This window comes from Camelus dromedarius, chromosome 11 (genome assembly GCF_036321535.1).
Source record: "Camelus dromedarius isolate mCamDro1 chromosome 11, mCamDro1.pat, whole genome shotgun sequence".
NCBI lineage: Eukaryota > Metazoa > Chordata > Mammalia > Artiodactyla > Camelidae > Camelus > Camelus dromedarius.
Genome location: NC_087446.1, coordinates 44,238,811 through 44,382,989, shown reverse-complemented (window position 1 = coordinate 44,382,989; position 144,179 = coordinate 44,238,811). Strand labels below are relative to the sequence as shown.

The 144,179-nt window shown below is 39.7% G+C and overlaps 1 protein-coding gene and 1 non-coding gene across 2 annotated transcripts; both read right to left on the bottom strand.

Moving 5' to 3' along the window:
* Positions 1-77,285: 77,285 nt before the first annotated feature.
* WIF1 (WNT inhibitory factor 1) lies at positions 77,286-142,764 on the bottom strand. Its single transcript, XM_010994210.3, has 10 exons — positions 142,146-142,764; positions 141,498-141,637; positions 104,496-104,604; positions 93,773-93,913; positions 92,776-92,871; positions 91,682-91,777; positions 87,601-87,696; positions 81,796-81,891; positions 81,187-81,282; positions 77,286-78,130 (listed from the first exon to the last, which is right to left on the bottom strand). The coding sequence occupies exons 1-10, from the start codon at positions 142,291-142,293 to the stop codon at positions 78,009-78,011; spliced, it is 1,140 nt and encodes a 379-aa protein (XP_010992512.1). The 5' UTR covers positions 142,294-142,764; the 3' UTR covers positions 77,286-78,008.
* Positions 110,609-110,680, bottom strand: TRNAA-GGC (transfer RNA alanine (anticodon GGC)). Its single transcript has one exon. It is a non-coding gene; the product is annotated as a tRNA-Ala (tRNA).
* Positions 142,765-144,179: the final 1,415 nt, after the last annotated feature.

Genomic DNA, 144,179 nt, shown 5'->3' with positions numbered 1-144,179 from the left:
GGCTGGAAAGAAATGATCTGCACCTCTAACCACTTCTGCTCACATTTCCTACATAAACTGGGTTGGCCTTCGTACCTCCAATCTGCTTGGTCCTTTGCCAAATTTTGGGCTTTATGCTCTGCATATATGACCTGCTCCCTGATCTCATACCTGCTTCTATGATACACACACACATGCACACACACACCCCCCTTCAACCCACTCTCTACTTAAAGGACCCCCCCCCATCGATGGTATAAAAATCAAATATCCTGAGAGCAGAATGGGTTTTTTCCTTTGGGGTGGCACTTGTAAGTTTAATAAACAATATCCAAGGGACATGAATATAATGATTGACGTTTAGAGAACTCCTTTTTCGCACTATCAGTCTTTCCCCCTTGCTGTTGCTGTTTCCATCACGTTTCAGAGCTGATTTCAGCTTTCCAGGTTTGAATGAGCTTCCGCAGAATGTCACACTGATCAGGCAGTAGGGATCACGGAAGTTCCAGCTGGAGCAGTAGGATTTAAGTAATAGGCTTGGATTTAAGGCTGTGGAAAATAGCAGCATTTATCTTTGGTACAGGTGGCCTTCTTGCTCTGGAATAAGTTTTAGTAGTAGCAAAGTAACCTAGAATCATTTTCCCTCAAGTAACTCTATTTTGCCCAGGTCACATCAGCCACTGTCACACATGGAACCCACCGCCTACTGGCTTTCATGATGGCGCTAGGCATGGTGATTCCATCTTCCCTACCAGCCCGGTCTCCCCTGCCTTATTGGCTTACTGCAGCCTACCACGTGTGTGGCAGGAGAGGCTAAGCTCCTCCCCTCTCGTTTCTCTCTTCCCCATAGATGCCACATGGCTAAGCCACTGCTGCTTCCACCCAACTCTGCCCCGGCTCTACCCACCTTCCCTGTGGCTGGGGCCACTGCTTCCGCAGGGCTCCCGCCATGCTGGACAAGTCCAGCAAGCACCACACTTCTTCCACCGGGCTGGCCTAAGAGTTACAGTTCTTTCCAAACAGAGTGGAAGGACGTTCTTGTGTCCCAAAGTGACAGGTCTTTCAACCAACCTTAGAGCCAAAATATTATCTTGATAATTCAAGTGTTCAGCAAGTTAGTTTGATTTATTTATTTTTTATCTCTTTTTCCAGTTAAATCTTTTTTCTGAAGATTTCCAAGGCATTAATCTTTTTTTACACACACACACACACACACACACACACACACACACGTACGTATATAAATCTATTCTTTTTCAGATTCTTTTCTATTATAGGCTGTTGTAAGATATTGAATACAGTGCCCTGTGCTATACAGTAGGCCCTTGGTGGTTATCTATTTTATAAATATTAGTCCCAAACTCCTAATTTATCCCTCTTCCCCACTTCCCCCTTTGGTAACCATAAGTTTGTTTTCTGTGCCTGTGAGTCTATTTCTGTTTTGTTAATAAGTTCGTTTGTGTCAATTTTTTTTAGATTTCGCATAGTGATAGCATATATTTGTCTTTGACTTACTTCACTTAGTATGATAATCTCTAGGTCCATCCATGTTACAGCAAATGGCATTATTTCATTCTTTTTAAATGGGTGAGTAATAGTCCATCGTGTGTGTATACATACATACATACATACCACATCTTCTTTATCCAGGCACCTGTTGATGGACAGTTAGGTTGCTTCCACGTCTTGGCTGTTGTAAACAGTGCTGCTATGAACATTGAGGTGCATGTATCTTTTTGAAGTATGGTTTTCTCCTTATGTATGCCCAGGAGTGGGATTGTTCAGTAAGTTAGTTTATAACTAACTGATTGAAGATCTGACACAGAATAAGTTTACTTGAAACACACAATAAATTCAGGTTCAGGTATGAGGCAAGATTGTTCAAGTGTCTGGGGCCTGTGGCTCTGCTTGTCAGTCCCTCAGATTCCTTTTCTTCTCTCTCAGGGAGCCCGGGGCCCTTGTACAGCTGGAGTTTTGTTGGTGGTCTTCCTTGGTACTCTGAGTGCCCGTTTGTATACAGAACTTCTGTCAACAGCATATCCAGCCACATGAAGACTTGTTGGGACCCATACAGATTTTTTTCTAGGCTGGACTCAGGAATACTGCATTTTTGGAAAAAATAAAGATATTGGCAATAGTTATATTTTGGGGGCAGAAATTGTTTATTTTTTAAAATGCTTTTATGTGTTTTTGACACTTAAGAAAGGACAAAGTAAGATTCAAAGAACACAGCAGATGTTTACTGTTAAACCTGAAACATTTCTCAATCCCATTTATTGTCACTCCTCTCACTTTAGAATTTGTATGAGAGTCACGTTTTCTGAGGCCCCAGAGTGTGTTAAAACTTCCCCTGTTGGTCATTGCTTAAATAAACACCCAGAGGTGCTATTTTACAGATCCTAGGATGTAACAAATGTGCCCCTTCCTTTCTCTGTATTCCATGTCACCTTGGCCCCTGGCTCTTGGAGCTGAGCTCAAGTTCTCAGTCAAGCTGAGCTATGGCAGACAGAGCTCTCAGTCCCTCAGCTCTGAGGGGTAAAGGACAGCTTGACTCTCCCGGGCCTGCTGGGGACTGGGCTGGGAGGGGAGGTGGCTGCAGCCACGGCAGCAGGGAAGACTGTGGACTCTGCTGACCCTCACTTGGCTGAGTCAACAGAAGAACAAACATTATAATCAAATGGATACTCTTTTTTAAAAAAATTTTTATTGACGTATAGTTGATTTACAATGTTAGTTTCTGGTATAAAGCAAAGTGATTCAGCTATACTATCACATGGTATTTTTCTTTTTCTTTCTGGCTTATTTTACTTAATATGACAACCTCCAGGTCCATCCATGTTGCTGCAAATGGCAGGCATTATTTCATTCTTTTTTATGGCTGAGTAATATTCCATTGCATACATATACACAACTTCTTTATCTAATCATCTGTCAGTGGACATTTGGGTTGTTTCCATGTTTCGGCTATTGTGAATAGTGCTGCTGTGAACACTAGGGTGTAAGCTGTCTTTTGAATTACCATTTTCTGAATATATGCCTGGGAGTGGGATTGCTGGATCATAGGGTAAGTTTATTTTCAGTTTTTTTAGGAACCTCCATACTGTTTTCCATAGTGGCTGCACCAAATTATATTCCCAGCAACAATTTATGAAGGATCCCTTTTCTCCATACCTTCTCCAGCATTTATCATTTGTGAGGGCCATTCTGACCCATGTGAAGCGATACCTCATTGTAGTTTTGATTTGTATTTCTCTGATGATTAGCGATGTTGAACATCTTTTCATGTGCCTATTAGCCATCTGTATGTCTTCACTGGAGAAATTTCCACTTATATATTCTTCCCATTTTTTGATTGGGTTGTTTGCTTTTTGTTACTGAGTCATAGAGCTGTTTGTATATTCTGGAAGTAAAGCCCTTGTCAGTCACATCGTTTGCAAATATTTTCTCCCAGTCCGTAGGTTGTCTTTTCGCTTTGTTTATGGTTTCCTTTGCTGTGCAAAAGCTTATAAGTTAATTAGTGCCATTTGTTTATTTTTGCTTATATTTCTATTGCCTTGGTAGACTGACCTAGAAAAACACTGCTGAGATTTATGTCAGAGAATGTTTTGCCTATGTTCTTTTCTAGGGGATTTATGGTGTCCTGTCTTATGTTTAAGTCTTTAAGCCATTTTGAGTTCATTTTTGTGTATGATGTGAGGGATATTCTAACTTTGCTGATTTACATGCATTTGTCCAGCTTTCCCACCACCACTTGCTGAAGAGACTGTCTTTTCTCCATTGTATAGTCTTGCCTCCTTTGTCGAAGGTTAATTGACCATAGGTGTGTGGGTTTATTTCTGGGCTCTCTATTCTGTTCCATTGATCCATATGTCTGTTTTTGTGTTAATACCATGGAGTTTTGATTACTGTAGCTCTGTAGTATGGTCTGAAGTCTGGGACGGTTATGCCTCCAGCTTTGTTCTTTTTTCTCAGTATTGCTTTGGTAATTCTGGGTCTTTTGTGGTTCCATATAAATTTTAGGATTATTTGTTCTAGTTCTGTGAAAAATGTCATGGGTAATTTGATAGGGGTTGTATTAAATCTGTAGATTGCTTTTGGTAGTATGGCCATTTTAACAATATTGATTCTTCCAATACAGGAGCATGGGATAGTTTCCCATTTCTTTGAATCATCTTCAATTTCTTTTATAAATGTTTTGTAGTTCTCAGCACATAAGTCTTCCACCTCCTTGGTCAGGTTTATTCTGAAGTTTTTTTTTTTTTAATGCAGTTTTAAAAGAGTTTTTTTTTTTTCTTTCCCTTTCTGATATTTCATTGTCAGTGTAAAGAAACACAACAGATTTCTGTATGTTAGTTCAAATGGATACTCTTGATTGATATATACTGATCAGAGTCTTGGTGGAGGGTGTGGGAGATGGGGGGAAAGGGTTAAGATCTGAGTAGAAAGAACTTGAAAATGGATCAAAATTGATCAAAGTTGCTGTTAGCGATTCAAAGTGTTTCTTTGGATCAGAAAGTCACGGGGCTCTTTTAAATTGAGCATTTTTTTAAATTAAAAAAGGGACTAACAGATTCCCCCAACATATAAATTGGGCTTTGGCAGGAAACTGCCTCCTCTTGCCATCAGAGAGTCATGCGAGTGTCAGGAATGGCAAACATCTGTTTGATGGGCATCCCGACCTCGGCTTGGCAGAGAACTCAGAAGAAACGGCATCACGATTTGATGTGTAGTTTTCACTTGACAAAGCAAGTGTGGTGGGTAGCAGTGTGGCCAAGTATGAAGAATGAAGCAGCTATTCAATAAATATTTACTGAGTGTCCACTATGTGCCAGTTACTATGCTGTATGCTGTGTTATATTAGATACACCTAGGACCCAAATAGCTTAGCTTCACACAGACACTGGGATACAAGTTCACAGTGCATTGTCATGAATATTTTGTACTTGACTGTGGTTCTTTCTTGTGCAGCTTAGAATTTGGTGGGTAATTACAGTGCATACAGTACACACTACTAGGAGAGGCTAAGCCTAGTTCACAATCATGCCTGTGGATTGAACAGCCAGTCATTGTTGTTCCCTTGACCATTTACTCATTAGCATTATAGCAGACCTCCCAGCGTGAGTGTGTTAAGATTAAAAGGATAAAAATAGTCTGAGATTCATGAGTGCAAATTTGCTCTTGTAAACTTTGTGTCAGATACTTTCCAGAATTCATAATTTTTCAGACTTTATACAGGTAAAAATGATAGATATGTAGTACATTATATAATACCCACAGTGGGTACTGGGCTCGTATCTTTCAATAAAGCATTTTAATAATATTCCTGCCACTAGGTGGATATATATGAATATTGACACTGATTGTGATAAATAGAGACTGTAAGTAATCTCACACCACTTCAGGTCAGGTGTTGCTGCCAAATGAAGTATGGAAAAGATTCAATGTTCAAAGATTTAAAAGATTTTCACAACTGCAGATCAAAGAATGATGGATTTATAGTATCAATGAAGATCATTCACCAGTGATGACCCAAATAGTTTATTGCCTCATCCAGACACTGGAATACAAGTTTACAGAGTGTGTTGCCTAAATATACTATACCTTCGCTGTGATTATTTCATCAGATTTACCTAGAAAACAGTTTTGACTTTTCCCTACAAACAAGTTCAATCAAAGGAAAGTCGACACCACCACCCAGTGAAGATCTTCCACTGCCGGTGTTTGGATTCTTTCCCCAGCGTTCAAGATCAGCATTCTCTTGAGTCACTCTGCTGGTTGACTTCCTGTGAACTGTCATGTGAAGTGGGAAACAGAATTCTGCCAGAGCCACACTAAAGCTGAATTGGAGCCAGGAGGGATTTTGTTTGATGCAGTAAACAACATAAAGCCGACACCCTGGCCCATGGCCCCTGTGGCATCAGCCTCAGTGCCTGGATGGAGAGCAGGGGCAGGAGGATCTGTGGATGGATGGGTGAATGGAACCCCATTAACCTCATTTCCAGATCTTGTGTACTCCACACTTCTTCCCAGCCTAGGACCTTTGTCATTTCTGTTCCCTCTTCTTGGAACACACTTCTTTGTGGCTTCTGAGGAACAAATTCCTTCTTGTCATTTAGGCATTTCCTAATGGCACCTCCAGTGCTGGGCATTCCTTGACCACCCTAGTTAATGCTGTCCAACTCCAGTGACTCTTGATGACATTACTCCATTTTATTTTCTTCAGAGCACTTCTACGAGATGACCTTGCTGTTTGTTTTCGTATTTACTTCTTCGTTATTTTTCTCCTTCACGTAGCAAAGACCTTTTGGACTCACTGACAGGAATTCTAGTCCCTGGAGCAGCGCCTGGCATCTTAGAGGGCTCCATAGACGTTTGCTGGACGCATGCATGCCCCCTGCAATGCCACCAGTTCCCCTACTTTATAGTGCCTCCCCCACTCCCATCTCAACATCCCTGTGTTCCTTTTATGACAAATAGCCCCAAAGAAAAAAATATTGCAAATGTGGGAAACATGACAGAGCATGAAGTGTGGTAGAATATTAAATTAGCTTCATAAACTGTGAATCATAAATCATGGTCCCATCTGGTCTGTGACAGAGTGAAAACAGCAACATTTTCCACCAAATAGGAACTAAAAACAAAGAGAAGCCACGAGTTTCAACTCATGGAGATCCTGTTACTATTATTTTGGATTGGCTTCTCTCTCCCCCACCCCTCAGCAACCGTTTTAGTCATGCCATGCCTTTCTGGAGTATGCCCAGGAAACTATTTATAGAAAACATTAGTGTCCCCCAGTCTACAAGTTTCTACCTCTTGGCTCCATACTTACCACCTAGAAGCCATTCAACAAATATTTGTTGGCTATCACTGGGAAATCCCACTATTGCAGACTTTTTCTTCTAAGTCAGTTATGTTATTTTTCCCAAAGTGAAAAGGTCCTTTAAAGCAGGTAACCTACAAAAGAAAGCCCACGCATTTATATTCTCATATTAGTTGATGGATCTCACTGAAAGACTGGATAGGGGTACAGAGGATATAGTGTTTTTAGCATGTCATTACTGAAGCAGGAGAGGTCTGGGCGAGGCATGGTCACAACCTGCACAAGGGCACAGGTTGTCCTGAGAAGTGATGGGACATTAGGAGGGGACAGAGGAACGAAGAAGAGTTTCCAAGACAACTGGTTCACCTTACAGTTTTTTTGAAGGCCAACGTGGTAGAGAATGCTGTTCTGGGAGACTCGGTCCCTGCAGATTATGCCTGTTGGCTAAAAGTATGGTGAAGTCAGGAGGTCACCAGGACATCCTGGAACCAAGCAAACCACAGTTTTATCTCGAGGATATTAAGTTAAAATGAATATCTATACCCAGATGACATTCCTGACAGAACTCCCTAGAAATTGGTGGCAGGGATTGCCTCTGGGGAATGAAAATGAGGGGTGGAAGGATAATGGGTGGGTCTGTAGAGTTTTGTTTTCCTCTTTATGACCTTTTTGAGCATTTCCATTTTTTCCCCCATGACACTTTATTAGTGTCACAGTGACAAAATTTGAAAAAATTAGCATCTTTGAAAGATTTTACCACAGTAAAATGCTAGCTGAGTAAAACTGAGTATCATGGCAATTGTAATAAAAGGACAGTAGGAGGGACCTTATGACAGGGTTCAAATGAATATACTAACATGAGACGAAAACCTAACATTTGTAAAACTCCGTTATTCATGTATAGTTGTCAGTCTTCTGTGTAGTGTTGTTCAGCTGTCTCAAGACATAGCAGCCCCCGAAGCAGACCCAGCAATCGTTCTAGAACACAGACACTCAGACTCAAACTTCTCTGACGTAACGCCTCCTGCTCTATTCCATCTACTACTCTTTGAGACGCAGTTTCTTTTTCTCTCCCTCTCGTTACCAGTTTAGATCGCTGCCTCTCTGAGTGTTTTAAATTCACACCCTGCGAGACAAGAATTGACTGTCATTGTGCAGGGCTCAGGGTAGCAGTACTTTCCTAGACTTTCTTACTCCCCTGTATCTTTACCGTTGCATGCAGTCACTTGAGGTCACATGCAAACATACCTGATCTTTTCAACCTGAAAGTTTCCAACACATAACTCCTATGCTTAAAAAAATTCCAAATACTCCTTCCTTACGTTGGTAGCACACTGAGTAGATTGTCAAGCTCTCATATGCAGTCCTACGTCATCTCTAGCAAAGAGAGGGACTTTCCTGTTGTGATCCCCTCCTATAATGGAAAGGGCTGTTTAAGTCATAATTACATGTAGAGAAAGAAGGTTTGCATCAAGGTACGAAGGTATCGTGATCTTTAGCTTTTGGGGAGTATAAGGTTTTTCCAGTTAACACTTGCTTCTGGAACTGTGTACCTTGCTTAGTCTAAAAGTGAGCAGGGCACTATGGTTTTACCCAAGCATTAGTCAGACACTTTGGATAACTGTAGTTTGTGTAAGAGAAGAATTGTGCAGAGCTGCAATGATATTAAAGTTGCCCCAAACAATTTGGGGGGGGCGGTTCTTTTCCATCTTATACTCTCATAATTTAGAAGGGGCAGGGGACTTCCATGTGGGAGAAATGTAGGTGCGACCTTATTTGGAGCAGTGGGAAGATCTTAGGGATTGTTGAGGCATCTTCTGGCTCTGTGATTTTTTTTTTTCACAGTTGACCCAGTTAACACTTGTCTGATTTCTCAGAATTGCAATAATTAACAGTCCCCTTCCTGGCCTTACCAGAGTAATTTGTTGCTGAAAAATTCCTTGCAGGCAGACTTCTTACGGGTAAAAAAATAGAATACCCGTTGAAATTATTAATGCATGTTTACTTCAAAACTCAACAAAACCTATGTGTATATATAATTGAACCTCAGCAGAGGCATCTCTGTCCACCAAACATATGTTCTTTCCCCTTTACTGGAAACACCTGTGCTCCGATGTGGTGTGGAAGGGAGAGGGACCAGAGAAGTGGTGCCAGACAGAGGCTGCCTTTCCCAGCCCCTTGCCCTGTGTGTGACCATGTGACTGCTTCTTATCAAGAAAAGTGAGAGCCAGTATGTATCCCTTCTGGGTTGGAATTTTAAGAAGATACATGCATTTTCCAACGTACTTTCCTCCAGAATTCCTCTGCATGCAGAGTACACTGAGGCTTCTGGCACTGGTGGAGCCACAGGAAGTCTGGATCCCTGAATCACTGTGTGGAGAGGAGCTTCAGGTCAACCAGGAGCACCTACATTGAACTATTACATAGCAAGGGAAAAAACCCATACTGGGCAAAGCCACTGGAATTTGGAGTTTATTTATCCCCTAGCTTGGAGGTCAGGAGACTTTTTCTGTAAAGACCCAGATAGTAAATATTTTAGGCTTTGTGGGAAACATATGGTCTCTATCTTGTGTTCTTCTTCTTTTTTTTTTTTTGGCTGAAAAATCCTCTTTATTTTTTCAGCTTTTTTGAAGTGTAATTGACAAATAAAATTGTAAATTTAAAGTGCACAACATGATGCTTTGATATATGTATATCTTCTTTTTAAAAAATAATCCTTTAAAAATGTAAAAATCATTTTTAGCTCACAGGCTGTCCAAAAACAGCTTCAGCCTTCACTAAGACAAGCTTTTAATACAAAACAAAACAACAACAAAAAACCCACACAGCAAAACAGTGTAAATGGTGCATGAGATATTACTACTATTGACCAGCAAACCATGGAGACTGGAGAGAAGACCTTTAGGCTCCTTGGGCCAGCCAGTCTGCCATGAGGATGGCTGCATGTGGTTGTCCACTGTGGTGTCCAAGTGCTCCTGAGGCGCACAAAATCCAAACTGGTTTCTGCAAATGCAAAGAATGCCTCCAAAGTTGAAGCTGGTGTAGGACATCGAACTACTGGGAAAGTTAAAATCTCGTAACCTACTTGGCATGTAACCTAAGGGTGTAATGGGTTCTGGCTTCCTCTCCCACCGTCTTGCTTTGTCATCATGCAGCACCTCGTGTACCACTCTTTATTCTTGGTTCCGTTGTTCCTACTGGACCTGACTGCAGCCTTCAAACTAGCAGATCATGAAGCTCCACGTGTTACGATTCCAAGATGGCGTCTCCATTTCTCTGACCCCTTGTGTCATAGCCCTTCTCTTGGTTGCCAGGATTCCCAGTTGGGTGGTGGGGCTGCCAGCCCTGGCACCTTCCATTCCACTCAGGCCCTTGTCTCAGACAGCACAGAACCCAAGACCACTCAATTTTGAGGAAAGTCATCATCCAACAATAGGATGAGTCAATGTACAATAGACTCTTCTGCAGCAACACTCATGAAGATTTCAAAGAATTTCCAATGAGCGAGAAAAAGCTTGGGAAAGAAGACTAAACGAAAAGAGCAGAATTCAAAGTTATATATTCAGTATGATCCCAATTGTCTAAAAATAAAGACTTGAGAAAGTATACCAAAATGTAAACAGTAGTCTTCCTGGGTGGTGGATTATGAATAATTAAAAAATAATTCTGTTCTGTGCTTTTTTGAAAATATGTACAAATGGGCCTGTGTTATTTTTTGAAAGGACCAAGGAAATTAAAGGTGGTTCTTCCTACAAAGTCCTTGGAGAACCTTGCTGTACTGAATGAGTTCCCAGCCCGCTTCTTGTCCTCTGAGAGGTTTCTAGGGGACCCTGAAGCCCAATTTCAGATCAGGAGCAGGAGAGGGAAGAGGAGAGTGAATGACAGAGTTCTGAATATGAGTGAACAAAAGATTTGAACCAGAGGAAATCTGGAGACACAGAGCAACCTTTGTTTAGTGAGCTTTGTTTCTTCCCTGCCTACAGGTATTCAACTTATTTCAGATCCAGTGTCTTACCCCAACATATACTCTGTCCAGTCTGTTCTCCATCCTCCTCTGGTACTCCCTAAGTCCTGGCCCAGAGAGCAAACGGAGCAAGAAAGGCTTGCGGGCTAAGGCTGCCCTCTCCTCTCATTCTTGCCCTTCTATGTGGGGTCAGAGCAGAAGCCTCCCCACGCTCTGTTCTTACACCCCCATCCTTGCAGTCCAGACCCTTCATGCTGCCACTCGTCTTTCTCAAGTGATCACTTTGGGGCTATGCTCCCCACACAGGTCATCATTTTGTTTGTGCACACGCATGTGTACACATGTGCTCCCTAGAACGCTTACTGGTGCTCCGCTGGGCATGCAGTTAGGCAGCACACTCATTCATTCAGCCAGTCAGCAAATTGCCCTCCACGTTGTGTCAGGCATTACTCTAGGTTTTGGGTACATGAGAAGCCAGATAGAAAAAGTCCCTTCCCTCTTGGCACAGGCTTTCCACTGAGGAGACAGGCAGTAAGCAAAGCCATATATGCTGTAATGTACAGTAGTGATAAGAGCTTTTGAAGAAAAGTAAGGCTGAGGAAGGGCTGGTCACCTGGGGTCCGAGGTGCCTTTAGATAGACTGGCCAGAGAAGGCTTCTCTGCAGAAGCTCCATTTTAGCAGAGACGTCGAGGCAGTGAGGGAAAGAGCTATGTGAAGTGCGGAGACAAGTGTTCTGGCTGAGGGAACAGTAAGTACAATGGCCTTGAGTCAGAAGCAAGCTGGATTCCTGTCCTCAAGTTGCTCCCATTCTAGTGAAAGAGACAGGCAGTAAACAGGCAATTGCAATATTGTGTGATAGACATTTATCACTCAGTGTCGGTAACTGTCTAAGTTTTATGGCATTTAAAAATGTATGTTATCTATTGTCTGTGTCCTCTAATAGAGAATAAGCTCCAAGAGAGCAGAGATTTTTGCATTTTTTTTGTTGTTGTTGTTCACAACAGTATCTCCAGGTCCTAAAACAGCTCTAGGTGCATAGTAGATGCTCAAGATTGTATGAATGGAGGAAAGAAATCCCACACTTGCCCCTCTTTTCCCAGTTCCCCTCCCGAGAGGCAGGCACTCTTATTAGACCCTGAGAGGAATGTGTTATTTAAATGGACCACCTCACTCTCCACCCAGCTTTCACTTGGGGGCCACAGGTGAGTCTCTAAGTATGCCAGGAGGTGGAGGGTACCGCCCCCAGCTGGCATGTGAGCTGCAGTAGACGCTGGTCCTCTGTGGTGCATGAGGACCTAGGTGCCCTTCCTGGTTGTGTAGCAAAGGAGGTAGTCAGGCGACTCTAGCTTAACCCTGCATCCTGAATTCAGGCTTCCATGAGGTCTTGACATTAGGAAAGAGGACGCCCACTGCCCCACACAATCAGGACCACTCCTTCAGCTTATGGCATCTCTTAACGGGAGATCTGGCAGCAAATATTCTTTCTGCATGCGAGAGCGTAAAGCGAGAGCTGCCCCAAATGCTGGGAGCCTTTGCTTTTGTACTGGACTTGATGTACGATCCCCAAGCAGGACCCTGGCTGGGGGCCAACCTGAGGTGCAGAAACTTAGTTCCCATTGCAGAAGAGACTTCTCAGAAATACTCAAGGATCAAATAATCTGTGTAAAGTATCTGGAGAGTCAAACTGAATTTCCTGTCATTTCCTTCATAGACAAACAAGGCAGGACTGCCCTCGAATTTTATACTTGGGGCCATTTACAATTTACAAGTATGAGTGAGAGAAGAAATCACTAATTACTGAATATCCATTTTTCTTGTTAGATTAATTAGAAAACTATGGTGCAGAAAATTTAAATGTGCCCAAGACCACACAGCTAGTAAGAGAGCAGTTACTTAACTAGTTTTAGAAAATTAGGGCAAGATTCCTTGCCTCAAAGCACATCTCCTAAAAGGCAGTTTCCTTCTGATGCCTGCAAGATCCCATTTAGGTTTCATTCTGTCTCTTTAAATCCCTTGGGTCAAGTTACTACATCTTAGGATTCCAAATACCCACTACAAAGCCCAGCACTTTGTAGGCACAATAAATGTTTGTTAATAAACAGAAGAAAAAAACTTAGTCACTAACACTTTGTGTGAATTAGAATTAGTCTATTGATTTTTTTCCCTTCATATGGGAATAGTGTATTTGCTAATAACAATAGTCACCATGACTTCACCCTCTCAGTTAATGGCCACTGAATTCTTCCATTTTCTCTGTCCAAAGTCCTTGGAGCCATCCTTGACACTTCTACTCTCACACCTAACATCCAATATGTTATCAAATCCTATTGTTTCTCCCTCCGGAGGTAACTAATTCTTACATCTCTCTTGCTACCATCCTGTGCAAGCCACCATCAGCTTCTCCCTGGATTGCTACTCCAGCCTCCTTCCTGGCCAATGTGTTTCTGCCCCTGCTCCCTCCAGTGTATTCCCAGAACAGCAGCCAAAGCAAATCTTATAACAGCATGCCAGATCACATGACTCCTACATAGCCTGTCTCCCCACCCCAGCGCCTCCATCCTGAGACCCATTTTACCCTCTAGTTTTATTGAGATATAATTGACATATAACACTGTATAAGTTTAAGCAGTGCAATATAATGATTTGATACATGTATACATTGCAAAATGACTACAATTAATATCCATCATCTCACATAGTTTCAATTTTTTTCTTGTGATGAGAACATCTAATGTTTACTCTCTTAGCAACTTTCAAATATACAACACAGTAGTGTTAATTATAGTCACCATGTTGTACATTACATTCCCCAGAACTTATTTATCTTATAACTGGAAGTTTGTACCTTATGACTACCTTCACCCATTTCCCTCACCCCAACCCTGCACCTCTGGGCAGCTACTAATCTGTTCTCTGTTTCTATGAGTCCTGTGTTTTTAGATTCTATATATAGGTGAGGTCATACAGTATTTGTCTTTCTCTGAATTATTTTACTTAGAATAAAGCCCTCAAGGTCTATCCAGGTAGTTGCAAATGGCTGGATTTCCTTCTTTTTAATGACTAAATAATATTCCATTGTGTGTATATACCACATTTTATTTATCCATTCATCTGTTGATGGACATTTAGATTGTCTTTGTGTCTTGGCTATCAAAAATAATGCTGCAGTGACCATGGAGGTGCAGATATCTCTTTGTGATAGTGATTTAATTTCTTTTGGGTATATACCCAGAAGTGAAATTACTGGATCATATGGTAGTTCTATTTTTAATTACTTGAGGAACCTCCATACTGTTTTCCATGGTGGCTGCACAAATTTACATTCCCATTAGCAGGGTTTCTTTTTCTCCACATCCTCACCAACACTTGCTATCTCTAGTCTTTTTGATGATAGCCATCCTAACAGGGTTGAGGTGATACCTCATTGTGGTTTTGATTTGCATTCCCCTGATGATTAGTGGTGCTTAGCATTTTTCCATGTCCCTGTTTGTCATTTGAATATCTTCTTTGGAAAAATATATATTCAGGTCCATCGTCCATTTTTAAATTGGATTGTTTTCTATTGCGGTATATGAATTTATACATATTTTGGACACTAACCCCTTGCCAGATGTGTGGTTTGCAGATATTTTCTGCATTCTGTATATTCCCTTTTCATTTTGTTGATCATTTCTTTTGCTGTGTAGAAGCTTTATAGTTTGATGCAATTGCATCTGTTTATTTTTTATTTTGTTACTTGTGCTTTAGGTGTCAAGTCCAAAAAATCATTGCCAAGACCCATATTAAGGAAATTTTAGCCTGTGCTTTCCTCTAGGAGTTTTATGGTTTCAGGTATTACATTTAAGTCTTTAATCCATTTTGAGCTAATTTTTCTGAGTGTAAGGTAGAGGTCTAGTCTCATTCTTCTGCATGTGAATGTCCCATTTTCCCAGTATCGTTTATTGAAGAGAGTGCCTTTTCTCCATTGAATATTCTTGGCTCCCTTGTCAAATATTAGTTGACTGTATCCTGGGACCTTTTTGACCCCACCTCCTATTGTGCTCTCTCTCCTCTGGTATTTTTTCATTCAGTAAAAGATCTGTATTAGTTTCAGTTTTATGTTCCTGCTGGATGCTGTTACTGTGAATTCGTCTATATCCTGTAGTACCATGAGTTTATAAAGGTTATCCTACAATTTATTGACTTCTTACTCTGTGCTGTAGCTTTATAAAATTCAGTGCTTTTTCTCTCTGGCTGTACATTAGAATATCCCCTGGGGAGCTTTAAAAAAAAAACCAGTGTCTAGGCCTCCCTTGCAGAGATTCTGGGGTAACTGGGCCTCGGGGGCAGATGGCTCTAGGGCATCAGTATTTTTTTTAAAGCTCTCTGGCAGATTTAATATGCAATTGTAACCGAGAAGCACTTATGTAATCCTTAAAAAAAAAAACAACTTTCCTGAAGTATGTGTTAGTATTCCCATTTTGAGCTCTGAGATGGCAGGGACTTCACGTGTCTTTTTCAGTGGCATAGCTTCAGTGTCTAGTAGAGTGTCTAACATATAATTATTGCTCACTGAATATTTGATCAATGAATGAGGAAATGGAGGCATTAAAGGCTTAAATACAATTACTAAGTGATGAGAATTATGACCCATATCTCTTTCCAAAGCCAACACTCTTAGCCACATATTACACTCTCACTGGGCCCTTACCCTGTAGAGCAGGGTGGGGCAGTGCAAGATGGAAAGCAAGCAATATCAAAAGCAGAGTTTTCTTATTTCACAACTTCTTCTGGGGTTTTGAGAAAAATACTACTTTGTTAAAATGGGTCAGAATTAACATGGAAGTTATTCTAGGAATATTTGGTGAGAGCATATCTTTCAGGAGCAGAGTGAATTACTTTGGAGGAAAGGGCCAGTAATTTTGTTTTCCCTGGACTGAACTGACCCATAGTATATTTTAGGGCAAAAACAAAAGCTTTCTGTAAAAATTCTGTTTTATAGTAGTTGAACCACAAGTCATTTCTAAGACAGCATAAACCTATGTTTGCTGAGATGAAAGTGTATGCCACAAAGCATGTCTTGCCATTTCATATGTTATCATGTGGTTAGCCTCTGCTTTTAAACTTTAGTTATCTTAATGATAGATTTTCTGTGAAGTACTGTATGAATGAGTATGTGAGTGTGGATGTTTGTCTGAAAGAGAGAATGAGGAAGACTACAGAAAAAAAAAGGGAAAAGAATTACATCAAGAAACAAACAATGTAATATCCAAATACCTTTTGTTATAGACTGAACGTTTGTGTCCCCTCCAAAATGTATGTTGAATCCCTAAACCTCAGTGTGGCCCAGTTTGGTGATGTGGCCTTTCAGGAAGTAATTAAGATTAATTACAGTCATAAGGGTGGGGTCCTGATCCTATAGGATTAGTGCCCTTATGAGAAGAGACATCAGAGAACTTGCTCTGTCTCTCCATGAACACATAAGAAGGAAAGGCCATGTGAGGGCGTAGAAGGTGGCTGTCTGCAAGCCAGGAAGAGAGTCCTCATCAGAAACTGTATGAGCTGGAACCTTAATCTTAGACTTCTAGCTTCCAGAACTGTGAGAAAATACACTTCTTTTGTTTAAACCACCAATTGTGGTATTTATTATGGCAGCCCTAGCAGAAAATATGCCTTTGGAGGAGTACTGATGGCTGTAGAGACGTGAAAATGTTTATTTTTGTGTCAAAATTGCTAGTCACTAATACTTTGCCAAAGCCTTTTATTGAAGTTTATTATCAGAATCTTAATTGGAGGAAAATTTAAGAAAACAGAGTGGAATTTATATGGAACTATCTTTTTCTAGATAAAAAAGCAGATTGGTGCCATCTAGAAGTTAACTGGTTAAACTGGGTAAGGACACTACAGAAGGAAGATGGCTAAGCAGACTTATGGAAAGCTGTGGGCAGAACTGCTCCGCATGGCAGGATAGAGGCATGTTTGCTAGGCCACGAGGACTTTCTGAATAATAAAATTAAAATAATTAACATAGTACATTTTGTTCACACTTAAAGTAATACCGCCTATCAAAGCACCTTAATTTACTTTAAATTTACTAGTCCTTCAACCTTCTCTTGTAAACATATTGCATTCCCATTGTTGTCCTTAACAAATCTGATTTTCCAATCTTTTATTCTTTCATGTTTGGGAAACAGTCTAAAAGAATGATTTTGAACTCGGACTTTGTAGGGGTTTCTGCTTCTGAGGAGAACAGACAAGGACATGAAAGACCTTCTCTCCCATTGAAATAACAAGAAAAACCTAGAAAAATTTATTTTCTGTGGGACCAGTCTGGGGTGGTGTCCATATGAGGATGCCTTGATTAACCTTAGTCTCTCTTGAATTTCAGAGAGAAAGAATCTTATGTAAGTGAGCAGGAAGTGAAGGCAGCTTCCATACCTAAGAAAGCTTCCTCACCTGGCTATGGGTAGGTCTATCAAAGAGTTAGGGAATCTTTATAAGATCAAGGAAAAATAAGCTGAGTCTTGGACCAAGTGGCATGGTCAGGATAAATTAAAGTCTGAAAAGCCTCAAATGCTGGGACAGATTACTGCAATCAGCAGTTCTTCCCACTCTCCTGACCCTCCCCAACCACGAGTTTTGCTAAGATAGTACCAGTGGAGGGAGGGCTGGTAAGCCGAGAGAAATTGCTTGGGACTGTGCATTCTTGTGGTGTTTGGATTCCAGATCCCTGCCTGGAGATGAATCCAAAGACTCAGACTGTTCCAAAAATATATGAAACTGCAGCCAGTCTTCTTGCAGCTCAGCTACTGAAAACATAAAAAATATTGTGACTCAGGACATTGGGGGTTGGACTAATCACAGGTGATTTCAATCAAATTAAAGCTGTACCCTCAATACAGCTCAACTTGACCCTAAAAGAAATAGTAATGATAAGCTCCTCACCCTAACTTCCAGAAAGAGAAAAGGCCTTGTATTTGCTGGGAAATAAAACAGAGTAACACATGACTAAATATTATATTTCAGTCATCCCTGTTCTTTTGTATTCAATGTCTGAAATATAATAAAAGAATTACGAAGTACACTGAGAAATGGGATCCATAATCAAAAGGAAAAATAGTCCGTAGAAACAGACTATAGATCACTCATAGTTATTGGAATTCATAGACTTTATAACAACTAATACACATATGTTTTTAAAATTTGCAGGGAAAGATGGATATGATGGGTAAAAAGGTTGGGTATTTCAGAAGAGACATGGAAAACTAAAAAAGAACAAAATAGCTATTCTAGAACTGGAAAACGTAGTGTATGAATCAAACACTCATTAGATGGATTTAACATTAGATTGAACATTGTCACTGTGAGGATCAGTGAACTTGAATACAGGCAACCAATGTATCTATATTAATATTAGATAGAATAGACTTTAAGGCAAGAAGCATTGCCAAATGAAAGAAGGACACTTCATAATGATGAAAGGGAAAATCATTAAGAGGACAGTAATGCTAAATGTGTATGGTTCTTAAAATATATGAAGCAAAATGGATGGAAATAAAGGGAGAAACAGACAAATTATAGTTGGACATCTTAATACACTCCTCTCTCAGTGATTGATAGAGTAAGTAGACAAAAAACGAGAGTGAATATAGAAACTCTGAACCACCCTCTCAACTATGTTAACTTAGTTGATATTTACATACACTATACCAAGCAACTCCAGAATACTCATTCTTTTCAAGGGCACTTAGAATATTTACCAAGATATAACTCATGTTGAACCATAAAAAGCAGTCTAAATAAAATTCAAGACAGAACTTGTACAGAATATGTTCTTGGAACACAATAGAAAATAATAACAAAAAGTTATCAAGAAAAATCCCCAAATATTTAGAAATTAACAACATGCTTCAAAGAAGCAACCATAAGGAAAAAGAGAAAATATTTTGGACTGAGTTATAACAAAAACACATATCAGAATTTGTGGATACAGTAAATAGTTCATAAAGAGAAACTTATGGCTTTAAAGACTTGCATTATAAAATTAAAAAGGTTTAAAAATCAGTGCTCTCATCTTCCACCTTCAGGAGCTACTAAAAGAAGAGTCAAATTAAGCACAAAGTAAGTAGAAAGAAGGAAGCCATAAAAAGCAGAGATGAATGAAACAGAAAAGTAAGGAGAGTCAACAAGGCAAAAAGTTGATTCATTGAAATGACTGAGAACATTTATAAACCTTTAACAATACTGATCAAGACAAAAGGGAGAAAACACAAACTGCCACAGCTAGGAGTGGAAGAGAGGCATTCTCAGAGACCCTATGGACATTAAGATGATAACAACGGAATATCATAGCCAATGTTTTGCCAATAAATTCAATGACTTAGATGAAGTGAACAAACTCCTTGAAAAACACGAATTAACAAATCTGACAAAAAAGAAACAGAAAATTTCTAAGCCCTGTATCTGTTAAGGAAATTATATTCAAAATGAAAAAATGTCCCACAAGGAAAATCCCAAGCCCAGATGACTTCACTGGTGAATTCTCCCAAACATTTAAGGAAAGAAATGATACCAAGTTTACACAAACTAGATCAACATTAGAGGTTGTTACTATTGCCATCAGTATGCTTTTCGTAAGTCTCTTCCTTCAGGTTTCAGCATCTATCTTAAAACAAAGAGAACAGAACTTTTCATAAGTCTTCTAGAAAAAGTCTGAATTCAGTGGGAGATTATTTTGTAAATCCTGCCTTTCTTACCTGTGTTCCTTTGACTTAATGATACGCAGTGTTTGCAAAACACGCTACATTGCTGCCGCCTCTGACTTTAATCTTTTCTAACCTTTTTACACAAAACCAATTGTTCCTCTGAGACTTGAGAAGAAAGTCTGCCAAGCAGTGTGATCAAAAAATTTTCAGGATGCTATCACAGCTGGTTTTCTGGTGATCTTTTAATAGCAACTCAAACTTTGTTTACTTGTGTCTTCAGTTCTTTTGTATAAGCCTTTTCTGGAGAATGACAAAGAATTGTTTGGATCAAGCGTTTCCTGCCTTAATTTGGTTTCATATAATGGGCTGAGATTAAAATTTGTATAGTAAATGGAAAATTTGTGAGCAATCGCAGTAATGGCTGGAGGAAGCTTTCCTTTTTTTCCTTTCCCTTCTTCAGAAATACTAAGAGGCAGTTAGACTAAATCCTTCAGAAGCATTCTTTATTGCCATTGTTTGATGTATTTCCAGCAACATCAAACACATCCAAACTTCTCTGACTTTTGAAATAACTGAGAACAGAGACCCCAGGAAAATGGAAGTATTGACTGACGAGGAGTCACAGTAAGAGTGCTTGACTTGGGTGACTAAGGATTCATAACTGGCTAAGTGAAGAGGGATCTGTTGCTCTGGACACCTCTTCTCCTGAACCGTTCTTTTCTTTTCTTTTTCTTTTTCTTTTTTTTTTTTTTAACTTGTTTTACCTAGTAGCAGAAAACAGAATTTTGAAGACATCAAGTCAAGGACAGTTTCTGAAGGGCGGTGATATTCCACTCTATTAGAATACAGAAAGCTCTCAAATACACTAGCTTTAATAAGATATATTTTTCTCTCTTCTGTAACACTCTGGACGTAGGTTGGAAATCCATAGCAAGTAGGTGGCTCTGCTCCAAAGTCATCCTTTATCTTATTTCTCCATCATTCCCCAAAGCAAGCTCTTAACCTTCAACCCATGGACCCTTGGGAGGCCATGCATAGAATTTAGGGACTCTTGAACTTGGATGAAAAATGTTAACTCTTTATTTTTCACTCACCTCTAAATGAGATTCAGTATTTCTTTCGCTCTTGAAGGCAGGCAACAACCAACAATAATATTAGCAGTACCTACAACTTTGCCACTGGTAGAAATTACAGGTAATTTTATATTACATTCATTTGTTGCAAATATCTTATATTACACGGTATCACTACTAACAGACCTGCCTTTAGAGCTTGCTATTTAATGAGTTAATAAACACGTACGTATTGTATTAAGATTTTTAAACACAATTTTGAGAAGTATGTTTTAATATATTTTCCTTTGAAACCGTGTGTATTTTACTTTATACATTTATAAATGTTACTCTAAGAAGGGATTCATGGGTTTTACTAGACTGCCTAAGAGATCTGCAGCCCCAAATTGGTTAAAATTTCTGCTCTGAGATATTTCCCTTGTCCTCGTGGTAGAATCTTGCTTCTCTGCTCTACATCATTTCATTGTAGTCAGAAGGAAGGGAGAAAGAAGAAGTGGGGTCAAGCATTTTCCTTATAAGAAAGTGTCCTAGAAGTTGCGTACATCCCGTCTGCTCATGTTATGCTAGTGGTAATATGGTCAAATGGCCACATCTAGCTGCAAGGGATTCAGGAGCTATAGTGTCTAGGGGCCATGTGCAGTGCTAAATATGATGATGATGATGATGACTGGGTGCTCTAGCACTAAAATGAAGAGGAGGAGAACATGTACATGGTGACAGCTGACAATCTCTATCACTCCCACATAATTCTGTTTGGATTCTGAATGTTTCAGTGATGCTTCAGTAAAATGTATGATTTCTCTTGATCTTGGGGGACAAGTAAATTTATAGTCGTATTTGGAATGTGTCTCCACTGTCTTTCTCCCAAAAGTTCAGATCATACTATGGACAATTACATGAGAAATTGGTCTATAAGATTTTTAGACTGACCATTGTGGTTTTTTGTTTTTTGTTTTTGTTTTTTGACTTCTAAAAGAAAGGGCTTAATTTTTAAAATTGAAGTGTAGATGATTTGCAATATTGTATTAGTTTCAGGTATATAGCGTTGTGGTTCAGCTTTCTTTTTTGCAGATTATATTCCATTACAGGTTATTACAAGATACTGCATATAATTTTCTATGCTGTAAAAAAAATCCTTGTTGCTGATCTGTTTTATATATATAGTAGTTTATATCTGTTAATTCCATACCCCTAATTTATCCTTCCCCTTTCCTCCCCTCCTCTTTGGTAACCATAAGTTTGTTTTCTACGTCTGTGAGTCTGTTTCTGTTTTGTACATAGATTTATTTGTATTTTTTTGGATTCCACATATAAATGATACAGTATTTGTCTTTCTCTGTCTGACTTATTTCACTAAGGATAATATTCTTTGGTCCATCCATGTTGCAGCAAATGGCAAGATTTCATTATTCTTTATGGCTGAATAATATTCCATTGTGTATACATACCATATCTTCTTAAGCCAATAGTCTGTTGATGGGCACTTAGGTTGCTTCCTTGTCTTGGCAATTGTAAATAGTGTTGCTATGAACTGACCATTGTGTTTGTGGGCTAGAAAAACTTTAAAATAGAAAGTGCTTTTATTAGAAGGGAAGACCACACAAATGCAGACAACTACATTTAATACAAGTGAAAAAAAAATTCATGATTAATCCATCTGGTTGCTGAAGTTCCTTGTATAGAGTTAAAAGCTGTATTCAAGTTCTGTTTCTTTGGATTTTTGAGTGAACATACATTAAATGTCTGCTCTGTTACATGCAAGATGCTAGGGACTGGGTATACCAACATGAATAAGACAGATTTCTTTTCTTCAAGAAGCTCAGAACATTTGAGTGTGAGTGTGCATGTATGCACGTGTATGTGTGGGGAAAGAATGGTACATGTAAATAAATAAATGGCCTTTAAGTGTGATTGTTGCTAAAATAAAGAGAGAATAAAGGTATCACGGATGTAGAAAAAAGATAGACGGAAATGAATGTCAAGTAAGAAATAGAAGATTGTCAAAGACGTGAAATTTGTTATTTTTACCATTACACATGTAGTCTGTAAATCATCTGTCCCTGAGATATATCTGTGTTTTCACCCTCTTTTGACCTGGAAGCAGGTGTTAACACTTCTTTGTAATCATGTTAAAGAATTTTCCACTGTCAAAACACAAGCCAGCAATGTTAATTTTATTGAATAATCTATAAGGGATGAGGGTAATTGACATTATACAGTTGAATGTTATTTCACTCCAAATTATTTTACCTCTAAATGTCCCCTTAGACCTTCCTCTTTTTCAGTCTCTCCAGTCTTGAAGTCAGATTGGGCTTCCTCTCTGCTCTTCCTTCAGACATCATCTTGCTCTTCTGCTCTGGTTTCTCCTGCACTGGAATCCATAGCACCCTCTCGCTGGCCTACAACTGGCCTTTTGTGTGCAGGGCAACTTAGTTCTACCTGGCAACTTGCTAACCTGCCCACTTATATCCATAGTTCAGTAGTGTCTTTTAAGTGTAGAAAAGGCCACTCTTTCACATAGTATTAAGACGATGACTTTAAAAAATTGTTGCTACACTCAGAGCTGTTGAGAACATCACTTGCTTTAATTATGTGAATGGTGCAAGATACAGTAACACAGTGTAGGGGGGAGTAGGGTTGGGTGATAAGGTGGCTCATTTTAATGATTTTATTACTTATGATTGCCTGTAATTGTATACATCAGTGACTCAGAGTGTATCAGAGCGACTTAAAGCTCCGAAGGGCTCTTAAAATTCTGTTACTTCCCTACTCCTTCATGCAGTACAGTATTTAGGTTCATCTTTCCAGTTTTCCTAGAAAAATGAAGTATTGTGCATGACTTGAAAGTAAAAGGAAGGGCATGAATAGATAGGAGAGAGGACAACATTCTAGGTTGGAAAAAAATGACAGAAGTAATGCTGGGACAATGGGATGGTGAAAGTGGGGGCAGAATCCAGGACCTCTCCATTTCACAACATGCTTCAAGCTCTCTAAGGTTCATATAGCCAAACATCATTAACTCAGCTCATCTCTAGTTTGGAAGGGTAGGGTGAGTATGCCTTCCTGGTAGCTATCCCTTTGTATGTGGCTTCTCATGTCTCTAGCTTGCAGATGGCAGATTGGCAGATTCTGGCTTCTCAGCCTCCTTCATTGCATGAGCCAATTCCTTATAATAAATATCTCTTTCATAGTGTGTGTGTGTGTGTGTGTGTGTGTGCGCGCCTGCGCGCACGCAAGTGTGTGTGTGTTTTAAAATGGTGACTTGAACTGGAGTCCAGGAAAGAGAAGGAAGGGTGGACAAAGCAGGTTATGACAGGGGTGATGGGTACTAAATATCACTCTGTGTGTGGCGAGTGAGGAGGGAACGAGAGATTGGGTGTGCCTTTATTAGTTCTCCATCACTTAGCTCAGTTTCTGTTGCAAGCATTAGCAATCCTAACTCAAGCTTTCTCCAACAATAAGGTTTTCATTAGAACATGGTTCAGAGAGGAGGCTTGGAGTAAGACTGCTTGAGTTTGAATTCTGGCTTTAACCTTGTGATCTGCAGTAAGCTACTTAATCTTGATACCTCAGTTTCTTCATTTCAATGAAATAAAATTAATAAATGCAAAGCACATAGAAAAATGATTGCTTCTGGCAAGCTCTCAACAAGTCTTAACTATTATTTGTTATTATTATTTTAGTGAAAACAACACCAGGTGAAGGGGAATAATCAGATTCTTTGCTTTGCTGTCGTTCCATGCACTTCATCTTTAAAATCATTATATTCACAGTGTTAACTGTGCCATTCTCTCCACAAAGTTATGTGTGTGCACATGAATCATGGGGCTCTAGTTTGAAACTCTGGACTAACTGCATGTATTAGTCACTTTAATTGTACGGCAAACCAACAAAATATTTAAGTGTGAATTTTGATGATGACTAAACGCAGAGAAACTGTAGTTGCCAAAACCTGCACCCAAATTGGCTCTACTTTATACTGTTACCCAATGAGCAATTGGGTAACAGTATAAAGAACTCTCATGAGGACCAGGCTCCTGCTTATTATTAGATCTATGCTATTTCAGTGTTCCCTCAGCTGGAATGGTCAGAAAGCAGTAGGACGTTAGCCTCTGGCTTTTGGGGGTAATTTACAGTTCATTAGCACAGGGGTGGGGTGAACCGCATGGTGCTCCCCAGGCTGCTGGTTAGCATACTCAAGCTTTAATCCCTTAAACCAATAAATGAAGGAGATTAAAAAAGAAGAAGAAAAAAAAAGCCCAGTCTGTAACTGGAGAAAAGGAGAGAAAGAAAAGGAAAATGGAAGGAACAATAATATTCATGAAATGTCTTCTTTGGGCCAGACACTTTCTAGGAACTTTCAAATATCCTCACATCAACCCTGTGGGAAAGATATTTCTATCCCCACTGGTAACAGACATCGTTGGTTGCCTGTCTACCAACTGTTTCGCTCCTTTTTTTTTTCTTGCTGATAGAACTTCAATATTTTTGAGTGTTTACCTCCTTCATATGACTTAGGTCCTTTCCATGTTCCCATCCCTCAGTAACAAGGGTAATCCTGATAGGTCATTGTTTTGCCATTATCCTTGACAAGGATTGTTAAGACATGAAAAAGAGATAAAACTCTAGTCAATTAAAGGTGATGACAAGGCTGCTGGGAAGATTCTGAGGAAGATTCGTTCTTTCAATGAGACCCCAGAAGGAGACAGGCCTTCTGCTGCTGCTGTCCATGGCTGGCTGCATCTGCACAGGTTACATGAAAGTGTAGGGGCTCTCTTGGGATCATAAGAGGAGCTAAAGCAGATGCACTGCAGTGCCTCCTAGCTTTCGACTTCAGTGCATGATTATAAACAATCTCATTGTTTGGAAAGGGGTTCCATCACTTGTAGACAAAGACATCCTAACTGATATACCATTTTCCATATTATGAGAAAACTGAGGTACAGAACGGGGAAGAGATTTGCCTATGTTTCCTTGCATAACAAGGAGTAGAGAGAGCAGGATACGCCTTCTGGTAGGGAGATAAGATGTGTCTCCTCTGAACAGCACTGCCCCCTACCCAACATACACACTCCAATCTGTCAGTTTCCACCTTTGAACTGGCAGTTTAGTTCATTAACACTTATTGTAGTTACTGATACATTGGCTCTGTTGCTCTTGTTTTGGTGATTATTTCAATGTGTTCCACTTTTTCTATGTTTCTTTTTAATCCTTTTTTACTTAAAAAAAAAAAAAAGACATCTCTTCCCACAACAAGATAGAAGTCTACATAGGCTTATGCTTTGAAAAGTCTCCCCCTACCTTTCTCTGCCTGATCTCATCAAGGTTGGGCAAGATGTTAAAATTTCTGTTGGTAATATTATTTGAATGTGCTTGTAGCAGGACCCTGAAGAATTAGATTATCTCCCCCTCCCCTTTGACTTGGATTTAAGCTGTCCTATTCTTGACAATTATTGATTACTCTTAGGACATGTGTATCTTTTGATTCAAACATTTGCTTTTGTAGAAGCCTGATCCTTGCATCAAATTAAACTGATAGAAATGAAAGGAAACTGTGTTGATCTTAGTATGGAGCTGACTGGACCATTTTGTTGGTGCTCCATACATAACACATTAGTCAGGGTTCTCCAGAGAAGCAGAACCAACAAGATATGTATGAATATATGTTCAAGTATATTATTGGGAGTTGGCTTACACAGTTATGGAGAGGCTAAGAAGTCCCACAATCTGCCGTCTATAAGCTAAAGACCCAGGAAATTTGGTGATGTGATTCAGGCTCAGCCTGAAGGCCTGAGAACCAGAGTGGTCTATGGTATAGATCCCAGTCCAAGGGTTAAAGAAGATGTCAGTAATATTTTGACAGCTTTCTGGAATCTCAGTTATCTTAGCAGAGCTTGAACAGTTACGCTGTGGGCACCCTGTCTCTGCTTTAGAAGGATTTGTGAACTTGGGTTGGAAAACATTACACCTTGATATTTACTAACCTCTAACTAGGTTGCAGAGAATCTAACTGAAATATAGCATTTACTTAAATTATAAATATAGTTATCAGTTAGCCATTGCTGCATAACAAACAATCACACAAAAAAACTCAGTGTCATACAACAAGAGCCATTTATTTTTCATGCATCTGTAGATCAGAGGGAATAGTTTTTCTGCTCTCAGTTAGGCTTCTTCATGCATTGGTGGGTTGTCTGACATAGAGGGAGCCTGGCTGGTTGATTCTGCCTTTTGCTGCAGGTTTGTAGGTACGTCAGGCAGTTCTGGACCGAGTGTCTTTCATCCATCCTCCTTAGACCAGTGAGCCAATCTGGGCAAAGTCTTCCCATGGCGATGAAGGATGCACTAAGAGATCAGTAAATACACAGGAGGCTTCTTAAGGCCGAGGCTCAACCCTGGCATACAGTCCCTTCTGCCTGCATTCCTTTGGCCAAAGCATCTCACATGGCAGAGTCCAAAGCCTACAGTGAAGAAGAACACTCTGCGTTTTGTGAATGGAATGGCAAAGTCACAGAGAAAAATTTTGAATACAGAGGGGTGAGCAATTTCAGCTTACCACAGAAGGAAACGTCAGAAGTTTAGGCACTGTCAGTGGCTTTGTCATCAACAGAAATCACAGATATTTTGATATCTCATTGTAGTGGCTTCAGAGATCTCTAAATATTATTTATGCTTATCACTGTGATTGTTATTTGATCTGCTGGTAGAGTGCGCAGGAGCAGTCTTCCTATCTACAGATGTTCAGGTGATGTAGCTGGCCAACAATTGGGCAGCTCCCTGCCTAGTGGTCCTTCAGCCACCAAACACTGAGGCTGGAGGTCTCAGACATCCATGGTGGTGATGCAGACATCCAGGTGGCTTTCTGATGTTCCCCTACCAATATGTGGAAGGAGGTAAGATGAGAACCACCCCAATGTTTGATATTCCAAACCAAATTAAAACCAACAGCCTTCACACTACTATGCCATTAAAAAAGAAAATTTGACTTTAACTTGCCTATGCTTTAAATACACTGTCTTGTTATTTAATATGTTGATAAAGAAACCTATTGTTACTAGATCACATTTGTTTCATTTTAAAATTTTGCTGACTATATTTCAATATAACAGGTTTCCTTTATAATCCTTTATTTTATTTTACACATTTAAAAACATTCTGACAAGGAGTTCCACAGACTTCACCAAAGTGCCAAGGTGCTCCATAACAAAAGGATTTTAGAAGTCTCTACGCTATATAATTATCTGGCTCCCCCCAGAGGTGTTTTCTTTAAATAAACCAACCTGTTTCATCTGTGCTGTGGGCTATTGAGGGAAGGGTCCCATGTCTACATGTGAGCCAGGGTAGTGATTGAGTGGACGGGAACGTGACCTGGCTCCTCACAGGCCACCATGGTGTGAGACGTCCCAAAGGGGAAAGTGAGTCTGGAGGAGAGTGAATCGTAGAGACGATCTGGTTTTCTGCCACAGCCCCACAGAGAGATTCTCTTGCAGATACAAACTTAAAAGATTTGGGATTTTATGAAGAGAGGGACAGTTTTCACTTTATACCTCTACTCTCGGTGGCTCAGCAGGGCGCATTTTCCTAGCAGGGTTTTGTAGCTCTTCAGCCATCACTACCAAGCGTCCAGCAGTGCAGATACACTAAGTGATTGCAATTCTTTATTCCTGCAGAGCCTCTCTGCCTCCAGACTCCTTCCCAAAACAGAGCTCCAGGCAGCAACACTAACCGTGTAGGGCTGGCACGCTAGATAAAACCTGTTTGCCACCCCCGCTCTGGGCTTTTCCTAACTTCCTCCTTAAAGGAAATATACTAGTGCGCTGATCATTCTCTGAGGTGCTGCCTTTGCTAAGATGTAAGAATTGTTGATGGGTTGATGAGTTTTCCTTCCAAGCAATATATTTCACTTCAAAGTGCAGACAATGTTATCATGTGGAGGAATGATCTTAATGCTAGAAGTTTCAGTGAGTCAAGTGAACAGGAAGGCGGCAAACTATGACAGAAAGAGCACAGCTTTTGGCATAATAGGTGCTCAATAAATCTTAGTTCCAGTTCTTTTGTGTGTGTTGAGTGCCTCCTAATTAGCCGGTACTGTGACAAACACCCACAAAGTCTGAAGATATGGACATTGAAGATGGTTTTATTTATATTGATGAGATGATACAGGACAACCTTTTATTTTTCTTCAGACACGACTGTGTGTGGTAGGTGTCACTGTGGGCAATACAATTAATTTCACATTTGGAAGGAAAAGCACAGGCAGTCATCTGCTCCATGGTCTACACAATCTCAAACCAGCAGCTGAGTTTTTTTCACTGAACTCTTTTGGGTCTTAGAAGGCAGACTAAATACTTCACATGCTGCCCAGCAACTGGAGGATGGAAAACACATCGTTTGATTAATTAAAAGCAAAAGGTTGGAACTCCTTACCTTTCCATTCTTTAATTAACGAAGCCCACAGGCCACATGAGGAAGTAATAACACTCATTATGTTGTGATGAAGGACTGTGATGATGAGTTAAGTCAGACGGGACTCCAGGCATGATTCCCTTCAAGGCTTCCCCAAGATGTTGCACTGAACGAACGCAGACAGATCCCTACTTGTCGAAGAATTCTGGCTCACGGGTGCCAGCACATGCTCTTCAGAGAGTGCATTTCCTTTTGCAAGGGAAAGAAGAGCCCTTGAAACAAAGGGTTATATTTTAATTAAGCCGAGGCATCCTTTCTGGAATTTCCTTTATTGAAAGAACACCTCCTTTGATTTGTATCTTTTTGTGTTAGTCTTTGGAACAAAAAAAGGAAAAAAAAGAAAAAAGAAACTGATCCCTTCCAGGCAGAACTGTCCCATCTGAATGATCAAAAGCCACGTCAGCTGACTTACAAACCAACAAATTATTTTCTTATTGTCCCTTAAATCTCCCAGGAAGCACTGGGAGATTTTTGAAGATAGTCTCCATCCCCCAGGCTTTGTTCACTTCGTGCCTGTGGGTGGTCTCAAGGAATTTGAGGAAATGGCCAACACTCATTCTACCTGCTGGTGGAAGCGCTCACCCCACTTTCCAGCTTCCTCCAGAGTCCTTGGCTCCGGTGCTTAGGGCAGGAGAGGTTCCCTTGCTGCGTCACCAAGGCACCACTGACATTTTTAATCAAATGGCTTTCCAGCCACAGGGAAAGTGAGCTTTAAAATATATCTGCTGCTCGTTCAGCTACAGAAACAGCAGTTAAGGCGCTGCTCCACATAAACGTGAAAGAGGAATGAAACAGCAGACTCACTTTCTTAGGTCTACTCTCTGATGGGAATAATATATAACTCAATAGCATTAGTATGAGACACTGGGTATCAAGATTTCTGCCTTTATTTCCCTTTTTTTTTTTGAGATTAAGTTTAGTGCCTCCATTATCTTTAAGAATCAGAGATCGCAATGGTTTTTCAAATGGATTTTTTTCCCCAGAAAGAAAATAAGTGTGTGTATAACATGCTTTTTTCTCGTGGACAGCCCCAAATTGAGCAGGAGTTGAGTATTCTGGAAGTCCAACAAATAGACTTTTTAAGTGACTCTCATGGAATACCTATAAAAAAATCCTTCCTTCTTCACTGAAGATTCATTCACCAAGTTTGACTGTATAATAGAAGTCACCGTTTTAAGTTAAATGAATTCCAAACTAACTGTTATAGTCCCACTCTTTTTTTTTTTTTTAACAAATGGCATGATGGAGTCTTTGTGGGAAATCTAGGAAATTTTTGTGGCTAGCTTTGCATGCCACATTTCAGCAAGTTGTAAATTTTATGGCTCTGGAAATACAGCGTTCGCAGTGGAAATGCTGACCATTGTCTGATTATAGAGGCACAAATAGCAATGCTATAATCTCTATCATTGAAAAGTCTCATAATGCTAGAACTCTGAACGTGATCTGAATTGTAGAATATTGTAAAACTAGCTGAAGGGAACCATCCCAGATTCCATGGAGTCAGTGCCTGTCTTCAGCACGTTGGTTTAGCTGCAGATGTGGAAGCTCCCCAAATACACTTTCTTCTTCTTTTTGATCTGGACACAATCTGATAGGATATGGTGAGGAACCCCATCTCCATAAATAGGCAGATGGGATCTGAAACTTGAAATCCCTCATTAAATCTGGCCTCTGTTGTGATTAATGTGAACCTGGGCTGACCCTACCTTGGTACAAACTACCACTAACTCTTGCCTGACTTACTGATTTTACCTCTTACCCAGTGTTCCCAGATCCCCTCTGACATTCACCTAATCCTTCCTCATACGGCCTCCAGACTGATCTTTCCAATTTGACAATCTGATTATGTCTCTCAGTTGTGTTAGTTTGCATCCTCTGAGCTGCATATGCCAACACAAGACTAGATGTGCAGGGGGCTTTTTGAGGGGGAGGGAGAGAGAGCTGAGTGAGATGGGGAGAACCTTCAGACAGAGATACAGGCCTGATCCCTCTGAGCGAGGCTGGTGGAAAGAGTCTCAGACTTCAGTGCAGTTCTAAGAAAGTTTCTGTTTGTCTGATGAGGAGTCTGTGAGTCAAAATTGCCATGTTTCATGTCTCGTGAGAATGGGTCTGCATCAGTATCCCTGAGTCAAGGAAAAATTAATCAGTTGACCTAAGAAAGAAACAGAAAATTTTACTCAAGCCAAGTTGAGGATTATAACCTGGGAATAGCATCTCAGAAAGCTCTGAGGACGGTTCCTCCTGTTAGAAGTCAAGGCACAGTTACATAAGGTTTTTGGGACAGAGGGTTGTACATTAAATGACGTATTATTGACAGCTTACCCAATCCAGATGTAAGCCATCGTTGTAGCCCCTTACAAGATCAAGAAGGAATGTTATCTTTTAAGGAGTGGTCTTGTTGATGCTAAAAGAATGTTGCTGTTTATGGTTGAGCTGGTATTTCTGCCAGTGGGGGAGGTTTGGTGGATGTGTAATGCAGTTACACAATGTGCAGTAGACGGGAGAGAGGAGGCCAAAGGGCAGAGAAGTATTTTTATGTCTAAATTTTTGTCTTGCCACTAAATATGAATTTTATTTCACACCTGCTGAACTCTGTCATTGGCTAACAGCAACCATGGAAAGGGTGGCCTCAGTGTGGATGTGGTAATAGATCTCAGAGCACAGAACTCAGGGCAGTCTGAGACAGCCACCGCCATGGGTGTGTTCTGGAGACCGCTAGCTCCTTCCTAATGTCATCCTCAGAGCTGTATCAGAGAAACACTCTCAATAAACGGTGTTTGTTCTGTAAATCAAGCTCAAAGACTGGGCTTTTTTTGAATCAGACAGTCGCCACTAAGTACTTCCAAAGAGAAATTCAGAAGCCATCTTTGGTGTCTCCCTCATTATGACTGTTCATTTTATGTGTCTACTTGCCAGGGCAATGGGGTGCTCAGATATTTGGTTAAACTTTTATTTCTGGGTGTTTCCAGATGAGATCAGCATTTGGATTGGTAGACTGAGTAAAGCCGATTGCCCTCCCTAGGGTGGGTGAGCCTCGTCTAACGCAATGAGGGCGTAAATAAATAAAACAAAAAGCCTGAATAAGAGATAACTTACTCTCTTTGCCTGACTGCTGACCTGGGGTATCCATCTTCTCCCACCCTCAGACTGGGACTTACACCATTGGAGCTCCTGGTTCTCAGGCCTTTAGACTCAGACTGGAACCACACAGTGGCTTCTTATGTCTCTAGCTTACAGATGGCAGATTGGCAGATTCTGGCTTCTCAGCCTCCTTCATTGCATGAGCCAATTCCTTATAATAAATATCTCTTTCATAGTGTGTGTGTGTGTGTGTGTGTGTGTGTGTGTGTGTGTTGCTCTCTCTCCTCTATTGGCCCTGTTTCTCAGGAGAACCTTAACTAATACACTCATGCTAAAACTAGCGGTTTTCTATTTTTCTTTGGATAAAGCTTAGTGTTCTTTTAAAAACCTATGAAGTCCTCATCTCCCTACCTCTAGTTTCATCTCACTCCTGTAAGGCATGGAGAGACCTCTGAACACTTTTTGAGTTGATGAGGATTTATCAGTTAAGGTTTTTGGTCATAAGTAACAGAAACCAGTTCTTGTTAACCTAAAAGGGTGTGGGGGACACTAAAAGGAGATGGGGTGACTCACACCATCAGATGGTTTCCTGCCATCTAGCAACTGTTGGGTTTCACACTGGAGGGGAGAAACCATAAAATTGTATATTCTCCAGTGTAATGGCAATGTTTTGAGTCCATAGCCATGAAATCATTGCCTTGGGTTATCTATTAATTCCCAATCTGGCTAAACATTAGGCCTGGAAAGTCATCAATTACAAAAGAGAAGGGGCCTGAGTAAGACATAAAAATAAACAGAAAAGGAGCAGCTGGACAGGCATGAGGCAAAGCTCTCCAGGCCCCGGGATGCTGGCTTCCATGTAGCAGCCAACTCTGGACTGTAGAATCCAGTAATCAGTTGTATGAGACTTGGAGGAAATTCCAGGCCAAGGAGTCATCAGTGCCATGTGTATATTGCCACGTGAGAGTCAACGGCTTGGGAACTGCGTGAGGCTGTTTTCTGGCTGGACTGGTTTATGGATTTAAATGCTCTTTTTGTTCAGGTTGGAGTAGCCAAGGAGGAAGAGGCCATCTTTAGACTTCCCCCTGTGATGATGGACTCAGAGAGGCTGTAAAGTTGGTGGATTTAGTAGATGGGACTTTTACCCTTTATGCCTTTCCAACAGCTACCCTCAAGATAAAGCACTCCACAGTCTGAGGAATAGAACCAGGGAGACACAAACACTTTCTGGCAGGAACAACTTCTAGGCTTTTTCAAAGTTGCCAAAGATTATGGGAAGAAGGGAACATAAGAGAGTAGTGGAACCATCCAAGAATGTGTTGAAAGAGTCACAGAATTCAGCATGAAAGAAAATAAATATTAGGGATGACAATTAACTAAGGGGAAAATGAATTCCAGAATCCCTGTGCTACAGACTGAATTGAAACTGGTTTGCTGTCGTGAAGCTAATGAAAAGAGGGTGATCTGGAAAGTCAGGCCATATTATGAGTTTAGATCTACCACTGATTGAAATCATTATATAGAATTTGGGTTTGAATTTTCTTATATCCAGTTACTCTCTTTATAGTAAGCTGCTGCAGCCGTGATAGGGAACAAGGAACGATGAGGTAAGTAGAAAACTGTGGCTTCTTTAGAAGCTGTTTTGTTTATTGGAACATGTGTGGTGGAAGGCACATCAGAGATTTTCTAGCATACTATTCCTATGACTGAGGTCCAGAGAGAATAAATGACTTGTCTGAAGTCATACAGTTGAAGATTGATGAAATAGGACTTCTGGATTCTGTGTGGGATGCAGGAAGCTGGAAAGAGCATCGTTCTCACTTCAGCAACCACAAAAAAAGGCCAATGTGCAAGTCTATAGTTTTCTTCTCTCTCTTTTATTTAATGGAGCTACTGGGGATTGAACCCAGGACTTCGTGCCTGCTTGTGCTCTCCCACTGAGCCATTTCCCTCCCCCTCCATAATTTTCTTGAACCCATCAGAGCGCTGAGGTCACAGGGCAATCAACTAACCCGAAATCTAGAGAAAGACAGGTGCTTCCAAGGAGCAATGAGATTCAAGTACATGTTTATAGGAGCAGACCCACTGGTAAGTAGAGTTTGGCTGTGATTTTTAACCAATTGCTAAAGGCTGAATGTGGGCTAGTTAGAGAATATATAACCCCAGGTGGCTACAGACCCAAGGGGAATTCACAGCACTTGGGACTTTTCTCCATGGACCTCACCAAGTGCTCACAGAAAAGACTAGGGGCAGGATGAGAACCCCAAGGAAGCCTCCATCATGGTGCAGACCTGGGGGGAGACGAACAGCTGCCCCTGTGGGAGGGGCACAGCCCTTCTTCTCCCCTATCTCTTGTATGGAACAGATCCTGAAATCACTAGTGCACTGTTGTCCTTAGGACACTGGAGAAACCCAGTGGAACTGTGGGAAGGGAACTGCAACCGACCTCTTATCTTGGGAGTGGGGCAGGCATATGAGCTGGTCCCAGACCCACAGCTGAGAGTGGGGTAGGATCATGAGATGGCCCAACTCTGGGGATCCAGGGAACATAGTGCCTGCCTAAGACTGAGGACAAGCAAAACAACTGAGATATTCTTCACCACCCACCACCCAGCTCCCCAAACCAGGCTTAAAAAACCAATTGTATAATTAAATAACATTATACTTGTAAAATTAAAAAGTAACAGCACTGAGGGGCAGGGAAAGGGAAGACCTAAAGCAATGTGGAACAGACAATCAGGAGGATACTTCCTACAATCCAGCATCCACCCTAAGCACCAGGTAGTGCTGGAGGGATTTAAAGCTCACGGTGCACTCAAAGTAGTTATAGCAACCACAGATCACAAACTCAGCTCAAATCTTGACTAGCTTGATTCAGCTCCCCTACACTCAAGACCTTGCAAAGGAAACACATGCCCATATGCAGACATACAAATTAGTAGCCTAGTGTCTGCTGATGTACACAAGAAGTCTGGCTTTCAACAAACATTTACAAGTCAGACAAAGAAGCAAGAAAACACATACACACACAGAGTCAGGAGGCAAAGCATTGAACAGAAACAGACTCATATATGACACAAATGTTGGGACTATCAGGGCATTTAAATAGCTATGATTAGTATGTGAAAGGTGCTAATGAAAAAGGCGGACAACATACATGAAAAGATGGCTACATCCAGCATAGAGATGGAAACCATAGGAAAAGAATTGGTGGAAATACATAAATGGATAACAGGAACAGAGGTGAAGAATTCCTTTGACAGGCTCATCCATAAACTCAAAACAGCTGAGGGAAAAATTAGTGAACCTGAAGATAGGCCAATAGAAATTACTCAAGCTGAAACAAAGAAGTGAGTAAACAGAACAGAACGTTCAAGATCTATGGGACAATTTCAAATGATCTTGCTTAGATTAACGATGATCTGAACATCGACTTTCAGTAGCACTTGATGCAGTGGCTTCTTCTTTTCCACGACAAACTTCTTCACTTGGTTTCAGGGCCCCAACACTCTCTTCACTTCCTTTGTTCTTCACTGGCTGCTGCTTCTCAATTTCCTATGCAGGTTCCTCTTTTTCTTCTAACCTGTAATGTTGGAGTGGTCTGGGGCTCAATCCTTGGTCTCTTCTTCCTTCTACAGGCACTCCATTGCTGATGGTGTCTAGTCTCATGGCTTTATTTATTTTACTTAATTTTTTTATTGAAGTGTAGTCAGTTACAATGTTGTGTCAATTTCTGGTGTACAGCTTAATGTTTCAGTCATACATATACATATGTATGTTCCTTTTCATATTCTTTTTCATTAGAGGTTACTACAAGATATTGAATATAGTTCCCTATGTATATGGTATAAACTTGTTTATTTTATGTATAGTAGTTAGTATCTGCAAATCTTGATCTCTTAATTTACTCCTTCTCACTCCCTTCCCCCCTTGGTAACTATAAGTTTGTTGTCTCTGTCTGTGAGTCTGTTCCTGTTTTGCAAATAATTTCATTTGTGTCTTATTTTTTAGATTCCCCATATAGGTAATATCATATGGTATTTTTCTTTCTCTTTCTGGCTTACTTCACTTAGAATGACGATCTCCATCTATGTTGCTGCCAATGGCATTATTTTATTCTTTTTTTTATGGCTGAGTAGTATCCCATTGTATAGGTACACCACATCTTCTTTATCCAGTCATCTGTTCATGGACATTTAGGTTGCTTCCTTATCTTGGCTATTGTAAAAGGTGCTGCTAAGAACATTGGGATTGCGGTGCATGTATCTTTTTGAATTAGAATTCCCTCCAGATACATGCCCAGGAGTGGGATTGCTGGATCATATAATCTCATGGCTTTAAATACCACTTATGTTCTGATGACTCTCACATTTATATCTCTAACCCAGACCTCCTTCCTGAACTGCAGACTTACATATTCAACAGCTTATTGGCATATCCTCCTGAATGTCTAGGAAATGTCTCCAACTTTATATGTGTTTTAAACTTTAATGTCTTTTCCCACAAGGCTGTTCCTCTTGTAGCTTCCCAGTGTCAGCTATAACAGTTTCTCTCTTCCAATTTCTCAGGCCAAAAGCCTTGGCATCATCCTTGATGTCACCCTATCTCTCAGATTCCACACCCTAATCATCAAAAATCCCGGTGACTTAGAAATAGACCCTGATTCTGACTCTTCTCACCTCTATCGCTACCATTCTGGACCTAGTCACCAACACTTTCCACTTGAATTTATTGAAATATCCTCCCACCGGTCGCCTTGTTTCCAGTCATATCCTCATCCCACTTTAGCCTAAGTGTCAAACAGCTGCCAAAGTGGACATTTAAAACAAATCAAATTATGCCACTCATCTGTTCAAAACCACCCAGTGGCTCCCCATATTCAGAGTAAAAGCCTGTTATGGGCTGAATTATGTCCCCCAAATTCGTATGTTGAAGTCCTAACCCCCAGCACCTGAGGGTGTATCTGTTTTTGGAGTCAGAGCCTTTAGAGAGGTAGCTGAAATAAAATCAGATGACATGGGTGAGCCTTAATCCCTCATGACTGGTACCCTTATAAGGAGAGGCAATGAGGACACAGATAATCCACAGACGGAAGGATGACACAGCGATTAGACAGCCGCCTGCAAGCCAAGGAGAGAGGCCTCCAAAGAATCCCTGCTGATACCTTGCTCTTGGATTTCTAGCCTTCAGAATTGTGAGAAAATACGTTCCTATTGCTTAAGCCAACCAGCGTGGTTGGTGCTTTGTTATGGCAGCCCTAGCAAATTTGTACAAAGCCCAGATCTTTTCAGTGGCCTGTGAGGACCTACATGATTCGGTTCCCAGTCCCACCTCTCATCTCATTCTCTGCTCCTCTCCCGTGACTCCAGCCACACTGTTTTTAAGCAAGCCAGGCATACTCTTGCTTTAGCCCCTTGGCCCAAAACTGTTCCTACTGCCTGGAATATCTTCCTTCAAATATAAGTGGCTAATACACTCTCCTCTCTCAAGTCTTTGCTCAAATGTGACTTTCTTAATGAAACCTGCCTTGAGAACTGTTTAGAACTTCAGTCTTTCCCCTCTCCCTTCCCCTTTACTCACAACCCACTTTCTCTGTTCTGTTACCTTCTAACATTATATAATTAACTTATTTGTTATGTTTCATGTTGTGATGGAAATTCCTTTTGCTCCTTCAGATCCACTCTTTATCTTTCTCCACCTTGCTCTGTGTCCTGAGAAGCTGACATCTATGGGTGGTATCAACAATCTCCCTTGTTCTCTGGCTTCTAGTTCAGCCACAGAAGGCACTGTCTAAAGACTGGAAGTGGGGAAGAGAGAGAGTTCAGGATGCCTATTTCCCCAGATTCCTCTGCCACAGTAGACTAGACTGGTCAGCATAGTGTCCCCAAGGCAGAGTAAGCTGTTGATCTTACACAGAGTTTTGGAGAAGCAAGGAGTTGAGGGATTGGCAGACTTTCAGAGGCTCCAGTGGGTTGGCTTCCTCTGTAGGGTTTTGTTGCTCATAAGACTGTTGTGGATTGGTTGACTCTCAGAGGTTATGTTTACTGAAATGAGTCTGACCCTGTTTGGCTGGCTTTCAGAATGAGGGCCTGACAGTAGTTGGCTTGCAAAAGCATGTTCACTGAAGTGTGTTTTTGTTGATCATTTGAACTCGTTTAAAACTGGTTCTGATGGCTACTTATTACTTCTAATCATGGCTATAACTTTTTCTAAGTGCGTGGGAAGTTCTGAATTCTCACCTCTCTGCCATGCTGTGCTTTGTTCTTTTCAAGCCTCTGGTAATGGCTTCTTCCTGTTGCTAGCCTTGGGGTGCTTTATCACAAAAGACTCAATGAACTATGTGCATTCACCCCTTTTGAGTGTGCAGTCTGTTTCCTGGAGGAATCCTGATACACATTTGTTTGTCCTTCTCGCCCTGCTAGAATGTATGCTCCACGAGAGCAAGGATTTTTCCCCTGGTTTTGTTCCTTGATGTATCCAAGTGCCTGGAACACTGTATGGCATAAAATCATGCTCAATAAATACTTCTTGTCTGCTTAATGGACTGGTTCTACAATTCTTATCAGATATAAGTTGGTACCTCCCAATCCATGCTCCATATCTCTCAGTCACTTTTTAATATTTATTTCCCTTTTTGTTCTCTGTGTAAGTATCTCAGTACTATCTCCTAATTTGTATTTCTTTCTTCATCTTGTCCAGCCCAGAATTTATGTCATTTAATGGATGGTCTTATTTCAATGAATACATAGTTCATTTTATTTCTAACTGTTCTTTTTCTAATCTGTCTGTTCTGGTTTCATTTCTGACTGCTTTTGCTTCATAATTCTTTGTTCCTTTTATAGTTATTATGACTTCTTTTATGTCTTTGTGGACCATAAACATACTTATATTAAACTTGTTTTTATATAGTTCAATTTTATTTTTCTTGGATTGATGTTACCTGTTGATTGTAGATTTTATTGATTACTTTTCTTAGCTTTCCTCATCTGTTTTGGAATTTTGGTATCTAGGTCATATTGAATTGGAGTTTTTCTTTTTATTCCTTGGTTTTGCTCTTTCTGTCTCTGGGGTCAGCCCACCCTCAGTAGTTATTTTGTGGTGGCCTCCATCCAGTGCTCCAGGGATCCTTAATATAGAACCAGGTCTTATGTTGGGGGGTTGGGCTCCAGGCCTGTGGTGATGCTAAAGAAAGAATAAATCCTATCACCAAGCATCTGGACAAGTTGGTCCTGGATTGGAGGCTATGTCTGCATTCCCTTACCATTGTAGATAAGTGGATATAAACTAGGCGTTGCCTCAGGAAGTAGTTAATTGAAGCATTTTTAGCATTTTTAAAGGCATGAAACCATACACCAGTCCGTGGATTTGAACAGTAAATCTGGCTCGGGTCCCAGACCATCTACAGCTTCACCATACTTTCTGGTTTGTATTTCTGTTCTCTGTGTGGCTCACAAAATGATGATCTTCTGTTTGGAAGATGTTAGGCTGTGTCTGTTTTCTCTTTCTATGTTTTATCCATCATTTCTGTGTGATAAAGTAGGGACAATGCTTAAAGCATAGGTTTCTAATATCTCTTGACTGGCAGTCAGATGGTCTTCTATAACGTAATTTTTAATGGATGCATGATATTTCACTGGGGAAACTGCAGATTAAACTTTGCAAACTGGACACATACATTTACTTACACTTCTTCCTCAAGTCTCACAAAATGACAAATATGATCCTATTTAAGAATGCTCATGCCCAGGACCCCCAATTCCAATTCTCTGCTTTATTTTTCCCCCTGGGTAGGATTTATGTAACCTTTGAACAAACCAAAGAATTTACTTATATATTTTGTTTATTGTCTATCACCTTCTACTGGAATACAAACCCCATAAAGGAAGGGAGATTAAAAAATTTTTTTAATTTATTTTACAAAATCATATTTTTAATTGAAGTATAGTTGATGTACAATATTATATGTTTTAGGTATACAATATAGTAATTGACAGTTTTTAAAGGTTATACCCCATTTATAGTTATTATAAAATATTGGCTGCATTCCCCATGTCATACGGTACATACTTGTAGCCTATTTTATACCTGATAGTTTGTACCTCTTAATCCTCCACCTCCACCTTGCCCCTCCCCCTTCCCTCTCCCTACTGGTAACCACTAGTAGGGAAGGGAGATTTTGACTGTCTAATTCATGTCTGTATTCTCAGTACATTGGACAGTGCCTGATATCCCAGTAGGTCCATAAATGTTGGTTGTGTAAATGGTTGAATAAACAAATAATGAAGCATAAGCCACAACAATTAAAACAAGAACAGAAACTACTGCTGGCAAGGAAGTCAACATTTTGGATGCTGAAGAACCGGTCCATCAGTGGTAACTGATACGTTGATTGCAAAAATAACTACAGTCCTTCTTTGGTCCTTTTATCTATGCCCTTTGCAATGTGACTTTGCAGATTCTTACTGGTACCAGGCACCAGGGGTGGTAAGGGATCATTCTAAAAATAAGAAAAAATTAAAAGTTGTCAAGGTCAATGGTACAATTCTGAGCTCCCAACTTGTTTCCCAGAACAAAAGGAGCCAGGCTTAGACCTCTAAACAGGATATTGGAGGGAAATCTGACCTATTGATGGGAAAGAATTTACACATGTTATCAGGTGCCACCCAATGCCACCCAATAACAATGAAATCTACCAGTTGACAAACTCTATCTCTACACCCAGAGGGCTTCTAATCAGTGCTTGAATACGACCTTTCAATGAAGGATCATCAGCTATGTGAGGAAAGTCTTTTGTGTGAAAGCCAGAGTCCAAAACAAACAGAAAAAGGGAATACAGACAAAACAGAGACAATGAAGGGAGCAGAATAAAACTTAAAACAAATTTAATATCTAAGAGAGATGAGAAGATATTGTACCCTTGAACAAGACAAAGACAGTATTTAGAAAGAAATCATCAGATATAAGAATAAGCTTTTGGAAATAAAAGGAGAAATAAAAAATTTAATAGGGGAGTTGGAAAGTGAAGTTGAGGAGGTGTTCCCCAAAGCAGAGCAAAAAGACAAAGAGATGAGGTAATGAGGAAAAAAGGTATTTAGAAGAGAAATCCAGGAGGCTTAAATTAGCATTCTTAGCTTCAAAGTTTATTTACTCAGCATTTTAGTGGCTTAATATTAAAACTGTTTCCGGTTTTTGCAATTATTGACAGTTCTTGCAGTGAACATCTTTAAAGCTAAATTTTGGTCTGTGCCATGATTATTTCCTTGGGATAAAATTACAGAATGGAATTGCTAGATTAAAATATATAAACATGTTAAAGGTTTTTGATATGTTCTGCCGACCAGAAAGATTGTTTCAATTTATGATACCAGATACGGAAACAGTTGTTTATGACTTTTTCTTAAATGCAATCATCCTTGTCTCAATCTATCTGGTAATGGGTTCCCATTGTATCAACAATAGGTATGGGAACTGGCAATTGCAATTTACTTTTATTTCCCCACAGGATTAAACAAATTATCGTTGGCTTAAATCCTGAATTGTCTCGGCACATTCTGCTTTGTTCTATAGATCAAAAACCCTCAATGAGAGTTCAGAGAAATCCAGTATTGCTCAGAATAAAAGCTCTGAGATATGCAGATTGCTTAATTTCACCACTGCTGATTCAGTGTTTATTTTTATATTTCTCTAGAAAGAACATATTTTGGACTACTTGTCAGGTTTATGGACTTCTTATTGGTTCACATAAAAGTGATTGAGCTCTGACCAGCCTAGGTTAGGAAAAGAAGCCTAAGTTAGGCAAAAAGGAAAGGTAAGTTAGTGGAGGGAAAGAACTTTCCTGCATTTCCAGGAAAAAAGAAAAAGAAACTGATTGGACACGAAAGATGTAGCTTACCAACTGGTGCTTGTCTTTGGGACATCAGTCAACCAGAAACTTTTAACTCAGTAAATTTAATAAAAGGCAGAACAGAAAGAGCCAATATTGATGGCCTTGTCCAGGTGAGAAAATTAGAGCCTCCCACCCTAGAGATAAAGTGACTTTTGTTAGTGGTTTACAGATAAAGAGAATATTTGCTACACAAATTCCATTGGTTCCCATGTTTAAGCCAAAAAAAAAAAAAAAAAAAAAGAGAGAGAGAGAGAGAGAAAACAAAAGCTTCCACGATGCTGAATTTTTCCAGGAAAGAGGGACAGGATACAAGTTTCATAAGAAGTTATACTCAGTTGCTCAGCAGACAAACAAAAGAGCTCACCGACCTGGCCAGAGTATTTTCCTTGCTCCTGAACATACCACTCACTTGAGATTTTGTACTTTTAGGCACGCTCTTCCACCTTGATGTTCTTCTTTCAGTTTACTTTAATCTGGCTTCCACGTCCACCATTCTGCCCAAGCTGCTGTCAATGATGTCATGTCATAAAGTTCCCATGTTGCCAAATGCTCCTTATTCCTTTCTTAACTTATTGTCAACGAATGAATGAGCGGGCTACTTTTTGTTAATTTTTCTTTAATCTTACAGCTCTTTTAAAAGAGTACAGGTTAACAGTGCATATGAATGAGTTTCTTAATTCAAGCTTATGGGATGTAGTTTTGGCTATTAGTAAGTGATGATATTTTGTCCTCTAAGTCTCAGTGACTTAGATAAAAGCTTTCTTTCTCTCCCTTCCTTCTTCCCTCCCTTCCTTCCTTTTTTCCTTCTTTCTTTCCACCAACTTCCTTCCTCCCTCCCTCCTTTCCTTCCTCTGTTCTTTATTTTCTTCCTCCCTTTCTTCCTTCTCCAAACATTTATAGAATAAGAACACTTGATCAAGGGGACGATCACCTCTATTTTCCTTAGTGCTGCTAAGATGTAGTCAGTCATAGATGGGCCAGACCAAAAGTAGACTGTGAAGTTGGAGCAACTTCATCCTCATCGTTTAGGTCAAGATTGAAACACGCGTGCGGAGCTGTAGTGGAAAAGAACATTTTAAATCTAGCGTTATCAGTTGTTACCTATATTCATACCTGGTTCACTAAGGCAAAAGGGTTAAATCGTATTAAATACTCAAACCTGTGATTTAGATAATAAGACAAATAGTTAAACAATTGAATTTTTTCACTGTAATATTGATAGAAAGTATATTGGATTTGGGCCATCTGGTCTGAGAAATAGTTCTGCACATATTGGATGTGTGATTGTGAGCAAGTCATTTGACCTCTTTGAAATTTAGATTCCTCTTCTTTAAATTGGAGCCATGTAACTTCATCTGGCTTAGAGAAGTGTGAATAGCATAAAAGCGTTTAGGAGCTGGTGCGTAATTCTCCAGTCTCCTGCCAGGGTAACTGTTGATGTCCCGGATGGCAGAGCCTCCATCAGCCTGTGTCCTGAGGGAGTGTGCTGCAGTGGACGTGTGGCAGAAGCCTATGCAGCTTAGTAGGAAGTTAGCTTGTTTATATTTTTATATTAGGTCACTAAATTTGGGGGGCTGTTTGTTACTATGACTTCAACTACTTTGTAATAACTAATATAGAAAGAAGGGGGAAAAAAGGCAAATACCAGAAGAAAATCTAAGATTTAGGTTAATTAATTTTAGACTGGAGGGAATTTGAACTTGCTTAAAGTCTAAAGAGATGGGGCTAATAGACAAAGTGAATATTTGAGAGGGTGGCAGGTCATGGAAGAACAAGAAGCAGGCTGGCCTTAAACAAGGGGAGAGAGACTTTCTCTGGAGACTGGATGAGAAGTCAAGATGCGTGGCTGGAGCTGATGTAGATAGTGGGGTGAGATGTGGAGGGAATTAAATCCACATCACTCATTTTCTTTTGGTTAAGTATAAAGTAAGGCTACTTGCTGAGAGGGAAGAAGGTAGGAGTTGGATGAAGAAAACTTGAGGGAGTTGGATTGGTGGAGCTTTGGAATGGTTGCCAATGAGAATGAGAAAGGGAGCTGACCAAGGACAGATAAAGGACTTGTCTGTCTCTTCTCAGTTGTGAGCTCTTGAAGGCGAAGTATCTTTATTCCCCTACATTCACAGTACCTGACATGCTGGAAGTACTCAAGAAATTCTTACTAAGAATATGACTGCCAGTCATTGTTATTTGACCCATAGCTTTGACATTGAATGACTGGAATTTCCCCCTTAACCTTGAAATCTCAGCTTGCCCCAGACTTACTCTTACTTATTTCCTATAAAAGTTGTTATTAAAAGAGATGAAACAAAACTCCAGTTCCTGATCGGAAAACTAAATCCCAGCACACCCAGGAAGCAAATCGCAAAGATCAGCTGTATTTCTCTTGTTGCATTTCAGACTCTTCAAAAGTAGTGGCAACTTTCCAAAAGGACATTTTCTAACAGAAAACTTTCATCATTTTCAGCTCTCATTTCAAGCAAGTAGTGTTGCAATGCATTTGCAGAATGAATTACGGTTTAACATTCTAAGAGATACGTGAATTTTGAGGAAGCCTTGGGTGGCAATTAAGCTGCATTTTAAATAAAGTGCATGCATTTTAAAAAACAGAAAAATTTCCAAAATAATGTTTACCTAATGCAACCAGTAAAGCAATTGCAAAAGTATATAAAGAGTAAGTTAAAAATATCCACCTTTCCCATGCCCATTCTCTGGAGATTCCCATTTGGGAAGCTTTATGCTCATTTGCCAACATAAGGTGATAAGATTCTTGCCAAGGGGCTGACTCCAGATGCTCCATGCTTCTAGTCTTCTTGGTCTTCAAGAGGTCCCTGGTTCTGCCATCTGCCACTTGGACACTGAAACAGCTCTGCTGTGTACAGTCATAAAGGGTTTTTCCTGGACTGCCCCCTTGACTTTCTGGCCCTCTTCTCTCTGTAACTGCTGGGCCTCCAACTCAGTCCATGGGGCTGGATGAAAAGCAGATACCAAATCACCCTTTCCATTGTTGACTTCTTCTTTTGGGAGCTCTCATCTTCTGGATAGTCTTCTGATGACCCCTCCCAAACTCCTGTTCCAAGACAAGTTTCAGGACAAAAGTTCACAAGCATACAATAGAAAGCAAATGGATACATTCAGAGGAAGAGGGCAGCCTATTCCAGATGCCTTGTTATGTATATACCTGTGAGGTGGAGCTATGTTCAACATTCTGAAACGTAAGTATTCTGTTAATTAAATATGAGGGTTTTATGAATGAAAAATAACAAAGAAAACCCAAAAGGAAAATCATTAGTTTCACTGCATTTATACAGGTGAAGGGTGGTTCTTTACATTTTGTGGCATTTTGTATGCAAACACACATAGTGAGGAAAATGTAAAGAAAAAAGTAACTGTAAGGAGGGATTTTTTAAAAAGAAAGTATTTTTTATTTTTTTATTAGTAATTTTTTAGAGAAGTTTTAAATTCAGGGGAAAAGTGAGGAGAAGGTACAGAGATTTTTCATATTCCCCTTGCCCCTACACATTGGTAACCTCCCCCATTATCAACATCCCCCACTTGAAGGTTACATTTGTTACAGTCAGCGAACCTTCATTGGCACATCATAATCACCCAGAGTCCAGAGTTTATGTTAGGGTTCACTCTTGGCTTTGTATGTTCTGTGTGTTTGGACAAATGTATAATGACATGTACCCATCATTATAGTATCATTTAGAGTATTTTCACCTCCCTAAAATCCTCTGTGCTCTGCCTATTTATGCCCCCCTCCTCGCCTCTACCCTGCCAACCACTGGTAACCCCTGATCTTTTTACTGTCTCTATAGTTTTGCCTTTCCAGAAAGTCATATAGTTGGAGTCATGCATTATGTAGCCTTTTTAGATTGGCTTCTTTCACTTAATAATATTCATTTAAATTTCCTCCATGTCTTTTCACAGCTTGATAGCTTGTTTCTGTTTAGTGCTGAATAGTATTCCATTGTCTGGGCATACTGCCATTTATTTATCCATTCACCTACTGAAGGATGTTGTTGTTGCTTCCAAGTTTTGGCAATTATGAGTAAAGTCACTATAAACATTTGTGTGTAGGTGTTTGTGTAGATATAAATTTCAGTTCTTTTGGATAAATACCAAGGAGTGTGAATGCTGAATTGTATGATAAGAGTATGTTTAGTTTTGTAAGAAACCACCAAACTATCTTCCAAAGTGGCTGTACCACTTTGTTTTCCTACCAGCAGTGAACATGAGTTCCTGTTTCTCCACATCCTTGTCAGCATTTGGTGTTGTCAGTGTTTCAGATTTTGCCCTTTCTAATACATATGCAGTGGTATCTTATTTTGGTTTTAATTTGCATTTCTCTGATGACATATGATGTAAACCATCTTTTTCATATGCTTATTTGCCATCTGTTTTTCTTCTTTGGTGAAGTGCCTGTTAAGTTCTTTTGCCCAATTTTAATTAGGTTGTTTGTTTTCTTACTGTGGAGTTTTAAGAGTTCTTTGTGTATTTTGGAAAACTGTCCTTTATCAGCTGTGTCTTTTGCCAATATTTTCTCCTGTTCTGTGGTTTGTCTTCTCATTCTCTTGACATAATGTTTCACAGAGCAGAAGTTTTTAATTTTAATCAAGTCAAGCTTAAGTTATTTCTTTGATGAGTTATGTCTTTGGTATTGTATCTAAAAAGTCATTAACATACCCTAGGTCATCTAGGTTTTTGCCTATGTTTATATTCTAGGAGTTTTATAGTTTATGGTGTACATTTAGGTCTATGATCCATTTCGAGGTAATTTTCTTGAAGAATGTAATGTCTGTGTCTAGATTAATTATTTCTTTTTTTTCTATTTGCATGTGAATGATCTAGCACTATTTGTTGAAAAGACTACCTTTACCCATTGTGTTGCCTTTGCTCCTTCGTAAAATATCAGTTGTCTATATTTATATGCATCTATTTCTAGGTTCTCTATTTAGTTCCATTGATCTGTTTATCTGTTCTTCCATTAATGCCACTCTGTCTTGATTACTATAGCTTTATAGTAAATCTCAGAGGCAGGAAGTGTCAGTCCTCCCACTTTGCTCTTCTTCAGTATTATGTTGGTTATTATGAATCTTTTGCCTTTCCATATAAACTTGAAAATCGGTTTGTCAATATCCACAGAATAACTTGATGGGATTTTGGTTGGGGTTGCATTGAATCCACAGATCTAAAACTGACGTCTTCACAATATTCAGCCATCCTATCCATCAACTTGGAATATCTCTCTATTTATTTCTTCTATGATTTTATTTATCAATTTTATAGTTTTCCTCACATAGATCTTATACATATTTTGTTAGATTTTTACCTAAGTATTTCATTTTTGGAGTTCTAGTATAAATGGTATTGTGTTTTTAATTTCAAACTTCACTTGTTCATTGCTGGTACAGGCATACCTAGGGAATATTGTAGGTTTGGTTCCATACCACCACAGTAAAGCAAATATCACAATAAACTGAGTCACATGAATTTTTGGTTTCCCAATGCATGTAAAAGTTTATACATTACTGTAGCCCATTAAGTATGAAATAGCGTTATATCTTAAAAACAATACATATACTTTAATTTTAAAATACTTCATTGCTAAAATATGCTAACCATCGTCTGAGCCTTCAGTGAATCATAGTATTTTTGCTAATGGAAGGTCTTGTCTTGATACTGATGGCTGCTGACTGATCAGGGTGGCAGTTTCTTAAAGTAAGACAACAATGAAGTTTGCCACATTGATTGACTCTCCTTTTCATGAACTATTTTCTCTGTAACATGCAATGCTGTTTGATAGCATTTTATCCACAGTAGAACTTCTGTCAGAACTGGAGTCCCTCTTCTCAAACCCTGCCTCTTGCTTTGTCTACTAAGCTTATGCAATATTCTAAATCCTATGCTGTCATTTCAACAATCTTTGCCAAGAGTAGATTCCATCTCAAGAAATCACTTTCTTTGCTCATCTAGATGAGAAGCAACTCCTCATCTGTTCAAGTTTTATCATGAGATTGCAGCAATTCAGTCACGTCTTCAGGCTTCACTTCTAATTCTAGTTCTCTTGCTGTTTCCACCATATGTGCAGTTACTTCCTCCTTCAAAGTCTTGAGCCCCTCAAAGTCATCCATGAGGATCAGAATCAACTTCTTCCACACTCCTGTTCATGTTAATATTTTGGCCTCTTTCCATGAATCATGAATGTCCTTAATGCATAGAATAGTGAATCCTTTCCAGAAGGTTTTCAATTTGCTTTCTTCAGATCCACCATAAATACCACTATCTGTGGTATTTATAGCCTTATGAAATGTATTTTGTAAGCAGCAAGACTTGAAAGTTAGAATTACTCCTGGATCCATGGACTGCAGAATGGATGTTGTGTTAGCAGGTATGAAAACAATGTTATTCTTGTTGTACGTCTCCATCAGAGCTCTTGGGTGACCAGGTACATTGTTAATGAGCAGTAATATTTTGAAAGGAATCTCTTTTTCTAGGCAGGTCTCAACAGTGGGCTTAAAATATTTACTAAGGTATGTTATGGACAGATGTGCTGTCATCTAGTCTTTTGTGCTCCATTTATTGAGCTCAGGCAGAGTAGATTTAGCATAATTCCTCAGAGCCCTGGGATTTTTTTGAATGGTAAATGAACACTGGCTTCAGCTTAAAGTCACTAGCTGCATTAACCCCTAACAAGAGGGTCAGCCTGCCCTTTGATGCTTTGGAGCCAGGAGTTGACTTCTCCTCTCTAGCTATGCAAGTCCTAAATAGCATCTTCTTCCAATATAAGGCTGTTCTGTTTACATTGAAAATCTGTTGTTTAGTGTAGCTACCTTTATTCATTATCTTAGCTAGAGCTTCTGGACAACTTGCTGAACTTCTGCATCAGCACTTGCTGCTTCAATTTGCACTTTTATGTTAGGGAGACAGTTTCTTTCCTTAAACCTTGTGAACCAGCCTCTGCTAGCTTCAGACTTTTCTTCTGCAGCTTCCTCATCTCTCTTAGCCTTCAGAGAATTGAAGAGAGTTAGGACCTTGTTCTGAATTAGGCTTTGGCTTAAGGGAATTTGTGGCTGGCTTGATCGTCTATCCAGATGACTGCAGCTTTCTCCGTATCAGCAATAAGACTATTTTGCCTTTTTATCATTAGTATGTTCACTAGAGTAGCACTTCTGCTTTCCTTCAAGAAATTTTCCTTTGCAATCACAACTTGGTTGTCGGTGCAAGAGGCCTAGATTTGGCCTGTCTTGGCTTTCAACCTGCCTTCCTCGCTAAGCTTAATCATTTCTAGCTTTTGATTTGAAATGAGGGACATACCATTACTTTGGCTCCATAGCTCAGGGATTAGAGCACTCGTCTTGTAAAGTGAGAGACAGCCACTGTTTGCAGATTACATAATACTACACATAGAAAATCCTGGATATGCCACCAAACAAATACTAAAACCCATCAATGAATTTGGTAATGTTGCAGGATACAAAATTATACAGAAATCTGTTGCACTTCTATATATTAACAATGAACTCTCAGAAAGAGAAGTTAAGGAAATAATCCTACTTACAATTGCATCAAAAAGAATAAAATACCTAGGAATAAATGTAACTAAGGAGGCCAAAGATGTGTACTATAAGACATTGATGAAATAAACTGGAGACAACACAGAGATAATATGTATCATGCTCATGGACTGGAGAAATTAATATTGTTAAAATGATTGTACTACCCAAGGCAATCTACAGATTCAGTGCAATTCCTATTAAAATACCAATGGGACTTTCCACAGAACTAGAACAAATAATTCTAAAATTTGTAAAGAAACACAAAAGACCATAAATAACCAAAACAGTCTTGAGAAAGAGAAACAAAGCTAGAGGTATCATAGTCCCTGATTTCAAATTCTACTACAAAGCTCCAGTAATCAAAAGACTATGGTTCTGGCACAAAAACAGACACATAGACTAATGGAACACAGTAGAGAACCCAGAAATGAACTCACACTTATATGGGCAATTAACAATCTATGACAAAGGGAGGAAGAATATACAGTGTAGAAAAACAGCCTCTTCAATTAATGGTATTGGGAAAACTGGACAGCGACATGCAAGAGAATCAAACTTCTGTCTCATACCATGCACAAAAATAAATTCAACATGGATTAAAGACTTAAATGTTAGACCTGAAACCGTAAAATTTCTAGAAGAAAACATAGGCGGTGTACTCTTTGAGTCTTAGTAATATTTTTTGGACATGTCTCCTCAGGCAAGGGAAACAAAAGCAAAAATAAACAAATGGGACTACATCAAATTAAAAAGCTTTTGCACAGCAAAGGAAACCATCAACAAATGAAAAGGCTGCCTAGTGAGTCGAAGAGATATTTGCAAACAATATAGCCAATAAAAAGTTAATATGCAATAAATACAAAGAACTCATACAACTCAACATCAAAAAAAAACCAAACAACTCGGTTAAAAATTGGGCAGGGGAACTGAATAGACTTTTTTTCAAAGAAGACATACAGATGGCCAGAAGGCACATGAAAAGATGCTCGACAACACTAATCATCAGAGAAATGCGAATCAAAACCACAATGAGATATCACTTCACACCTGTCAGAATGGCTGTTACCAAAAAGACAACACACAAACGTTGGTGAGGATGTGAAGAAAAGGGAACCCTCATTCATTGTTGGTGGGAACGTAAATTGGTGCAGCCACTGTGGAGAACAGTATGGAGGTTTCTCAAAAAATTAGAAAGAGAACTCCATACAATCCAACAATTCCACTCCTGGGTATTTAGGGGAAGAAAATGAAAATACTAATTAGAAAAGATACTTTAATGAAAAAGACTATGAAAGCAAATATATGTGTGTGGATGCATGGTTATGCTGTGCACCAGAAACTGACACATTGTAACTGACTATACTTCAATTTAAAAAATAAAATAAAATAAAAAAGAAAAGATATATGCACCCCTATGTTCATTGCAACGTTATTTACAGTAGTCAAGGTACGGAAGCAATGTAAGGCCCATCAATAGATGAACGGATAAAGAAGATGTTTCCCTTGTCTTTATTTGCTTTATATCAAATCAAACCTGACCACACCCTGAGAATTGTACTGGGGTCTCTTCACCAGCCCTTCCTGGGGTTCCTACAGCCACTCAGTCCTCTTCTCCCAGGGAGTTTCCGCCCAGAGGGAGAGCCAGGCCCTCCGGTCTGACCACTTTGCCTTGCTCCCCACCTTTCCCCAGCACACTCCTCTGCTGATTGTTGTAAGAGAACGTCGAAGAGATATTCTTCCCCCTGTGATTGTCTTTGCTGTGGCCTTTTCCCTTGAGCTGTCTGCTTATATAGTTAATGAACATTTATGGGACGATCGTAATATACCAGGTATTATTTTCTGCGCTAGAGAGATACCAGAGATCCAAACAGAGACTACCATCTTTGCGAAGTTTACATTCTAATGGGGGGAGGACCAATAAGGTATAAAAAATAAGTAAATTATATAGTATATTAAAAGTTCATAAATGTTACCGAAAAAGAAAAAGAAAGGCTAGGGGAAGTGGGATGGTGAGTGTGGAGCTGGAGGGCGGGTTGCAATTTTAAATAGAGTGGCCACGATAGGCCCTATCCAGGAGGTGAGATTGAGTGAGGGTTTGGAGGAGGTGCCCAAACTGGTCATTTGGGCATCTGGGGGATAAGCATTTCGGGCAGAGAGAATAGCAGTTGCCCTAAGGTGGGGGTGTGACTGGCACACAGCAAGGCCAGCATGCCTGGAGCCCAGTGAGACATGGAAAAGGTATAGTCATAACTGCAGTCAGAGAGCTTGTGCAAATGGGGCAGAATCATGTAATTGTTATCCTTTTATATAGCTCATTTTAGCATGAAACATATAGCCCCTTTAGCTGAGATGTGTTTAATACAACTTTTACTAGCACTGGAAGTACTCAATAATTACTGAGTCGTTTAAAAAAAAAACTTCTTGGGATTATTTGAGCATGGGTCTAGCATGACAAGGTGACAAGCTAAATTCCCTTTTGCAATTCTACATATCCCTAAATTCTGGACAAGGGTTGCACTTAGTCCTGAGTTATGGTGAAACATCTAGTTTACATTCAGATCCATGCTTATTCTATTGACAGAGCCTCAGTCAGGTTGGAGCAAGAAGATGCTCGTTCAACATTGTGCCTTGATTCCGTTTAGACACTCAGTGATCACATTCCAGGAGATAAAAAAAAGTCAGCAGGTTAACCATGGCACTTAGTGCAAAAGCACAGGGGCTCATGGGTGACAGATGTTTTTGCCTAAAAAAGAGCAACCTTCTTATTTAATATTTAGGTAAAGGAGACAGCTGTAAATGGTCATCCAGAGAATTTACTGCAGGACTTTTCCTGACCTATCCCACAGAGACACTTCAACTTGGTGATATATATTTTATGTCTTTGACTTTTGTAGAGCAAATCTAACAAAGCAAAATTAATAGGTGCCATTCCTGTCCAATAGATTGATATATCTGGCCCCGAATCCTATCATAGATAAACTTTCCTCGAGCAGAAATTACTTGTTTTCTGAAGGGGCTCTGGATAAGAAGCCAGGAGCTGAGTATCTAATAAGTTACTTTTCTGTGTTTGAACAACTAGAGAAATGTGAGGAGCCTGTTGGAAAAAGATTGCTCTTCAGTGTCTGTTAAGAATTAGCTATCAGTCTTTGTGCTGTATACAAGGAGTAAAATACCACATTCCTCAAAGGTAGATTAGTGAAAGTCTGAAACCATCTAAATGTGATACACCTCTTGGGTAATCTTACATATGTGAAAATTATTACAGACATTTTCCCATCACCACAATGGTGTTTTTTGTTTTTGTCCGTCGGGGAGAAAAGGGGAGGAAGAATTCATAAAATTAACATGAAGTCCTCAGATGTGGCAAGCCCATCAGCTATGTGATAAATCTTCTTCAGAGCTGCACTCTATAGGGCGAGAGTGCCTATTCTTCTCCACCGCCGCCTGGCTTTCAGTAACTCAGTACTTCTACGTATAACTGAGCTTTGCATCAGAGCAAAGCTCCAAAGGCCCCCAGTGGGCAGTTTGTTCCTTGCTGAGCACATTTTTAAGGTTGTATTTTGCGTTGTTTGTCTTTCCTCCCCTTGAATGGCATGAAACAGTTTACTGGAGCAGAATTGCTTTTATGTGTCCGTCTTCTTTCATGTCCATTGCTGGCTGGCTCTTCAGTAGTGCGGCCGTTGGCATGAGCTATAATGCTCGGGTAACTGGGCGAGCAATTAGTAGAGCCAGACAGATCTTCCTTTTTTTAACTAGGCTCCCCTGGCTTCTCCAGACACAGCCAGAGAAACAAAGACCATGGGAAGAAACCAAACAGTAAGTCCATTCTTTCTTTAAAAGAGACCAACTGAAAACATTGCTAATCATTGTCATTTTGTAGTTGAGGACAAGATGCTTCAGGAACCAGTGCCATGGGGGTGAAGCTGGAGAGGCTGGCCAGATGCCATCCTAGCCCAGAATTTCCTGTGCTGAGTCTTTTGTGCCTCCCTGCCTCCACCACAGCACATCACCTTGGGGAAAACACTCAGATTCCACATCAGCGCATGGCTCATGGAAGATGCTTCTGGAAGTGTCCACTGACATTCTGAGGAGCCAGATGCTTGAAATGGAAGAGCTCGGTAAAACACCTCTTCAAACATCTTGGAAACAAATGACAGATTAGTACTGGAGCTGTAATTAGAGCCTGCGTTGAGATTTCTTCCATCCTGGAAACTAAACAAATTTGAGGAGAGGAAAAAAAAATTCAAATACAATTTATGGACACAAAAGAAACAACTGAATTAGTACGAGTAGGCAAGAGCTCAAAGGTAGATCAGAGCATGAATTCTGTAGGCAGAGGATCAGATGAAATATATTTTTAAAAGCTTTTCAAACCTCTGAATCCCTGTTGCTCTTGAAACACAGTTGAAGAAATGGAAAAAGCATGGCTAGAAGCTCTGTTGAAGCCAAGAGAGTAGAAATTCTTGGAGCAGGTTGAGCTCATCTCAGGGATGGGGAACGAGGAATGAAAGGAACCATGTTCCTACATCGTCCCTGTGGAGTCCACGAGAGCTGTAGCCTCACCCCCCCCATCTTTGTAGCCACCATATGGAAACAATCTTGGTGATGATGATAAATCCTTGGGGACTGCGATATTTCCCTTTAAGATCCTTCAGATTTGACATGAGACTGGGGTGGAGTGGAAGGGTGGAGAAAGAGAGACAGAAAGGGATCCTAGAGGATGAAAGAGGGTATAATGAATTTCAAACAAACCACAGGAGGACAAAAGCTGGACTCCTCAGAAAAGTTTCAACACTTCCAAAGCAAGTAACTTAGCGAAACCTCATGAAAGGCACTGCCCATGATTTAAGGTAATAAGGGAGAGGGCTCTTTTGTATTCTGCTCTCTGAAGGCTGCAGTCATTCTGAGGGATGCTTTTGGAAATTGTGCTGTAATTCTTCCTTTCTCAACTTGCTGGAGCTTGCCACTAAGCAGGACACCTAGGATGAAGTTGGTTCGTGTGTTTTCCCAATTGACAAGAGCAGTCATGAGGGAAAGAGCACTGAGCTGGGAGACTGCAGGTATGGGTTTCTGCCCCTACTTGAGCGACCTTAGGCAAATCAGGTAGCATCTCTTGACCCACTTTCTCATCTGTAAAATGAAGGCATTGGGGTGGATGACCTTTCAGAACCCTCCAAATTCTTTATACCCTCAAATTTAACATTCCATAGCTTTCAGTTTATCTTGTATCTCTTAGTCATCCCTTCTGGCAACTTCCTCAAAATTTTCCTTAAAAGGAAAATTTCATATCAAATATGTTCTATATAGTGAAAGAGTTTAGGGCACATCCCCTCCCAATGTGCTGCTCTTACATATTGATGATTTTGAGTTAAAAGCATTTGAAGAACAGCAGATGTAAGAAAGGCATTCTTTTTTTTAAACTGAAGTATAGTCGGTTTACAATGTTGTGCCAATTTCTGGTGTACAGCATAATGTTTCAGTCATCCATATACCTACATATATTCCTTTTCATAATTTTTTTTCATTACAGGTTACTACAAGATACTGAATATAGTTCCTTGTGCTATATAGTAGAAACTTGCTGTTTATCTATTTTATATATAGTAGTTATTATCTGCAAATCTTGAACTCCCAATTTATCCCTTCCCACCCCCTTTACCCCCCTGGTAAGCAGAAGTTTGTTTTCTATGCCTATAAGTCTGTTTCTGTTTTGTAAATAAGTTCATTTGTGTCTTTTTTTTTAGATTTTATATTTAAGTGGTATCACATGGTATTTTTCTTTCTCTTTCTGCCTTACTTCACTTAGTATGACAGTCTCCATATCCATCCATGTTGCTGCAAATGGCATTATTTTATTCTTTTTCATAGCTGAGTGGTATTCCATTGTATACATACCACATCTTCTTAATTCAAACATCTGTTAATGGACATTTAGTTTGTTTCCATGTCTTGGCTATTGTATATAGTGCTGCTGTGAACATTGGGGTGCATCTGTCTTTTCAAATTAGAGCTTCCTCTGGATATATGCCCCAGAGTGGGATTGTTAGATCATAGGGTAAGTCTATTTCTAGTTTTTTTGAGGAATCTCCATACTGTTTTCCATAATGACTACACCAAACTGTATTCCCACCAACAATGTAGGAGGGGTGCCCTTTTCTCCACACCCTCCCCAGCATTTATCATTTGTGGACTTAAGAGGGGTATTCTGAGCTTCTTTTTAATTCCTGAAAACAGGAGATGAAATTCCCATATGGAAGATGTCCTCCATATACCAGGAGGAAAGAAACATTCTTACCACCAGGGATGAGGAGAAACCCTGATCAGCTCATCCTTAGCCTCCTAGTCACGTCTCCAAGATTAACTACCCTTAGCCCAAGCCCCTTTGCCTTGTCATGTTTTCACAGTTTACTCCAACTTAACAGTCCAACTTAACCTATAAGCATTTGGCTTTGGCTGCTTCTTTGGGTCTTCATTTCTCTTCTGAGGGCTCCAGTGTATAAGTAAAAAAAAAAAAAAAATTGCAACTTGTATACTTTTTCCCTGTTAATCTATCTTACATCACTTTAATTCTTTAATTAGACCCACCCAACCTGAGACCCTAAGTGGGTGGAGGAGCAGATTTTCTTTCCCTACAGTAGCAGTAAGTGTCTCTAGTTTTTGTTTGCTAAAGGCACATGGCATACATTCCCATCCTCAGATGTGCCCTTCTCTACCCTGCCTTTCTTCTCGGGGAAAGTCTGCTTCCTTTCTTTCTGTTCTTCGTATGATTGCAAACAATGAGACCAAAGTGGAGCCCTTAAAAATAATATAGAGTGAGAGGAAAAGGAAAGGAAGGGGAAAGTGAAAAGGAAAGTCTAGCCAAAGTGAGAGAAAAGGAGAAGGATGTGAGGAAGGGGAGGATGTGGCGGGGAAGAAACCACAGCCACCAAGAGGAATGGGCTTTGTCCCTGAGTAGCCCTCAGGGTGAGAGGAGTTCAACAATTCTGAGTTCAACTGCCCTCCGGTTGCTCAAAATTTCTAAAAGGAACTAGAGGAGCTTTAACTGGCCTGAGTCTATAACCCACTGCTTTTTGAGCATCACGAGGCTTGAAGTTATACCAATAAAAGAACACTTCAACTTAGCATCTCAGCCAGAAGTGAGATCTATTGACGCAGACGTGAGCAGTCCTAAGGGAGCAGCACCGCCGTGGGAAACTGGGGAGGCATCTCTTATTAAAGAAGCAGGGGCTGGCTTCCTTTGGGGACACCTAAGAATCATGTAAGGCATTGCATGGGTAGGATGCAATGTCATTGGATCCGTGGATAAAGCTCACTATGCTTCTCCATTCACTTTCCCAGCCCAAACAACTCTCACACTCGGGGTTGCCACCCGGCCTTTGTGTGAGATGGACACACACTTATCTTGCCATGTTCTGGTCTGACAAAAGGGGCCAGGCTGGATTCCAGCAGCTGGCAACTGTATTCAGCAGTCCTGCTCATACTCTTTCACATGGGAATTATTGGCTAGGTCCCTACAAGGCAAAGCTCAAATTTCCACCCATTAAACAGCACCTCACAGCACTACTGAGAAGCAGAATCTGGTAACGCACGGGGAGACGTGTTAGTACTGTGTGATCCTGGTTCTCCAGGAGGGGAAGCTTCATTCTGGAAAAACTAGTACTTAGTTTTCCTCCTTTGTATCTCCTTTAAAAGTGAACTTCCTTCTGTAAAATTTGACTTTGTTGAAGTTCAGGAGAATGGTTATCCCTGGCTGGGGACCAGGGAAGGAATGGTGGTGACTGGAAAGAACAGTGAAACTTCTGGGTGCTGCTCAAGTTCTCTTTCTTGGTTCGGGTTCTGGCTGCATAGGTGTGTTTGGTTTGTGAAAATTCACTGACCTGTGCAATTATGATTTGTGTGTTTTCGTGTGTATATGCTATAGTTCAATTTGAAAATGTTTTCTTTAAAACTATGAAAACAAATATATGTGTGTGTGTATATATATGTGTGTGTGTGTGTATATATATATATATGCATGACTGGGACATTATGCTGTACACTGGAAACTGACACATTGTAACTGACTGTACTTCAACTTTAAAAAATGTTTTCTTTAAAAAGTGCCCAAGGTGAGGGATTGTGATTTTATTCACACTCAGTCCTCTGCTTTGAGCATGATGTCTGGCTCGTATAAGTACTTAAGAAACATTATTTCAAGGGAAAAAAAAAAAAGGAGGGAGTGGCTTTCCTCTGGTATCCCAGCACCAACCATGTGTTGTCCTTCAGAAGCCATGACTTCGGACTGGTGAGCCACAGCACCCACAGATTACAGAGGTCAGCTGGTGGCAACCCCTCAGCACTACCTTGGCGAGGACCCTCCATGGACCGGTGCCTGGCCTTTTGTGTTTTAAGTTTTCTTAAGCATAGGATGGATTTTCAAACCTGGAGAAACCATGCTGATAACAAGTATAAATCAACAAGGACAAGAGCTCCACGATGGAAAGAAAGCCAAACTTCAAATATAAAGGCTCAGCTGCTCTTGGAAAAGCCAAAAAACCCTGCCCCCACAAGTTCTGCCTTACCCACAGTGGATGGACCAGCCAGACACCCTGCCATTTCCAGGAGAGCCTTGCTGTCAGATACTCCTTTGTCACCATAGAACATAATTGTCCTGGCACAAAAAAATACTTAGGATTTCTTTCTTTGAAGCAATCATATACCAAGTTTCAACCATGGTATAAAAGAATTTTTTCTGAACTATTTGAGAGTAAGATGCTAACCTGATGCCCCGCATCCCTGAATATTCCAGTGGATGTTGTACACAGCAAGAACATTTTCCCACGTGGCCACGGAACAACCAGTGGATTCAGTAAAATTAACAGATACATCACTACCATCTCCGCTGTAGTCTCCCAGCTGTCTCAGTAACGACCTTCATTGCTTGTGGAAGAATCTAGTTCAGAACCTGCATTGCATTTAGTTACCCTGCCTCTTTGGGTTCCTTCCTTTGAGGGCTTCTTCGGTCTTTCCTTGACTTTACCGACCTTCAACGCTTTACGAGACAATAGGCCGGCAATTTAGTAGGCTGTCTGTCTCTTTGAGTCTCTCAGCTGTTTTCTCATCATTAGACTTTGTTCAGTTATTCATTTTGGGTAGTGAAGTCGCACAGGCGAGGTTGTGTTCCCCTCATTGCATCCTGTTGGATGCACAGGATTTTCATTTGTCCTGAGGCTGGTAATACTCGCTTTGATTACTTGATTAGGGTGGTGTGTGCCTGGTCTCTCCACTGGATAGTTACTTATAATTATAGGTATTTTGGGGGCAGATAATTTGAAACTATGTAAGTATCCCATTCATCATCAAAGTTTCAGTTTATTCATTTGTTAGTGAAGTCTGTGTGGACTCATGGTTTCTGTCCTCTTTATTTAGTGGGCTATATAATGCAGTGCTGCCATTATTTCTTTAAAAGCTCTAATTTCATTGTCCCTCAATGTGGTCAGCGGACCTCCTTCAAGTTGGCTCCTGTGTCCTTTCGACACGGCTTCATCATTCTTTGCATCCTGGCGTAAGATGCTCTAAGCACAGCTTGTATTTTCCCTGCATCAATGGGGAATAAGCCTTTTCTCCAAAGAACAGCAGCACACATGCACACACACGCCTTTATTTCTATAACTAGCTCTGTGTACGGGAAACTGCAAGTTCACATCCATACCTCTGGTTGTAAGCCTACACCAGCATCACAGGGTTCATATCTGTAGTTTCCTCCTCTGACAATGAGATGGCTCCCATCATCTGTAATATATTTGCTTCTTTGATCCGTGTCCTTGAACATAGCTGATCTCCCGTCTCCAAGGCCAGCTCCTCCTCTAGTCGGTCACCCTCCACAGCCTCATACCCTTCTGGGACTCCCACACCCTCTGCTGGGCCACCCCTCCATGTGGCCTTTCCTCACCTTGCTTGGGCTCTGACACGTATGCTGAACCACCTCCCGCTGGACGCCCTCGCCACCTGCTCTATCTCTGGCCACCTGTGCTGCCCCCATTTCATGGAGGCTCTGACATTCTGTGCTGGACCACCCCTGTGTGCAGATAGCCTCCTTACTCTGTTTGGGCTCTGACACCCCGGTGTAGCTGCCTGCGTGTGTGGACCTCTGTCATCCCACCTGGATTCTGACACTCTGCTCTGGGCCCTGAAGCTCCCTCCCCTCTCCCACCGCCAGTGTGGAAGCCCACCTGGTCTGCTCCACCTAATGGCTTTAGGGTTGAATTCTTCAGGAAAGGAAGGAAAGAGAAATGAAGGGGAAGGGGGGACAGGGGAGAAGGAGAGCTTTCTCTTAAATTTTGTCCCAGAAGAAAAATACGTGTTCAGCATAATTGCTTTAAGAGCATATTATATACTATTTAGTGGTGGAGAGTATAGCTCTGTGGTAGAGCACATGCTTAGCATGCACGAGGTCCTGGGTTCCATCCCCAGCACCTCCATTAAAGAAAAGAAAAGAAACAAAAAGAAAGAAAGAAAGAAGCCTAAAGAGCATATTATGTACTATTTTGATGATTCATCCATATCTTTTGACTTATAACTGAGAAAGATATCTTTTCAGGCCAGTAAGGAGAAATATCCTCACTCTTTTTATCATAGTTTTCAGAAAAGTGTTTATTACGTAAGTCTGATTATGATTTCAAGTAACCCTGGTCAGTGCGTCCAGGTTGAAGATGACTGAAGATGTCTCCATCTTAAATTTTAGTGTGAGCAGAAGACTCTGCCTTTGATTTGTGGCTCCCAATGAGTAGAATCCAACATGCCATCCTTCCTTCTACCAAAAGGATCCCGGTCGCACGGGACAGCCTGTCGGCGTTGTCTGGGCAGGAAGGAAGTGGGGTGAGATGGGGGTGGGGCTCTATTTCCATTTACCCAGGGGATGGCCTGGAGTGCATTCCAGTGGCACTGCCTTCCCAAAACACCGACATCATCACCCTTGCTTTTCCTGGGGGTCCTTAATCTTTTTCTACCTCAGAAAGACCCTCCCCACCTAAAGGCACTCCCCAGGAGTTTGGGGCCAGCTTTTGGGCTTCTTTTCCTATTTGATGCTTAATCTAAAGTTCTAAGACAAAATACCAGTGGCAATGCTGTTATCAACATTTCTTCCAGGGGTCTTTTCATGCCAGAGTTCTCCGGGAGACTTGTGCTAGTAAGCTAGAGGATCGCACTGTTTTCTCCTATCCTCCCTACGCTGAAAATAATTACTGGGGAGTAGGAAGGGAGAAATTGGGAGTTCAAAATTTGTGAATATTAACTACTGTATATAAAAATAGATAAAAAACAAATTTCTTCTGTATAGCACAGGGAACTATATTCAATATCATGTAGTAACCTTTAATGAAAAAGAATATAAAAATGAATATATATATGTATGTGTATGACTACAACATTATGCTGTACACCAGAAATGGACACATTGTAACTGACTGTACTTCAATTTAAAAAAAAAGAAAGAAAAAAGAAAGAAAAGAATTGATAATATCAATCCTGGTTTTAAAAGATTCAGAAATGTTATAGTAAGAAATCTCGTAATGAATAATAAGAGTCATAGAAAAATGCAAGTAGAATAAGTTAACAGTAGTGCCCTCATTCGTGCTTATTAGTTTCTTCGCCTTTAAGCGTAGGTATTAATGAATATGTGATTCCCAGCCATTTTCCTAGACTTCACGGAAGCACTGCTATGCATTGCCCGCCCCCCAGAAAGGTTAGGCTGAGTCTTTTGCCCTGGACTTGTTAGAAAGAGCTTACCCAGTTCTAGTCAATTGTCATACAATTGCTTATTTAATGGCTGCATTTTCTACTAGACTTTAGGCTCCTTGAGGGCATGAATTTCATTAGGCTTATTCACCACTTACCAACCCAGTGCTTAGCACAACACTCTGCACATAGAGTTTAAAAAAAAATAAGTTTGTTGACTAAATAAATTAATTCTGAGCTGTGATGTTACTGACCTCACATTATTTAATCCTAAAAGCAACCAGTTTTATAGATTGGCAGGCAGGCTCTGAGAAATTCAGGAACGTGTACAAGTATGCATAGATTTTAAGGGATAGACCCAGAATCCAAACTCATTTAGTGAAAGAATAACCTGTAGTTGTTAAGAGCATAGGTTTTGAAGCAACCTGCTGGTATTTAGGATTTTACAGACTGTTATGAGGACTGAGTGAACTAAGGAAGGCCAAGGACATAGAGCAGAGCTTGGCACGCAGTCAGCACCCAGCAGACATTAGGAATTAATATCATTTATGTCTCTGACCCTGTGTCCTTTCTATTCTACCATGTTGCCTCCTCTCATCAATGAACAGACTATCTCATTAGCTAAACTTCCTCTCCCTCATTATCTAAAAGACCAATCAAAATTAATATAAATTAGTATACCACTTGTGGACTGTGATAGAAAAAAACATCAAAGTCCAGAGGCAGAGCTGGAAGATGGAAGGGCGTGGGTCCCTGAGTCACTATGTGGAGGAAAACTGCCCACCCACTAGGTGGGCACCCACCAGCAATTTGTGGGTTTGTTTGTTACAGCAACGAGTAATACCCTGACTAATGTGTCTTTTTTGAACAAACAACTGGGTAGGTAATCTAGACAACAGTTGCTTTGAGGAATTTCTTCTTTCTGTCTCTGTTTCTCTCGCTCTTTCATTCTCTGTCTGTCTGTCTTTGTCCTCGTTGCTTTCTTGTGGAAATCACACTGGAACATTATTCAGATTTTGGAGGAAGTGGAGAACTCCTATGTAAATTTTTACATCCAAACAAGCCCTATCTATACTGGGGTATTGGGACTTGCATAGATTTTGTTCAAGTTATGATTATTTACTATTGTTCCCTATGAGTACAAAAATTCTGCCATAAGGAAGGTGGTAGTCAGGGAGGGTTCTGAAATTCCTGGATCTCCATTAGTAATAAGATCTTAGTAGCTCCGGAAACTTACCGCTAAGCTCTGCAGAAAGGGAATTGTCTTCCCGTTCAAAAGAGGGTATCTCACATAAAAGCTTGCTGCGTTCTGTTTCAGTTAACCTCACCTGTAAGAATTCTGGCTGTTTGGGGAAAAAAATTGTTAGATGATCCTACTTGCTGGGTTAAAAACCCAGATTAAGACCTTTGGAGTCTAAGGCTTATTATCAAACTAGTGAAATGCAAGAGCTTCATGCTTAGCATGTGTTACATTTATAATTAAAGGAAGAAGCTGCTTTCATAAAAACAAACGAGTGGCAGTAACAATAAAAGCCAGCAGTATCAGGCTTATTTTCAGGATGTTTTATGTCAGACACTGAAAGCCATTCTGTTGCCTTCTTCCCCACCTATCTAACTTGTTTAGAAATTAACTTGAGGCAGGAAACTGAACCACTTCTTCCCACCCAAGCTCATCTCTTAATTGTATTCCCACTTTGCCCTCTATACACACATGTCCCCCAAAAGGCTAACAAATTATCTGCTTTTCCTTCTAAACGATTCACTTTTTAATGCAGGGACTTAAAGATGTACCATCTTTAAATGGTACATGGTAGGAATTCAATGACTGTCTGTTACATGTTTAAATAAATGAGGCACAATTTAATTCTGTGACCACCTTTGCTGGGTAAGACACTTTGCATCTGAAGATTCTGTTGAACAAGAGGTGCCTTCCAGATCCTCAGGAAATAGTGGACACAGAACCTCCCCTCGGGGGAAGGAAAGCAGGTTTATGGGAGCTTTTTGAAGGTTTCATGGGGATCCCACTTTTGGTTCTCTTAAGGACTCTTTTTTGGTTCATCAATCCATATGCCTCATCGACCACATTACCACATGTTCCTGGTGGTTCAACATGTTCTTGGCTACAGAGGCTGAAATCCTGCTACCAACTGAGCCTTGTAGGAACAAACTTAAGAGGAGATGCGTCTCATCTGCTGTCCAGTGTGCCTTCCGTGAGTCTCAGGCATTTGAAGACATCAGACCCAGACACCAAAATGAAATAAACAAGAAGGAGCTTCCAGGAGGGGGACCCGGTGCCTCAGATCCACATGAGCAGTTAGTTGAATCCAGTGAAGGTGCTTATGAGCTGTTTTACACAGTTCTGGCACACTCACCCCGCACCCATAATTTTCTCTTAAGGTATCATTAAAATCAAATGATTTCCTTATTTGGGGTATCCATTTACACTGTAATTATTTTGGTCTTTTGTAGTGACTTTCGTGGTTAAATTAGGCAATTCTTCTCCTGCCTGTGTAGATAATGTAATGACTTTTTAATCATTTGTTTTCTACCAGCCAAATTGTTTCCATGATCCCTTTAGAATTCTTCTGTAGTGATGCCAATGGATTTATTGAACTACTGGTGACAGCCTCCCTGATGAACTGCAGGCTGCCTGCTGCTAAATTCAGCCAATAAAAATCAGATTAGTTATTAATCTAATAATTTTGATCGATGGATGTATTTCCTGACATGCACCGTAGAAGTTACAAAGAATGCCATGTAGTTATGGTAGGTTTTCAAAAATATATGTTTTTATGATTACAAAAATAACACCCCATTATTATTATCAAAAATCCAGAAATACACAAAAATAAAACAAATACTTTAAAAACATCCATAATTGCACCACTTACTTAAAACCACTTTGTATTTGATGGTTCCTCCCAATAGTTTTTTTAAAAATCAATTTCTCTTTTTATTATCTATCATCTACATACTGACCTATCTTTTCAAAATTGGGCCATAACTTACATATAATTTTTAACCGTATTTTTTCATTAATATGCATGAGAAGAATTTTTCCATGTCCCTGAATATTCATTGCAGTTATAACTGTTAATGGTTGTGTAATATTTCATTATACACATTTGTTCTCTAAATCTTTTCTGAGCTCCTACTCTGAACAAGCAAAGATTTATTGTAATTCATTTAGTAATTTCTCTACTGTTTGAACTTTTAAAAATATAAGTCACATCATAGCTTTTTGCTCCAGATATTGCAAGGGCTCCCCATTTTGCTAAGAGTGGAAGCTTACCTCCTTATGATGGCCTTTGAGGCCCTTCACGACTTCCCCCCCAACCCTTACCTTTCTGGCTTCATCTCCTACTCCTCTTCCTGCCCAGCTACTCCCTTCCCAGCTACTCCAGACACACTGCATTCCCTGCTGTTTTCCTAATTGCCAGAGAGGTTTGTGCCCCTGGGCCTTTGCACCAGCCATTCCCTCTGCCTGGAATGCCCAAGGACCCCACTACCCAGATTTCTCGCCTCCTTGGAATCTTTGCTCAAGTGTCATCTTCTTGAGAAGCAAACTGTTCCTCTCTATCTTGCTTCCGTCTACTCCTGATTGCCCTTATCTTGCTCTGCTTTGTCTTTTTTCAAAAAACAGCATCTGTTATTTTCGTATGTACTGTTATACTTTATTTACTAAGTGTATCATTTAGTATCTTCCTCCCACTGTAAATTCCATGGGGGTACAGAGTTTTGTCAGTTTTGTTCCCCAGTGTATTGCAAGTGCCCCCAAAACTACTTGGTACAGAATAGGTGCTCAATAAATATTTGTTGCATGAATGGATAAATGTTTTTGCATTTTGGCTCTTTGTGAACAATGCTGTATAGAGTCTAAATCTTTGAATCTCCTGTGATTTTCTGAGATTCCATGGAATTACTGAGTCAAAGGAACAAATTTTAAGGCTTCCTGATGTATATCATCAAATAGCTTTTTAGAATAAGCTGTTCTGATTTATGTTTTTAGCAGCAGCCCTGTAAACTGTGTCCATCTCATCACATTAACACATAATTATTATTTTAAAAATATCTTTGTCAATCTAAGTAATGAAAAACGCTACTCATTTCAAAATTTTACTTTAAAAGATTTTATAGCTATTGATTCCTAGTAAATTTGAAGATTTAAAACTCAGCTTATTAGTTACTGAGAGCTTTTCTTTGGGGATCACCTGATCACATTCCCTACTAATTTTTTTTGTAGTGAATATTAGGATTTATTTTCCTTTTTATTAGGAATAATTTGTGCACACTAGAGAATATATTTAGAGAAATAAAATAAATACTCTTGAACCTACCACCCAGCTTAAGAAATTGGACACCATCAATTCTTTTGAAATTCCAGTGTGTGCCTCCCAGTCCCATTTCTCAGCATCATCATAAAGAAACCATTGCTTTTTAATGTGTCCCCAGTGGCATATTGTTTAGTTTTGTCACACTGCATGCATGTAGTCTTCTGCACTTCAAGGTTGTATTTCTAAAATTCACCGGTGTTTGACTTCTACAGTGGCGGTTCATTTGTTTTCCCTGCTGTAGCCTATTCTCTTGTGTGTGTACCACCTTTATTCATCCAGCATCCTGTCCATGGGCCATTGGGTTGTTTCTAACTCCTTGGTATGATAAACAATACTGCTACAAACATTCTTGCTCATGATTGCTGAGGCACTATGTGGAAAATCTCTCTAGAGTGTGCAGCTAGAGGGGGAGCTGCTATGTCATAGAAGATGCATATGTTCAACTTTTCGAGATCATGTGAAACTCCTTTCCACCTTGGTTGTATCAATTTTCATTCCCACTGGCAGTGGATGGGCTTTCCCAGTGCTTCACAATTTTTCTAACGCTTGGTACCTGTGCTGAAGTGGCTGAAAAATGGTATCTCATTTTGGTTTAAATCTTTCAAATGATTATTGGCTATTAACCTTTCCTCTTCTTTTTATTTATATTTAAAGTGATAACCACCATTACCACAATCACTGATTGGGTACTACTTCGTGTGTGCCCATCCCTCCCCATTATGTTATCCACTCATCAACTTTATGAAGTAGTTGCCATCATATTTTGGGACCCCAGAGAGATTATTATCAGAGTGTATATTACAAACTGTTTCTTCCAAATGATGGCCTCCACATCTTTGTAACATGTGACTTGAGACCCGAGACTAACCTGTAATCCTGTTAGACTGCAATTTGACCGTCGGTATCCAATTTCTAAAGTCTGTTGGAGGTCTCATTGCCATTGCACCTCTGGGCAGGTCCTCTCCCCAGCTGTGCTCCTCAGCTACCTGCCAAGATCACACAGTACATGCACACGCTCCACACTCATACCCTTTTTTCAACCTTGCCATCACTCACTTTACCCTTAGCCTATGTAGCCTTGTGCTAGATTCACTTAAAAAAATTTTTTGAGACATAATTTGCATATGATGAAAGTTACCATTTTAAGTGTCAAATCCAATGATTTTTTGGGGGGTAAGTTTACTGAATTTTGCAACCATCACCAAAATCCGCTGTTGCAATAGTTCTATTACCCTAATAAGATCCTTCCTATCCGTTGGCAGTCAACCAGTACTTCCCACCCTCCAGTCCCAGATCAACCACTAATCTGCTTTCTGTCTCTTATAGGTTTGCCTTTTCTGGACATTTCATATAAACGGAATCATGCAAAGTGTTGTCTTACTGTTTGGCTTTTTTCACTTAGTACGAAGTCCGGCCATGTTGTAGCATGTATCAATTTTTCATTCCTTTTTATTGCTGAGCAGTGTCCTGTTGTTTGGGTATACCACGTTGTGTTTATCGCTCACCAGCTGATGGACGTTTGGGCTTTTCCACGTTGGGGCTATTATGAATGAGGCTGCTGTGAGCATTCATGTGCAAGTCTTTCTGTGAACAGATACTTCCATTTCTCTTGGGTATACACAGAAGACTAGAATTGCTGCATCATATGATAAGCCTGTATCTAATTTTTTAAGAAACTGCCAAACTGTTTTCACATCAGTTGCACCATTTTATGTTCCCTGTGATTGACTTCGTTTGAGTTCTGTCTTCTTTTATAGGCAATGGGCTTCTCGGGGACAGCAGTCCTGCCTGTAGTGCTGTGTAACCTTAACTCTCAGCATAGAGTAGGTCTGTGGTCGTTGGTGGTGATTGCTGTACTGGGCTGAATGGTGGCTCCAAAGATACAGCCACATGGTAACTCCTGGAACCTGTGACTATTACCTTATACAGTGAAAGATGCGATGAAGTGAAGGGTCTTGAAAGGAGGGGCTCATCCTGGAATATCTGGGTGTGTCCTAAATGCCATCACAAGTGTTATTTTAAGAGGATAGTCACAGGGGGGACTGCACACAGACACACAGAGGAGAAGGCTATGTGCACAGAGAGCAGAGAGAGAATGGCCCACAAGCCCAGGAATACAAGAAGCTGGACGAGGCAAAGAACAGATTCTCCCCCAGATCTTCCAGAAGGAGTAAGGTCCTGATGACAACTAATTTCAGCTCGGAAGCTGACTTTGGACTTTTGGCCTCCAAAACTGTGAGAATAAATTTCTGTGGTTTCAAGCCACCAAGTTTTTGGTAATTTGTTACGGAAGCCACAGGAAACTAATACAATTGCTAAAAATGGTAGCTGAATGGAGCAAGAGTAAAAGCTGAAACAGCGTCTCTGTAGGGCATAGACACAGTCCTGGATCTGTTACTGAACACCACTTTGTGAGCCCGAGGCACAGCGAGGCCCAATAAACCGGAATGTCAGAATCTGGAGCAGAGAAAGATTTATCGCAGGGCTGAGCAGGGAGAATGGGTGGTTTGGGACCCAAAACACTGAACTCCTCGAAGGGTTCATTTTTAAATGCAAAGCATTTTTAAAGGCAAAGTGAGGAAGCTGAGTCCCAGGGTATGTGATCAGGTCATGCGGAATTCTCTGACTGGCTGGTCGATGGTGAGGTCACAGAGGTTAACATTATCAGTCCTTAGGCTCCAGTAGGCCTGGGGGCTGTGTGCTGATGGCCGGCAGGTAGTTCATTTCTTCCATTTGCTGGTGATTTCAGCATCTGAAGAACTCAGGAAATATGCACGAGATACTATTATCTGTGTGCTTCAGAGAGGAGCTAAAGCAGAGGATGTGGGGGAGGGGCCTGCGCAGTTACAGATCTAGGAGACAAAGAATTTTCCAGTTCCTTTGGGTAAGCCTTTATTATGAATGAAATGCATTCATTTACTCATTCAGTCATTCATTTTCAACCACTGATGTCTTAGTAGCTTTGACCGCCCTTCCTATATTGTAGACCTGTTTTTCTTTCCATCTGGAATGAAATTACACATCTGCCATTGCTTGATGTACTTTACTTTCTGTTGTGCCAAAATCAATGTCACCGCCTGTAACCATCAGGAGTGCAGGATTCTGGAACCAGACTGTCTGTGTTCAAATACTGGCCCGGCCACTCGCTGGCTGTGTGTTTCTAGGTGCGTTCCTTAACCGTTTTGTGCATCGGGTTCCTCATCTGTATAATTGGAATAATGATTGTACATAATTCATAAGGTTTGTGTGAGGATTAAACAGTAAGAGTTTAACAAAAGCTCTCTTGATTTGTAGCATTTGCCAGTGTCTGTGGTGTAAATACTCCCTTCGTGGACAATTTTAAGCTTTCAAAGTAGCATCACTGAGTGTAGAATTTGAAAGAGATGCACAGTGGCATGCACGGTGCACGGTGTCCTCTGATGCAGATCTGGCAGGTACTTAACCTCAAAATGTAGATAATAGTAAAATGCAGCAAAATAATGAGGAAGACATTCGTTTTAAGTATTTGTTAACCCTATTTTAAAAAATAATTTGTTTATTGTATTTAGGTAATTTAGTTTTTAATAATGGCTGAGTTTAACAACTGGCTCATAAATTTCTTAAAATCTCAACAATTGACACTCATGACTGGGTATAAGCTGAGTCCAGCTCATTTGAATTAATGTATATAAAGAACTACAAAGACTGAAATTAGATATTTTTCCTTATTATCCTGGGAAAGCCCCTGGTGCTAACCTAGGATCCTGACTTTTCCCCACCAATGATTAATTGCTCTTAGAAAAGACTCAAATTTAGGGACTTGGGCCCCCCAAAGCAGCACTGAATTGGTAGCAAAATGAAGGAGATGTTAGCTTCTCCATCTCTTGTCCCAGATTTTAGTGGGAAGCTTTTGAGTTTTTCACCATTGAGTACTGTGCTGGCTGTAGGTTTGTCATATAGAGCTTTTATTCTGTTGAGATATGTTCCCTCTATACCCACTTTGGTGAGAGTTTTTATCATAAATGGGTGTTGAATTTTATCAAATGCTTTTTCTGCATCTATTGAGATGATCGTGTGGTTTTTGTCCTTTCTCTTGTTGATGTGATTCTCCATCTCTTTATTGGAGTCCTTGATGCATTCAGACCACTTTGGACTCGAGAGCCAAGTGTTAGGAATAAAGAAAGGGCCCAGAGTGGGGGATGGGTAGGGCAGCATGGAGCCTATGATGCACCATATTGGGGATCTTGGGTAAGAACCACCAGCTGGAGAGTGGCAGAGTTAGAGATCTTCATTCCTAGTCTGCTGTTCTTCATTGTACATTATGTTCCCCTACTAGTCTTGAGATGGTGATCTTTTGTCCTCCGCCCACCACCTCCACCTCTGACTTAAAGTTGAGTAATGTTTAAGAAGCAATGTGGAGGTCAAGAACTGCTAGTCCAGAGGCAGCCGACTTACAGAAGTGCTTTAGCTAGGTAATTCACATGGGCTCCCTAAATGCTGGATATTACTTACCTACCTAGAAAATTAATTCATAATAAGGATCTATTTATCCTTTTGCTGATGAAACAAATTCCGTGAATTGTAAGCTTACATGTAAAGTTTAAAAGTACTTAGAGTAAAGCATTTTCTAATACTCCTTTAAAATGAGTAAAGCCAAAAAATAACAGATCAATTTATTCTTGGAATACATAGGGAGAAAATAAGCAAATTACCTAAAACCAACTAATTTACAATTTAAACTGGAAGTTCTTTGTGTTATAAGCTACAAGTTTTCGTTTTCTTTGATTTGCCTTCAAATAGAGAACATTAAAAAAATCTGAAGAAAAAAAGGTTGTAGTAACGACCTGCCTTCAGAGGCTTCAGTCTGTTCTAGGGCTGTGCTCCCCACAGTGTGCTCTGTGGAATTTTATCCTGGGAAACACTTTAGGGAAAAATAATCTCTGTGATCAAATAAGTTTGGAGAATGCTGCATATTAGTCCCCTCTTGGAAATAGACGAGGCTCAGTATTACAAGCTCTAAGCAGTGAGGCTGTAAACACCCCTCTCTAATTTAGTATGACTCTCCACCCCTTAGACTTCTTTGAGATCCAAGAATCCAGCTTTCATATAACTCTCATTAACATCTTGAGCAACTGGTGATCTCCAGGGCACGATTTTAGAATCCCCACAACTAAGATTATTATTATTGCTTCTAACTTGTTTGTGATCTTCAGCAGACTCTAGCCTCGGTTTCTCTTTTGAGTCAATAAACCCCCTCACGGAGATGCTGTGAACCAAAACCTCCGCAGAAGGGCCCCTAAAAACTTTGGAATGCTACTTCTGTGTCATTACCAGAAAGCCACGCTGTTGGTTCTCCTCTTTCCCGCGTTCTGCCAGGACTCTCAGTGACGCCCTCGTGTAATGCCCATCCCAGGTCGGCAGGCACATAAAAGCACGGACACTTGGCAAAACCAAGGAAGCTGCAACTTGCTTAAATTTTAACCTGATGGTCTGTTTCAAAGGTCATTTTTTTTTTTCTTCCGAAGGCACAACTGTTAGAGTAATTTCCTTTAGTACGTTTTTAGCTTCTTACATCGAGACAAGTTGTCATGGAATAACCTGTGTTCACATCCGCATTTCAAGAGTGGCTTACATGTGGAGCCGGGATGGCTGCAGCCTTCAGGCTTACCTCGCCTCATTACTTCTGAAGCTGCCTTCTCAGTCTGGTTTTGGTTTAGACACAAGGTAGTACGTAATCCAAATAAACAAGCCAGGGCAGAAGATCCAAATGACTGAAAAGCAAAGCAGCTTTAAAACCCCACTAGGGTACTTAGGGTTTAGCTCTTGTGACACAAGCCAAGGATTCAGCATTCACCAAGGTGCCCCGTGGACTAGGTGCCTGTGGCTGGCTCGCTTCTGTAGAGGCAGCCTTTACTTCTTCCCAAAGTGTGTTCTGTTTCAGGCTCAAATGCAAACTCTGAGTAAATATTGATCTTCACAAGTAGTGGGAAAAAAGCACAAATTTGCTTTTTAGTTTTGGGTGTTTCCTTTAAGTGAGGCAAGACTAATTTGGACTTTTTAGGGACATTTGTCTTTGGAGTTTCTGAAGAGTGTCATAAGGCTGCTCACTGAATCAACCTTCCATGGGTGGAGATGAACTTAATTTCTATCACAAGGCTTAAGATCCCAACTCCAGCCAGGTTTCTGCCTTTCTGTCTTCTAATAAAGAACAGCAGTTATAAGTTGGAAAAACCCAAGATTAGCTTTTTGGTTAAAATGGATTGTTTACAGAATTCTAAAATATCTCTCTCCCTCGTGAGCTTTAAACTTAAAGCTATAAATTCTTTCTCAAGAAGGGACTAAGATTCAAAGAACTTGACTGGATTGAAAACATAAAGCAATAAATATTTGTCCCCTTAATTTGCCCTCTACTTTCTTTCCTGTTACTGTGTTTGCAATATTGATACAGGAGAAATTCATTCAATGGTCGCTGACTTTGATTTGGTGGCTACTGAGTTCTCTATTCTCAAGGCTTGGGTTTTGGCATCGAGAGAAGGAAAGGCGAAGGAAGAGCTCCATTGGCCAGTGTCTTAGGAGAGGCTGATGGTCTGCATTTTACCTAAACCTCCTTGTCCATGGACTCAAGACCTTGCTCCTGGACAGGGCCAGCTTCCTGGATGTATGACTGGTGCAGTTGCAGGGGGCGCACACTAAGAAGGACCCCAGGCTTGGTTCAATGCCCTGTGGTCACTTGATATTCTTAATACTTTTTGAATAAGAGGCCCCACATTTTCACTTTGCTCTGGGCTCCTCAAATTACATAGCTGGTCCTTCCCTTGGGTTACAGCTCTTCAAGGCTCTCTGCTCTCGTCTTGTTCTCTTCTCCTACCCTTGGCCTCAGATCCAGCCTCAGGATGATGCTCAAGGCTGGACTGCCCAGCGTCAGGCCCACTGGAGCAGGGAGCTGAGTGTTCACCCTGCAGTGAGTCAGTTCTCAGTGATCCTCCTGTGGGCTTTATGGATCATTTGTCATCTCAGAGAAGCTCTTCTTGGTTTGGATATTTGAGACATGCTAGGTAATTTCAACCACTGTGCAAGCCAGAGATGATGAGGAAGGGAAGTATGTTACCAAGGAACTCTCCTGAAATGCCAAGGCTTAATAAAAATGATTTCTCATTTGTAATTTTTATATTCTTATTGATAATAAACCAGTAAACAGGTGCAGAATCAAGCTACATTTGGAGTTTACATTAGAATTAAAAAAAAAATCTTTCTGAACACCTGAATACTGTGTTTTATGATGTCAGTTTCCTGTATATGGTTTCCATTTTTTGTATGCTGAGCCACATGGAGGACATTTCATATGCTTATTAAACTTTTATATCTGCACCGCTTGCATCAACTGCCTATAAAATGATGATGAAACTTCTGTCTTTGGATACTCATTTGTTTTCTTCCCTTTCCTTTCTCTCCTTTTTATTGCCTCAGGAAATTCTTCTGAAATGGCCATGTTTCTCGTTTACCCAGTTTAAACATTGCTCACCTCACAATAGCCCCTTGCCCTCTCCTGCTTTGGTAGAAAAGCTTTCGTTAAACTGTACTTTCATGTGATGATGATTTGTGCTTTCTTGAGGAATATGGAAAGAAACGGTCCAGTCTGTTTTTCCTCTGTCTGTACGGCTGAGGGTGCTGTGTGTTACATGACGCTCTGACCTCTTCGCCAGAACCCCCAGGACGTATTGCTCTCTGCTCTCGGTAAGAGCTGGTGTCAGGGCTGGCTCCTCTGGGGCTGTGTCCAGCATTAGCAAGCTCAGGTTGCGTTATTAGGCTCTCCGGACACGGAATGAGATGAGAGAAAAATCTAGTTACCAAAACTCCTTTCAGGAGGAATGCTGTATATGGTTGAAGGAAATACGTTGAGAAGCCACTCGCAAAGGTGTTAAGAATTGCCAGGAACGTGATCAAGAAACAGTGTGCTTAGTAAACTGCCCTCTAAGTAGCTTGGCTGGATTTAATTGGAGAGCTTTTGTTTGCTGGGTGGGGCACAGAATGAATTCTAGAGTCAGAATAAATTGCCTGGGATACTGGATGAGAAGCTGAACCCTGTCAGCAACCCTTTTTTAAAAAAGCTTTTATTCATGCAGTTGCTCTGTGAATAAATGTAGAAGAGATATTTTAAAGACCATCACCTTGAAGGGACGCCAAAAAGTAGCTTTCCCACAGACCTACATGTCTTGATTCAGCCCTAATATAAATTCCTTGTATGGTTTAACTTCTCCTGAGCAACAACTAGTTAGGTTTTGGGTTTATGGTGTTTGGGACTTATCACCAGCCATGGTTCTCTCTCTGAGATGCTGGAGCAGGGCTTAGGGCTAAGGGTGTGGTCCACCTTTCACAAGTGTCAGGAGTCCCTGTATGCCTGGGCTCACTCCTGGACCCATTTTATTTCCTTTTGCCTCATTTCTCCTACTTATTTTATCTTGCCAAATGGTATATACTTCTTCTCAGACTGCTTTCACTCCTTCCTGCTTCAACGCTTAAATGATTGTTTACAGAGATATTTTATATAAACATCCTCTCTTCTTCCTCTTCCTCCTCCTCTTTTTCTTCCTCTCCCTCCTCTTCTATGGTAACTTTGTAAGAATAACAATTATTTCATAGCCCCTATTACTGGCTGTTGTTTCAAGAGCTGGCCTCCATTGTTGTGATCCTACATGAGCTGACAAAGAGACCAAAGGGTATAATTCGGATGAAGATTCATTATACGTACAGTGGGGGAAGGAGGGAGGAAGGGCTCCATCAATCTGCCAGACAGTCCAGGCCTACTGTTACATAAGTAAGTATACAGACAGGTGCGCAGCAAAGGCTGTTAACTGTATGTAGAATCTAAACACACAATAAAACACAAGTGAATCATACTGCACCTCATCAGACAAAGCTATTATGTATATTTTTATGAAAACTAATTCAATATGTAATTAGTATTATTCATTTATTATATGACTGATAATCAATAAATTATCAACCTATGCTTGTAACTATATTTCCAAATGTCTTAGCAGGCATTTCCACTAAGATGTCCCAAAGGCACATTAATCTCAACATCTTCAAGGCCAAACCCAGCATCTCTGGAAACCCTCACCCTGCTCACACTTGTTCCTCTTTGCTCCTTAACACACTGTCCAGATGCCTCTCTTTCCTTAACTTCTACATTCAATTGGTCATCTAGTCTCCTGCTTAGGTTTGAAATTTCTCTTGAGTCCGAACTCTCCTCTCTGACGCTAAAGCCATTTCAGATCCTGTTCTGACTCCCTGTTACCAGAAGTCTCCTGTGGGGGTGTGTGTGTACTCCAGGTGTACGTAAGCTATCTTTTGGGGTAAGTGAAGCAAATATTAGAGCTGCTACATATATATTTACTTCTTCCTTTTCACATTTCTGGCTTTGATAATGTACATAGTGGTACAGTTATTTGTGTAAATAAATAATAGTCATCTATAGGACTATGTGTCCAATCGAAATGGAATGTGCAATCAAAATGGCTCGGAGATGACCAGCTTAGACAATTGAAGTTTGTCACCATGCTTCCGTCTAACTTCCCCGCTATTCTCTTATTCATTGTAAGTTAATACAAGTGAATGTTTAGAGTAGTCTAAGCACTACGTAAGTGTCAACTATTATTATTTTTATCCCAATCCCCAAACTTAACTTTCTGCCACCTCTTAGGTCTTCATTATCATGCATCTGGATCTTTATTTAAGAGTCTGTAATAAACAAGTTGGTTCTCATATTCGGATTCCCAGGGTTTGCTCCTGGCCTGCTTTGCCAAGCCACTGTGAGCCCAGGCGGACACTCTGGGCTCTGGTTCGTTAGAGGAGAAAGACTGCTGTGGTCTGGCATCGCGACCAGATGTGTTCGCTCTGCTTCCAGCCTCTCGCTTGGTGTCTTCCCATAACACGGCACTTCCCTACATCACACAACTGATTATGCCACTGCCCAGCGTAAGAAAACTTGTGGACTTTAGACAATCTATGAAATAAGGTCCACATTCCCTTGGGAGAATGAGGAGGATAAAAAATACATTGGAAAGTTGCTACCTAGGATTTGTAGAGTTTTGTGTTCTGCTGTATTTGCCCAGAAAAAGAAAGCAGAAAGAACAGCATAGTGTTAACCCTTCAGAGGCAGACGACATGGATTCAAACCGGCCCCTATAATGTGTGATCTTGGGTAAAGTGCTTCCCATCTCCATGCCTCAGTTTTCTTAACTGTAAAAGGGAGTAATGATACCCACCCTATAGGATTGTGAGATAACACATACAATGTTCTTGGGGACCAATAGATTCTTAACAAATGGTAGCACTTTTTTTTTTTAATTGAAGTATAGTTGATTTACAGTGTTGTGCTAGTTTCTGGTGTACGGCATAGTGATTCAGTTATGCATACATACATTCTTTTCTGTTATGGTTTATTACAGGATATTGAATATAGTTCCCTGTGCTATACATTAGGACCTTGTTGTTTATCTATTTTATATATAGTAGTTTGTATCTGCTAATCCCAAACTTTTAATTTATCCCTTCTCCAACCCCCTTTCCCTTTTGATAACCGTAACTTTGTTTTTTTATGACTGTCTTTTTTGTTTTATAAGTAAGCTCATTCGTATCATATTTTCTTATTGAAGTATAGTTGATTTACAATGTTGTGGTAGTTTCTGGTGTACAGCATAGCGATTTAGTTATATATATTCTTTTTTATTATAGGTTATTACAAGCTATTGAATATAGTTCCTGTGCTATACAGTAGAACTTAGTTGTTTATCTATTTTGTATACAGTAGTTCGTATCTGCTAATCCCAAACTCCTAATTTATCCCTCCCCCAACTTTACCCCTTTGGTAACTATAAATTTGTTTTCTATGTCTGTAAGTCTGTTTTGTAAATAAGTTCACTTGTGTTTTTTTCTTAAGATTCCACATGTAAGTGATATCATATGATATTTGTCTTTCTGAGTTCCATTTGTACTATATTTTAGATTCCACATATAAGTGAAACCATATGATATTTGTCTTTCTCTTTCTGACTTACTTCACTTAGTATGATAATCTCTAGGTCCACCCATGGTGCTGCAAATGGCATTCTTTTTTATGGCTGAGTAATATTCCAATGTGTGTGTATGTATGTATACACACATCCTCTTTATCCATTCATCTGTTGGTGGACATTTAAGTTGCTTCCATGTCTTGGCTTTTGTAAATAGTGCTTCTGTGAACACTGGGGTGCATGTATCTTTTCGAATTAGAGCTTTCTCTGGTGGGATTTCTCAGTGGGACTGCTGGATCGTATGGCAACTCTATTTTTAGTTTTTAAAGGAACCTCCATACTATTGTCCATAGAAACTGCCCCAATTTACATTACCAATTGGTAGCACTTTTATTTGCAACATTTTTGCACCTTTAGAAAGTCTTCACTAATGGGATATTTAACACAGTCTAGTTAGAGAAGACTTCTTGAGAGAAATGACAACCAATTGGGAGCCAATATAAATTGTTGCATGTAGTGTTGCAGGCTATGACAACGGAGTGTGCTGTGACATGGCTGGAGTTGAAACAGAACTGGGAAGGAGGGATGAGGCTGGAGAGCTGGGACAGAGTCAGATAATAGAACATCTTCTCTTTTTTATGATATTGCAAAGTTTTACCTTCCACTCAATTGCAACCAATTTTATTTCCATAAGATAGCACACACACAGAGCACTCCATACAACACTCAGAAAACTAAAGCAGCACCTTTATTTTATACATACAAACCATATAAAATGTTTATGTAAGAGCTGTGTTTTGTTTACAATATATTATATTGCTTCAAGCCAATGCCAAAAGTTCATACATTATATTCCGTACTTTATTGTGTTTACAATATATTATATTGTTAAATGCCACTACCACAGTGTTATTTTTCTTTTTTTTTTTTTTTTAATACTGAATTCTCTGGAATCATGGTAAGGTCAAAATATATTGTGAGTTTAAAAATAAGGAGAATTTTTAAAATGTGACAGATGTCTAAATACATGACGGTACAATTTGAAACGCTGTAACTTCAGCACTTTTAACTGCTTCATCCAAACCCTTGTGCTTTATGCATTTTTGTTCCATTTATCCTCCCTAATGTTGCCCAGCCCCTCGACACCATGAATGCAGTGTACTTTTGGAAATCATCTGCCAACGACACACAGAAAAGACAAAAATTTAACCTGATCAACTGACAAAATTAGTCCCAAAGCACTGAAACAAGAAAATCTATACCATCAGGCTACAGACGTACTTAGAAAACTTAAAAGGAAGAGTAAATATCAGCTCAGTGATTTATAATGAAGCTAATAAAATTCAGGCCAGTATTCTTAACTGTAATGAACATTATTTGAACATTCAACACATGAAAGGTTAACAAAGGCTATGAACTTGGTGTAACTTAAAACATTTCAGATGTCGGAGTTCACCAGATGTAATTGGATTCAGGTGGGTCCCGCGGCTCCTCGGCCTTTTTAAGTGAAGGCGTGTGCTGCTGAAGCCGGGCGCCTGCTGGCCTCAGGGCATGCATGAGGCTGGCTCCGTACCCTGCAAAATTATTCACAGCTTAAAAGAAAAGAAACTACAAAAACAGGCTCTTCAGATTCATTATTAACCATTCAAATGAAACCTGTTTTCCCTTTTCAACCCAGAGTGAGAGACCACAGTGGCCACAAAAAGCTACCTGAATGAAGAGATGTTACAGGTTCAAGATCTCTGTTAAAAGAAACCCATTTTACTAACTCCATCAAATCTGGCTTCCACGGAGTCTCTGATTCACTATATGTTTTGGTCATGCAAAGTTTGATGCAAAGTTTGGATGAATGTGATTGAATGGAAGGACCTTCTCCACCCAAGAGCAGGTGAGGACCTAGCACTGAGGTCCCGATAGCAGGGCTGCTTCTGCAGAAGATTTGGTCACTGATCCTTTCACTGTCTTGCAAAACCAGCCTCCAATACATTGATCAACTTCCATGTAACAACTCCCACTCATCATACAGACTACATGACTAGGTAGGGCTATTACACTTACACAAAATAGGAATTTTATAAGAATTAAGTACTTCGCGTGTACACGGTAGAGAAGGGTTATATTTGAACAGACTCCTTCTCAATGGGGATTTGTGAGTTTCAGTCAAGGTGAGACTCTACCATTAGTATTTCCAGCTCATTGTAAATGGAATGTAACACTGAGTTCCACAACTTGAGACTTCCTCTCTGATTACTTGTGAACTTCTGGAAATGCTTGGGGCACTGACTCATTTCTACTGATTTCCTATAACTGATCCAGGACAGCAATTACACTTTAAAAAGCTGCCTCCATCTTCCTGTGCCTTAGAGTCAAATTTTGCATTTCATTGATTCCTTGCGGTTTTTAAAGGCAAGCATGCCATGAAATGACCACTGAGAATACTTTGTTCCTGAATGTTTTGCTTTGAATTGTCTGTTTGTAGGCTAGTAGCTCATGGAATGGCCAAGACAATAAGCCAACAATGCGCTGGAGTAACTCCCTACCCTCCCTACCCTGCTGCTCGCCCTGCCACCCACGAAGCCCAAACCGCCCTGGTGACCGGGAGCCTAAGCCGGGAAGTCTGTCTCCAGTATCCTCCTCCCCACTAGGATGTCTGGGTGCCCAGGACCTCCCAGCGTGTCACCCCCACTGGGAGTCTGTTCTTAAGAGAACTCTGTGCCTCAGAGCTTCCCGGTCACCTCCCTGCAGTCAAAATAAGCCTCATCCTTTCAGCCTGATTCTCTTAGCCAATGCACAGAATGGCTGGGTGGCCTCTCCCAGAAAACACGTGTGCATTTTAATCGAGCACCAAGGCATCTTCTTGATGTGCAGTGCCTGGACCTGAAGGAGGCCAAGATGATGAAAGCTTTCAGCAGCAAGGTTTACAGGTAGGGGTGCTATTTGGGGACTGGCAGACCTGTCAGAGTTGCTCAGCTGCACTACATGCACGAGGGCCCCTAACGTGCCTTCTTCCTGGAAGAGTGACTGGGTGCGTCAGCGGGAACAGTGCTGCTTGTACTCTCCTGGTGGTCGCCAGGCCCCCAGTGTGAGTCCCAGAAGACCTGTGTAACTGAGTCTTGAGACATGTGGCCTAGGCCCAAGGACTTCTGGGAACTTACTTTGATTTGGGGACAAACCTCACAGTTTGAATCCTGAGTTAAAGGTGGCATAAAGGGGAACCTTCTTTTACTCCAAAGAAGGTTCCCCCCACCAAGTATGTCCTAACAGGGGTACCATGCAATCATTGCCACTTGGGTAAAGGAGCTCTTTTCCAGAGGGGCTCCACTTCCGGTTAAGCTACACCCACCTGAAGCCAACTCAGTCTACCACCCAGATAATTCAGGGGGCGAAAAAGACTCAAATCAATGGCTTAGTATAACCTAGACCGGAAACCAATTCACCTTAAAATAAACAAACAAATACACATGTATGCCCACGTATAAATGGTATATATACACATCAGAATAATATAATGTGAATGTTAGAACATATGCACAAAAATGAGAAATGAGAGGTTGAATAAATATATCTATATACATTGCACAGATGTTTATACATAAAAGTGATATGAGGAAATAAAATATAAAAAATGTTTTCAAACTAATATTTCCCCTTAGTACCCCAACTGTTCACTCCACACTCACTGGCTACCTGCATCACCCTTTGGAGACCACTGATGTAGAAAAACATCCGATGTGAAAATGATTTGTTCAACTTAAGTCCATTGTTTTGGAGACAATATGATAGACGCAACTGGACTTCTGCTAATGGAGGGGGTTGTATGACTGAATGAAGCCTTCCTTTCCTCAGAGGAAGGTGGCCAGTGGGCCCATACTTAGGAGACTGAGTTCTAGCTGCAGGATGTGCTGAAATGGCATTATTTTCTCTGCCTGCTGATCAACTGTCCCTCCCTCTTAAGCCTGAGCTCCACCAGGGAGGGATCCTGGTTCACTGGTCTGTCCCCAGTGCCTGGATTCATGCTTAGCGCAGAGAAGATATCATTCCAAACAGAATGACTGACTTTAGCAACTTTCATTCTGTGTATCAAACAGGCCAGTGGTTTATCATCCATAGAGCTAGTTCATTTTTGGTAGTCAGTCAGCTTGAAAAGACACACGTCCATGAAAACATGCCTCATGGACCTTTCGCTCCCTCCAGAGAACCCATTTGAAGCACACCATAACCAGCATAATTTAAAGATTTTACAGGGCAAATCTCCTCATGTATGATACACTAGTTGATCAATCCTGAACAATAAAATCAGAAATGCATAGATACTGACTCCACATTTGATTTAAAATCTTACTTTCACTTATTTCATAATTAATATATGATATTACCAAGTCAACCAGTAGTACTAACTTAACCTGGAAAATATTGTGGTGATATTTTACAGGGATGGTTTCATCCTTATGCTCTAAAGCTTAGGCTCAAAAGTTTAGAGAGAGTGCCAGCGGGCAGCAGGGGGAAGCACAGGGGGAGAAGAGGCAGTGAAGGAGAGGTGGCTTTTATGAAGTGGAAAGCAGGGCTGAGTTATGGCTTGTCTTTTCGCCTTCGGAGCCAGGAAGCAGACGTGAGAGAGGCTCACACTCACTTTTATTGCAGTGTCTTCCATGCCAGCCTTCTTGACACTGGCATTTGTTGGGTTCATGGCAGGTTCCATGGGTCCCACAGCCAGGCTCGCAGACAGCTAGAGTCAAAGGAGATAAAAAGAACGTTTCCTGCGCTTTCCTTTGTCAACAGAACTACACAGCTGCTTTTCCTGCAGTTCTTCAGAATGTGTTGGTTTTGGCTTCATCCCCTAATTTTTTTTTTTTCTAAGTCAATCTCCAGCTATAAGTCAGTTCTGGACTTTTTGAAAAAGTTCTGAGAGTGATCTTCAACTAGACTTGGTGCTTCTCATTCACGAATGACACTCTGGAGGACTTCAAAACAGCTGGGTAATAGAAATTTATCTTCCTTAAGAAAACTCCTAAGAGTTAAAAAGTTTGGTTGTGTGTGTGTGAACGTGGCTGAGTTTGTTTTTTACATGCATGGATTTCATACGTCTTTGATCTACCTCGAGGAGACATATGTCAGTAAAGAAAAGTTAATTGAGATGTCCAGGCAACATGCAGTAGGTGCAGAAGTTACGAGGTCAGAAGAGACTCCTGCTAGTTTAATTACCCCATAACCCAGGCTGACTATGTGTATGGCTACTTACGCTTTGAACAGAGGTCTCCTTGGTAACCTTTGGAACACTTGCATTTGCTTTTCCCGATGCATTTACCTCCATTTCGACAGGGCTGTGGGCATTTGCCTGAAATACAGAAGAATGCAAATAAACACGGAACTCTGTGCTTCAGTCAGAGGTAATTACATTTTTCAAAGGCACTGCAAAACTTTGAGAGGATAAATGCTTTTAAATGGCAGTTATTTCCACTTATTTCAGATCTACTCTGGCTTTGTTACTGTTTGAGTTCTATTTTTAGAACAACCAGGCTAAGTATTTTTACTTACGATTTTCGGTATATATCTTCTACAATGAATATGTTGTTCAAATGCTGTGTTTACTTTTCTTAATTTTAAATAAACTTTAATTGAGAGTTTGTTGCATTTTCAGCAAATTTTAAAACATTTTTAGGCTTTATAGAGATTTTAACTTTTAAACAACAGATCTTTAAAAAAAAAAACAGGTGAATACAAGTGAGTTTAACAAACATTTAAAATAGATCTGAATGTAAGAACTGCAGAAGTGTTTCAGAAATGAAACATACTACCTTGATGTGAAATTTAAATCTTAACCTTGTTGAGCTGGTTTTGTTCAGCCTACTTGACTGTTTAAAGCATTATCTATTGGTTATGCCAGTGGGTATATGATTGAGTTTAGGGAACAGGGTTGTGTCTTTACTTTTTTTTAATAAACAGAATAATGTTTTAACTGATTCATAAACACTTGAAATTTAAGATATACTAAAAGTGAAGCTATCAGTGACCCTCTCAAGGATCTTTTCTCTGAAGTCTGATGTTTGAATGTCACTTTTTCTGAAAGTGAGCCTTTACGAGTGCATGGTGACATCTGTCTTAGGCTTGGATTCCCCAGAAGGCAGGGCTTGCAAGCAGAGAGTTTGTTTGGGGAAGTGACCCTCGGGAACAGGAGTGGGAGGCTGGGAAGAGTAAAACGTCAAAAGATGGAAAGCCAACACAAAAGTATATTTGTGGGCTGGTCAGCACGATGGGCAGCTGGGCTCTATCCTGCTGTGACTTTCGAGGAGCCAGGTAGACTGACTGCACCTTCCAGTTGCCTGAAGGAAGGGTGAGGGGAGCATTCATCATCTGCACTTGTCTCCCACTGATCACAGTTCACCCCGTGGAGTAAGTTTCTCGCATTTCCATTCTGTGGCTGTGTGAGTGCAATTAGGCTACGTCTGTGCAAAACAGGTCGTAGCGGTGGCTGGATGAAAGGTGCCTGATACCACATCTGTGCATTTTTCTGGAATGTCTTAGATCCTAATGATATATCATTCGTTCTTTTAGCTCTGTGCCAAATGAGTACTGCTAATGTTTTCTCAGATCTTTGAATCATAGGATTTTAGAGCTGGAATAGGGCCTTAGATGTAAAAATTGTATAGTATTTTTCTTCTTTCTTACTCTGGAAGCTGTTTATTCTCCTTCTGCAATCTAGAATTTGCCATCCCAAGGCTGAATTTTTTTAAGAAGTCAAAGATAAGGGACTGTTCACCCAGAGCTGACACTACATCCTGTAACTGGCAAAATGACGTTCCCAAGGGCAAACGACCATTAGACTGTTGTAGTCGAGGCGCTTGGATTTTGTTGTTCTTTCTCTTTCTTTTTTTACTTTAGCCGAGCACTCATTACAGAGGCCTTGGTACAGAAGGAGAAATGAAATCTTTATCTTAAAACAACCCACCTTTCATTCCCTAAGCTCTTCTTTTTATGGCCAAATGAAGCTTTAAAAGAAATGAACTACTATTACATCTTCCAGGCAGGTACCATGCTTGACAAACATGAAGTGAATTCCATAGGAAAATCATTTCGCTAAGAACACTTTACGTCTCTTTTTACTTATCCAATATGACTTCCTACAAGTATAAATCAACCAAAGTGGCATACAGTATTCATGGTGATAATACAGACATAATACTGAGATGTTAGAGTCTCTCAAAAACCTGGAATGCCATTAGACCATCCAGTTTTTCTGATGCAGGATGTTCTAGAAACAGGTATTAAAACAACCTTAATGATAGAATGCCACCTTTTCAGTGACCATTAAAAAATCCCAAAGGGTCATTTTTGCTAAGTTTGTATACAAAGAATAGTATTTACTATTTGGTGAAGATCCCAACTCTAATTTAAGGAAAGGAATACCTAACTCTGAATTTCCATTTGTATGAAAGAAATATCTGACTCCACTATATGCACGAAACTGGATCATATCATAGTACTCTGCAATGCACTGGGGTTTCTCAAGTAAGCAATAACTATATGGCAGAAAAGATAGAGTACTTATTGTGAAATACTCGGAGAGCCCAAATTTCTCCATTTTCTACGAAAGGTGAATTTGGTATCCAGGGATAATGCGGAGAATGACTGATGGAGAGCTTTTTATTGACTCCAATGATCTTTTGCTTTTCTTGGCGAGGGGCAAGTGAGGACTCTTGGGGTGACTGCAGCCAGGAAGGAGGACGTTCTCTCCTGGTTATCACGCAGCAGAGATATGACTGCAGGTGACAGAAGGCCATTCCTAGATCAAACCTTATGAAGAGATGATTGTTTTAAAATTCTAAAGAATTCTTAAAAATTCAGAATTCTGTTTCTTTAATGTTGACTTTCTTTCCCTGAAAATATTCTGCAACCAAATTCAATCCATTGGACAGTGGAAAATTGAGTCAACTTAATACATTACACATTTTTAACCAAAAGAGACTAAGCACTGCCTGAAGACAAACAGATTTGACTAATTTTAAACAGTTAGCATTTTAACTGTAACCAGTGGATGAGTCCAGTGAGAACAATGACATAAGGTGTAGATGAAACAAAGACATTAAACTTCCTCCACCCATCAGATAGTGAGGTAACTTAAATTTGTGACCATCCTTCACATAGAGAAAAGACAAAAATGGTTTATAAGAAGTGCCAACAACCATCATCTCCGGGTCTTAGATTTATGAGTGGTTTTAATTATTTTATCCAATATTCTAATTTTTTATAGAGAACACTTTATACAGGTAACTTTTATAATAAAAATAATTATTATAAAAATTAATTATTATAATAATAATTAAATAGCCCATTAAGTTATTTAAAAAACCCATTTATAGTATAAATAATTTACGTGGTCTTTTTAACTGAAGGTTCATTAATGATTCTTGTAAAATCTATGAGCCTTAAATGATGAGATAAACATATACCACATACATCCAGATACTTCTAACCATGGTCTTATCTGTAAACCTGCAAGTTTATCTCATGGTCAAGTCAGACTGATGTTTAAGAAGATATCAATTCTGATAGAGGCCAGGAGAAATGAAAATATAAATAACATCAGAATACATATTTCGTTAAAATAAACTGACAATAACAAGCGTTGATAAGGATATGGAGAAAGTAGAACCCTTGTACATTGCTGGTGGGAATGCAAAACGTACAGGCACTTTGGGAAACAGTTTGGCAGTTCCTCAAAAAATTAAACATAGAGTCAACAGATGGTCAAGCAATTCCACTCCTAGGTACGTGCCCAAGAGAACTGAAAACATGTTCACACAAAAATTTGTACATGAATGTTCTTGGCAGCACTGTTATTCATAATAGTCCTAAAATGGGAACAGCCCAAATGCCCATCAACTGCTGAATGGATAAACAAAATGTGGTTGGTGTATATCCACATGGTGGAATATTATTTAGCAATTAAAAGGAAATAATGATATATGCTACAACATAGGTGAACTTTGAAAACATGATAAGTGAAAGCAGTCAGACCCAAAAGGCCATGTATTGTATCACTCTATTTATATGAAAAGTCCAGCATAGTTAAACCTAGAAGAGACAGAAAGTAGATTAGTGGTTTCCTGGGTCTTGGGGAGAGGACAATAAGGTGTGACTATGATGCATACAGGGTTTCTTTTGGGGATGATGGCATGTTCTGGAATTAGACAGAAGAGATGCTGCACAACTTTGTGAATATACTGAATTATACACTTTAAAATAGGCATTTCTATGGTATGTGGATTGTATCTCAATTTAAAAATAAGAATTACAGTTCAACTTTTTGTCTCTATTACACTAGAGGCACTTTTCAACCCAAGACCCATTTAAGTTTTTTTTGGTAACATGGTTCCTGTAATAGAAACAAAAAATTTCCTAAAAGGATTTGAGTATCACTCATGATAGGGATAATCAGGAGCTTTCAAAGGCCCACACTTGTGGTGTAGCTAGGGGGGAAAAAAAACAGGACTAAAAAACACTGTCTCTGCCAATGGAAAGGTCATAAACCTAAGGGCATGAAAGGGCACACCTACATGGAGAGAAACGAACCCATGAACAAAGATTCATAAACATGAGCCAAGTACGTGAAGTCGGAGAGTAAGTACGGGGAGAAAATCGAGGGGAGTCAGCGCAGAGGTATCTTTATCAGGGCAGGGTAATTAATAAGAACAGAAACCACATCCTGACAATTAGTTACATGTTCCATGGAAGCTTCAGAGGTTTTTCATCTGAACTCCATAAAAAATCATCACTTCATCTACTACTCATTAAAGTACAAAAACCCACAAATAAATTAGAGGTTGAAAGTTAAAATGGGAAGTCAGTATTATTTAATTTTGAACCCACGACAACTTCAGAAACTATGGCTAGACCAAACAACACAGCGGTGTTTTATGGACACATTACAGCTGGGAGTGAAAATGCCACATTCCAGAACTTCCAGAAAGGTAGGGACGTCGCAGGCGTGCTCACTCACATTCCTTCTGCTCCTTCCTGAGCAGGGCTTTGATATTATCTGTCTTCTGGGTTGCAGAGCAATCTAGGATGGGGTTGGCTCATTTCTGACTCATTGCTAACAAAGAGCTTCAGTGACATGGCTGGAAGGTGACAGGGCCAGGACAAGGAGTTTGATATCCTGATTCTGCAAACAATGATTATCTACCACATTCTACCCTAAATTTTTACTTTTTTGTATCAAATCATGACAAACATTTAGTGAAGGCATAATGTGCACTGATTTTAAGTTTACAGCTCAACTATTTTTTTTTTTACACAAACACTCATAAGACACTTCCTCAATCAAGATATAGAGCATTTTTCGCACCCCATAAAGTCCCTTTGCGCCCCTAATCACTATTCTGGTTTCTATGATCACCCATGATCTTGCCTGTTCTCGAACTTCATAAAAATGGAATCACAGAGTATGCACTTCCTCGTGTCTAGTGCCTTTTACTTAGCATAACTTCTGTGCAATTCATTCATGCTGTTGTGTGTGCTATTAGGTGGGGTTTTTTTTTTCCCAGTTACTCTGCACCTTTTTTTTTTTTCTCCTTTTGCTTGAGTCTATCCTTTCCTCTTAAATGGATTACTAGGCTCAGTCTGGTTAGGAAATGCGGCAATGAGTGCCAGAGGAAAAAAACTATGCCTCCAGGAAAGTAAACAAATTCCAGTTGTCCTAAAGCTCTGGTCAACATTTCTAGGCTGAAACTGTGAGCTCTGCACAATCAGAAGGGGACAAAAATCACTGATAAGAAACAACACAACATGGTGAATAACCCAAACCCAGACACAACTGAGTCAGAGAGCATTTGCTCCGAGTCATCTGAGCTACGTCACTCTTTGCCCCACCCTTAGCCAAAACGGATGGTGGCTGAATCTAGTGAAAAGAAATCACTGGCCTGAGACCTTAGACAGCTACGCATTGTCTCTGGGTTTGAGATTCCTCATCGATAAAATGAAGGGGTTCGATGGAGCTTCTAAAGTCCCCCCAAAACAAAAAAAAAAGCCGAAGGTCAACACTCACTTATTTCACACTGTTCTCCCTCTAGTCCTGGAGGGCAGATACACTTTCCAGGGTAGAAACAGGTCCCTCCATTGAAGCATGTGGTCGAACAGTTTGCTGTTAGAATGAATAACAGAGCACTGCATTAGACAGTAGGTTATATCTGACAACAAGAACAAAAAACTTTACTGAAGGCTGGGTGACACTTCTTATGCATCAGCTACTTGCCCATTTACTTATATAATAAAAATAAGTCACCTTACACATACAAGAATTGTAACCAGTCACCTGACCATTTGCAGATTCCAGCCACGTAACAGGATACCACACACATTACACAGTACCCACCTCTAGGGGGCTACATCTTAATGAAAAAAAAAGGGCATGCTGTGTAAAAAAATTATCTTTTTAATTTTCTTGTAAATGTCTATGCTCTTAAAAGGAGAAGAACGCTATACACCTAAGAAAATATTTTTTAAGGTAAAGGAGGAGAAAAAGGAGAAAATATACTTTGGAATAGATAAAAGGGAAAGAAGTGGTAAATATTAGGATCCAACAAAGGAGAAAGAAACTTTTTTCCAGTTTAAGAACAGAGATATAAGATTTATATCTTATATGTATTTTTTTTAATCAAAGTGTAGTTGATTTACAATGTTGTATTAGTTTCAGGTATACAGCAAAGCAATTCAGTTATACATATATACGTGTGTGTGTATATGTGTGTGTGTGTGTATATAAAACTATTCTCTTTTATATTTTCTTTCCTTATGGGCTTTTACAAGATATTGAATATAGTTCCTGTGCTATACAGTAGGTCCTTGTTGTTTATCTATTTTATATATAGTGGTGTGTATCTGTTAATCCTAAACTCCTAATTTATCCCTCCCCTACCCCAGGAATTTTTTTTAAAAAAATAGACTTTTATGATGTGTGCAGGAAGGAGTAATTATATTTGGGAAAAGACAGACGGTCGCCCCTTGTGAGATCCCATAGGCAGGGAAGTGGCAGCAGCATGAACTGAAGGGGTGACCTTGGGTGTATGATTGTGGAGTCCAGTTACCTAGATTATCCAGGTAATAATCATGCTCTTTGTGATTGCCTCTAAACCCTCTCTCTTAGATCTAGTCAGCTTCTGGAGTCTGGCTGCTCACTGGCACCTACAAGAGAGGGAGGACAGAAATGGGGACAGGGGAGAGCAAATATCTAAAAATAGACAAGTTGGCTCATTCTATAAAGGAGATGAAAATAAGAGCTTGGATTCTTGGCTTTTCCAGTCTTATGGCCTATTTGTTCTCGTCCTATATAAACAGGCCAAAGTTGGCTATAGATGAATGAAAGCTGAAATAAGCTTCCAGTAGGAAAATCAGAAAGGAAATCCAAAGGTTCTAAGTGTATGTTTTCTTTGTGGAAAAGAAGTCCAACTAGAATATTCCACGAATGTCATGCTTCTTAAATGATAAAGCTTTTTGTTAAAAATCCTAAGTATCTCCCAGCTTACGGCTGTGCTGTACTTTCTTTAGCAAAGTCAAGCCTCCTGACATGGAGGGAGCGGCACACTGGGGTAGAGAACTTAGGATTTAGGAGAATCGGCTGTTTGGGCTTCCCCTTTGCTACTTGCTGCTAGTATTTTAAGGGCTGGACAGTTGTTTCTGTGAGTGTGCAGAATGCAGTGAACCTGGGAGTATAATCCAAACTTATAGACTATGACAAAGCTGACTGCTAAATTTGGCCACACTCTTAGCATTTCCATAATACTTTACCATCCTGACCAAGCTTCTCTACATTTCTGTTGTGCGGTGATTCTTGACTAAGAAAATGAGCCAAAGACACTAAGTAACTTAAACTGGGGCTGAGGGTTTGATCAGCCAGTGTTTAACTACTCAGTTCTTAAAAGTTTCCAACAGATGTCCCAAGAGCCAATGAAAGTTAATCTTTAGTGGTTCTTTGACTATGTGGTTCTAAGGTCTTAGCTCTGTGCCAGTAAGTAAGCCATTTTTTAGAAGCTCTACACTCCCTCCTGGATAATAAATGGATCTTTTTGTTGAGGTAGTAAAAAGCATTATTTTTTAATGTTCCCAGATCTCTGATGAGACCAAGTGGAATTTCAAGTCTTTCCAAAAGAATTTAAAACAAAATTACTGGAGTCTAACAGGTAGGAAAATCTTTCAGCTGAAAAGCAAAATACTACAAATGTAAAAAGAACTGAAATACACATAGATACCTTCCTTTAGCAGAGACCATGCAGCGTGTGACATGTGTAATGTTAGAAAAACATTACAAATGACAGTCCACTGTGCAAACTATGCCAATAACAGCCCCACCGAGGTAGGCAGGCCTCACAAAAGGTCTCTCTAAACCTGATAGTACATTCGGTCTTCACCCAAATCTCTGGAGGATTTGCTCTATTTCCTAACAGTTGTGAGATAACCTGAGTTTAATTCTGCTTTAAGAATTAAATTCTGCCCAGTTTTGAAGTAGCAGAGATGGTGAATGCTAAAGTTAGACAAATAAAAAGAAGTTCCCAAGAAAGAATGTTACTCACTGGCTGTTATTAGCAGTGTCATTAGTGCTTAACCTTTATGAACACAAAACTTAAAAACTGTTTTCACTCCAATGCTATAGCTTTAGAAGATCGCTTACAAATAAAAGGCAGAGAAGTGCTCAGATATTATCTCAATAGCTTAGAGGTGGGGGACAGGGGTCAGTGGCTTGATTTCCAGTTTAGAGATGGGAAATGCATGGCCCCCAGAGATCAGGTTCTCTGTCCGGAAGCAGGGTCACTCATAGAGCAACTGGGATCTGAAACAAGTGGCCTGAGTGGCAACCGAGGTAGGCAGTGGAGGTTGTGAATTTGGGACAAGCTACTCAAGCTCTATAAACTTCATTTTGCTTCTCTGGGACAATGATGGATAATACTTCACATCTCAAAAGACTGTTGTGAGTAAAGTCAGGTAATTGTATGAAGGGACTTTGTATGTCATAAAATAACAGATAACCATGAATGATTATTCTGACTCAGGTTAAGGGCTCTTTCCTTTAGCTTTTCCTTCTTTTTTAAAAAGCTACTCATTTCAGTCTTAATTGGTGCTTTCTGCATTATCACTTCTCAAAAATAACACATCATTTTATTTGGAGGCATGTATTTACTTAAAAAAAATAGTGCCCTACTCATACAATTAGCATTTTTGACACAAGGATAATTTCATTAAATACATATACACTTTAAGGATGGTTTTTTTTTTTTTTCCATAAAAGATGTGAACTGGGCAAAATAGACAGGTGTCTTGTAAAAGAATGAATCATTTGGTACTATTTTAGAGCCACACTTGAATCTACTTTCTGAGAGGAAAACTGGGCTATGATGTTGCATAAGAGGAAGGAGGTGTCCGATCTCTCAGGGGTGGGATCTGTGAGCAGAGCACTGAATTGCGAGGGGGTCAGTGAACTTCTAGGTCAGGCAATTTGGAACACACTGCTTCATTTCAGTCTTTGAAGCTCACCCATAAAACTGACTTGGGACATAGCAAAACTCCAATGGGGCAGGAGCAGCTAATTGTTCACAAAAATCCCTGCTCCCCTCCCATCAAGTTGTCAGTGTCAATACAATACAGCTGTCCAACCAGAGATGACATTTCTCCTGCTTGCATCCAGGTAGGAACATGAGGTTCATTCCTGTCCGTGGAATAGGTGTGGAAGTTTTGTGGGCCACTTCTGGGCCAGAGATTTTGGTTTGGTTTGGTTTGGTTTGGTTTGGTTTTTAAAGCGGTGCCTTCTCCAATCTTTCTCTGCTTATTGGCTGGATCCAGAGAGCTCTGAAGCTCTAGGCAGGACCATCGATGGAAAGTGCCTAGTCCCTTGAGTCACTGCTTGGAGGAGAACTGCCTGCCCATTGACCAGCTATTTGCTGCCCTGGAGCATTCTATAAGTGAAAGTAAACTTCTACTGTGTTAAGCTACACTGAATTTTGGGGTTAAAGTTACAGCAGCCAGCTAAGGGGTACACTCTATTTACAGAGCTGTTACAAAGACTGATGGTATATTAAATACACTTCTTTTAACCAAACATTTAAAAAGTATAACAAACCTTATTCTTAGAAAGTTACCTTTATCACAGTTGACGCCATAGAATCCAGGTGGGCAGATGCAGAAACCAGGAGTAACACAAAGCCCGCCATTCATGCATCGTGGTGTGCAGAGGGCTAATGAAGAAAGAGAATTCAGTTTAAGGCCAGATAGGGGTTTTGGAGCAGGACCATTTTGGAAATGTCAATAATACAACAGGTCTACATTTTTTAAAGGTTTGTGGTTGACTCTAAAGTGTTCCCTCTTTCAAGACAGAAGTTTGTTATATTAAAAATTATTTTTGTACTATAAATCAAGCAATTTTTTAGTAAATTTTATAGAAAGAGAATTTTGGAATTGTTCCATTTAGCTGATTAAAATTTGCTCAGAATGATTATTTTTACTGAGATGTGGTCTTCTTAAGACTATAAATATTTTTCCTGCCTTATTTCTTTGATCTTCCAATTCCAAAATCAATACAAACAAGAAAAATTCTTATTTTTCTTGAGGATGAAAAGTATTTTGCCTCCTCTGGTCAAATAAGCTCTTAGTATTTGAGAGCTTGTGGTTAATACACATTTTTGTGTTTATCTTTCCTTTTTCCACATAACTTTCTTAAAGTTAATTTCACCAAAATAGACATACTTACTACACAAATGATTTTCAGCCTTTTAATTTTGTTTATTTATTTATTTGTCTAGAGCACCTTTATAACTCAAGTGTAGAAAGGCTACTTTTAATTGGAGTAGATACTTTTAAATCAGTCATAATACTAGCTTTTTAAAACCAGTTTAAGGGGAGGAGAAAAACCTCAGAACTTTCGTAAGATTATGCCAAAGCAGGGTGCATATAATGGTGAATTTGGAGGGGGGGGTTGGGGGAGGGAAACTGGCCATAAAAAATGTAGACGTAGTGCCAAAGTTTTCAGCCCCTGTCACCACATACTGGATTTAACAGAAAGCCACTCCTAGAAGAAATACTTTCCAGTAGCTCTTCTGTGGCTTATATAAAGACTTCACCAATCCTTACAATGTGACCAGAAAAATAATTTAAGGGGATGCGTTAAAAACACACAGGGGGCTGCTGTGTGACGCTCGTCTCACCAGGCAGCGCGCCGGCGCCCTCCGCTCCTCACCTTTCTCGCAGTGAGGTCCGTAGAGCCCGTCGGGACACTCGCAGACTCGCCTTTCATTACAAAAGCCTCCATGTCGGCACCCTCCTGGGCACTCAGCTTCACCAAAGAGAAACAAGGTTTATGTGGACAGCTCTGCAATCACGCCGAGTGAACTGCAGCCAGCAGGAAGAAGGCAGCGGTGGCTTTCCCTCCGGCGCACCAGTGATCACAGGCAACTGAATCCCAGTACTTCCCTCATTCTCTCCACACCCCTTGTACTTCACCAGGTCTTCATGAAATTAAGATTTTTGCCTCTCTCAATCCTATTTCCTGCAGTAGGGGGCTCACGGAGGACGTCAAAGCAAGCTTTATTCTGCCTGCACTCCTCCCCACCCCCCCATTCACCTACTGTACTTCCTGAAATTTGCACTGAGATAGAGTAAATGATACTGCCCTCAATATTCACTTTCAGAGGGCGGGAAGACCTTTTGGCGCACTGGAGCCCCGAAAGCCTCCAGAGCTTAAATTCTGGGCTGGAAGAGCTTGCATCAGGATGGGAAAGGGGACAGGCCTTCATGCTTGACTGGGCACCCAGGCAGTGGTGGTGAGGTGCCTTTGCCTGGCAGAGATTGCTGGCATGATGGTGGCACTCTGTCTTCCATGGATGTCAGCAGCACCAAACTTTTGGCAGGGGGTATGTATGGGTGGTGGTAGTTGCTGGTAATGACTGGCAACCTAGATATGAGGTTGGGGAGTCCCAAATATTATGCTGGAGGAGGGAAGGAGAGAGGTAGAAGACAGGGTGTTTTGAAGGAATACTGGAGTTCCTAAAATTGTGATTGGGGTCAAAGCAGATAGTCTGTCTTAGTACTATTACTGGACCCTATGTTTACCAGCCCCACTACCCACTGGTGTGGTTAAAACTGTGCAAAAACTCTAGCTAGCTAGCTATAATTTTGTGCCCAAATCACACCTGGAAGCCTTATGAGCCTTCTCTTGAATCCGCGTCACTGATTACCTTGTTGACAGGTTTTAAAGAAGATGGCATTCTGTGGCGTCTGCAGGATGGTGTTGCCTTCAGAATTCATTACAATCACATTCACTTCGAATGCTGCCACTCCATCTTGTTTGCCAAGACACGGGAAACCGACTTGAACAACTAAAGAAAGTACAGAAAAACAGTTTATCTAGTTGATTCCAGTTTTACAGAAATCTTGGTAAGAGAGACAAAGAACAAAGCATCAATGTTCACATTTTGTTATCTGACATTCTTGTTATCTCCACTAGAGTAGGGACTGTATTATGATTATCTGGGCACTCTCTATAGAACCTGTACATCATGCTGGGTGGAGAAAATTAATGACCCTCATTAATTTATACCCTATAATGTGAAATTGGGAATATTTTTGTTTATAGTCTAAGCTTGTACCATCTTGAAAAAAAGATGGTAAATTTCTCTGAGAAGTAAAGGTGCAAATTAGGTAGCACAGACTGATTAATTAGGAAAAGAAACTTTGTGAGTACTTTCACCAGCCTCCATATAATTCAAAAAGAACTAACAATCAACATTTCATAACAACTGATACCACAGATACACAAAAAACCATAGAAGAATACTATGAACAATTATATGCCAAAAAACTGGATAACCTAGAAGAAATGGACAAGTTTCTAGAAACATACAGCCCACCAAAACTGAATCCAGAAGAAATAGATAATTTGTACAAATAGATCAATCACTAGAAGTGAAATAGAATCTATAATAAAAAAACTTCCTGCAAACAAAAGTCCAGGAACAAATGGCTTCACTGGGAATTCTACTAAACATGCAAAGAAGAAATTACACTGATCTTTTTCGAACTCTTCCAAAAGACTGAAGAGGAACACTCCTAAAGTCATTCTATAAAGCCACTATCACCCTAATACCAAAACCAGAAAAAGACTGTCAAAAAAAAAATTACAGGCAATATCTTTGATAAATGTAGATGCAGAGATTCTAAACAAAATATTAGTAAGCCAAATCCAACAACACATAAAAAAGATCACACACCATGATCAAGTTGGATTCATTCCAGGGTCACAAGGATGGTTCAACATACGCAAATTAATCACTGTGATACACCACATCAACAAAAGAAAAGACAAAAATCACGTGATCATCTCGACAGATGCAGGTAAAGCATTTGATAAAATTAAACATCCATTCATGATAAAAACTCTTACCAAAGTGGGTATAGAGGGAACATACCTGAACATAATAAAAGCTATTTATGACAAACCCACAGCCAACATAATACTCAAATCTGTCCTGAAACAAAAGAACAAAGCTGGAGATATAACCCTCCTGGACTTCAGTCAATACTACAAAGCTACAGTAATCAACATAGCACAGTATTGGCACAAAAACAGACATGGATCAATGAAACAGAATAGAGAGCCCAGAAGTAAACCCACACAACTATGGTCAGTTAATCTTCGACAAAGGAGGCAAGGCTGTACAATAGACATTTTCTGTCTTCAGCAAGTGGTGTTGGGAAAGCTGGACAGCCACATGTAAATCAATGAAGTTAGAACATACCGTCACACCATACAACAAAACTAAACTCAAAATGGCTTAAAGGCTTAAACATAAGACAGGATGCCATAAACCTAAAAGAGAACATAGGCAAAACATTCTCTGACATAAATCGTAGTAATGTTTTCCTAGGTCAGTCTCCCAAGGCAATAAAAATAAAAGCAAAAATATACAAATAGGACCTAATCAAACTTACGAGCTTTTACACAGCAGAAAACCGTAAACAAAATGAAAAGACAACCTATGGACTGGGAGAAAATATTTGCAAATGATGTGTCTGACAAGGGCTAATTCAAAAAGATACACACACCCCAAGTTCACAGCAGCACCATTTACAATAGCCAAGACATGGAAGCAACCTAAATGTCCATTGACAGATGACTTGTTAAAGATGTGGTATATGTATACAATGGGATATTACTCAGCCATAAAAAAGAATAAAATAATGCCATTTGCAGCAACATGGATGGACCTAGAGATTATCATACTAAGTGAAGTAAGTCAGAGAAAGACAAGTATCATATGATATCACTTATATGTGGAATCTAAAATATGATACAAATGAACTTACTTACAAAACAGGAAACAGACTCATAGACATAAAAAACAAATTTGTGGTTACCAAAGAGGAAAGCAGGTAGGACGAGAGATAAATTAAGAGTTGGGGATTAGTAGATAGAAACTACTATATATAAAATAGATAAACAATAAAGTCCTACTGTACAGCACAAGGAACTACATTCAATATCTTCTAAGAACTATAATGAAAAGAATGTGAAAAATATACACATATAACTGAATCACTATGCAATGTACTAGAAACTAACACAATGTTGTAAATCAACATACTTGAATAAAAAAATTAACATTTCAGAATCTATTAAAATAAAGCCCATTAAGTAACACCCTACTAGTTTATTTTCACTTTGTGTGCTTGAAAGTGACAAAATCTCTTCTTCGGAAATATTCTACAATTCAAAGTAGACTCCAATCATTGGACTGAGTTAATATCTTCTCAGGCTATTTGTTAATATTAAGAAGTATCCATATCTTAGGGATCTAGAAGAGAGTCTGGTGTGGTGAAATAAGCTCACAATAATCTCATGATAGGCTTATATCCAACGGTTTAGGTTCCTAAGGAGAAACCACTCCTTTTCTGTGAGACTGATGACCACTTGGGTGCATAGGTGCTGACTAAGCAGAGAGTGGAAACTCATGTGTGGTTGTACAGAGACGGTGAAGAGGCCACCGACGGTGGAGTACCCATGAGTCATTGAGTGAAAACTGGCTCAAGTCATTGGCTGGGAAACTGACTATGTAAATTTCTAAAATCCACTCGATTATCATAACATATCCACTGGGGAAGACTGATACAGCTGATCCACTAGACTATAATTCTTCTTATGAATAGGAAGAAATATTGCTAATAGGTATACATATGAAGTTCTACTTCATTTTGTTTCTGTATGGCAGGATATGGTTACTGCCAAGCATGGAAAAATCATACCATGCCAAGAAAAATCCTTCCCCTTCAGAGTTTTCATAAACCTTTCCCCTAGGTTTACAAGAAGAAATAAGCTGGAAACTGGTCTGCTCTTTTCCGTGAGGCATTGCACACAAGCTGGTCATACAATCTTCTTAACGTGCTTGGCAACCAAAAACCTCTTTTAGGGCTTTGGCATTGTCAGTGCATGACTGTGTCATTCTCCAAATAACACGGATTTCCAGTTCTCCTGAATCTTGAGATCTGAGCAACATAAATAATCAATTAAACAATGAAAAAATATAGATATTTTAACAGAAATAAAAGAAGGAAAAACCAAAATTGTGCCTGAAGTTCCAAAGTAAAATTGTCCCCACTGAAAAACCATGGTTTAATGAAATCTTATGTATGAAAATGCAAATTTACAAAAGGCAAAAAAGCCATTGTAGAGATTTCCATTTCAAAGGGAAGCGAAGGAGCTGACAAGTAATTTCTTTCGATGGTTAACACTTCACTTTGTTCAAGTATAAAATGTCTTATCTTTCAAAAGAAATGTCTCTTTCTTATGAATTTTTTGCAAAGATGAGCAGGCCAGTAATTGCCCCGAGGTTTGAAAAGATGGAAGAACCTAAAAGACAGGACTCTGAGGCTTTTCCTCACCACATGTCACCATCTAAACTATTATTTTCCAGGTGTCTGTTTCTCCTGGAACTTACTGAGCCTCCAGTTTGCAGCCAGCCCACCTAATTCTTTTAAGAAGGCACTTCAGAGTTATTTTACTTCTCAGAATCTTGGTATGGAAGAGAAGATGCTTGTAAGCAAACTCATCTTCATTTCTGTTCATCAGCATTGTCAAATTTCAAAACATCTCTTGGATGTCAAGTATCAAAACATCTCTTAGATGTCAAATATCAAAAAATGTCTTATAATATTTATGGGATATTCAGTTAGGAATAATGACTGGTTTGTATTTTCAGATGGGCTAAAAGCAAGCCTTTCCTAAACCTGGTTAAGCTGTGACTGCATGTTACATGCTCCAGTCATAGGGGGTCTTCTAGAGGGTGTGGAGTGCCCACGTGGGAAGTGTGTGATTAGCGAATGTGGCCTCTCAGTTAGTGAAGGTACAGAGATGCATAGAGTTCCTGGCCTGCGGTGATCTAAACAGTATGACTCCAAACAACCCACGTGGAGAAAAACAAGGATGCAAAATCCAATAGAAAGAAAATACGCTATAAGTAACTTCTGTAAGGTTTTCAAGATGAATTTTTCCCCTTAAATGGCTAAATACGAATTTGAGTCAAAATACAGAGAGTTCATCTATTCCATAAGTACTTATTGGATGTTTACTGTGTGACACTGTTCTAAGCACTGGGGATACTTCAGTGAACAAGACAAAAACCCTTGCCTTTGTGGCACTTACACGTTTCAGTGATTTATTGTGAAGATATTCTGTGATGGTGAAATATTTTAACCATTAAAAAAATCTAGAAAAATGAAGCAAACATTGACACATGTTTAAAGCTGCAGACTTAAATTAGAATTGGAAGTAGCTGCAGTGTTTGTTTTGGGTCTATAACTACTGGATTCTTTGGGTCTCGACTTTTATCATCTCTCCAAGTTCAATTTGCTTGTATTTTAACTTTATGTCAGGTGCATGAACATCTTCTGAGAACAGTGTTTAATTCTTAAAACCAGGATCAGGTAGAGAATTGCACGTGCTATGATCCATTGATTTGGGGTGGTTTAGTTAAACTCCTTAGGCCTCAGTTTCCTCATTTGGCCATAAGACTAATAATAATACTATTAAAATAATTTTTAGAAATTTTTTGTGTGTGAAAATTCCTGTTATTTGAAAGTCTAAAGAAAAGTGTAATGTTATCGTCTACCATCAAATATGTGTTAGATTAAAAAAAAAAATCTTACCAAAAAACTCACACCTAAAAGGGGGTAGAATGGAATAAATTGGGAGTTCGAGATGTGCAAATACTAACTACAATATATAAAATAGATAAACAAGTTTCTACTGTATAACACAAGGACCTATATTCAATATCTTGTTGTAATCTATAATGAAAAAGAATATGTAAATAATTATATGTATGTGTATGACTGAAACATTATGCTGTGCACCAGAAATTGACACATTGTAACTGACTATCCTACGATAAAAACTCACACCTACAGTACAGTTATACAAAATCATGCCAAATGCAAAAGAGAAAAAAGTCTTTTCTATTTTTGAACAGGTAAACTTGAGGCAATCTTGGCAAATGACTAAGATGTAGCGTCTTCATCTTCTTAGTAAACCAACAGAAAAGCTATCCCTAATAATGGTTTTACTCATCCAAAATTATGTACAATTAACATTAATATGAAATATTTTCTATCTTCATCTTTTAAAGATCTGCACACTCCAGGTTTAAAATCTTGCTTATTTTACTTATATATTTATCATTCCAACCTGACAAATTCAACTCCCAGTTAAAAATGAACACATCAAAAATCCACTTACCCCAGGTGGAAAAGTTTTACCCACACATACTCATCTATTCTGGAACAGGACGCACGTAAACATAATTATGGTCTGAACTCTAATACAAAATGATTTGAAAGGAATTAGGAAATAACATTTAGAACTTAGGATGTACCTAGGTTATGAGTTTCAATAAATTAATTCTTAAAGTAAAAGTAAAAATTAGTGAAAAATGTATAAACCACACTACTTACACTAGCCCATTTTTCAGTTTTGAAACATGAAATGGAAATTTTATGCCTTTTCGGCAAACTCTACTTGTCCTCCTTTCCGCTTATAAAATGTATGTGTAAGGCCACTTAAGTAATAATAATTGACTACCTTTCAAACTTGCGTCAAAGAATTTTGCTTTAAAAAAACAACTTGACTTTAGTTAGCCTCATCTTCAGTGACTGACTTTCGTATGACCTGTGTTCTACCCAAACTGGATTTCTTTCAGTTCCTGAACATGGGCTGCTCGTCCACAGTGCCTGACTGCACACCCCTCCTGCTGCCTGGAATGTTCTTTCTCCTCTTTTCTGTCCAGGGTCCTCCCACTCACCTTTCAAAGCCAAAATTAAACAGCTCTTGCTGTCTGTATCCTTCCCTAACACCCCCTGCCTGAATTATTTCACATATATTTCACAAACACCTCTGTCTATGACTGCATTGTAATCTGATGATTTCATTATGATTCTGTATCCTTTGCTAAAAATGAGATTTTCAAAGGTAAGGACCATATCTTAAGCGGTTTTGTAATCTTAGCGCCTAGTGTGTTGTCCTTTATAAACTAGACACTGACAGCCACAAAGATATACCTCATGGGAGACACAGCCATACACCTTTGTACACGCAGACACACTAGCACATATATAAGTGCACATTTGCACACATATACAGAAAGAGACAGAAGTCCACCGCAGACAGTGGGAGACACAGTAAAATATGAACACTGTGCACTCAGAAAAACACATACACAAAGAAAATGAGACATCAAAGGTAGAAACAGCACAGACTCTACTTCCAAGGAAAAATAGAAACGTGAAAGTTACATTGTGCCTTTGTGAAAAACAGCCTATGAGTAGAGAGCCACTTTTACCCAAAACTAGATGGAACTTAGGCCAGATGTTGTGACTTCTAGTGCAGCCTAGGTTGTGTAATCGAGATCAAGGTAAATTAAAACAACTCAGAAAGATGAAAGCAGACTGAACACATCTCACATGGTATTCAGATACACACTGATGTGCCATTGATTGCGCATAAACTAACTCTTCTCTAGACGTAAACAACAGACTTATTCTTATGAAATATCTCTTCCAGATTGAGCCAGGCATGGTGCCCACTCAGCCTTAGCCTTGGTCACTCCAGCTGCCGCCTTACAACAAGGGAGGAGCTGAGAAAGGCGGGCGAGCGCTCATCCTTGACACCACATGATTAGAAACTGCTCCACGAACATAAATCACCCAACGCGAACAGTCATCGCTGCTCCACGCCGTGCTGACAGCCACTCATTCTCTCAGCAAACACTTCCTGAGCACCTACTCTGGGTTTCACCTAGGACGGGGGTCACCAAGGAGATGGTCCTTCCAGCATCAGCACCTATTTGACAATTTCAGCACACTGGATTCTTGATGGTTATGGTTGAGAAACACCCCTGCTCTGTTGGTTTCATGGGATGATAGAGACAGAGTGTTCTAAGAGGCAAAGCCTTAGCTTGATGGAAACTGTTTTTCGTTAACCAACTCAGGAATTTTACTGAACCACCACCCTGCAGTTTGTATTTCCTGTTTTTGTTCTCTTCAGATGCCAGAAGGCAGGCACTTCATAACTGTTAAAGATCAAGAGTTTTCTTTTTCATGCAGTGTTTAGGCATATAGGAGTCTGTAGGATAAAAGAACAGCTTAGCAGCGTGGGGGTATTAAATAGACCAGTGGAGTAACAAAGGCTACCTGGATGCTTAGGAGCAAGACACACTGATTTGGTTACTTTTTAATAATTCAAGGTACCCTCACTGCTGGTGCTGGAGGACTGAGCTTAATAAAGCTAATGAATAACTGCCCTGCAATGGGCTCAAATTCCCATAAACATCTTGCACCTGCATTTCTGCAAACAAATCCTACATCTGCCTTCAAAACTCGTGTGTGTGTATGTGTGTGTGTGTGTGTGTGTGTGTCCTTTACATTTTATTATTTATAAAGATTCTAAATTATTAGCAAATGTTTTCTCTAAACATGACCTATTAACATATTCTCACATCATATATTCAAAACCTTATTGTTCCAATATTCTAAGTAGAATTTCAGTAAGCTTTTTTTTTTTTTTTTACTAAACACAAAAAATTGATACAGATGGGAAGATTTGGGATACAAGCACTCAACTGGAAATTCAAAGATGTAAGATTTATTGTAAGGTGAACAGGTATAATAACTGTAATTAACACAATGCATTTTAACGGGCTATAGTGAGTTTGTACTTTTTTAATAATCGGAAAAAGGCAAAGGAAAAATTCAAAAATATAAAATGGAAATTGAGAGACGTTCTGTATTTATTTTGTTCCTGACTGCTTCTAAAAAAATAAAATAAAAGAGGGAAAAATATGATCAAGAAAAACTGTATAGAAAATTACCTGTGACTAAAAAGGAACACCAAGTGACATGGCAGGAGCCTGAGTAATGGCCTTTTCCAAGAACTTGGTGGCCGTACTCTAGGAACTTCCTTGTCTCCATGGTGCAGCAGTGGGCAACAGTACTAGCATTACCATCTGGGCGGAAGTGGGCAGCCCATGTATCTGGAACGGCCTATTCCTCTCCTTGGGGCTACAAATCTCGGGTGAGTGAATCAGAACACGAGGCCTCTTTCCTTCATAGGAACTTCCTAGAGCCCAAACCCATCTAGATTGGAAGCAAATCCTATGGGAGGGCCGCCAGTCATACCCGCAGCGCTGGGATGACCCAAGAGAAACTCAGATTCACAGTCTTCCTGTCTATACCCACGTGGGCACCCACGCCAGGAAATTAGGAAATCTCTGTGCTTATTTAGTCCCCAACTCTTACAGCGCTGGGATGCGGCCATCTAGGTCCACTGAGAATCGTACATAACCACCACCTGCAAACGGACTTTGTTAGGGTGCCTGATTTCCTGATTATTTCATCAATTTAAATTGGCTCCTAATGAGATTTTCATTTGACATCTGACAAAATTATCCTAATGTTCCTCTAAAAGAGTAAGAGACAGGACTGTGCTATCACTTATTTTAAGATACTATAAAATTACAAATATTACAATATTAAACAGTAAGCTCAAAAACCAACTCTATGTATAGAAGAACTTGCTGTAAACTGAAGAGCACATTTTGGATCAATCCAACTTTTTACACTGAAAAAGTTGATGATTCAGAAAAATAATGCAGGATAGAACCCTAACTCATACTATCGTCAAAATTTTTATAAAATATTAAAAGCATGTACAAATGATCACTTACCTGCTCTCTAGAACAGGAATTAACTTCCAAGCATAAAAGTAATAGGGAAAAAAGCCACAAAGGAAAAGATGTTTTGACCACCATAGGATTTTAAAGCCTCTGCATATCCCCCCTCAAAAAAATAAAAGATAAATGATAAATGGAAAAAATTGCAATCAAGAATAAATATTTAATATATAGTGAGCTTTGCAAATCAGTAAGAACCACGTTATTTCAATTTAAAAATGAGTATGGTACACAGATATTTTACATTATCTAACAAATATATAAAAATATCTCCTACCTCAACCGGAATTAAAAAAAATCAAACTAAACACTGAGAAACCACTTTTTACTTTTTAAGTCAGCAGAACAGCTCACATGATTAATAACCCATGTTGTTGAGGTTATAGTAAGGCAGGCACTCTCCCACACTGCTAGCCAGGGTGCTTATCAGCACAACCTTTGCAGAAAGTAATTTGGCATTTTGGCAATTTGTTCTAAGAGCCTTTTAAAAACTTCATAGTTCATTTCCTTTGACACAATAACTTTACTTCTAAGACCCTATTTTCACAAAATAATGAGATGAACTTCAAGATTTCAGTACACACATTCATCCAAGTATTTTCTGAATGCCTGTTCTATCTGGGCCCTGTGCTGGCAGTTGTGGTGAAGGAGACAAACAGGGCATGGCGCAACAACCACCTGTTACTTTAAAAAGGATGTTGATTGTGCTATTTCCCATATGCAAACCCTAAAAACAATCTGAGGAACCCACAATAAGGGAATGAGTAAATAAATCATGGTATGTTCATAAAATGGAATATTGTAAAGGCATTAAAAACAACTTTTGGAAAAATCTATAATGACATGAGAGAATGCTTATGTTAAAATGTTAAATGCAAAGAAAAATCATGCAAAACCAAATAGATAATATTACCACAATTATGTAAAAATATCTATACTGAGACTAGAAGGAACTACTGGAACATGTTAACAAAAGTGAACTCTGAATTCTTCTAAGAGTCATAAAACCTGGGGGCTCTAGTCTCAGCTTCCTGCTTATCATTAATATATGACTTTGGGAAAGTCAGTTAAACCTCACAAGCCTCAACTTTCTAATTTGTAAAATGGAGCTGTAACTCAGGCCTTAAATCCATCCCGAACACAAATTAGAGAATGCATGAATTGGTGCTATGTAGGCTGAGAAGTTCTAAACAAATACCACATACTGTATGTTCTTAGCAGGGAAGGATGATTAGATCTAAAAGACTGAACTCCCTTCTCCCATTTTTTTCCTGTCTCTTCTCTGCTTCAAATTCCTATTTAATTCAGTGTTCATTTGGGGGAAGTTTTTCTTGACTTATCCCATTTACCCTCCATCACTTACTGTGCATATTTGCCACATTTATATGCACTACATTAATTCACACTTATTGACCACGTATATTTCACGTGGTGACTTTCTTTTTTTAATCTGGAATCATTTATGAATTGAGTTTTTAGGAAATTCTAAAGTGTCCATTTCTTCATTCCCAGTTTAATCTTTTGCCCAAAGGAAATAGGACATAGCAACTGATCTGCTCTAAAATCAATAGATCTCTTCAGGAAAACATTCTGTAACCCCTCTGATGGGTGACATCTGGATCTAAAATATTATTTCCATCACCATTTTAAATGTAAACCTTTCTCTGAGGCAAAGACCACCCACCTGATGCCTTGTGAGGCACTGTTCCCAGCAGAGGGACGTTGACAGTTGGGTCTGCCATGATGCCTTTATCCAGGGAGCGCAAGGAGAGGAATTCATAGAAGTATTCTGCCTACAACAAAAGGCATTGACAGTCAGTACCATGGAAACCACAGAGAGTGGGAAGGCACTTCTCAATTCATCATCCTTCTGATGGGAGGCTAACATTTTTCACTACAGAATTTTTGGAGCACACGACACCTCAAATATTGTGAAGACATAACTCTCTCTTCTGGGTTTTAGAACTCTAGAATTAGACTCTGTTTAGAGAAGTGATTCTTTAAAACATTAATAACATATCCAAAATATTCACAAGATAGCCTTTTAACTTAAACAATATTATTTAGTTGCTGTCTCTTAAAGGCTTGAGAAAAATGCTCGTAAGGAAACAAGTGAGGTCAAAACAATCTTCAACCAGCCTTTAGAAAATCCATCTCAGCTTCTTGAGTCATTCTGTAATTATTTTCAAACCTGAAGTGAGTCTTTTGACAAGAATTTCGAAAGCTGTAATAAATAAGCAACAATGAAAGCAGCAACCTATTGGTAAAAGAAGACATCAAAGTCCAGAATTTAATGATCTGGCTGTTAACATTTTTTTTTCAGTATCATTTCCTTTGGAAGGTTTATATTTAACATCTAAATTTAATTATGGAGAGAAAAGTCTGACAATGCAAAGACCACCACCACAAATGACAACAAGCCATAAAGCTTTACATTGTAAACATTTTCATTTTCCTACTAAGTTTAGTTGAGAAAGTGATTCTTGCTACTTGAACAGCCATGAAATACTGAAAGTAGTGACATATAATCTCACTGTAGAGATTTGATGCTTAACTGATTCTCAGCTGGCTTATTAAGAGGGTTTATGATGGAAACAACGTTTTCTTGCTTAGGAATAAAAATCAACAAATAGTATAGATACCAAAATGAGAGTTAGACTGATTGAGTGGTTCTACAGTTATCTGTAGAGATATCCAGAATTTGGATAAGTTAATTAACTAAACTGATTACATAAACATGGGCTAGAAAGAGGTTTAAAAAAGAACATGGCCCTTCTTGCATGCAGTATAAAATTTATTTTCCAACATGGAAAATAGGAAAGATACATGGTAGACATTCACGTAACTGCTTTATGTCACAATATCAATATTTTAGGCGTTAAGGAGTTTAACATGAGGATGGTAATGCAAGAGGGTAATCTCAGCACTGATAGAGACATCGTTTATACTTGCAGTTGGCTGAAAAATACTTCCTGATTTCATTAAGTCAAAAGGAGTACTTTCATTGACCAAATTCCCACTCCAATCCCTTTGAATTGTGGCAGTGGTTCCAAAAGACCACTGAGAAGGGTTCCCTAGGTGGGTAACAGAGTTGTGTGAATTAATTTTACTAAATTCATTCACTAGAAGGAGCCTGAAGATAAAGGGTCATGAGAGTGAATTCCTACGCTGTCTAAGGGAAGGCAGAGGATCGCAAGAAGTCTGATGAAAGGAGTGTTATCAAGAAAGGTAATTCAACTGGAATGAGTTCCTTTGAAAAAGAGAACATTAAGTACATCCCTTTGGGAAAACCAACGCCTATTAAAAGTGGGCTACTTCTTAGATGGTGTTTCATGAATCCAAGTGTTTTAAATGACTTCTCCACACTGCACTTCCCTCTATACTTTCCTAGATAATATTTACCATTTAGTTTTAAAACATATTTTGGTTGGCATTATGAAAGGGTTTAGCGCTATATGCCTTTATAATTAATAACTTTTGGGTTATTTATATTACCAAGTACAGTAATAGCAACTAGCAACAGTAATATAACATCTATTTATGTAATGCATACCACATGCCAGGACTTATTCTAAATATTTGTATTCATAGTACATTTAATGATGGAAAAGAGCTGAGTGAATAGAGTGCAAATATGCTGAAAATAAAACATTTCAGTAGTTATATTGCTTCAAATTCCACATGTTACCACTTGTTGCTCCAAAATTGTATCTTTGAGCTTTATCACATTACAAACTAAATGTGTGTTTATATATGAATGACATATTTTAAAACTGCATTTATAAAAACTAACGTTCATTCATTGTCACATTTTTTTCTCTGTGAGCTACCATAAGATCTTGTGTATATATATGTTCATGTATAACTGAAAAATTGTGCTCTACACTGGAATTTGACACAACATTGTAAAATGATTATAAATCAATACACAATGTTAAAAAAAACATAATTTCAGTAAGTCTTAAAAACCATTTTCTGCATTAATAAGAAAAAGGATGAAAGACTAGATACCAAGATTAAAACAATGACTGTGCAGAACTGATGGTAACTGATTTTTTTTTCCTTTCCTCTCTTTTCCAAATTTTCTACATGTGGTTCCACACCTTTTACAGTGAAATAAATACATTTATTTAAAAACAGACATTAATCATGTACCCTGCTTTCAGTTCTGTGTGGCTGATGATAACCACTGGCTCTATTTGTATAAATCTCTAGTCATAAATGAAATATTCTTCTTGGATGTCTATTTAGTACAGCGATGCTCATAGAACCTTTTATTTAAATCTCTTGCATGTCTCCGTGAAAGTGTGCTTTAAGAAAACAAGACTCAGTATTTAAGTAGCTTCTGAGTATCTCTTTCAAAAGCCTTTGATGATGTTCACGGAATGTGAGACTGAAAGAATTTCCCTCAGCGTCCATAAACATAACTTCATAGAACCTTTGGATCTCCTGTTGTTGCTTTTGAGTATGGTCAGGTGAAGTAGGTTGGGAAGCTTAAATCCATTATTTTTGGTACCAGAGAGTTCATAATTAGCATTGGCATGACTGCCTCACAGGATATAGCTATGTTTAATGAACTTCTCCGGCCAGCCAATACTCTCATCTTATCAATGACAAGTTTCACACTAGAGGTTTTAGGGTGTCCTTGGGATTTCTTTGAGAATCAGTAAACATCATGGCTTTTCTACTACAATTCTAAGACTGTATCACAAGGCAGGAACTGGCTGAAACAGTGTCTTCTCCTTCAATTTCATTAGCAAAAGGCAGTTGCCAGAAAGAACCTTTTTTTATTTGGCTTTCTTTTTAGAGATAGCAAAGCTCCTATAATCTCCAAAATATATAATTTTCTTCGTACTTGGTATTTATTTTTTAAAAGGAGCTTGTTCATGTCCATGTCCATTGCCTTCTTAAAAATCCAAAGTGAAAACCACTTAGAAACCAATCAACCATTTGTCTGATCTTGACACTGACTTCTTTCAGGGGTTCACTCTGGCGTTATAAAGCAACCTACCAAAACCACCAATACCATACAAATACTTTTACAAATAAATTATCATCAACATGAGATAGAGGATGAGTTATATTCCTCATTTAACTTAAAGGCTTAACTGTTTCCCCCAAAGTCATAGAAAATGGCTGATGAAATAAGTGATAGATTTATGAATGTCATATTATAATTTTGAGACAGGACTTTCTGTTTTAATTTTATTTATAATATAATAAATATTCTTAGTCCTAAACCTCTCCCCTGGAAAAACTGATCTGGGGGCAAATAAAACCTAAATTCTATGCCAAAAAGAACAGAGAGCTAGCTTTAAAGTTTGGGAACAAGTTTCACAAACTGCAGATTTATTACTGAGATAAAAGGAACTCAGAGCATGAACTGTACTAGGGAGGTGGCATACTGGAGAGCATGAAACCTCTATTAGGAAAAAGTACATTTTGTTTCATTAAGTGACACTAGTGGAAAGTCAGGTAGAGGTAACTAGGGTGCTTATTTGGGAAACGCATGAAAAGACTGCCTTGTATTCAAACAAAGAATGGGTCTATTCAGAAGAATAATTCACTTCTAAATTAAGTTGCTGAGAAATCTTGCTGGCCTGGTTTGCCATGCAGTAAATTTTCTTTTCATAGAGAAATATAAAAGACACCCAAATATTATCAAGAAAGGAGTGCTGGAGGCCGTTTAACTTGCTTCCAAGCGACTTGGCTGAATATTAGGGTTGTTCCTTCCAGAAGAGATGAAGACATCATTTAAACAGCAAAATGGGACAACTCAGAAGGCCTTCACTCTGGCACTCTTTTCTGGGTAGACATGAAGAAATGAAGCGGAGAACTGCATTAACCATTGGAAGGAATGGAGAGAATCCAGTATTTCTTTTCCATCTTTGAAGTTTGGAGTTTATGGTGCACACTTAATCTAATAAGCACAATAATTGCAGGAACCTCTGAGTTAAGAATCAAAGGTTCTTCATAAAACCATGGCTCTCAAACCTCTTTTAACTTCATGTCTTATGATGCGGATATAAGCATTCATGGGAAAACACTAGAACAATATAGGTATCAGATTTGTCCCAAAGAAAATTTCAGGTGATTTAAAAAGATAGAACTTACTGCCATAAAGCTTGAAATCTTACAAATAACTTTTGTGGAGTGTTTACCATACTCCAGTCACTGAATTCTTACAGCTTACTGTTACTATAGCATACAGGCGTGTTCAGATTAGCCAGGCCCCAAGTAGGAGAACCACCAAAGGAGTATAAAATAGCTCCTATATGGTATGTGAAAGGCCAGAAGAAATCTACTAAAATAAGCAAGAATGGAAAATAGTTCAATGTTAAAGTACCAAACAAAACGAACGAGCGTGCCCAATGCTTAAAATAATCTGACGCCTGAATGTCTAGACTGAAAATTGCCAGATCTCATATTCTTCCCTGGCATTCTTCTTGTCACCTCTCTGCAAAATTTCATCCTTCAAACTCAAAACTCGTTACCCTTGGAGTCTGCAACAGTCTGCTGATTCTTCTCCCACATCTTGATCTTCCTGTGTGTCCTTATGAAGTTTCCTCTCAGTTCATACTCTCAGAAAATCATTAAGACTCAAGCCTCAGCTCTTCACTCTTTATTTTCAGTCATAAAACGCCTGCACTTTCACAGATTGAATTATTTCCTTCTGTGCAATGATGCTCAGTGTGAACCATTCACACTGCCCCATGACCATGCTTGTGCACATGGCGCCCCATTCATCACCTTCCCAAACCAGCTTCCTCGCCTCATTGCTCTATATCTGTCAACAGTATCACCATTTTTCCAGTAACAGCAAACCTCAGAATTGCTTTTTCTTGCCTCTACCTCATCTCCCGATAGCCAGACACCCAAATCTTATCCTTTCTCTTCTCATATCCTCTTTTGATTCTGCTTCTTCATTTCATTCCTACTGCTTCCACCCTAACCCAGCTTTTATTTCCTTGAGGTGGCATTATTGTAACATTTCTTAAATATTCTTCTTGCCTGCCCCTTTAAAATATCTGCCATAACATAAGCCAGTATGTCTAATTAGAACATCACTGTTTTATTTAAGTATCATTGACTGACAATATTGTGTTAGTTTCAGGTGTTCCACATGGTGATTCACTATTTTTGCAGACTGTATTCCATTATAGGTTATTACAAGATAATGGGTATAATTCCCTATGCTATACAGTATATCCTTGTTGCTTATCTATTTTATATATAGTAATTTATATTTCTTAATCCTGTACCCCTAATTTGCCCCTCCCCTTCCCTCACCCCTTTGGTACCACATGTTTGTTTTCTGTGTCAGTGAGTCTGTGTCTGTTTTGCACATACATTTATTTGTATTATTTTTTAGATTCCACATGTAATTAATATATAGTTTTCTATATTTTTCTGTCTGACTTATTTCACTAAGCATAATATTCTCTAGGTCCACCCATGTTGTTGCAAATGGCAGTATCTCATTCTTTTTTATGGCTGAGTAATATTCCATTTTATGTATAAACCACATCTTCTTAATCCAATCATCTGTTGACGGACACTTGAGTATCTTCCATGTCTGGGCTATAGTAAATAGTGCTACTATGAATGTTGGGGTGTATGTATCTTTATAAATTAGTATTGCTTTTGCCATATCACAGTCCTTTCCTATCGCTCCTTACCTACAGGATAAAGCCTTTAGCCTTACCTGTGATAGCACTTAAACCAGCCTAGCCCTTAAACATGTACCATCATGTATTATTATAAAACTTTTCTTTTTTTTTTTTTTTTTTTGCTTAACAGAGGCACTGGGGATTGAACCCAGGACCTTGTGTATGCCAAGCACATGCTCTACCACTGAGCTATACCCCTCCACCCCCTTTTTAGATTCCTTTTAATGAAAGTAGTGGGGATTGAACCTAGGGCCTTGTGCCTGCTGGGCGTGTGCTCTACCACTGAGCTATTTCTCTCTCCCCTCTTATTATGAAACTTTTCACGTGAATATATCGTGTACTCTCAAATACATTTTGGATTCTTTATGTTAAGGATGGGATTAAATGTTTTTTCCAACACTCTGTTGGAGATTCACTCAGCCTTGTGCACAGCAAGGTGTTTAGTAAATATTTGCTGGATGCATGAATGACCTACCAAGAAGCATCCAGATGCGTAAAACTGGTGCGTTCCAGAACACTCCGTTGTGGTGAAATGGCATTAGCCTCTGATTCTACAGATAGGCAGCAGCTTCTCTGTTTTGGCAGTTGCTAAATTACTTTCATCAGTCAAAAGATTCTCTTCTATTTTGCTGTGTGGCCAGTCACCACAGCATACACAGAGAATAGAGAACATTTTCGAAAAAGGAGCGATCAAATGAACATTGACATTTGATATCCAGCCAACCTGGGCCTAGTTTGTAACCGTTTTATGCTTGTTTGGGGACAAAACTTTAGCAATCAGGCTCCCAGAAAGAATATAAGCAAGCAGTGTAAACAAGGTCCAGCTCTGAAACTTGACCTTTGCCCAATGGTCCTCTGGTTCATATTTCCCACTGAGGCCTCTCCTATAGGTTACAGATGTATAATTACAATGACATGCAATTTATACAATTTTAAAAGTTTTTAAGTAAAATTGCATAAATTTACATAAATTCTGCATTCTGTACATCACAATATGCAATTGCAAGGTCACTGAAATATCCACAATAACTTTTTTCTTGCTTTCTTTAGAGACTGGCTTTAAGAGGAACTTGTTTCAGAAACGAAAAGAAAAGGCACCTTCTCATGCTGAGTGGTTATTCAATTATGTCACTGGCCTTGGATTAAATTGACATTGAATTAACATTGCTTAAGGAGATAATTTCCATCAGCCTAGTTCTTCTGTTCTAGTCATGGCTTTTATACACACTAGACTAGACCACAGTCCCAGGGCTGGGGTGAGGGAGAGAAGTTATTGGAATATGATGGTAATAGCAAGACTTAAGGTCCAAGTAAACACACCCGGGACCACGAGAGTTTTGTAAACTAAAACTGGCAGGAGATCACACAGTTTGGCTTCACATGAATCTGAAATATCTAAGACATTTTCCATTTTTTCCTCCTCGGGTTTGGAATCATCACTGCTCATGCAAACCAGAAACAGACCTGGTTATCTGACAAATCACTGGCTAGTCACTCTTTTAAGATTCCTGAAGATAGGAAAGCAATGCAATAGACAGCTATATTGCTATTTTGCATTAGATAAAACCAAAAGCTAGGGTTATTGTTGTTGTTGTTTTTTGAAGGAGGGGTTACCCAGGAGTAGAAGAGCAAAGCGTTGGAGAATGGAAAAGGTTTTTTTTCAGTTCTTCTGAAGACTGAAAAAAAGGGTATCGGTATAAAGACCGTGTAGGTTCTAAATAAAATACAGCCCCTGTTCAACACACTTTCACCAGACTGCCAAAAGTTCCCATGGAAAGAGCAATATGCAGGCAGCAGAAGGGCTTCTGAAAGTTTCATTCCTCTTTATTCCTCAAGATTTCTGGGACAAGTTCCTCCTTCTCAGAGTAAGCTTGCCCTAATTCAAGTATTTGCCAAGTTATGGGTAGTGCCAACCTAAAAATCAGGCACTAGAGAGACAGACAGTATTGGACAACATTGAGCGGGGTAAGGGACAGGACAGGGTAAAGAAAACTTTATTACAAGTGGTGCAGCTGGCACTCTGGGGACTAGGGACAGTCTCTACAGGGGACACGGGGAAAGAAACCAGGGTGGAGGAACTCAGGAGCGCAGCTGGTTTCTCCTAGATACTAAGACAGAATAATTACTGGAGACCATGGAAGGGCTAATAAAGCAGCAGTATGAATGCAGGTGTTCTAGAGGAGATGGGAGAGGGAGATTTCAGTTCTGGAAAAGGAATACTTTTTCTATTTTTTTCCTTCACATCTCAAGATTTATATCTGAAGATTTCTTTTCTTACAGCTGCAGGAGCAGTCCCTGCAAATTTATGTGGGGGGAAGGGGAGAGAATGTGCTAAAAGTTACTCCTCTAATAATAATTTAAAACCTGAGCCATTACCCTTACACCTCATGCCGTATATTTATTCTTCATCAGTATCTCATTTCCTTGTTCTCACCTTCACACAGCTCGCACAGTGGTGTAATTCAGCACATCACTTTTTTTTTTTTTTTAACAGAATGACATAATGTGTCAAGAAATTTGGGTAATAAAGAGGCAAAGTTAATGTTCCATTACTTCCAGAGTTCTTTATAATGTATAGTTATCTCTAAAGGTATATATTTATTTCTCTCTACTGATAAAAAGTAAGTGTTTGAAATTTTTAACTGACTTAGAAATGTCAGGAGATAGCCTCAGTGACAGCTTTCGAACTATTTAATATTAGGTCATATTTTTCTTAGTTTTAGCTTCAGGTAATTTTCTGAAATTCTTTAATATATTTTTTATTGAATCCACATGGATGGTATTAGCTTAACTTCTTTGATGAAAACCGGGAAAAAAACACACTTTCTGCCTTAACTTCATGTTTTGAAAAAATGCATTAAACTACTTTGGGTAAAGGTTATGAGACATGCCTTAATTTAACTTCTTTGTTCATATAATTTCGATTTCATATATCAGAATACTATATGACAAGATATCTTCCAATGGCCTGTTGTTCTGTTCCTACCAAAGAGACAAACAGAAAGAAAAAAAAAAGTCTGTAACTTCATAATTAGATTTTCAAAATCCAAAATTTAGAGAACCAGTCTTACTAGCAAAAGATTCCAGTAACAGTCATGACTATACATTTTCTTCTACACAGAAAAAGCCACTGCCTAGAACATACAGCACAATCAACATTTTTAATCTTCTAAGCTCCTCCCGATATTTGCCGTTTTAAAACTGTTACTCATACATGCACCCATCATCCTTCTTTAAGAAACAGACAGAACTGAAGCAATTTCCTGGAGAACACTGATGCTGAAAATCCATAATCTGAGGACTGGCTAAATCTACATGGCCAACTCCAGGTGCCCCCGAGTACCCCTGAGCAATTCTTTTAAACATCCCTGGTCTCCCCTTCTCCTACACCCAGCAATTCCATAGATTCCCCAAAGTCCTCTGCCCCATTCCTGCTATCTTCACTCAACTAATGATGAGATCTTGTCCACAAGAAGAGAGACTGCTAGACAGGAATTCTCTCAACTTTCCTCCATCCACCTACAAACAGGCCACATCCATTCAATCCTGTGGCCTTCCCACATCCTCTGAGACTGGCTCCATCAATAATGTCATTTTCTCTCATATATTAATGTGATGAAAGGTTAAAAACTCAACCTTGTCTCTACCAGGCTATCTTTTTTCCCTCCTGTCATTATGATGCTTCCAAAGGACGCTATGCTCATGGCCCCAGGCTTCTTGCCCATCAGTTTTCAGCTCACTACAATACGGCTTTTTTGCCTTCATTACTATTAAAATATTCTCTTAAAAGGTCACTGATGACAACCTTCCAGTTGTTAAATTCATTGAGCACTTTTCCATCTTAATCTCTCTTGTATTCTCTTAAATATTTTAGCACAATCAACTTCTCTTTTGTCTGTTTTTTTTTTTTGATCTATATATAGCAACAGTCTCTCTGTGTTTTCCTTCTTCTCTGATCAGTCTTTTCCCTATGACCTTGACCTGCTTCTGTTTTTATAACCGCACCTTACAAAGAGCTCAGAATGTGGCCCATACACCATTCAAGAAGCCATAGCTTTTGTGTTCACATGCATGTAACTATTTTTCTGGGGAGAGTAGACCCTAGCTTTCAACACATTATTAAAGGAGTCCATGACTCAGAAAAAAAAAATTAAGAACCACTGCCTTCAATGTTGATGTTTCCAGGATATAATTTCTGGTATGTTCTTCCTGCTTCTGCTCTCTTCTTGGGGTATCTCATCTGTTTCCACGATTTCAATTTACACCTACATTTCAATGATCTCCAAATTTTTATCTCCACTTTTCACCCTTCTTCTGAGCTCTAAGTTCATATGGACAGCTGTCTACCAGACATCTCCCCTTGGGCTTAACATGTGAGAACCAAATTCCTAGAATGAACCTGCTCACTTATATTTCTTCAGACAGCAAGTACTATATAACCAATCACCCAAGATATAAACATGGCGGTCTTTCTAGACTACTTTTTCACCAACCACCTCCACAAACTCTCATTGATTCCTCAAATCTATTCCCTTCTTTTCCTTCCCACTGTTTCTACCAAGATTCAGACATTTCTCACCCATGATCCTGTAATTGTCCCCTAACTATCTCCCTGTTAATTAATGATCTCCAGATTTATCCCCTCCAATCTACAGTATCATCCTGCTTTTCCTCCTAAATGCTACCTGGACCACATCACCGCTCCTACTTAAAACCCATAATGATTTCTAATCACAAGGAAGAGTTGAGCTACCACTTTATGTCTTCTCTCATGTCTTTCCTCACAAGTCTTTGATCCAACTATAGCAAGCTCTGAGTCTACGGAAGTGCCATGATCTCTCATGAACCCTGCGCCCGACTCTGTGCTTGGAATGTCTACTCCCTGCCCTTGTCCACCAAGCAAACTTTGACATACCTCTCCCGACTCAGCGGAAATGTCACCCTTTTTGGTAAAACTTTCCCACCCCAGAGGCTCTTTCCTATACTTTTTCTTATCTTTACAATCTTGTTTACTTGTCTCCCTACTCCCTTCTATAGAAAGGACTTTGTCTATTCTTGTTTGAATCCCCAGTGATGAAAATATTTTTGTGGCTCAAAAATCTGTTTATAAAGAATGAATATGGGCTTTAAGTCAAATTAGTCATATCCTAAAAAAATAGGTAAATTATGTATTACCATGTCTAGTCAAGTCATGAAATTCCTGAGTTTAAATGGAACAGAAGCCGAAATATACTTGTGAAGCTTTGTTAAGAGAGGTGAACACTGGGATTCCAATCACAGGTCAGCAGGAAACAGGTGACAGTGAGACCACACACACAGAAACTAAGCTGGTCCTGAGCTGGCTCTGCACTGAGTCAGCAACCAGTCCAAATAACACCATCCAGAGGCTGGGATAAATTTGGGTGAAATTTGGGCTACAGTCAGACCAACTTGGCTCACAGTCTTATTCCACTACTGACTAGCTGGCCTTGGGCATAATCTTAGCTTCTAATTCATTCAACACATACGTGTTGAGTGTGCCAGGCACCAGGACAGACACATTGTGTATGCCTACACAATGCCAAGGATGAGTGAAAACAGATCCAGTGTCTGTCCTTTGGGAACTTGCAGGCTGGAAGGGAGTTGATCATTAATCAAATAATTAAAAAATTAAGTCTGTGTTAAAGGACTTCAGAGGATAAATATGTTAGTGCTTTGAATGTGTAACTGGACTTAGCTTGGGGGTCAAGAAAGGCTTGTGTGAGGTCTGCATGAGTGGGAATTAAAGAGCTGAAAGGGGGCAGTGTTTTCAGGAGAGGGAAGAACGGGTGTGTAGGCTCTGACAGGACTTTGGCAAGCATGAAGTGAAGGGGGGCCAGCACCTACTTTATCACATTGTTGCAAGGATTAAAATAAATAATCTGTGTCAAGTAGGTAGCCAACGTTGGCATACAGTAAGCCTTTGGCAAATGGTAGGATCAATACACAGGTCCCTCTGTGGTGGGGTGTGGGGGCAGAAGTTTCCAGACAGTGGGAGAACCATTGGGTAGAATGAAGCAGTCTGGGGATTTCTGGGTTTGGGGGGCTGGAGGAGTGTGAACAGGAGGGTTCTCACAGTCCTGAAGGGCATCAGCCGTGTGCTGTGGTTAGAGAGAGAAGAGTTCAAAAGGAGAGCAATGGCAGTGAAAATAGTCTAAAAAACCCTTTCCTTTTCTGCTCATTCCAGATATGAGTTTACAGTTGAGGTTATCCTAGGTAGGCAGAATTGCAATCACCTATTTCTTTAGCTTTAAAACAAGTTAGAAATGTCCTATCAAGCTATTCATTTATAGGAAATTCAGAGGATAGAAGAACAAGTAAAACTACACCACAAAGATGTAGTCAGCAAAATCCAGGCTATGGGAAACTCTACAGGCCAAAACCCAGTCTCCTCAACAAAAATTTGAAGAAACTTAAAAAAAAAAAAAAAAAAAGAATAATGGAAAGGAAGCATAGATTAAAAGAGACCTAAAAGGCTTATCAACCAATCACAATGTATGGACCTTATTTTTGGATTCCCATTCAAATAAGCAAACCTTTAAAAATGTATGATGTTTAGGAGAGATAGTTGGAAATTTAAACACTAACTGACTATTTGTTTATATGAGAGAATTATTTTTAATGTTTTTGTGGGGTTTTTAAAAGTTATCCTTATAGGTACATACTAAAATATTTATAGATGAAGTGATACGATACCCGAGATTGTTTCAAAATACTCTGGGAATGGGAACTAGGTGGGGAGTATAGACGAAACAAGACTGGCCATGAGTTAATCATTCCTGGCTTTGGGTGATGGATACATGGGTGTTCATGTTTCTATTCTTTATTTGTATATGTTTGAAATTTTCCATCAAAAAAGCTTTTTAAAAAGAAAACGGAGTCTCATATTGGCATCAGTGTTAAACAAATAGCTTCCGCTTACAGAGAATAACAAATTCCAAATGATACGGCAAAGCTTCCCCTCTGGCAGGATGCTCCTAACCAAGGCTCCCCACCCACTCTGGTCCAGACACACTAGCTTCCTTGCTGTTTCCTTAGAGTGCCAGGTACATACCCACGTGAGGAGCTCGGCACTAACTATTTCTTCTGCTGGGGTGCCCTGCTCCCAGATATCCACATGGCTTGCTCCCTGAATTTTATTCTGGTCTCACATAAAATGTCATCTCATCCAAGCTGCTTTGCTATTCATCCCTTCTGAAATAGCAACCCTCACCATGCGTATTTTTATTTTCTGATTTATATTTCCACATAGCACTTATGTCACTTGTTATATGTCCATTTAAACGTTTAAAAATCGTCTCCTCCTATTCACTACGTGGAGAGAAAGTGGGGCCAGCATTTCACCTCTTGCTCACTGCTGCATCCCTAGCACCTGGAGCAGCGTCCCCCACGTCGGAAGTGCTTGATCAATATTCATAGGATGAATGAGAGAAGGAATGAATAGAGAAAGATCAGCTAAATACAATGACCTATTGTTCTCTTTATGTTTCAATTTAGAAAGGTTTTGTTATTAATTAATTGAAATTAATTTACTTTAAAACTTTGCCTTCATCAGAACTACTGGCTGAAATTGATCCCTAGGGTAAAAGGCAAAATCAAACATGCTTTTGGAAATATAAACACAGTCTAACTTAACCACAATAACATTTTACCTATTGTCTGATTTCTTTCCATTCAAATTGTAATACAGGAAGTTGGTTGTATGGGATAAAACACTGGATTTAGTTTAAGCAGAAGCAAATACAGTTAGCCCTCTATATCCATGAGTTTCACATCCATGGATTCAACCAACCGGGGACAAAACTGCGGAGCGAAACAATGGATATGGAGGGCTGACTGTATTCATTGCACTGCACCACTTTTTATACTAAGGGACCAGAGCACCGTTGGATTTTGGTGTCCGTGGGGCCTCCTGGAACCAATACCCTGTGAATCCCAAAGGGCAACTGTACTCTTATTTCCTTAAGTAAGTTCAGGCAAAGAGTAGTGTTAGCAGAATTTCTCAAAGACAGGAACTGAGACTTCCGTACCTCTCACCTTGCTTAACACTGTACTGTATACCTGACAATACAGGCAATGAACACTACTGACTTAAACCAGAACTTTTTTTTTTTACACACTATTTCTATATCAATACAAGTAGGTGAATACGAGCGTCAGAAAGCTGGTAAATAACTGAACAAATACTTGGGGGAAGGCACAGCAGCAGAAGGAACAGTTAGTGTCATGTCCCTCAGGTGGGATGGTCCCTAGGACCATCAGGAAACAGCACGGAGGCCAGTGTGGCAGGACCAGAGTGGATGGGACGCTGTGATTGTGAGCGCCCAGCGGGAGGGGGAAGCACTGCACGATCACAGGCAAAGGAGTCACATCCTCCCAGTGGAGGAACCCAGAAATGTGTCCACACTAACACGGTGAGCACTGAACATCCTCTGGGGCAGAGTTAAACACTGAGTGACATCAATGCCCTGCCTCTTATCTTGTCTCACCTTTTCCAGGCCCTCCACCTGCAACCCGGTCACCCAGCCTTGGGGAATGGGAGGTGGTCTAGAGAGAAGAGTCAGCCAGGTCACAGCCAAGGGTGGGGAGGAGTTCTAACCATGAATAAAGATGAGAATTTTTCCTACTACACAGAAATGGATATGTTAATTATGGAAACAAGAATAACCTTAGCACTAAAGTCATCAGAGGACATTTTATTCTTTCTGGCCGACTAGAGAAATCCCAGATCTGCCTGACAATTCATCCAAAGGCCCAGGGGAAGGCAGCCTACAGAGTAGGTTGGGAGGTGCTATTGTGAAAAAGAGTAAAGACTGCTCTCTGTGATTACCCATATTGGCGTTCTGCTTTTTTGGTGTAATAGTTTTAAGCCCTTAGATCCTCATAGAAGGGTTTTTAAGAGCGAAGGAGAGGGCAGCATATTTTTCATTTAAACATTAGCCGACCTCACAGCCTCTCTGTCTTGCCCACTTCAAACATGTCAGAATATTAGGACCAATCTGAACCCCCTACCTTATGACTTTTTAATTATTATGTGACATACTAGCTTTCTCATTTCTAAAAATTATTTCCTGTAATTTATTTAGTACGTGCAGTTCCTTTTCTTAGAGGTAAACCTACTTAGTGATAATCACCGTCTTCTAAGAGCACAGTGAAAGACAGTACTTTACAGTTATGAGGCAGATGCGAGCAGACACCACAGTTAGTCAAGCTGATTCATTAAAAAAAAAAAAAGGCACATTAAAGCTGAATCAACTGTCATCTTTTAGTGATGACTGTTGATCTGATGTGATGAGAGAAAGTTCACGCACGTGGATGGGTTGATTCAGCTCCTGGACAGTCTGGAACATTGTTAACTCATACAGACTGATTCTGGCCCCGGTTCAAACTTCTGAGCCTTTGTTCTTGGGGCTCAGAGGACAGCTTTGAAGTTCAGGATAAAGCTCTTCTAACACACCATTACCAAAGAATAACCTTTTGATTATGATCTCATGAAAGTATAATCAATAACTTACATAAGTTAAAACCATGGCAAACAGTGACGGTCCTGTAATTGGACCTTTATGAATTCCATATGTTACACTCTCCGCATTAGCTAGCAGCCTTGCATAATATGTATATCTCTTCCCCAAACACAGCCCCTGAACTTTCTTAAAAGGCTATGAAACTTTTCACAGCTACTGTCAGCCTTGAACTCCTCAGGCCCCTAAGCGAGGGCGTGGATACCTAACGGGCAGGATTTTTAAAAAGCTTAAAAGGCCATTTCCCCCAAATCCAACAGACACTCATTTGTATAAAGCAATTTAATCAAAGCCAGTAACTTTTTACTTAAGTGTATAGCTTGTGTGCTTTAAGATAATATATCAGGGTAAAAAGACTTTTCCAGCAAATCACTGTTAAAAACATAAGTGGAAAATGTATTTATTCAGCAAAAGATATGCTCTCATGTGAAGTTCTCAAATGACTGGGACCTGGCTAGGAAGCCATTATGTCATTATCTACATTAGCTAAGATTTATATTTACTTCTCTCTCTTATTAAGCTAAATTACATTATTACTAAATTCAAAATGTGGGTATTTAGTGTAGCTTAATTGGCTTCACTTTGGCAGGAAGGGAAGGAAGCACGCAAGAGAAGATTTGGGAAGAAAAGGACTAATCCAGAGCTGTGGCAGTTTAAAAAAAACAACAAACAAAAAACCAAAAAACCAGCTCTCATCTAGCTAAGGGGATAAAGAAGTCTGAAGTGAAGAAACACTTAATGACAGAATAAAAGATATTCGAAGAAAGATTAGTCCCATCTTTTGGGACTAAACATCAGATCTTTAAAGACAGATGAGTATATAAAGCCAGAAGCAATAAATAAATAGAGGACACATCAAAGGAGTTATTCTTGCATCTTGGCCCCCTCCCTCACAACTAGTACCACCCCCACCCCACCCCAGTGTCACCAATTCAGTTTTGTTACCTGTTACCACGATTTCTTTTTTCTTTTGGAACATATTTGAAAGTTGCCAAACCTAATTTCCAGCAAATGTATACGACTTTAGAGTTCTTTGTTCAAAATAGCACTACTAAATTTTTTATAACTCTACTGCTACTATATTGAACTTCTCCAATTGTAAATATGTTACTAGCTTTCAAATTAAAATATGAATTACTGACTCACAATGCATTCATTATACCCATCTACATAGAAACGGGATATCTGGCCTCATATCGCCTCTGTTTGAATATAATTACTAAAGGCTGAGACCATAACTATTTACCAGTTTATTTTCAGCAGTCCAACTTCATTTTATAAAAGTAAATTCAAATGTCTTGTGCATGCATACGCAGACACACACACACACACACACACACACACACAAACACACACACACGCAGATGATCAAAGAAGGCCAGTAACACCATAGGGGAGAGAGATCAGGCTTTTAACATCTTCAGTTTGACTGGTTTTTTTTTTAAGAAAATATCAGAGATGGTTTTGGTTCCCAGTTATGACAGAGGATAACAGATTACATAAAGAGGAAAAGAAATAGACCAATGACAGAAGTGTATGTACGCAAATCAGCAGGGCCAATATGATCTGCATCAAGATTTGTGTGAATGTCTGGAAATTAAAAAGCACTGAGAAATGGGTCTCCTGTATTCAGGAGAAAAAAAGGATGGCTCTGGAAATTACAGACTAGTCAGCATCAGGATCTGTTCTCATGGCTCTTTTAATACCTAAAAGAACAGCCGAGACATCAACACAGAGTTGCAAGACACAAACAGCGCCTCACAAAACTGATGTCCTTCCTCAGAAGAGAGGACAGGAGCAATGGAGACAGTCTGCCTCTGTTTCAAAATCACTATTGATTCCTTCCCACAACTGGGACATCCAGCCTTTATACCATTCTGTGGGATGGCTGAACAATCAAATTAAGAGCCACGCCAAAAGCATAAACCTGTGTCAGCCTGGTGTGCATCCCGAATGGTGTTTCATTCACATCTGTCTTGGACAACCAACCTATTAGATATTCTTATTAGTGACTTTCATAAACAATGTGTGAAGGTGCTCACAAAAGCTGTTGATTTTCTTAAATTAAATAGATTTTTAATATTCTGGAAGAGAGAAGTATCCAAATCTTAACCAATTAAAATATGATACCATTAAAACTGGAATGAAATGTGCCAACCACTAAAGCCTAACGGGGCAACTGAAATTAGGCAAATCAGTCTGGAAAATCATAGTTTATCACAACCTGAATTTGAGTAATAAATTTTATGCTATATGAAAAAAGTCTATCCCACAGTCATGGATTGGAAGAATAGAATAGAATAAAGAGCCCAGAATTAAGTCTCTGCATATATGGTCAATTAATATTCAACAAGAGGGCCAAGAGCACCCATGTGGGAAAGAACAGTCTCTTCAACATGTTGGAAAAACTGGGTATAAACAAGCAGAAAAATGAAATTGGATCCTTATCTTAGATACTACTCATAAAAATTAACTCAAAATGGATCAAGGACTTAAACACTAGACTTGATACCAGGTTTATACAATGTCAGTTCTATGTTTCACTTAGGACTGGATCTTGACTTCATACATCTGATCAAAATGGCGTTCGTTTTCCTTTGAGGGTTTCCATTCTTCCTTCATTTTTGGCCTTTGCAGATTCTTTCTGTTTTTGACAACTGGGCAATGTGGTAATAATTTACTTTTTAAATGTATTAAACTTTTTTGGCTATTTTCACCAAATATATTATTCAATATATCTATTCTACTACATTTCCACTAATAAAAGTCCACTATACAAAAAAAAAAGTCAACTTGATTACAAAACTTATTGTGTGTAAAATCCTTCCTTCATGCAATGCACTAGGTATAATATTACTATTTTAAATGATATTAATGAATCCAAAGAATTCAGAGAAGCATATCAAAAACTTATTAAAACTATTTAGAATGGCTAATGAAGGACTGGTTTGGAAAATTCAGTATTGAGATTGATGACTTTTCTAATTTCATTTTTGTCTATAATTCTTGGTGGGTTTCTTTTATATATATACACATATACATATGTGTGTATGTATGTGTATATACATATACATATATATGTGTGTGTGTGTATGTGTGTGTATATATATATATATATATATATATATATATATATATATATATAAATAAAATTCTGGAAAACCAGTCTCTGATGTCTGTGAAGTTTTGCTACATGGCTGTCCTCAAGTCCTTAAAGGTACAACAAAAAGAAATGAGATTTCATTGTAGCAAGTAAGATTCTGGGTGGATATAAAGTGTGGGCCATCAACATGATGAAATTCTGTATAGCTAAAATGACGATGGAATTCTTATAGAAAGTACTTGAAAATCTGGGCTGCACACTTCCTGTGAGAGGCTGACATCCCTTCTGGCTCTACTAGTCCGTGGTTGACCTTAAAATCTCCTGTATTCACAAGCAACCTCCCTCAACATTTCCTCCTCCCTCCTCCTGCTCTGGACTGGTGCGTTGTCTTTTTTTTTTTTTTTTTTTTTGACTTTTTCCATTTCTAAACTTTATCTTTTTGTCCATGCTACTCTGTATCACTCTTCCTGATCCCTCCAAAATTGCTTTGTTCCAAAAAAAAAATCAAATCTTTCCATTATATTTGTTTCTGAGTTATCTCCCTCCCAGAGAGTAAACATTTCCACAGAACTCTTTCTATTGTCTTTAAAAAAAAAAAAAGAAGACTCACCTTGGCATCATCTCTTCTGTTTCTGTCTTCAGTGTTTTCCCTCCGTTTTCTTTGGTTGTGCTATATCACTGTGGTAGATACTACTAGAGGAAACTAAAGTTCTAGTACCATGGGGAAAAATCATGTTTACTAAACGGAAGGAGGAAGGAAAGGTAGAGGGGTTGTCATTCTAAGATTGGTGGATTCTAGGGGAAAGAACTCACCCTCAAGAAGGAGCCAACATTCTAAAACAAATTAAGAGAAGGACAACAGAACATAAGGGTCAGTACACGTTGTGCTAACATAATGTCTTTCCTCCTTCTTAGGCAGCAGACAAAACACCACGCCACTCTATGAACCCGGGCCAGCTTCTCAAAGTCGTGTAAAGACAGTGCTATTTTTAAAGATATATATTATCTGACTTTTAACACTTCAACTCTCACAATAAAGGATCTCAGAGAGCTTTGGAAACAGGTCAGTTTTCACAAAGCCCCTCTAAGGTAAAATGGTAGAACGTGACATTTTAGAGCTGGAAAAATTCTAGGAGATTCATGTAGGGAAACTGAAGGCCATGGAGTTATATTTCCTAGGCCCATCCAGTCAGGACTGGCCCAGCATGCTTTCCATCATACCACTCTTCCTCCCTACCAACCATTTCCATTATGCTAATGTTGAAATTAAAAAAGAAAAAACTCACACTGATATTGGCCTGAGATTTGGCCAATTGTTAAATATCTACCATGTCCTAGGCACTGTGCTGGGTGAAACATATCATGGCCAGAACTGAGTTCCCATCCCATCCGGCTATTGGCCCCGAGTTGAACATTTAAAGGGTGTGTGTGTGTGTGTGTGTGTGTGTGTGTGTGTGTGTGTGTGTGTGTGTGTGTGTGTGTGTGTGTGTGTGTCTGTCTGTCTGTCTGTCTGTCTGTCTATGTTTTGGACTGGATAACACAAAAACAGATCATCGGATTTCCTCATACTCCATTCCAGGAGAAAAATTATGGGCAATTCTTTCCTTCCACATTTTATGGGGCTGTTGGATTGTGATGTGGCCATGCTGCACCTTCTCACAGCCTTAAGTTTCAGACTGGGGAAGGGAAAAGCTCTGCTCCCGCTGTCAGAAGATATGTGCTCCTTTGCCAGCTCTGTGTCTAGCTTTCTCTGTGATCCTCAGAAAGTCAATCATCATCTCTGGTCTTTGATTTTTCTCATCTGAAAAATAAGGTGTTTGGAAGGAATCTCAAAGATGCCTTCCCTTTTAAGAGGTTATGATTCTAAGTGGAGTCAGCCCTTGACAAATTCTTCCAAGATTCAACAGAGTCCCAAGCATTTGGGAAGAATATAGTTCATCCTGCATAGATAACTAGGGAGAGAACTGGGCTCAGTAAAGACTTAGTTCTCATTGTTAAAGTCTCAGCACCTCAGTTCTGTGCTCTTGGTGATCTAAGACTCACCACTCATTAGAGTCACCTGCTCAGAAGCATATGCAAACCTGGATATTCACAGCACAGATATCCTTGGATGCACACCTCTGTTTTTACCAGTATCTGATGTTTTCAAAGTGCAGAGATACATTTTGATAACCAGTTGATGAGATTACTCAGAGCGAGCCACCGGGATGGTTGAGAATGATTTCCCTCCGTCAGGCCAGCCCACTTCCCTTCTGCTCACCACGTGTTCACGGCAGGAGATTTCACTCCAAAAAGCATGTGAGGGCTCCTGCCTTTGAAGTGGCTGCGATGCTCAGTATCAGAGAAGCCAGCAGTTTATAAACAATAATTTGAGTCTACCTACCAGGTTTATTTCCTCCTGAACATTTTATTCCACTGAGAGCAAATTCAGCAGAGGTTGACACTTCAAAGGCTAAAAATGCACAGTATTTACTCAGATATCAAGACTTCAGGATCTAGTGAAACCAGCTCTTTAGCTGCCTGAGTACTTTCTCTTAAACTTCCCCCGAGATCTACTCTTTCCCCTTCTACCCACTTGGATGTACAGCTCTGATTAGCAAATGAATTTGTCTCCCCTTTCACAGAAGGCCTGTAAGAGTTCCCTTGTTTTGATAAATGGAGCAAATACACCATTCTTCCTCTTACAAAGTGTTACATTCTACCCACTGATGACAGTAACTCTCTAGGCTTTGAAGCTGATCTACTTGGTAATCCCTCTCTGCCTTGTCCCTCTGAAACGTGAGGAAATCCTACTGCTGAGCGTCGAGAGAATAAATTACTTAATATATTTTTTAAAATAGTTTTTAAAGAGTATACAGGCAAAAATAGATGTTCCAGTCACCGTCATTTCAAAATATTTTTGGGTAACTATATCTACATTTGTATATGAAGCACGCAGAGAGACTCATAAATATTTATCCCTATTCGTTTTAAATGAGTAGAATATGTATTTGGTTGCAACGTTGAAAAGAAATGACCTGTTTTACTCTTTAGAAATCACCCACTCATTTTGTATTTGTAGACTAGAAGTATAATTTATAATTAGCATCTATCTGAGGAGTCTTATCTTCACAATTAATAATCATCCCTACGCAGAGCTCTTTACCTTGGCGGAACTTAACATCCCTGTGTGGAAGAGGAGAGCCCCTTGCTGATCCCCCACTGCCCCCTACAGTATGAACTTCCCCCTGGGATAAACTTGTCAGAACTTAGCAAAATGCAGGCACAAATCAACTACCATCAGTACCACTTGGAAGTTTAGAAATAAGCCACCAAAGGAAACCAAAAAGGACACCCTTGCATAATTCTGTTGGAAGAATGGAGTAGCCATCACAAGCCATTCAGCAGTAATGTATGTGCCAAGAGCCTGTACAATGATCAGGTGCTTTGACTTAGAAATTCCAAGATGGAACTCAGTCCTAAGGAACTATTATTATTATTATTAATCCTAATGTAGAAAAACTAACGCATCAAGTTTCTCTTCACAGTGTTATTTGTAAAGTGCAAAATTATCTAAAGATATAATCAAAGTAGAATGCTTCAATAAATCCCCAAATACATGTAATAACATGGGAAATTGCCCCAATGTCAAGCAAACAACAAACAAGAAAGGACACAAATTGTTACCTTAATGGAAAAAACACCAAAATATTAACATTTCTTAATATAAGTTAACTATACACGACTTCTCCTCTCCCATTCTTCTTTCTCTTTTTCTGGATTTTCCAAAAATTTTTAGAGGGTATACTAGTTTATGATGGAAAAAAAGTAATGAACTTAAAATTAAACTCTGTAAGGATTCATAAAAAAGATAGTTATACCCAGGAAATTAAGTTCTGCAAGCTCTAATGAAGTCTAGTTTATGTTCCTGATTGAGTAATGGGTTTTGTGAGTTATAGTTACTATACAGTTCGCAATAAAAAAAATCCCAATTTGTAGCAGTGAGACAAGATCTCAGAATTGATTCCTCGATTCTTTGTAAAGAGCCAAGCCAGGAATAAATGTTATATCCTGAAAGGAGCTACAATTTGGAGAAGGTGTTAAAGGATAAATATTAGTAATACAGCTGTCCTGTCTACCTGCCTCAGAGTTTAACTCCTAAAGTCAGTTTACTGGTCAACTTAAATGGACCGAAACCAAGCAAATAGGAGAACCAGAGGTAAGTTGTCTAAAATAGACTTTAGTTGATTTTATTAGCATTATGAAGGCAAACAGGATTTTGAAAAGTTAATTCTGCTCAAGGTTTTTTGCTGTTGTTACAATTAACCACGTTGTCCAAGCTTTCTCCCTGTGACCTGAATTCAAACACAAAACCAAGAACAATGTGGAAATGGTAATGACTGATAAATCACAGAGAATTCAGAACTGAAAGGAGCCTTCTTATTTTACAAATGAGAAAGAAAATGAAATACTTGTCTGAGGCCCCAGATAAATGGTGTGGGAGCCGGGCCAGAAGCCAGGTCTCCCAAGGCCAGCTCGGGGTGACATTCTGAGTTCAGGGGGTGGGATGCTGTCACTTGGAGTGGAACTTGGGCATCCTGCCAGCACAGTCCCTCGCCTGGGATCTGGCGGACTACCCCTCTTTGGCCTCATGGCTCCCACTGAGCACTAAAAGCTCATTAATACAAAGGGAAGAAAGGACCTTACTTTTTCAGTGTCTACTACGTGTCAAGGACTTCGTACACATTATGCAACTGCATTTTGCTGCCATTGTAAAAAGTAAACTAATTATTTCCTTTCAGTACTTGAAGAAACCAAGGTCCCAGGAGCTTAAGTTGATCAGGATTTTGGCCGGTGCTGCCATTTGCCCCTCTTTAATAGGAACTTCTCCCACTGTTAGGCAGCTGAGACAGAAAACTAGATGTATCAGTCAGAGTTCTCCAGAGAAAAGGAACCAACAGGATACACAGATACATTTATCATAAGAAACTGGCTCATATGACTATGGAAGCTGACAGTTAGCAAGCTGGAGACCAAGCAGAGACAGTAGTATGGTTCTAATCGGAGTCCAAAGGACTGGGAAAGGTGTACATTGCAGTCTGAAAGCAGGCAGGCTCAAGACCCAAGAAGAGCCAGTCTTTCCGTGTGAATGCACCCAGGCAGAAGGAGTTCCCGCTTACTCCTAAGAGGGTCAACCTCTAGTCCGGCCTTCAACTGATTGGACGAGGCCCACCGACACTGGCCCAATGTATGTGGGCCACATGCCCTCAGTGTACTGATTCAAATGTCAATCTCATCCAAGACGCTGTCACAGATATATTGGGAATAATGTTTGACCAAAAGTCTGGGCACCCTGTGGCCTAGTCAAGTCGGCACACAAAATTAACCATCATACATCGTATTGTCCAGTATGTTGAAGATCTGGGCTAGGGGGATGTAGCAAGGCACCCAGAGCACAAATTCAAGGAGACATTCAATCCTAGGTTCAACAAGCACCCTGGGTGCTTACTTGTCTTGTCCTAGTCGTGGCTCCACATCCCACTCAAAAGGGCAGATTCAATCACCTTTCTTAAATTGAAGTGTTTTATACTGGGGAACGACTTCCTACAAGCATGTAAATACCATTCTAGAAAAGTCTTGGGTATGCAGTTTCTCAAGGAACTGATGGCAAAAAATATCTGAAATACCAAATAAGAAAACAGATGAAGCGTAATTATTTCTATGCTTACTATGGAATGGAATGATAATCCACTTATATTTTGTACTGAAAATATTTCCTTATAATTTAGATAGTATTTATTGCATGGGCCCTTATTTATTTTTATGGAAAGGTAAAAGCCTTCCTACAAAAATCACAAAGCACATAAATCTTTTGTGCACTATAAAAACATGTGCAGCTATTAAAGATGAGGTTTGAATTATTTTACTTTTGGCTAAAGGCACTCACTGCAAATTATCACAGTTATTCCTCACATGTAGTTACCTACAGTTACTGGGAGGACCAGACGAACCTAATGAGACCATATAAATGAAAATGTGTTTTCAACTCTTAAGTGTAACATAGAAAAGTGTCACTGCTATTAGCAGAATGATAGAACCTTGTATTTCAATTCAGGAGGACGGTACCAATTTGTACACTCTCCGTCAGTTAACAAGGAAATGTTTCCTCAAACCCCGGACAACTTAGGACATGCAGTGATAACTCTCCAAACTCTGGTCTGCAGAAGTCCAAGAAATCAGGTAAGTTTAATAATCAAACTTTGGGAACCAAAGACATTCAGCCAGTCTGGAGTCATGTTCTATTTGGCATACGAACTAGATCTTGACTTAGAGGATTTGACATTTGCCTTGTAAGGTAGGACTCTCTATTAACATGGGCTGCAGGAACTTAATATTGGTGACTTCAGTTGGGCTCAGGGTCTTAATCCATGCTGCATTAGGTACTCAGTGACAAAGTTCAATGCCAAACTGAGGACAGAGGTAGACTTCTCATTTCTGCACAGAACACCAAGCTGCTCTGAGGCTGTAACTCCTGTGGAGGATGTAGCCCAGCGTGGCCCTTTGAGTCTTTATGGCTTAGGGAGCATGGAGAGGCTGCACCTGCTCCTGAGAAGCAGCCTTCTCTCAGGGCCCCACTGCAGCAGCAGGAGAGGTCAAGACATTCCCCCTCCGGGATGGCATGGGTAGAGCCCTTCTAAGAACTCACAGCAATAGCTGGTCTTTGCTAGGGAAGAAGCAGGAGTAAATGAACCAGAGGCCCTCCATCAGCAGTGGAGGGGACAAGTCAGTAAGCTTTAGGGTATAAATGCAAAATAGGACTCTCCAAATATGAGACTTGGGATATTCAAGTTACACCAAGAAGGCAGGTTTTGGCTCATTATGAAGAACAACTTTCTATGATTAACACAATCTAAATTACTAAGTAAAATCTGCCTTAATAAGTTCTCCGCCACCAAGCATGTTCAACTAGAGGTTGAAAGATCACGATTCGTGGATGCTTCAAAGGAAGGCTGGGATTAATGGGGTGGATGAGCTCTGAGATCTCTTCCAATTCTGCTATTCTGTGACATCTTACAGCCAGGGAAAGCAAAGGAAAAATTGGATGAACATGGAGAGAGAACCCAAAGCTTGACTCCTGCCTGAAATTGAGCAATTGTTTAAAAGGAAGAAACAACTGATCGGTGCATAATGAAATCATTCACATTTTTAGTTATTTAGGATGAGTTCTCAAACATACAAGCTTTAATGTTTTCAGTGGCATCGAATTTGATCGAGTTTGTTTTCTAAATTACTGAATATTTTAATGGTCTATTGAAATGAGTTACATAAAGATCACAGTACCCACAAGGGGGTCTCCATTAGACAGAGAACACCCCCACAGCCTTCAAACAACGCTGAGGTGGAAAACTCCACAAAGAAGTAACTTTCACATTGCCATCTGCTGGCTACTGCTATAAGTGACAGCAATATAATACAATCTCAAATCCTAATGAAATTCCAACTGGAAATAGGAATGTTGATTGAACTTACAAATGTTAGGAATCAAATGACTTCACTAGGTACTCAAAAGCCGAACACCAAGGCACTTCTACAAGTCTGCTGGATGTCCATCTGGAGCTGGGCTACTTGAACTTGACTGCAGATGTGAATCTGAATCATGGTGCATCCATGACTAACACTGAAACAGCCCTTGGAAAGGAGGCATCCGAACAAGTCCTACTCTCAGCTTCCACAGTTTCCTAAGAGTAGTTCTAGACGTTTAATTTGGGAGACTTGTTCTGTCACCTAGTGATATACTGACAATTATTCACTTCCAAAGAAAATAATGGCAAGTGGAAGGCAGAATAGATGAGGCCAAATTATCTCAAGCACATGAAAGCCATGAAGGTAAAAAGAGAAGCTGTTCCAAACGCTCGTATCTCAGTTTTACAGGTCTCAGGGACCCATAAAGGCGAAGAACCAGGGACCCTATGCAGATAATTCACTCCTCTCCCGACAGAGGTAATGCCCCCTTTTCAGTACTTTCATAGCATCTTGTCCATATTGCATTTATAACATGGTTAATAGTGCATTACTGTTATTTTGGTTCATGTCTGTTTCTATACTAGACTGTAATCTTGAGGGCAAGCTTCACATACAATTTACTTTTTCTTTTTTAGCATTCAGCGCATGCTTTGGCATTAGGTACGCCCTCAATAAATATTTATTGAGTTGAGGTCAAAGGAAGAAAGAGAAGGATCCAAAGTCTCTAAAATCAGTATTTCTATTCTATACCTCAAGTGTTGACCCTAGACTCCAGTTTTCAAATATATATCAGACTTTGCCATCTGAATTGTTCAGCAATTTCCAAATGGATCCTAACATCTTTGTGCCTCAAACTGTTCTGCTCTTGCTCCTGTAATTCATTTCTCAGTTAAGACAAAACTATCAGCCCAGCCATCTGAGTCATCCTCTATTCCATTTCCATAAGACCCACAGTCGATAAATCTTGTCAGTTACACTGACAGTGTAATCTCAGTGGTATCCTCCTCTTTCCTTCCTCTCTCCCCCCAGGGCTTACCTTAGTTCACATCCTTGTCATCTCTCATGGTGTCTTAAATAACTTCCTAATTGGCTCCTAGTCCTTGGCCAAGTACCACATCATCGACCCTCCATCTGCCCCCAAAGTTACCCTTCATATAGATACCACGTTACCATCTACTTTTTCAATGGCTCCTCACTTTTTACAAGACAAGTTAACTGTGCAAACAAAAGTCATCATAATCTTCCCAAACTTACCTTTTTAGATCTATATGCTTCAGGTCTGTTCCATAAACGCTAACCACCCTGAACCAGCGGTCATTCTCCAACTACACCAATGATTCTCAATCCTGTGTACCTCCCAGTGGGTCGTTCAGTAGGTTTAGAATGCCCATCCCGTCCCCACCTGGCTTGGCCACTCTCTGCCTATGGAAATTTTTTTGTGACCCAGTTTAGATGTTACCTCCTCTGTGATGTCTACTCTGGACGAGTAGCAATTGCAAAATTATCTGATCAATGGCAAATATCCTCATGCTTTATGCTCCCTTAGCACTTTTCTTAGGGCATTTGATGGGGGCCACAGCTAGCTCCTATGAAGGCTCTGTGCAAATTAGGTAGAAGTATTCCCTCTGGGCAGAGGCAGCTCTGTGTGAGGCTATAAGACCTGACAAGTGAAAGATGGGCTGAGTTTCATCTTGGTCAGGTTCCCTTATGCAATGAAAAAACCTTGTACGTGTTGGCCCTGAGAACTTACCATAATTATTATGACTGCCTTATTGATGCCACAGTCTTCACCACCAGCTGGTGAATTCCTAGAGGGCAGTTAGATCAATCAAAATTTGTATTCTCAGAACCTAGGACATGTAAGCATTTATGAGTGTTCTTTGGTTACTTTTTGGAATGAGAAGATACTCCAAACATTATCAAATAAAGACCCCTAAAGTATATAAATGTGTACATAAGTGTTCTTAGCTATGTAGTCCTGGGCAAGTAATTTGACTTCCGTAAGCCCTAATTTCCTCATCTATAAATCGGGGATAGTAATAGCACCTACCTCAGGATTATTCTGAGGCTCTGATGAGATAGTATCTGTAAAGCGCTTAAAAGAGTGCCCAGTCCAGAGGGTGCTTTATGTAAGTACTATTATTATTGACATAGGATAAAGGATTCTGAGATGAATCGTTTTAAATTCAACAAGACAATTCTGGAGGAAGACTCATGCTTTTACTTTAAAAAACAGAGAGATACTGCAGTTTGTATAAAGATATGACCATTAATAGTAAATGACTGCAGATGTTTTACTTAAGAGATAGAATCATAAGATTTCTGAATTTGGGAGGAATTTAAAGGTAATACAACTGCTTTTCTTATAGATAGAAGAATTGAGTCAAGTGACTTGTCATGGGTTCCAGTGTTTCTCCATCTGGCCCTTACCAAATGCCCAGCCTCATCTCCTTATCTCCCCCTCCTTGGCCCCCAAAATTCTCCCTTCCACTTGCCAAGCCTCAGTCTTGGGCACAATTAGCCTTTCCCAGAATGCACTTTGACAGTTCTTTTTGCCTCTGCCTGTGACAGCCCTCCTTCCTCTGCCTTATTCCCGTCTCAGCTGATTAAACCACCTCATGCACAGTCTTATGTCCCCAGTCGATTATTATACCTTCTCTGGGGAAGCCTTCCCCTACTTCCTCAGCCAAAATTAGCTGATTCCTCCTGTGTCACCAGAGCTCGCTCTGTGTTCATATCCCTACTCAGCACTTATCAGAGCAAGGGCTCTGGATCTCACCTGCCTGGGTTTAAGTCCCAGCTCTGTCAGTACCACCTGTGTTTCCTTGGCTCCTCTGTGTCTCAGCTGCTTTATCTATCAACTGGGAATAATAATGTATTCATTCGTTTATTCAACAAATAGTTACTGATTGCCTATTGTGTGCCAGGAGCTGTTTCAGGACCTGGGGTTATATGGCAAACAAGACAAAGTCGTTGCTATCATGGGCTTACCTTTATTGGGAGAGTCAAACAATTAAGATCAAATAAAACCAAGTACTATCATTCTTTTAAGTGCCATAAAAAAAAAAAACCACAGCAGAGAAGGAGACTGAGAGTGATGCAGTGTGTGTGTGTGTTGGGGGGTGGGGATTAGCTATTGTTTTAGAGAGGAGAGTCAGGGAAATTTTCTTAGAGGAGGTGACATTTGATCACACATGGGGGAAACAAGGGAGCAAGCCACACAGAAATCTGGCAGGAGTGCATCTAGGCAGAGGAAACTTCACGTGCAAAGGCCCTGAGGCAGGAAGGATGAGCTTGGGGGTGGGGGACAGAAAGGCTAACAGGGCTAAGGCCAAGTCAGTGAAGCAGAGTGGAGGAAATGAGGTACTCCTTATTCCTAGCACCAAGACTTTCAGATTTTTACCTCTTAAATGTTTCCCCAATCCATGTTCCCTTCTCTTCATCCCGGATGTAGTACTTCATTATCCCTCATTTCCCTCCTCTGGGTCAGCTCCCCTCAAAGCTGTCCTCCGTCCTGCTGACAGGATAAGCTATGCACATAACTCTGACCGTGTCATCCTCTACTTTATACTTTTTCATGGACTGACTCAACACTGCCTGTAGAGTAAGTCTCAGATGCCTTAACACGAAGGACAAAGTCCTCTAGACCTAGCCCCTGCCTACGTCTCTTCTTCCCACCTTGCACGTACACTAGTTCTCCAGCTGATGTATTTCTGGTCTGTATGCTTTGCCTTAAGTTGTTTCCTCGTCCACATCTGTGCTTGGCTAACCTAATAGTCACTCAGTGCTGGAGTCACTTCTCCTGTGTGCTCTCATTCTAATTTGGGAATGCCTTAGTACTCCTACAATACCACTCAACCAGGAATTATTAAGATGAACTGTTTACATATAGGTGCCTCACCAGTTCACTTCTCATTTTCTCAAGGGCAGGGAATTGGTTCTCAGTCATGTTTTGCCCCCAAGGCATGATCTGATTTCTGGCCAAGAGCAGCTAAGCAAGGCCTGGGTTCACGTCCTTTGTCTCACTGCCAGCTAATAACTAACTCCCCAAATCTGTCCCTTTGTCCCAGGCCCACAACACACTGGTGCCCTGTGAGATTTTGCTCACGTGAGTGAGTTTCAAAAGATGCCTGATATTTCTCAAGATTCTTTACTCAGATTCATTCATAAAATCCAAAAAGACAAAATGTACAGCTCAGAGGCACAGACATCCATACACGTACCTGAGGAAAACAGGGAAGAACAGAAACTGTCCTGTGACTTTGGAGTTTTAACTAATAAGCTTTGAAATAAAATCAAATGCTGAAAGAAGCAGGCTTAGTTTGAATTAATCCAGTTCCAATGTCTGACCTCTCATTATTTCGGCTGAAGGATCACCTGCCAAGTGTAATTTCTGTATTATTACTGTACTTTTCTTGATGCTTAGAAAGGTTTTCTTGATGATTAGAAAGGTAGTACAGGAGCTAAGAATAGATGCTAAGTGAATTCTTCTTCAAATTAACATTATTGTCCTTGTTAAAGTATCCTTTTACATTAAGTTCAAAGGTCTAGATTCCATTCGAAAATTATTATTTTTTTTGTCCTATGCACTCACAAAAAGTGATTTTTATAGTTCTATGCCCTAATCACCTAAAAAAAAAATTAATCTGGAGCTGAGATGAATCATTGCAAACTATTCCGAAAGTTTGGTAAGAAGAGTTAAATCATGATTATGGAAAAGCCACTGTCTAATCAACACAGAAACCAAAGATTTACTTAATATATGCCTGGGACAAACCTGCAAAATGTTGCATCCATTCTCTTCACAGCAGAGAAGAGAGAAACCTCCCTGAACCATTTCTACTCCCTTCTCCTCCCCTAGAACCCTTCCCTATTATTTGACCTTGACATCCCCTTCACTGAATTTCCATGACTTTTGAGATGAGACCCAAGATCTGTCATGATCACCTAGAACATGCTTTTCCCTTTAAGACCTCCATGCACTTGAACCTCCTGAGCTCTCCCTCTTGGGAGGCATTCTCCTATCTTGCCGGTCTGATGAGGGCTTCCACATCCAGCAGGAATTAATTCAGACATCACCTGCTCTGTGAGCTCAGTGGAGAGCTCCTGGCTCCCTTTCTCCTCCAGGCAGGGGAAAAGGGTGTCATCCTTTGTGCTTTCAGCCAATCTGAGACTTTCTAACCTCATTTGTAAGAACGTGATGGGTATTTGTTTTCCAGACTATTAGCTCCCTGAGGGCAGGGACCACGTTTACTCCTCTTTGTATGGTTTGTGGCTGTGTCTGTGTTTGTTGACTGACTGAATGTTGGACACAGAAACACTGCATGAGAACCCAACTCCCCATCCACATTCATGGGAATGTGACCAGGGTCATCCCAGGATGGCGAATGGAGCGAGTTGGCTAAAAAACTGCAGCAAAAGAAGCCCTGCTCAGACAATACCTTCCCCAAAGATCCGAAAGAAAGATGAAAGGCATTTTCACTAAACTCTTAATCCCCAAAGTTTTCCCTCACAACACCCATCCTATTCATCAGGGACATTTAAGTTAAATGAGTTTAATCCAAAACCAAATACTTTACTGAACATCTTTCCTTTCCACTTCACAATTTAAAAGATTTTTATTTGTGCAAGCATTTGAAAGTCAGGAATAAACACAGAGCCTGGCGGCGAAGGGCTTGTTTACGTGCCTTTACACCACCGTGAAAGGAAGACATCACAGGGTTTACATTTATGCCATGTAAATTGCTCTAGAACCAGATGTGGCTTACAAGGTACCTTGTAACTCATCTCCTCTAAGCTATAAAGCTCCCCCTTTTTTTCTGGCAATAGTTTGAGAAACTTACTGCTGTTTTCTATCAGCAGATACAACAGATGGCTGGCACATGCCTGCTTTGCTAAATGAAATGGGCCCTGTTGCAGAATTACTCTTTGATCCCTCGTGGCATGTCCACAACACCAGAATGCAAAATACCACAGCATAGCAGGATCGAAACATGAAAGGTTTAAAGCTGCGCTTTTGATATGAGTACCTTCTTAAAAAAAAAAAAAATCATGCCCACAGTATGCAAACATATTCACATTCCCACTTTGAAACCATGGTACAGGGGTCAAAAAACGAGGCGTTTCCTCCATTTGGTGACAAAAACCACCACAAAGGTAGGACGGCAAACCTCAAGAGTGTGAAGGTATATAACTCCTTGGACTGTAACTACCAACACCATTGTAACTCCACTAGGAAAAAATGTGGACAGTACACACTAAGGGATTTAAATAATAATAATGTGTTACCATAATTTCAGAGTTGGAAGGAGGTGTCTAAGGGCATTTGGCAGTTCCTTTGAAGAGGGAGAGGAGTACTTGAATGAAAATTCACTCTCTATTGTTTTTCTTTGATTTTTGTCAAAGGGAGAAAGGAAGGAAAAAAAAAAAAAAAACATTTTAATACAGGTCTCCTCAACTCAACCAGTCCAAATGGGAAATGTCAGACTTCGAACTGCAGCCAATTGACCGGGGTCAGTGTTCCATCATTTCAAACACTACATTGCAAAAACAAGCTAACTGGAGCTGCAGGGGCATTTGAATGACAGAACTGGATTATCCAGTTGATCTTACAGATACATGTCAGTAGAGTCATTTTCCTTTAATTAGCAAAAATGTGAGTCAGTTGTCAGGAAAATGGCCTGTTTCTTGACTTTTCTAATTACCTAATTACCTCCCCCAACAAAAAAGAGAAAAAAAAACACCCTAAAAAATAGTCACCTAGAAAATGTAAAGAAAAAAATAAATGTTAAAAAAAATACAATAAAATAAATTTTGGCCAGTTATTTTCATCCAGAGAATTTCTATTCCATAGACACCAGTTTCCCTCCACCAACCCCTACCAAACATTGCAGAAACAGGCATTTGGTCACAAGAAGATTAGAAAATGCGTAGAGATGGCTCAGCATAAATCCATCACCACTGCTTTTAAAAAAAGCCAACATAAAAAAGAGCTGCCCTATTAACTAGGTACTAGATTCACAGCACCTGAGCATTTTATGCAGGTGATAGAAATATATTACCATGACTAAGATCAAGTCTAAGTGATCTTTATAAATAAAGATCTATTTATATGATTTCTATAAATACAAATTTTTGGCCTCTCACCAAATTGGTTCATATATGGAAATTAGCAGTTGTGTCCTAGTATTAGAATTCAGATTTGTCTAACAAAACTTCTCGTTAAAGTTTTATTTGAAAGCCTTTAGGTTTAGAAAGGGTTATTTTCCAAATAAAATGTTTAATTAGGGTGTAGTTTAGGAAACCAAAGTGGTTGCTCATGGTTCCTACTTGTCTCAAATTTAAGGAAAAAAATAGAATAAGGAATGCCTCATTGAAAAATATCAACTATTAAAAGTTATATACAGTAACAGAGGGCATTTTCCCTTTAATTACCAAAAATCCTTTAAGCCTAAGCCTCTTTCGTAGAAATTCTCCTCTCATCTAAAAGCCTTGAAAAGGGAAATGTCAGAAAATGAATATTTTAAATAGGAGATAAAGTGGAGACCGTTTTCCACGGAAAGCGAGGATTTCAGGCAGAGGAAGAGGTCAGAGAATCTGACTTAAGGCGGGAAAGCTTTCCAGAGCAGATTTTTGAAACTCTCACAAGAAACTGGTAAGAGAGAATCAGATAAACATTAGCAAATTATTTGAGCCTCACAGGTTATAATCAGCCATGAAAACAAATTCTCTTACCATTTTGTTGAGTGACATGTAGTGTAAAAATGACACTGGATAATAAATATAAGTAAACTATTTATAATACAGAATATATAATTTAACTCTAAAGTACAACTTTTTACACATATTTAATGTAAAATAATTTTTAAGATTATCAATACACATTCACTGTGGAGAAACCAGAATGTAATAACATGCAGATGTACTTAATGTTAACACCTTGGAGGATCAGACATTTATCAGATGTGTTTTCCTATGTCTGTCCACATGTTTTATAATAGAACCAAACAGAATATACTGTTGTAGACCATTAACTTAATTTGTCATGAACATCTTTCCATGGCATTGAGTAGATGCCTAAAATATTCTTATTAATGCTACCTGCCACTATCACGGACCTCTAGGTTCTGCCAATTTTTTCACTTTTATAAATAGCACAATGAGGAAAAGGCTTGCACTGAAAATTTTATCCCTATCCATGCCTGTTTCCTTAGGATGAATCTCCGGAAGTACTATTTCCTAGTCAAGGAATCTGCGTCTAGCCTTTTGCCATCAGAGTCAAATTGCCCTGCAGAAAGGCTAATGTGGCCATCAGCCAGTACGTGGAGAGATGCATAATTCTCCACATACTAAAAACGCTTTTGAAAAACTTGACCAATGCAATGTGGGGAAATGAATCTCACTGTGATTTTTATTTGCATTTGTTTGAAGTAGAACATGAAAGTTATTTAAATGACCTCAAGAACACCCTGGGTTACTGGACAAATAATTTATTGGAAGTAAATAACTGTTCTCTACTAGGTCTTCAATCCTAAAGCTATTTTAGCTTTTTCCACGTGTTGCCAAAACACTTAAGTATCAAGTTTAAAATTTCATTAATCAGCAATATGTTTTGTTTGTGTTGAAATCCCTAAGTGTTTGATATTATTTGGATGAAATAACTAGATAATGGAATGAACTTTTCATTTTCCTTTTCATTTTCCATGTAGATGTTTTGATGTGGTTTGGCTTTAGCCAAAGATGCCTTTCAAAATACTTAATTGGTATTGAAGTAATTATTCTCCCCGTATTCAAAATTTCTATGCATTTCAAAATTATTGTACTGGAATCACATAACTTTATTGACATTAGTCAAATTTAAACAACATTTTAAAACCCCTTGCTATTTGGCATTGGATAGATCCTTTCCCCCTTCTTAGTACCTGCACCCTAAAAAAAAAAAAAAAAGAAAGAAGCACCAGATTTCACATAGTTACCTGTGGTAACCTAACTGGAGCAGACTGAACAGAGAGAATAAGGTAACTGAGGTGCTAACATTGTCCTGCATAATGAGATAATCCACATGGGTAATCAACACCTAAACAAGAGAGGAAAAAGATGCTAGAAGCTTCATCTCCATGCCAGCTCTACCATCTTCTCTAATCCCCTACAAGAAATATTCCTGAGATTGTTTGATACGCAATCCATTTTGTACACAACAATATGCCAATGTTTGCAAAAGGGAGCTAGCATGGAATCTAAGCCTTTGCTTCACATTCCATCCTTCAGAAGATAAACTCAAGGGAAAAAGAAATAAAACTGATAAATCAATCAGCCAATCAATCAATAAGAGCTATTGACATTTTCTACTTCACCTGCAGTTTCAGAACCATTTCAGCTGGGGAGGGGCACAAGTCAAGCTACCTTCTAATGGTTCTTACAAATCCATTTAAGTGTATGTAAGTGTTATTTTTAAAAACACAGAATCAATATTGATCCCAGCTGTTAAGTGGTCAAACAAAATAGATTCAGGTGCAAAAGAAAAGGAGGTAATAAAAGGTCATTCATTGACTTACTACTGATTTCACAATGTTCCAAAATTAGTTGCCCATAAAGTATGTGGGAAGAAGGAGCTGTAGGAAGAAAAGGAATAATTTTCTTATAGAGCAACAAGAGCGTCAGTGAACTTATCTGTAGAATGGGAGTCTCAGAATAGATGACCTTCCTGTTAGGAACTTTGGTGGATCCAAAACATCTATTTTTTTTTTAGTGACAATGGAAGTGTTAAAGGGTCTAGATTTGATCTATTTTAGAAAAGAAAAATGAGAGAACAGACCTGAAGGAGAAAAGGCATCTAAAATGGTCTTGTCCAAACTGTCACAGGTAATTAGAGGGAACCAAAGTGGTGTCTTGCTTCAAAATAGCTACTTTTTATGAAGTGTTTTCTGAATCACGTTCTTTATGAAAATAGCCATTTAAGTAATTTTAGAATCAAAAAGACCTGAAACTGTAATTTTAATAATTACAATGATTTCATAGTAGACACATTTTACCAACTAATGAGCAAAAGAATTTATTACTTACCATTTGTCACCTCGAATAAATTCTCCACTTGCACAAAAGAAACTAAAATCACATACCATTTATTCTCCCTTTCCCAAATCAGAGGTCATTTATATAACACTGCAACTCTACAAAAAGTAACATAAAAGATAAAAATGTGCTAAGAAATAAAAGGAATGCTTTTTTCATAAAAAGGATAGTTCAGTTTTCTTTTTCCATGTGAAAGTATTTAAAATGGTAACTTAAAAAACCCAGTAGCTTGCAATATTTTACATTATTATATGACACTTATTAAGTCTGTGAACTTGTACCAGAAATAGTGTTCACATCATTCCAGTGAATAGCACTCAACAATATTTTTCAAATGCACAATGCTCAAAGTACTTATAGACTTTAAAATTTGTTGTAAAGTGTAAACAGTATCACAGGTGGTTGGCACATACTATGGGGAAAAAGTCTTTTAAATATTATGTTAAACTGTAATGTCAGTGATCACAGAAAGAAGTGATGTTGGGATTTGAGGTCTCCACATTTCCAGCAGCCTGAAGACACTGAGACTTATCAAAATAGTGATCTTAGGCATTTTGCCTGCCCTTTAAAAATTATTTCTTTTGCCTACCCTTTTTCTTTTGGGAATCTTTAATTTATGTGACATGTTCAAATAAATGGGAGTTAACTCGTTATTCGCTTTGAAGATCTGATGAGAAATCACCCTTAAAAATTGTAAAAATGTAGCAGATTACATACTATACAGTATTTTCTACCTGCCATCAGGTGCTTGAGATATTAAAGGGTAATTTTCTTCAACCTTTCTGGTTATCAGTACTTACCGGCCCTGCAGCTTGCCAGGTGAAATTCATCGAATGGATGTTGACAGGAATCGCTGGCATTCTCTGTTGTGCTTTTCTGAAATCATGTGTAAAAGGGGCCATTTTCCCCTCTGAAACAATTAAGATATCTTCTTCAAATCCTGTTTTTTTTTTAAAAAAAAAAAATAAGACTGTCAAACCGGAATTAATGTTCTTATTAAAAGAATGCAAATCAGAAATTGCATGCAAAAAGAACACCAAAGAATTAGTAATGGGTCATTTCTTTTCACAAAGCACCTGCCTCGGTACCAATTAATTTTCCTGAGTGTGGTAAGAATGATGCCAAAGACACATGCTTTCAGGGAAAAGGAATGGACACGGAGTTAACTGGTGCTAACAAATGCTGGGTCCACCTAAAAATGTAAGGTTATAGAAACTAGCAAGAGCTTGATCAGAACACTAGATCAGCTTAGGCTTTCTGAGAAGTTTATAAGCTTTTAGACGGAAAATAGCGAATGGGGGGTGGGGAGCAATCTTTCTTGTAAATTAAGTTTTTAAAACTTACTAAATGCATGCTTCTCTCCTTTTTTAATGGAAGAGCGGGAGAGAGAGTGAAGACACAGGTAGGCAAAGAAGCAGAAGCTCCCGTATTGGGCGCGGGTGCCTTACCTATGAGCACTCTCGCCTGGTGAGCATCGATCCACAGGTACAGGCTTTCCTCTGGTGGCTGCCCGACCTCCGCCCGTAGCACCAGCAGGCACGGGAGGATGCTCCAGAGCCGGAGCACGACGGCAGGGAAGGCGCTTTTCCTGGCCATGCCACTCCGGACCTCCTGGCTGGTGGCTCTGCCCGCTGAAACTCCTGCCGCACCTACGCAACCTGCAGCCGTTAAGTTCTCCCCTAGCCAGGGCTATTTCCGCGTAGACGGCTGGGCGTGTAGCCTCCTGGCCCGGGTGCGACTGAGCCTGGGAGAGTGGGAGGTGGAGGAGTGAGGGGAAAAGCGGGCGAGAGCGGAGAAAGAGGAGTGGGCGCAGGAGGGAGAGGGGACAGCAGAGACGCAGGACTGGCAAAGCCAGAGATGCCAGCCGGAAGAGCGAGGCCAACAGTCAGAGGGTTAAATACCGCCCGAGAGGAAGAGCGGGAAGGGCAGGCGCAAGTGCGGTGCGAGCGAAGTGACTGAGCCCAGCCGGCCGCCGCTGGGGGGCGCTGGGGGGCTGCGCGGGGGTGGGGCCGCGCGGGACTCCGGGAGGCCGCCTTGACGCCGCGGTGCGCCCTGTGGGAGCGCACGCTAAGGCTGCGCGTGGTGGAGGAGAACGCAGAGAACGGAGCTCAAAGGAACCCCTGGGACGTCACTGGCCTCTGCCTCCGGCCAAGCGAAACACGAATGGAGGGAAATGGGGGGAACTGACATCGCAGGACTTGATTGAACACAGATGATGATGATGATGAAGACGACGACGACCGTGATAACTCCCATTTCTACCCCGGTGCTAAATGAAGGCGCATATTCCTCCACTTCTCCCTTTTCGCCACTGTCATTCCTCCCTCTGCAAACCCTATTCTCTCCTATCCGCGCTATGCTGACACTTGGCTCATTTCCGTCCATTTAAAACCCGAGACTCCAACGCCATGTGGTGCCCTGATTGCTGGCGCTCGGATTGGTTGGGGCGCAGGGCTTTCATTCCGCGCCCGTCTGACCCCATGGAGGATGCTTTTTTCACAGTTGTGGAGGCTCTTCTCCCCGCTCACTGGCTGAGCCTGGAAGAGTTTTCTGGGCTCTGGATGAAAGGTGTACCTGACCTATGCGGGTAGGGCCCCCAGAAGTCGTGGATATCTTCATAGTTAATGGTACTTCAAGAAATTTGGAGGCGTACCGCGCTAGTACTGAAATGACAGACGCTTTAGGGAAAGAGCAAGGCTGTGGCCTTGACTAGGGGAAGAGAAGGCTGGCAGAGGGCTCCAGCCTAACCACACCAACTCGACCCCATCTGAGAGGATTTAATTTGCCCCCTGCCTAATCCGTTGAATGTGCAATGAAAATGGAAGCAAAACTTTTTTTTTTTAACTTAGAAAGATTCTAGACTCGGAAAAAGGTTATTTACTTCTCTTTGTTCTTTGGCATCCAAATGCTGCGACAAATGCCCCAAGGGTCGAGTATCTGGGGCTGGGCATGTTGTTTCACTCAGTCCCTTGTGTAGCAGTGGACACCGCAGGAGGGGAAAGCAAACCTGAAACAACAGAAGAGAAGCAGAACACGTGCATGCATTCAGTTAAATGTTAGGTCATGAGAAGTTACTAAAAAGGACAGCATATGCATTTACAATTATGAAATATTTTCTGTACAACTGTCGATCTTTATAAAGAATTAGACAAGAAATCTACAAGTGTTGAAATTTGTGTCTTAATTTAATAAGTACTTTTAAGTGCTTACCTCATCCTCATCACTCTTTTAAGTAGGTGCTATTATCATTCCTATTTTACTGATGGGGAAACAGGGCTCAAAAGGGTCTTGTTAGTTCACTGTGGTTACTCAGTGGTAACTGTGGTTACCTACCAGGTAAGTGGCAGTCAGGATTCAAATCCCAGGCACTCTGATTTCAAAAGTCTTTACTTAACCACTGTACCTCATATTGACAAGTAAATCATAATTAAGTCTTTTTGCATCCAAAGCTTCACAATCATTCTTCCTTTAAAATAATGTTT

Coding starts and splice junctions, on each gene's coding strand:
- WIF1 (XM_010994210.3), bottom strand. CDS start 142,293: ATGGCCAGGAAAAGCGCCTTCCCTGCCGTCGTGCTCCGGCTCTGGAGC. Junction 93,914..104,495: donor AGTGCCTCACAAGGCATCAG/GTGGGTGGTCTT, acceptor TACTTTCTTTAG/TTGTTCAAGTCGGTTTCCCG. Junction 92,872..93,772: donor CTTTAAAACCTGTCAACAAG/GTAATCAGTGAC, acceptor TCTTTGGTGAAG/CTGAGTGCCCAGGAGGGTGC.